Source organism: Neltuma alba, unplaced genomic scaffold (assembly GCF_004799145.2).
Source record: "Neltuma alba isolate B1F8T4 unplaced genomic scaffold, ASM479914v2 tig00010438_pilon, whole genome shotgun sequence".
Lineage (NCBI taxonomy): Eukaryota > Viridiplantae > Streptophyta > Magnoliopsida > Fabales > Fabaceae > Neltuma > Neltuma alba.
In genome coordinates, this window is record NW_021635334.1 from 254,271 (window position 1) to 398,449 (window position 144,179).

General features: G+C 30.8%; 6 protein-coding genes and 1 long non-coding RNA gene across 7 annotated transcripts; all 7 read left to right on the top strand.

The window, feature by feature from the left end:
* The first annotated feature begins 583 nt into the window (after window positions 1-583).
* LOC114756607 (uncharacterized) lies at window positions 584-3,953 on the top strand. Its single transcript, XR_003741482.1, has 3 exons — window positions 584-723; window positions 2,245-2,294; window positions 3,880-3,953. It is a non-coding gene; the product is annotated as an uncharacterized LOC114756607 (long non-coding RNA).
* Window positions 3,954-8,589: 4,636 nt separating this feature from the next.
* LOC114756591 (probable disease resistance protein At4g27220) lies at window positions 8,590-11,183 on the top strand. Its single transcript, XM_028945540.1, has 2 exons — window positions 8,590-10,482; window positions 11,037-11,183. The coding sequence occupies exons 1-2, from the start codon at window positions 8,590-8,592 to the stop codon at window positions 11,181-11,183; spliced, it is 2,040 nt and encodes a 679-aa protein (XP_028801373.1).
* An 8,365-nt stretch (window positions 11,184-19,548) lies between these two features.
* LOC114756593 (uncharacterized) lies at window positions 19,549-25,768 on the top strand. The gene is made up of 14 exons (XM_028945541.1): window positions 19,549-19,959; window positions 20,883-21,546; window positions 21,627-21,709; window positions 22,960-23,073; window positions 23,170-23,286; window positions 23,371-23,511; window positions 23,617-23,691; window positions 23,780-23,839; window positions 23,930-24,034; window positions 24,173-24,250; window positions 24,544-24,696; window positions 24,810-24,896; window positions 25,013-25,091; window positions 25,188-25,768. Exons 1-14 carry the CDS (start codon window positions 19,549-19,551, stop codon window positions 25,691-25,693), a joined length of 2,673 nt encoding a protein of 890 aa, XP_028801374.1. The 3' UTR covers window positions 25,694-25,768.
* Window positions 25,769-36,608: 10,840 nt separating this feature from the next.
* On the top strand, window positions 36,609-64,475 carry LOC114756594 (disease resistance protein At4g27190-like). The gene is made up of 4 exons (XM_028945542.1): window positions 36,609-36,862; window positions 46,001-46,106; window positions 58,890-62,000; window positions 64,101-64,475. Exons 1-4 carry the CDS (start codon window positions 36,609-36,611, stop codon window positions 64,473-64,475), a joined length of 3,846 nt encoding a protein of 1,281 aa, XP_028801375.1.
* On the top strand, window positions 64,472-107,184 carry LOC114756595 (uncharacterized). Its single transcript, XM_028945543.1, has 11 exons — window positions 64,472-64,540; window positions 65,896-66,576; window positions 103,311-103,977; window positions 104,058-104,140; window positions 104,278-104,328; window positions 105,012-105,161; window positions 105,281-105,370; window positions 105,709-105,783; window positions 105,896-106,000; window positions 106,090-106,239; window positions 106,531-107,184. The coding sequence occupies exons 1-11, from the start codon at window positions 64,472-64,474 to the stop codon at window positions 107,182-107,184; spliced, it is 2,775 nt and encodes a 924-aa protein (XP_028801376.1).
* Window positions 107,185-128,718: 21,534 nt separating this feature from the next.
* Window positions 128,719-130,403, top strand: LOC114756596 (uncharacterized). The gene is made up of 3 exons (XM_028945544.1): window positions 128,719-129,190; window positions 129,281-130,305; window positions 130,386-130,403. Exons 1-3 carry the CDS (start codon window positions 128,719-128,721, stop codon window positions 130,401-130,403), a joined length of 1,515 nt encoding a protein of 504 aa, XP_028801377.1.
* LOC114756613 (ATP-dependent DNA helicase PIF1-like) lies at window positions 130,313-130,995 on the top strand. Its single transcript, XM_028945558.1, has one exon. The coding sequence runs from the start codon at window positions 130,408-130,410 to the stop codon at window positions 130,936-130,938; it is 531 nt and encodes a 176-aa protein (XP_028801391.1). The 5' UTR covers window positions 130,313-130,407; the 3' UTR covers window positions 130,939-130,995.
* Window positions 130,996-144,179: the final 13,184 nt, after the last annotated feature.

Sequence of the window (144,179 nt, forward strand, 5' to 3'; positions counted from 1 at the left end):
ATTTGAAAGAAAAAATATATCAAACTTGACACTGGCAATGTATTTTTTGTCATAAGATGTTCAACATTTATTATTATCAGTTAATAACTTGTTAATTAATAATTTGTCATTGTTAGTATATTTCTTATCATTTGTTGTTCAACACTTGTTATTATTAATTCACAACTTGTTACCAAATTTTTTAATATAAAGATATTTTAATTATTTGATTATATTTATAAAATGTCATATCAGATATCTTTTTTTTTTAGGATCTTGAAATATAAGGTGCGTGATGTGTAGTATCATATTTTTCAGCCTTTTTATTTGCCATTTTCTCTGTTTTGTTATAATTAAAAGTGTACAATTTCTCACATGTGAGGGAATATTTATTAAAATATCTACTAATGGGTTCCAGCCGTGGGAGGGCGCGCGTGGGCTATGGGTCAATATTAGCGCTCTTCTTTTGGTGGTCCCCGCCACGGGACATGCTTGTCAAATAAATGGTATCCCACTCGTGATGATCATTGTAGCCAGCAACAACTTTTCATTATTGAAGTCACATAACTGGAAATTTCGCAGTGCTCTGTGCTCAGTTTTCCTGATAAGTACGTTAAGGGGATTCATCCTCTAATTTTGTTAAATTCTCTGTCCATCTCAAAGCCATCTGATGTGAACAGGAAGCTAAGGAGACTACTCTTTTGTGGAAGGCATCATCAAGCAATTTGTAATCTGCAAAAGCAGGTAAATTCATTAATTGCTTTCCCTTTTGATCTCTTATTTACTTTTCTCTCTTCTGCTTCACTACTCAGAAACATTTATTCTACTTCTTCAGATGATTCTAAGTGTTTTCAACTAGCTAGATAATAATAATGCTCTACTAAACAACAATCTCTTCATAACTCGCTAAATAATTTCGAGTTGATATTTAAAGCTCTCAGGAATATCTTCCTATGAAATTTTTTCTTGACAAATTCTGTAATCCAAGTCATTCAGAGAAATCATTAATTTTTCTTTTCAGATTTCTGGATCAACTTAGAAAATTCATTTTTCTCCGGTGTTCCCATCCCAAAATTGTGTTCTGCGATTTTTTATCCAAGCAAATACACATGGCCATTGGCCATCAGCAAACTCAAACAAGAATATTATATGCTCAAATGCATGGTTACGACATACATGACAAATAAATATGCAATCAGCTAAATACAAACTAGGTAATTAAGAGTTAATAAATTCTCAAAACCTAGATTTAAAGCCTTAAAGAAAATATTTCTATTGGGCCAACATATATAATTGAACATTGAGAAATAAACAAGTATATTCGATCAAAAAAGAACTAAAGAAATTTAAAGACGGAGACGGATAGAAAAGCGAAGAAGGCAATATTTTAGGAAATTAGTTTCCGTGCTCATGGTTTCGATGAGTACCATAAGCTTATTAAATCTGGACTGTCTATGTCTGATTTAAACAGTCTGGATTTAAAATTTTTAATTAATTATTTTAAATAGAAAAAATATTTTTTTGAAAAAATGATAGTTAAGAGGTTATCTTTATTTTAAATTTCATTCATATTAAAATAATTATTTTAAATAAATAAACATAAAAAAGAAATTAAATCTCAATCATCTAAATAAAATATAAACAGTTCAGATTTAATGAGTTTAGGATGCTCATCAAAGTGATGAGCATTGAAACCCGTAATGATTATTATTAACAATACTCATGAGTAATGAATGTACATAACATACATCACAGGCAATATTTTATTTAATTTTTAAAATAAGTACTATTCATGATAGTTTAAAACTATATTTTTCATTTATTTGGATGTATCAAAAAATAACTATATTTTTCATCATTTAAATTTAATTTCATTCAAATTTGATTATATTTGTTTTCTTTTTTATAACACGTTTTTTCATAATCTTATTTAGGATACTTCACTATATTTACTATGTATCAAAATCTGTTAATAAATTTCAATAATTTACCATTCATTATATTCATATCTTATATATATGAGGGCCTTGATTCCGGAAGGATAGGTAGAATATGTTCTTCTGTGTAAAGTTAGTTGGAAAAAAGAATTATCATAATCAATCATATTCATATTGACTAAGATAGCAAAGATGTTGTCAGTGCTCTATTTTCCTGGTAAGTACGTTACGTTATTGATTCATCCTTTTAAAGTTTTATCTCATTTTGTTAAAATTTTTGTTATGATCTCCAATAATTTTTCTTCTCAAAGCAATCTGATCTGAACAGAAAGCTAAGGAGTCTACTCTTGTCAAGCAATTTGCAATCTGCGAAAACGGGTAAGTTCGTTGCTTTCCCTTTTTTTTCTCTTATTTACTTTTCGTTTATCGCTGTACATGTGTTAATTATACTATAACTAACTGTATGTCTCTCCTCTGCTTCATAAGTTCTGTCTTCTGTTTCAGTATGTAATGCCATTTTTTGGATGATTGTGAGCGTTTTAATTAGATAATACTCCACTTGATGAACAATCTCTTCATAAATAATGTTTTATATTATAAGGAAAGCTAATAATTTGTTATATATCTCGTTTTGATGTTAACAATAATATTCCTTTTGATTAAGCTTGAAAGTTAGATCCAGCCACAAAACAAACTTGATAGCCAGATGCAAACTGTCCTCAGATTTGACAGTGAATATAGGACGCGGTAGTGACTGAAATTATCCTAATTGATATGTTAATTTATTAAATGTTATAGTTTTTTTTTAAAAAAATTTAGATCCGGCAAGGTATATTAAACAAAGGACAATACTTATATCAAGTTCTTTATACTTATTATGTTAAGTTCTCTAAGTAAACATGACAATGTGTTCTATTTTTGAAATATTAGTATTTAGTAGCTTTCAACTATAAATCTACGTAAAATAAAAAAAGACATATGGACACACGTGATTGGAGGACTAGACATAACATATATAAATAACTTGACATAAGTGTTTTCCTTAAACAAATACTACCCCAAATCTCAATATAAGAACTAATTGAAAATTTTATCTCGTCCTAAATACAAGACTCTAACTCATTTTGCCTCAAATATTTATACACTTTGTCTTTGAATAATCTCTATAGTGATTCTACATGTCAAGAGGTTACTATCAAGGGTTAATTCAAATACACATAATTAATAAGAGTATTTTATAGAAGAGAACATCGATTTATTACAAATAGCTAACTTAATTAATTTTTTTAATATTCACAAATAATTTATCTAGCTTTTATATTAAGAATTCGAGTTGGTATAATTTTTAGAATGAATATTTTTCGCGATCATCTTAGAAGATGGAGAGATAACTGGTTATACTTGTAACAAGAAAACTTCACAAAACCGAAGGTCAAAGAATAAAAAGACAAACACCATTAAAAATTGCCGTTAACTTCTCCCCAATTTTGAATGAGGCCCTTAAGAGTTTTTTTTTCCCTTTTTATTTGATCATTTAATTTTCTGTTGTTAAATCTGGAAGTGTTTTTTTTTTTTTTTGGAAAACGTCCATCAAAGAAGGGGTACGCATTCTTTTTTTTTAAAAAAAATTTTTTTGGCCAAAGGGGTACGCATTCTTGAAATCGACTTTTCTTTTCTTCAATGTATGTGTACTTTGTTATTTGCCATCTATTTTTTGTTTAGGGGTTATTTTTTTGGCCTGAATTTAGGAGTTATTTAAGATAAAGAAAAGGGGGAAGAACCCCCTTCTAAAAAATTATACAAACACCCATATCTTATAAAGTCATTTATATTATGAGACACTTAAACCCAGACACTTATATTTTGACCAAATCGATTAATTATGAGACCCTTAACCAAACAATCATTTATTGTGACTCTGGTTGCCCTATTTTATTGATAAGTTTATCCTTTCATTTTGCAGTTTGTTCGCACTTGGATTCTTCTGCTTATTTGATAGCATTGTGCTTCTAATTTTTTTCCTACAAAAAAACAAAAGACAAAAAAGGCACTCCTCTGTTCAAGGCACGTCTTTGAATTCTCCAGAGAGTTAAAAAGTAAGTATAGTTAGGTTTTGATATAACTGGATTGACATATTGCTCTTTATGTCAGCTCGCAAATCGCAATGGATTCGACCGCGGTAAAGTTATAATTTTCTAACAACTTAATATTAAGAAGCAAAATTCCATTTCGTGAAAGTTTTATAGCTTTGCATCATTATTTTATGGGTTAATATAATTTTTTGTTTCTTACATTTACCATCATTTCAGTTTTGGTCTGTTAAGTTTCAAGTTGTAAGTTATAGTCTCTCAGAAAACAAAATAGTCTTGATTTTTATTAAATTATATGGACAATATTTTAAATGAAAAGAACTTTGAGGAACGAAAGTCTATGATTTAAAATTTGAAGGACCAAAAATTATATTAACCGTAATTTTATCTATGGTATCTGAACAAAATAGACTGCATGACGCACATTTTAAATTTAAATATCATAATTATTTAAATATCATCACTAATAGTCTTCTTCTTCTTCTTTTTTATTCCAGTTTCCTTTTGATCGCTTTTACTGCTTCTGGAAGTTGTTCTGTGTAAGGGATCAGTCAAAGAAGTGGTACGCATGTTTTTTGAAATTCACTTTTTTTTTCCTCATTATATGCCCTTTATTATTTTCCATGTATTTCATATTTAAGGGTTATTTAAGATATAAATTCAATAATTATATTTTTGGCATTGTTAAACTAATCTTACTTAATATTACATATAAAAATTCATAACAAATAAATTTGTATACATGAAAATGATCCATTTTTATAGTATATATTGGCGTTTTCCTCTAAATAATTTAGTTGAAAGAAAAAGAAAATCATATGCTAATAATGTTTGTGTGTGTGATAAAGCCTTTTCCAATCACTTGCTGCGGAAAGCAGTTAGCCAAAAATATAAACATGACATAAGGGAAAAAGAATATTAGGCTTTACAAGAATTATCCTACTTTAGTTTCTTGACTTATATTTTATACACAGCTTACTCAAAATTAGTATCCTAAAATTTCATATTTTTACACACGCATCTCACCACCAAGCTATCACGAAATATATGAATGCAGCTTGCTAGAGAAACTCTTAATTATTTAGAAAATAAGTGGAGAAACATTATGGGCATGTTTGTGTTATTGTTTTGGAAACAATTTTTTATTTTTAAAAATAAAAAAATTGTCTGTTTGTTAATTTTTAACTAGGTGTTCTGCAAAACAAAAAATAAAAATATATTTCAGAAAACAAAAAACTCAACAATTTTTACAATTTTTTTTGAATTTTTTGTATCATGTAGTTGTTTTTTTAAACTAAAATTTTTAGACACTCTCCCATTCTATCTCTTACGCTTATCTGCATTGTTTCTCAATCATCTATCTTTTTTGTCCATTGTCAATGCACTTTCCGCTCTGCCTCTCACTTCTCTAGTCGTTTTTCAAGTTGATTTTAAATACAATTATCCTGAAAAAAAATTTTATTTTCAAATTCAAATTTTTGGAACAATTACCCAAACATGATTTTTTAGTTTTATAAAACTTATTTTACAAAATTTATAAAATTACTCTAAAAACGTAAAAATAAAATAGAAACAAACAAAGCCCATGTTTTTAATTAAGGACAATTATGCAAGTATAAAAATATTCTTTCATCTTTTATTTCACTGTTTTATACTCTCCCGGTCCTTAAAATAGGACTTAATTATTGAGTTAATTTTGATTCTAGATATAAGATCTATTTATCATATTTATCAGTTTTTTCTAAGTTACTCTTATTAATACTCCCTCAAGCATAATCAATTAAAAGAGGAAATGGTGATATTAAGAAAGATGATTGTGGTATTTTAAGAAAAACATATCATATTTCTTATAATTAATTAACTTATTTAACTTCTTTAATCTAATTAAATTAATTAAATATGTCTTATATTAAGAACCAGAAAAGTATATGTTTTTCAAATTAATTATTCAAACAGATTTTTTTCCAAAGTTGTTTTGAAAGACTACTCTACAAACTTGGTTTAAATAACATAAAAACAAAAAAAGAATCAGAAAGCTCTTAAGCACTCAATTAAGCCCACAAGAATTCCAGTATGTTATTTATTTCTCAATTCATTTCTTAATCTTTTTATACTCGAGAATTTGAACATTAACGAGGCCCCTTCCTAATTTTGCAAATTATGCTCAGCATTATACACTAACCTCCTTCACATTTTGTCTTAATTACATAGATCTCTTGTTTATTTTGAATACATACACTTACATCTAAATTATTAATATGCTAGTTTACCCTTCATCATAATGCTAATTTCTACTTTTGCTGAAAATGTTTTGAAGAATTGATGGGTTTTCTTTTTCTTTTCCTTTTGAAAATAGTTATTTGTTTGATATCTTTATCATATTGGACATAAACTTAAGTACTTTAGTAAATGCAGACATATAAAAGACTTGATGGAATATTTGGTTAATTCTTTTGATAAATATATACTCGACCAATTATATTTATAAATATTTATAAATTTAAATAATTTGTCTAATTTCTCCATCTTATGGCATTTATATTATATAACGGACAAAACGCGTTTCAATTTTATCCAATTTTTTTAGACATCCTAATATTTTTCATAATTAATTTTAGTAAATTATCCTTTAACTAACCAAAATTTTAGAAATTAAATAAAATTCCTTTTTTGGAAAATTTCCTTTATTTTCACCACAATTGCAACAAATATTGTCCAGGACATTTATTCCATTTGCCATGAATTTCTAAGAATTTTATGAATTTTTGGGCATAGTTTTTAAAGTGCTTATCCTCACGGACCCAGAACTTTCTAAAATTATGCTTTTGCCTCAATTAGAAATGAGACTATTAACGATTCATAATAATTACCTGAAATCCGTAATTTCTAACCACGCCTTTGGGCCAAATAATTTTTAGGATAATTAGACCTCCAGCCTCGCCCATCAGCAGATTTATTAGGCTTGGGAGCTGGGATTGATTTGTTTTAATTTTTGGAATTATGGTAGGAAATTTTGGACAATTTCCTAACGTGTACGTAATTGAATTTCATCATTAATTCCCAACCAATAAATAACTCTTCCAAAATCTATTCTCCTCATAAAATAATTTCTGCAGTTTTGTCATCTCAAAATTTAATCCCAAATTATTTATCCTTTAATTTTTTTGAAATTACAATTTTCAAGCTAAAAAATTATTTCAAAATAAAATATTCCATTTTCTTGGGTAAAATTCTCTTAGTAAATTTTATTAATTCTCACAATAATTATTTCGGAAATTTTATTAATTCTCAAAATAATTATTTCGGACTTTTATGTAATTTTAGTTTATTATATAATTTGCCTAAATATTACCGAATCACCCAAAAATAGCCCTTTTATTCCCACAAATTCCTTTTTGAGGTATTCTCTTTATTTATGCCTCTCTAAAGCCTCCATTTTTTTTTTCAAACATCTTTACTAATTTTCTTGAGTTTATGATATTTTGTGAATTTCAGGAAAACTTTTCATGATTACTTTTTTTTCGGCTGAAAACTTTTCAAAACTATACTTTTATCCCAACTTGACATTTCTATATGTTTCTCTATAATGTATTTGAAATAAATTAAAACCCAAAAACAGGTTAAAGATGGTATGGTAACTTTTATGACGTTTGGTAATAATTTTTTTAAATAATGTTAGAATTTGAATATGTAGGCAAAAGTACGTACGAATCTTAATTTTATGTCATTTTCATTTAAGTCATGTGAGTCTACGCTCTACAAAATTTCTTATTTGATCAAGATTTTCCTCATTCTTCGCAATCTTAATTTAAAACAGTATATTTGTAAATTTTAAAGTCAATTAATTAACCAATTAAAAAATTTTGACCATAAAAAGTTTACTTATATGTAAAATGAATCTTTTTCATACACTGTGATAATTCATTTTAATATTTTGAGAAATATTCCAAAATTAAAATAAAATTAATAAGGGTTAATATAATTTTGAGTCCTTTAAATTTGTTATTTTAATTTTAGTCCTTCTAGTTTCAACTTTTAGTCGTTTAAATGTGAGTTGCATGGGAACAAATTTACCAAAAGAGATATAATCATAATCTATAGGTTGACATTAAAAATATAAAATCACAATTTGTAGATTGACATTAAAAATAAAAAACATATGTTTTTAAAAATTATATAGTCAGTCCGCTAACCCATCAGGAGAATACTAACCTGTTAGGTTTGACCCGCGGGTCTGCTTGTATCCTGAACTCTTTTAATTAGGAGGCATTTATTAAATATTGATATTGGAAATTAAGTTGGTCCAAAAAGATAGTACACATACAATTTAAATATAATACAATTTTATTTTATGACATTTTTGTGTTTGCAATACTGTAATTCGTTTATTACTTATCTATTTATATAGTTAATTATTAATTAAAATTTGGATCCCAGAACTAACAAAAGAGAATGCAAATGGTTGGGCATTGACTACACCAGAGATTTCATTACATATTTGTAAAACATTATGTATCATCATAGCTTTTCACATTTTTAATTACTACTTTTGGAATCCTAATTTAATGTCCTGTCCATTTTAGATGGCATGCCCTGGGGAAGGTATTTTAACAGATCTTGCCAAGAGATTGGTAGATAAAACCATAAAGGAAGTTACTTACTTTCGTCATTTCGAGACTCATGATCACGAGTTTGACGAGGACAATCAACTTTTGCGTAGAAGATTAGAGAAAGTTCGAAAGGATATTGACGACGCCAACATTAATGCGCAAGAAGTTGACGGTGAAGTTCAAGATTGGATAAAGAAAGCTGATAAACTAATTCAAATGAATGCTGAAGTTAGGCAAACAAGGTTTGATAGCTGTTCTTTTCTTAGGAAATATCGACAAGGCAAGATATTGGCACAGAGGGCGCAAGTCATTAAAAGTCACATCCAAAATTATAAAAACTTTGAAGGAGTAGCTCGTCCAAGTAAACTTCCAGGTATGAAGTACCATGCTTCAAAAGACTTCATTGATTTTGAGAGCAGGAAGACAAAATTCAAGGAACTTTTGGATGCATTAGAAGATGGAAATCATTACACGATTGGATTGCAAGGGATGGCGGGAACGGGTAAAACCACATTGGCAACACAAGTGGGAAAGCAAGTTGAAGAATCCAAAGCATTTGAGAAAGTCATCTTTGTTGTTGTGTCCAGTTCTCCAAATGTCAACAAGATTCGAGGCGATATTGCAAGGCAATTAGGTTTGGATTTAGATCAAAGAATTGAAGCAGATCACTCAAAACATTTGTGGTCTAGAATTTCTAATAATGAAAAAAAGTTACTCATAATATTTGATGATGTGTGGGAGAAGCTGGATCTAACTGAACTTGGGATTCCATCTGGACCTGATCACAAGAATTGCTATGTTTTGATAACCACTCGTCATTCAAAAGTTTATCAACAAATGATATGCCAAAAAGTAGTTCACCTACACACATTGGGTGATGAGGATGCAGTGCGTCTCTTTCTGTATCATGCTAGAAGTTGTGATGCTGATCATCCTTCAAGGAATGATTTAGAGGGTCTTGCACGAGCTTTTGTGAAGGAGTGTGGAGGATTACCAATTGCAATTGTGGCACTAGCTAGCACATTAAAAAATTGGCCTGTTGCTGAATGGATTGTGGCTTTGACAACTTTACAAGATAATAAGCCAATTGTTGATGTCGATAAAGAATTGGTGAATGTTTATAATTGCTTGAAATTAAGCTATGATAAATTAAATAATGAGAAGGCCCAAAAGCTTCTTTTATTGTGTTCTATATTCCCAGAAGACTATGAATTTCCTATAAATCTCATTATTAGAATTGGTATAGGGTCAGGAATTTTTGGGGAAGTTAACGAATATTGTGCAGCACGAAGCAAACCACTTGCAGTGAAAAATGAACTTATAGCTTCTTCTTTGCTACTGAAGGTTGAGAATAAAGAATGTGTAAAGATGCACGACTTGGTTCGTGAAGTAGCTCAATGGATAGCGAAGGATGATATTCAAGTGATTATGAATTCAAGAACAACTTTTGAAGTAAGTAAGCGATTTGTGTTTTGGAGTATTGATGATTTTCCTGATCAATTTGATGGTACGAAGGTTGAGATTTTACTTCTTTGGATAAGTGAAAATGCTTTGAAAAAAGATGCAAATGCATTCTTTGCAAGGATGTCAAACCTCAAAATTCTGTTTTTGCTCGGTCAATATGACAGAAGAGTTCCCACTCCGTCATTGTCGCAATCACTTGTTTCATTAAAGAATATTCAAACTCTTATCTTGGATGGTTGCGAAATAGGAAACATTTCAGTTTTGAAGAATTTACAAGGTCTTGTGACACTTGGGATGGAAAATTGTCTAATTATTGAATTATCCCAAGACATCATGGAACTGAAGATGTTGAGATTGTTGGGATTTAAGAAGTGTGGAATTCAACAGAACAATCCCCTTCAAGTTATTGAAAGATGTTCACAATTGGAAGAATTGCATTTTGTTGAGAATTACAATATTAAGGATTGGAAGCAAGAGGATGAAAAAGAAATTGAAGATGAAAATGCTCCCCATATATCTCCTTCTGCATTGCAAATGTTTTCAATTGCTTGCGATGGTTTTAAATGTTTTGCTGATGATGATAATGGCCTATTAAAATGCTTCAATGCGGAACATCTGAAAAATTTAATATCAGAAGCCATGTTTAAGTACCTTGTGCGAAGAGCAGAAGTTCTTGAGCTAGGGAATTTAGGACAAACAGGATGGAAAAGTCTTATCCCTGACATTATTCCTATGGAAGAGCGTGGCAAGGATAATTTAATCAAGCTTTACTTGTATGATTGGGCTGACATTGAGTGCCTTATTAATAGTAATAAGTGTCACTATTCTAATTTGACATTCTTCTTGAACTTAGTTGAGTTACATCTGTGTAAAGTGGATGTGAAAGAATTATGTCGCGGTGCTACGCCTTCTAGGTTTCTTGAGAAGTTACAGGTTTTAAAGTTAGATGGTTGTAGGGAACTGCAAAATATATTCTTAGACGCAAATCTCAAGCTACCTCATCTGAGGGTATTGGAATTGAAAGATTGCCCAATGTTCCAACCATCAATTTTCAAACCCTTTTTTGCTCGAAGTCTTGGGAAATTGGAAGAATTAATAGTTGAGGGTTTCACAGAGCTAAAAAGTTTAATTGCAGACGAGAGTTTAGAAGAAGAAATGAGGATTGTTGATTATCAAAAACGTCATGGCTTATTGTTTCCCGCATTAGAGTCTCTTCAAATTAGAAGATGTGGCAAATTAGAAGTGGTATCATCATTTCTTCTGGCTGGAGACCTTCCCAGGTTGAAAGATCTATGTATATGGGGCTGTAGGGAGCTAAAATATATATTTGGTGAATATAAAGATAATGCGGGCCAAGTTGTGCAACAGGAAATCATGCTCCCTGTACTAACACAAGTGAGACTTCAGATAGTACCAAGTTTTATTAACATATTTAAAAAATGCAAGACATGTGTGCCAAGGCCGCCTCATGTTTCGAAAGAAGATTCGAAGGAGAGCCATAAGAACTCTCAGACAAGTGCTTTCTCATGGGCTCATGGGTGTTGTTTTCTGGCCTCAACTAAAGACAGTAATATTGGAGTTTCTAATGCCCCCCTGCTGGAAGACTGCACAATCTCACAGGTATGCTACTTTGGGCTTGCTCTTTTTATTCAACATTTATGTTTATGTTTTTTTTAATGGAAAAAGGTGATATTTGATATATTAAACTTTCCTTTTATTAGCATATGGTCCATGGATGGTTTATAGATATTTTTCTCTCTTTTAAGACATGTAGATCTAATAATGGAGAGGAGATGCGGTAAGAGAAGCCTTAGAGAAACGGGGAGGGAAAAAATGATAGGTCTTGTTTGTTTTTATCTGTAGTTTCTTTTCTTTTAATATACTATAGTCATAGTAGGTCATGTTTATAGTCGTTGTTATTTATACATTTTTTTTTGTGTTATTATAATTTTATCTATGGGTTCCTTAGTATTAAGTTTTGATAAAGTGTACATTTACAGTAATTTAATTTTTTTTTCTTTATAAAAAATCAATTAATATTTAACATTAATTTTTGTCAAAAAATTAGTCTATATTTAAGTACCGATTGTAACTCCCTAAATGATTTCCTTGAGGTTTGTCCCTGTGCATGAGATAAAGCTCAAAGCCATTAAAAAAAGAGTTCTTCTATGCAGTAATTGAAAAAGTAATTTTATATTTGTGTAATTACTCAATGTTCCTACAATTTTAATTTTGAAAAATAAAATAAGTCTTTGTCAAAATTAACAAAACAGTTATATTATTTTCTTAAGCGCACTAATAAGTTAAGGAATATATATACTATCAGAACACAGACACGTATGGCTTTCGTCTTGGGTTGGAATTACGTAGACTTGATCTTTTTATTTCAGTAGAAAAATAAATATTCATCATAACAGGTATATCATTAACACTTGTGCCCCATTTGGTGTGATGGTAGAGTTTTTTTGATAGAAGTGGAGATAAAAATAGAAGTGGAATTGGAAGTGGAAGTGGTAGTGGAAGGGAGTCCTAAAACATGTTTGGTAGAATGATGGAATTGAGATATAATTTTTAATTAAAATATATATTTGTAATAAGAAAATACCAAAATACCTTCTGAAAAAATATCTCTTCGCCTCCCCTTCATCCAAGGCCAGTGTCCAAAGAAGGATTATCGGAAAATCTGCTACTTTCGGTAAAATCAAACTCAGGACCAATTAAATCGAAACAAGCTCATTCAAACAGAGTCAATCTTAGTTTATCTTAGTCAAACTCAGATTTGTCAAGAACTATAAAAATCTAATCCCATCACAGCATCGAAACAACACGGAGGGGGACATGACAGCTGGAAGTGGGTGCCGGAGGAGGGCATCGGAGGGGGATTATGATGGGTAAGATTGTCAATTAACAAAATAATTGAGGATAGGATCGTCATAAAATTTCAGTTCCTGATAACTTATCCCAGTGTACCCAAGGAACCTAGTTCCATCAAATTTGATGGAACCCACTTTCACCAGGAACCTACTTCACACCCACACACCCTAAACAAGTTAAATTTGGGTTCCACTTCCATTTCCGCTTCCCATTTTTTGAGCCCAATTCCAGTGTACCAAACATAGCATTAAGTCCTCGAATGTTGGGGGCTGCCTGCGTACCCCGTCCAATTCAGTTTTCTTTTGAGATTTAAAATGCTAATAGTTTCAATATAATATTCATTATTTTGGAATAGTTATGTTTACTTGATGCATATTCATATTCATATGCCTACATTTCATATTCTCACTTTAAAATTTGACATCTATTTTTGTATCTCAGAATTTCGGATAAACTGAAGTAATACGTTAATTACACTAAATTTGATGTCAATTTGTCTAACATTAGTCTTTTTATTGCAGTAAAAATTGAAGACAAAAATAAATACTCGCACACGCACGAATACTGATAACTTATCATTGACATCTACATTTCATATCATTGACATGAGCAGGAATTTTGGTTAATTCAATGTTTTATTATCATTTTATTTTTCTATTATTTGACTAGTATCAGGGGCACGGAAGTTATTAGTTGAATAACTTATAAATCACATTTTATTTTTTAAGGCATGTAGGTCTAATAACATAGGGGAGATGTGGTAATATAACTATTGCGGTATTGCCAATTGATTGGCTTTATTGAAAGTGTGACATGGCACTTGTTTCTTTTCTTTTAATTTATATGAGAGTCATGATATGTCATATTTATAGTCCTTTTTTATTTATACATATTTTTAATTTTTTATGTTGTTGTAATTTTATGCATCGGTTCGTCAATATTAAGTTCTGATAAAAACAGTCATTTAAATAATATTTTCTTTATAAAAATTTAATTAATATTTAATATGAATTTTTCTCAAAAAATTGTTCTATATTTAAGTACAGATTTTGACCCAATAAATGATATTTTTGAGGTTTGTGTACATGACAGAAAGCTCTTGGAAAAAAAATAAAATTATTTCTAGTGAGGTAAATTTAAGAATCTCGAAAGAATACAAGTCAAATGTAAAATCGGATACCACAAGTGATTAAAAATTAAAAAAAAAAGGAATTCTTCTATGCATTAAATTGAAAAAAGTAATTTTATATTGTGTAATTACTCGATTTTTCTACAACTGTAATATTTATCAATAAAATAAGTCTTCATCAGAATTCATAAAGCAGTTATATTAATTATTTTCTTAAGTGCACTAAATTAAGGAAATATATATACTATCAAAACACAAACACGTATGCCTTTCGTCTTGGGTTGGAAAAACACACACTCGATATTTTCATTTCAGTAAAAATTAAAGAGAAAAATAAAAATTCACACGCGCACGTAAATAGTGATAACAGGCATATCATTACATGAGTAGGATCTTGGGTGAATTCAACGCTTTATTTTTTTTTCATTTTCTATTATTTGACTAGTAGAGTGGGCACGATGTTACCAGATGCTTGACAAACTTCTTTATATTTCATGTATTTTCTGATACATTAATTCTTTTTCGGTTCATCTCAGTTTATAATGGGATTGTTATTGAGATATATGATCATATGATAGAAAGTAATTAGTTATATAATTAAGTTGAATTTAAGAGAAGTGATTGGTTGTAGGAATCACATGTATTGAGTGAAAGGATTGAAACATTTCATTCAGCTGAGTGTCTTATGAGACAACCATTGAACCTACAAAATATAAGGGGGATGATGCTTGATGTAACATCCTTAAAAAAAAAAAAATTAAATAATGTAAAATAATATTTTATTATTATTAAATAATAATATTTTATTAATATTTAAAAAAAAAAAACAACACACCCCAACTTTTCCACCAAAGTCGGTGGAAAAGCTGGGGTGAATTGAAGGCCAAGAAGAATTTTTCACGCGGGTAATTAAAGAGGGAGGAGGAAAAATGGGGAAGAACAATAAATGAAGGAAGAAAATTGACGAAGGTTGGTTGGCATGTTAAAGGATAAATAGAAGAGTGTGAGTGTTGTGTAGAGTAGAGAAAGAGAGGTGAGAGATGTAGGAAGAAAAACAAAGAACAAGAGAGTGAGTGAAGATTTCTGCAAGGACGTGCTAGCTTTTGGGGATCATATAGGTACATTAAACACTTCTTTCTATTAAATTTTTCTCTATGAATATTTCCTATATATTTAGAGCTTTATATTAGTAGTATTACTACACTGTTTAGAGAAAATTTTGTGAGCTGGGTACAAAGTAAGTAATGATTTTTGACAATATATGACTGTAGAAATTTAGAGATAAATAAGTAGTTAATTTTAACTGGTTTAGATTTGTCTATTTATTATCTATGGTATTTAAAATTAAATTTATTTGTTGAAAAATCTGTCATTCATGATATATATCATATTTATACCGATTAAAAATAGGTTAAATAATTTATTTGGGTTGTTCGATATATTATTAAAATTTTAATCGGTTTATATTTGTTTATTGATTGTTTTGAGAATTTTAAACTAAGATTTTAGTTGAAAAATGTATTATTCAAGATATATAGAATGTTTTTACCGATTAAATTTAAGTTAAATAACTTATTTGGGTTACTTAATGTATTATTGATATTTTAATCGGTTTAAAATGTAAAATAGGTTAAGACTATATTATTAGAAAAATTTTGAAACTGGAAACTTAAGTTATAAATTGAGATTCTTACAATATTAGATAAAAAACCATATTTTATAAATATTTATAATTTAAATTAGTTATTTGGGTAGAGAAAAATTGTTATTTGAAGTAAGAATTTTTGGATAGTAAATATATGTATAAATATTATTAATAATAAATTCTATGTAATTTAAGTTAATTATTTGTATGTATAATAAATTGTATCTATATTATTTGTAGATTATCTTGTACTTCGGAGTTTGTAATTTGCGCTCTTATTTCTCAAGCTGTGAGGTTAAGCTTGGAATAGAGGTAACTGGGATTAATTTATTTTATATACACGCTTTGGATTGTAAGGTGTTTATTATGTTTTTATTTTTCTAGTTAATTTGTAAAAGTATGCCTGTGAATAAAATATATATTTTATTATATGACAAATTTTGGTGAAGTGGGAAGTATGTTGATCTAATTATGTTTGAGTTGTGTTTTATTGGAAATTGTGTTTTCGTGTAGTACTGAATTTAATATACTAATATTATGTTATTAAATGAAATGAAAATGTGTTATACTTTGTTTGAAATTATATCATCTTATTTTGAAGATTGTGATATTTTGATTTATATTGTGACTATGCATGGGGTTCATATGTGGAGGATGGGATTTTGTTATGTGGAGGATAATTGTTCTTGAAGCCCGCGCGGCATGCCTACACTACGGATCCCAGTGTTTGGCCTTATTGTTAGACCCCTGTAGTTCTTCCTTTTCCTTGGCTCGGAATTGAGAATGAACTCTTGGGTAGACACCTCTTGCACCATAGTCCATTCTTGGGCGGTGTAGGTACAGGAGGGGGGCCCGTTGCTTGATGTGAGTGGGGTGACCTTTGGCCGGGTTACTCAGCACAGAAAGCCCGGGTCCTTGTCAAGGAGTCATAAGGAGGAGCAAGGCGATGGGAGGGCATATTTCATTGTGTTGTTGCATATATGTACTTTTATATGAATTGTGTTGTGGATGGAGAGATATACTCTTTTTATGTGATTATATCTATTAAAGTACCATTTATTTCTTAAACTATATTTAAGCACTACTTCACCAACTTGCCATCCTACTTGTATATGTCATAAATTAATACTTGGTTACTGGGACTTTACGTCTCACCCCGCTGTTCATCAATACTTTTCAGGAGAGCCATCTAGTTTGGCTCGGCGCGAAGGGAAGCAACCAGAGGCATAGGCGAGCATAGTCTAGTAGTCCTCTTTTGGTTTAGGCATGTAATGTTATGTATATTGCCATCTTAGGGCCCACAACTGTGTTGACATATACTTTCTTTTGTTTGGATGACTGTATTTGATGGAATGCTGTTAAAATGGCTGAAGGCCATAAGACTCTGCTGTATGTGATACTCTTATGTGTATGCCTTATGGGCTGGGTTGAGCAACCTATGTTTCTTATGCCCTAAGTCTTTGTGGGAAGAATATTATGTTGGGCTTGTGGGCGGTTACTGTGCCATAAGGCTTTGTTCTACGTTGTTAAATCCATGGGTGTTTTATGTATCCTGAGCTACTTGGGACGTTTTCGAAATAAGTCAAACTCTTTATAACTATGGTAGTATTTTAACACTCTAACTCAATTCTTTTTCTACCATGGTTATCCTTTTAAAAATAGTTTTATAATTATGTATTAAGAAGAGGTCTTTTCACTTGATGGATGTTTAAAATTAAAGTCACTGTTCAGTGTATCCATTGCCACAACCATCATGTTGGAGGTGCTGCTTGTTGCAAACTGTGAAGAATTGAAGCACATTATAACAAATGAGGCAGAGGATGATGATGTCCATCTCAACCGCACCTCCATCTTCCCAAAACTACAGAGCCTCGATGTTCAGGTTTGCAATAAATTGGAATTTATATTTCCATCCACTCTTTCTGGAGGTCTTCAAAAATTAAAATCTATACATATTTCGGGAGCTCATGAGCTGAAATATATTTTTGGAAAATACAATGATGAAGAGTGTCTATCAAATGAGCATGAAAGTAATGAGTCTCACATTCATCTTCCTGCATTGGAATCACTATTCCTCTGTGGTGTACCAAATATGATCAGCATTGGTATCAAAAAACATCAACCAAAGTGCCCATCTCCACAGATTGTGGAAGCACCAAAGGTACGTAACTATTTTTAATTCATTATTTAATAGCGTCTCAATCTTGCTCTGTTTTTTTTTTTTTTGCATGAAAATATATTTTATCTATTTATTCTCTTTTAAAATTTTAACTTTAAACTTTTATATATAATTATTATGGGCCATGTGGCTTTCAGTTTATGTCAAAATGCAATTTATCAATATTTTTATGTATCTTGTATAAGGATTATTTTATACTCGTAGAAGACAAACATGTATGACTTCCATCTTGGTTGTATATCCTAATTTTGTTCATTTTCAATTATTTTTTTTCCTGATTATTTTAGCTGGTACCTAACAGGAATCAAACTGAAACAATTTGATCTTTAAAATGCTCATACTCCTAATTTAATATTCATTATTTTGGAATATTTGTATTTGTTTAATGTCTCCTTTTATGCCTAAAGTTATGGATAAACTGAGGCAGGGGAACATCCTCCACTCTTCTTTCAACTTTGTCATCATTATATAAAAACTAACTTCTTATAAAAATATTATTATAATCTTGCTTAAAAAATACCTAAAGAAATTTAAACTATTAAATTTGATTTGAATAGTTCATTACTGTAGCAAAAAAGTGAGAAAAATTATGCTTTATAACCATAGTTTACAAATTACAACTGAAAAATGATAAGATTAAATTTTGACAGTCTTAACTTATTTATATTTTAATCCAAATTGGTAATAATATTTTTATAAAATGTTAAATCTATACCAATTTCTTAATTTTATACTCACGTAATTACTCGATTTTCCTACAACTCTAATATTGATTAATAAGATAAGCCTTTACATTACATATATTATCAGATATTATATATTATGGGGTTACATGCACCCTAACCGTTTTTGAATGGCCAAAAAGAAATTCTATTGGTTTAAAATTTGATGTCTATTTTGTACCTCAGAGTTTTAGATAAAGTGAGGTAATATATTAATTATTACACTAAATTTAATGTCAACTTCTCTAACTCTGATCTTTTTATTTCAGTTTAAATCAAAGTGCAGTTTATCAATATTTTTATTTTGTATAAAGATTATATGTAATAAATTACATATTGCTAACAAAATATTTAAACATTCTCAAAACAATGAAGACTTTCATATAATTTTCCTATGGAGACATGTACAATTAATTATGTCAAAGTGATTCGGCTTTCTATAAAGATTTCAAATTTGAATTAAAATATTTCGCAAAAATAATATAGTGTGTTTGTGTTTTGCGGGTGAATGTGTATGTATTTCATAAGCACAAAGGATAGAAATAGAGAACATTGTTTTAAATTGTAGGATCAAAATAGACAAAATTATTTTAAATTTTGAATTGTCTTTTTTTGTGAAAACGTGTTGTAGGAAATTGAGAAGCAAATGGAAGACGTGAGAAGTGAGGGAGTAAAGGAATCTGAAATACAAGAGATTGTTGACATCAAAACACCACTACTCACTCCAAGTGTGGGCTTCCAACACGTTCTCAACTTCCACAATTTGAAACAAATAATAATCTCAGAAAACCAGAAGTTGAAATCTTTGTTCTCTGTCTCTACTTGCAGAAACCTATCACAGTTGTCTCAATTACAAGTATGGCATTGTGAGCAATTAGTTAATGTGGTTGAAGATGATTCTAATAATCATCATCATGACATGAACTATAGCTCCATTTTTCCAAAACTGGAGGATCTAAGTATCAACAATTGCAACAAGCTGGAGTTTATATTTCCTCTGTCTCTTTTTGGTACTCTTCAAAAATTAAAATCTTTGAGTATCAAGAGAGTTGCTGAGTTGAAATACATTTTTGGGAAATGTGATGATGGACATCATTTATCAAATGAGAATGAAAGCGATGAGCTTAATATTCATCTCCCTGCTTTGGAAACACTATCACTTGGAGATGTGCCAAAGTTAATCAACAATATTGGTGCCAAAAAATATCACCTCAGCTTTCCGCCTCTACAAAGCATTGATTTGGGGGGTCTTCAAGAGTTCAACGGAAGATCTTTTACAGATTTGGTGGCTTATTTACAAGGAATACAATTGAATGTGAAAGCTCCAAAGGTAACACATTTGACTTCTTGTCCTGTGATCTACATGTTGCTCTGTTTATTTGGATTGCTTAGCATTTAAACTTGAACATCAAGAATATATTTTCATGCTTACAAAATTTTCATGTCAAGACATTTCATACATAAAAATTTATAATTTATTTTTCATTTATAAACATTTGCTTTTCATCAATATATATGTGCGCATGCGCGCCTTTCATCAAAATCTTGTATGAGATGTTAACTAAAAAAAAAATGAAAAATTTAGATATTTCCGCTAAATAGTTTGAAAGATAACTGGTCCATATATATTACTTTGTTTATTTTACCTTTTCTTCTTGGAAATTTTCTTCTCATCACAATGGGATCGCTTAGCATTTAAACTCGAACACCAAGAACACGTTTTTCATGCATGAAAACTTTTCATGTCAAGACATGAATTTACTAAATTTTTTTGGCCAAAAAAATTACTGAATTTTCATTCATAGAAATTAACAATTTAGCTTTAATTTAGAAAAAAATTGCTTTTTTTTTTCATCAGGCTCTCACACAAGATGTTATTTTTTTCATCAGATTTTTACACAAGATGTTAACTGAAAAAAGCAATGACCTTAAAATTTTAAAAATTTTCTAATAGTTTGGAAGAAACCTGCACCATATATAAGTTTATCTATAGAAGAAATTAACTATGGATTAATTAGCTTCTCATGTATATATACATTTTATGATTTCAAGTCGATATAATTAGGTATAATCAATATGTATGTGTCTTTAACTTGTAAGCATTCCAGGCATCCATAAATAAAGTTTCTCTTTATATAACTTAATGCATGTTGAGACATCTATACATTAATAACAGTATTGGGATTTTTCACAATTTGTTAATGTGGTAATTTGAATTCATGCTGAAATTTTGAATTGATTTATTTTTATTAGGACCAGATGAAAATTATCAAGGATATGCAGAAGCTGACAACTCTTGATGTAAGAGACTCCAAAATAGAAGAGGTTCTTAATTTGGAAGGAGTGGAAACTGAAGGTCCATTCATGACATTAAGTATTGAAATGATGTGGTTGGAAAATCTAAGTGAGTTAAGGCAAATATTCAGGGGTTCCAAATATATTTTGAGCCTCCCCAATCTCCAAGAACTAGACATCATAGCATGTAAAATGCTAAAAGCAATCTTCTGTGGCTCAATAGTGAAAAGCCTTCCACAATTATCCAATTTATTGATAAGAGATTGTGACGAATTAGTTAACATCATTGAAGAGAGTGATAAGGATCATTTGCATCAACCTTGTTTCCCAAAGTTAGAGAAAATTGACATCAATTGTTGTAATAGCTTGAAATTCCTCTTTTCTATCTCAACCTGTGGCCTGTTTCCAAAGTTGGAGGTCTTGAATATAGAAGAAGCCTCTGAGCTTGAGCAAATATTTATATGCAAACAAGATAATATGGAGAAGATGGCAAAAATGGGAGAAGTATTTCCAAAACTGTCAAAGGCAACACTTGGAAAACTCCCAAAGCTTATTTCTATTTGTGAAGGGATTGATTTTAAGGATCTACAATGTGAAGTGGAAGATTGCCCAAAATATCAAGGTATGAATTCAAGAAAAGTCTTTTGATAATTGCTAGCTATTTTTATGAATATTAATTTGATATTAAAAATTCTATTGCAGAAACTGGTCAAATCCGAGAAGAGCCTAAAAATAGGGATTCAGAAAATCAAGCAACAACAAGTGTTTTGCAAGAATTTACAAAGGTATATATATTAGACTAATCATCAGAAGAACAGAAAAAAAAAGTCATTATTTTTTTGGATATTTTCTTTTAATAGTGAATTTAACCTGTTCATAATTTTGATCACTACAACTAGTGCAAAGATTTTTGGGAAAACATTAGAAATATCATAGTATATATATTTTTTTAAAGATTCATACTTATTATGTGCACATAAAAAAAGAGAGAGAAACTAATGCATAAATAAATGTGCTTTAATATTACTCTCTCTGGTCTTTATTATAAACTTTAAATAACTAATTCATGAATAACAAACAATTAGTTAAAAACAATAAATAAGTTAGAAATAGATTTTTGTTTTCAAATATGCCTTTGAAATAAATGAGAAAATAGATGAAAGAGAATGTGTGGGGAAATTTGATAGGAGAGAAATAATTAATGGCTACCTGAAAAATACATTAAATGTTAAGATAAACCCAAATTGAAGCTTATAAAATGGACTATACCTCTTCTTAAATTTGAAACTTATAAATAAAACTGGAGAGAGTGTTAACTTAAAACAAGTTGTCATTTGTGTTAAGACCACTCTTTTGTGAATATTACCAATGGCAACATTTTTATAAAGTTAAACATTTTTATCTAATTTTGTTGAACAAAATTTGAAAGAAATGATAATAAACCTAGTTTACATTAGTTTATATAATTCCCAAACTATTGTTTTCAAATTTGTTTATATAATTTTTGTCATCTATTATACCGTGTCTTATCTAATTTTGTTGAACAAAATTTGTCCTTTGATGTTTACTTAAAGCTCAAAAACAAAGAAAAAGGCTATTATAATACTTCCCGCATCAGAGTAGTGATATGTGGAGACCGAGCAAAAACCACATAATGGAACTCTATTATATATTATTGACAAGAACATGGATTATTGTGGATCAAGAGGGGGGAAAAAACAGTGATTCTAGCGGTACATATTAATTAGAAACTTATAGCTTAGGAATCATATGTGTATTGAGCTTAGTAGAAAAAAGAACAGGGGCTTCAAATGAAATATTTAATTAACAGGTTGCAATATCTGATGAAGTTAATAACTTCATCAACTCATTCAGAAATATAAAGTTAATTATTGAGGATGTGAAAAAAAAATCATAAATATCTAATATATGTTGTTGAGTTCAAAGATTAGACTTACATGCACAATTTATATATATAAATATATATATAAGCAAAACTAATCCAAGGATAAAATGTATCCTTTTTCTGTTGTAGATCACAGAGGAAACATTACTTGAAATTCAAGTTCAAGATCCTGTTCTAGCTTCAGAGAAACAAGCATCAGGAACTTTAGCAGCAAAATCACAACTGAGAGGCATATCTTTACATGTAAGTTTATATATAGATTATTTAAGTGATTTCAACATGATAGGGATAGAAACGTGTCAAAATGGTTTTTTGCTAATTATTTAATATTTTAAATAGGAGTTGCAGGATGAACACAAAACAAGTGAATCAACTATGCAGCTCCAACAAGAGGATTTTGCAGAAACAAAAACCACTGAAGCTTTTCAGAAAACCAATATACCATTGGATCATAATGTAGGTTATAACATTGAGGACTAATTTTTTTTAAAGTTCGATCATTACAATATATGATACTTATTCCTATTCTGTGTTACTCAAAGTATTGATATCATATCAAAAGAAAGAGCTGAAGGTGGTCTCACCTCAGAGGATGTAGTGGCAACAACTATGATAGCTGATTTAGCACCAAGAAATTCATCAAAAGGATTAATCATTCCTCACCAAAAAGAGCTTCCATTGGTTATTGATTAGTGTTTTAAGACATTTTTGAAATAAAGAATTAGGAATGCATTCTAAATAATGGCTTAAACATGTACCTTTTTCCTTATTCATTGCTTGATTTAGGATTTGAAGCCATCAGAATCAAGATGCGAAACAAGCATGAAACGCCAGGAGGAGCTACGAGATAGGATGATTATTGTATACTTGAATCTTCACAAAATATTTAAGGATCTAAGGATCATAATTAAACAACAGGATGCTTATATATCTTCTGGTACTTTTGTAGGGTGTTACTTCCTCAGTTGTTTCACAAGTTGAAAGCTTGCAATTTGGTCCATCTAAATTGGTAAGTTTACCACGTTCATTTCAAATTCACAGCATGCTTTCATTTATGGAGGAGCACAATTGAAAAGAGAAATTTCTTTGTGTTTTGTAGGTTGGCAGCATGGAAGAAACACATGAGCAAGGCTCTCAAGAGGATGATGCAGCAACTGATTCAATTTCAAGGAAGCAAACTAGAGTATCATCCATTTCTGCACAAGTAAATGCATTATAATTACCAGAAAAAAATGCATTATACTTACTAATATACAAGATACCACATGAATTATGAAGTTGCTAGATGCATACTTTTGCCTAGTTATAATTATGGGAAATTTTATCTTGTGATGTTATTCAGGGCTCAGAAGAAATAGAAAAAGCTGTTAAAATACATGCTTCGCAGCTATCAATGGCTCCAATTTCGACAAATTTAGAGGTCATCATATTGACATTTCCAATCTCTATTTATTACCAATATAAAATGATTTTAAGTGTGTTGATCAAGAACTTTTTAATGTGTAAAAAGTTTATAAAAGTTAAGGCCAACTTGTATTTCTTTTTAACAACTAATCAACATCTAACTACTAAACAACAAGTTTTGGATTCTTGATTATTCAATACTGAAAAAAAGAACTACAGTATACATTTTTTAAGTGTCTCTCACAACTTAGTAGTACTCTAACACTTATAGGACATATGAAACTGCAACTTATTTCTTCTTACTTTTAGATTCCTCAGCACATCAAAGATACAACAGAACGAGGTCTTGAAGAGAATTATGCAGAAGATGATGCTGTGACAGCAGTTGGATCAACTAATTCAGATTCAAGGAAGCAATCTACAGGACCAATTGATAACCTCTCTGGAAAACATTCTGCACTAGTAAGTTTGTTACCGTTTTCTAATTATAGAAATCGAAGTACTCTGTATGATGTTTTTTCCTTATTCTGCACAAGTTAGTTTACATGCTCACATGTTACCTTAATGTCTGTTAGAGTGCTAAGGAAAAAGCAAAAGGAATTGATGAAAAAGCTACTGCTACAGACACATCACCAATGGCAACTCCATTCATAAGAGCCCTTGTATGTGTTTTAAGCTATCTCTAACAGTACAGTGATAAGCAACTACTCATTTTAAAAGAGAACCAATTAAATACAACTACTTTGTTTTTTTTCCCTTTTAATTTCGTTCGATGTAGACTGTTAAAGAAGCAGGAGATAACTCAAATTTTCAAGAGGAAGCAATCATTCCCCAAGTCATTCCTTCTCTCCATCATCGTAAGTGTCTTTCTTTACATGATCATTATAGTACTACCTCTTTTTTTTTTTTTTTTGGGTCTTTGATCCATCTGCTAACTTGTTCACCTGTGACAGAATCACAAATTGCTTATGATGGCACTTCGTCTCCTAAACTGGGGATTTTTGAAATTTTCAAACTTGTGGAGTTGAAACAAGGAGAAACAGCTTTACTTGCTGAAGCACTAGAGCGATATCCCCAACTATTGCTGCCTCGTGAACATCGAACCCATCGTATAATAGCCTGGTCCTACAGGGTACTGGTTGATATTCTGGTCATGCTCGCCACCAAGACTCCTTATACCATTACCACATCAGAAAAATCAACCTTGGAGGCAAACTTAAGTGAAGCAATTGTTCTTGGGTTCGACAAAGACTGGGTTGAATCAGTTCGTGCCAAAGTTTTTCGCGCTGACATATCTGATATCTCTGCAGCAAAAGAGGAGATTCAAGCCATGGGGGGCAAGCTTGGAGAAATTGATTCTCAGTTGTTGGATCTCTCCGAACATTGCAAGAAACTGTTTCAGAACATGACCATGATCAGAAACATAGCAAGTGCCAAAGGTAAACCCTTTGGCATTTAGGTGTGTTTTACATTATTGTGCTTTGTTATTGGTTTTCGATTGTAGTAAGACTCCAGAGGAGGGTACCATGATGCCTACGATCGATATATATATATATATATATATGTATGTATGTATATCCAAACATTATTTATCACTCTCATGTATTCATAAACCAGACCTTATTTTTCATGGATGATCTGCAACTGACGTATTTGTGGAATACATATTTGATGGATTCATATTTTGTTACAACTTTGATTTTTAAATCGGAAACTGATTCTCATTATAAGTCTTCTCTTTATATTTTCATTGGGTGTGATTGCAATGGATAGAGAACTTCCCCCGGGGGAAGGCCGCTTGGTTCTCTTTGATTTGAACAATATAGTTGTATTTCCAATTATTACATAAATATAAATTTACTACGAAATTAAAAATTTATTTTATAAATTAGAAAATAACATATTTTTAACATATGAAATATTTTAATATAATTAAAAATTATTTGAAAATTTCATAATATTTGTATGAATAAAAAATTATTTTTTTACATGACATTTTAATAGTTTGAATAAATATTAAATATATTTTTTTAAATATTCCCATATTTAAATATTTAATAAAGGTAGTGAGAGAAAGTAAAAAATTAATAATGTTGAAGTTCATGGTATTTAATAACAATAATATTAAAAAATCACTTGAATTTTAGAATATATTTAATACTTTTTAACTATTTTTATTGATATATATGTGTGTGTGTGTGTGTGTGTGTGTGTGTGTGAATTATTTAGAAGCGGTGCGTAACAGAGGAAGGGGGAAGCATCTTTTATTTATTAATAAAGCAGAGATCAAGAATTCCACCATACTCTGATTTCTCACAATAAAATATATCTTTATGTTATATATGTTAAAAAGAAAAACAGTTTGGATAGAACTTTTTTTTGATTGGGTAATATTGTGCTAATTTTTTTAATTGGATAATCTTAGAACTTGCTTTTGTTGATAGTCTGTTTCTTCGTGTTATATATTGCTTATCGAATTCTCAATTTCAGATATTTAATCTTTCCTTCATCATCCTTCTTAGTTTTCTGTTCTCTCAACTCTCTTTCTTCTTTTTTTCTATTTTTTTTTAACTTATTTTGTCATCATTCCTTCTATAATCATAAAGGAGAATTATAATGAGATCCCAAGAAAAAAAAATTACAAAATAAGTTACAAAAATTATTATTCTTCATTCTAGAACTTATCTGTTAACGAGACTTTTTAAAAATTATTCTTTTTTAGAATTTGATTATAATTCTCCCTGGTCATGATCTGAAGGGATGACATGCGGGACCCGAGCCCCTATAAGAAAACGGGCTCACGCTTCCCTGGTCCTCTTCGAATTGGACTTCCCTCCTTTGCCTTTTTCCTCCGTTGCCTGTCGGCTCCCTAGACGACGTCGTGCGCAGCGCCACAAGGGGCCAAATGGATGAATGATTGAATGGTGGAGGAGGCGCTGAGTTGGAAGAAAGCTAGTTATTCCAATAATAAATTAATATCCTCCTCATATACATTTTATAAAGCCACAAAAATTGTCTTTCATTAAAAAGTTAAAAAAAATTAAGTGAGTAAAATAACTTAGATGAGTAACATTCAGTACTCTAAAGTATTTTCAGTAAAATCCAGTATCATAAAGTAATTATTTATACATTCAACATCTTAAAATATTTTTCTAATAACAGTTTCTACTAAAATAAGTCTTTATGGCATCTAATACTCTAAAATATATTTTTAGAACCACCCACTATTCTAAGGGGGTGTTTGGCATTCTCAAAACCGTGGTTTCAGAAGCACTTTTCCGCAAAATGAGGTAATCTTCTCCACATATTTACTTCGTAATCCGTAAAAGCACTTCTGAAACCATGGTTTGGTTTCTATCCAAACACCCCCTAAGTTTAATGTGCTCATGTGCTTATTTGCTACTGACAATATACTTTAAGGACAACAGATTGTATCAAAAATTATTTTATGATATGGGTGCTATTGAAAAATACTCTAAAATGTTAGATACATCAAAAGTTATTTTAGTAAACTGAAAACAACTGAAAAAACTTCTAATATATTTTCTTGGTAGCAGTAAGAACACTGAACTTGAGATACTAGGTGCTTTTAGAAATATATTTTAGAGTTCCCAATGCCATAAAAATATATTTTAGGATACATATTGTCACTGAAAAAATATTTTAAGGTGTTAAATGTACAAATAATTACTTTAAACTTATGGTTTTCAAGGAAACAATAGACCTCTGAGTATACGTTTTTTCCCCTCTTTTTTGAACAACTACATTTGCTAACTTTTTTCGTTGTGACAGAAAACAAGTCACCGTCGCTGCCACTTCGTCTCCTAGATTGGGGATTTGTGAAACTTTCAAACTTGTGGAGCTGAAAGATGGTTAAACGGTTTTACCTGCTCAAACACCTGAGTGATATCCTTAAATATTGCTACCTCAGGAACATCGCTCACAACGTATAATAGCTTGGTCCTACCGAGTGCTAGGAACTTATTGAACTTTGACCTCTGTGCTATAACGTACGTTATAGCATAGAGGACTAAGTTATTTTCAAGTTTGATCATTACAATACATGATAACGTAGTTCTTTATTCATTTGTTGATTTGGGATTTGACGCCATCAAAATCAAGAAGCAAAACAAGCATGACACACCAACAGATTCTTTCATATCTTTTGGTATTTTTGCAGTGGGTTACTTCCTCAATTGTTTCACAAGTTGGAGGCTCGCAATGTGGTCCATCTACATTGGTTAGTTCAGTAAGTTCATCATTTTAAACTCATAGCATGTTTTCATTTATGGAGGAACACAATTGGAAGAGAAATTTCTTTGTGTTTTCTAGGTTGCTAGTGAAGGAAACACACGAGCAAGGCTCTCAAGAGGATGATGCAACAGAGGAAGCCACAATAGCAGTTCAATCAACTGATTCAGATTCAAGGAAGAAAACCAAAGTATCACCCATTACTGAACAAGTAAATGCATTATAGTTACCAGAAAAAAATGCATTATCCTTATTAATATACCTATACCCCATGAATTATGAAGTTGCTAGATGCTTTTTTCCTTTTACTTTTTGCCTACTTATAATTATGGGAATAATGTTAAACAAATTTTATCTTGTGATGCTATTCAGAGGACAAAAGAAATAGAGAAAGAAGCCGTTAGAATATCAGTGGCTCCAATTTTGACAAATTTAGAGTCAATCAGATTGACATTTCCAATCACTGTTTATTACTGATATAAAATGATTTTAAGTGTGGTGATCAATATCTTTTTAATGTATGAAAAGGTTATAAATGTTAAGACTGGCTTGTAATCCTTTTTAATGATTAATCAACATCCAATGACTAACCAACAAGCTTTTGGATTCTTGATTCTTGGACATTGAAAAATAGAACTCCTACACTTGTACATTTTTAAAGTGTCTTTCACAACATTGCCAAAGCTGAGGGTGGTACTCCGACACTTATGTAACGTGTGAAACCGAAACTTAATTTCGTCTCACTTTTAGATCACTGAAAGCATCAAAGGTCTTGAAAAGAATTATGCAAAAGATGATGCCATGACCATAGTTCTATCGACTAATTCAGATTCAAGGAAACGATCTACAGGACCAATTGATAATCTCTCTGGAAAAGATTCTGCACTAGTAAGTTTGTTACCTTCTTCTAATTATAGAAATTGATGTTTTCCGTATGATGATTTTACTCTTACTCTGCATAAGTTAGTTTGCATGTTCACATGTCGACGTCTGTTAGAGTGCATAAGTCATTTTGTTGTACGCAGACTGTTACAAAAACAGGAGATCGCACAAGTATTCAAGAGGAATCTGAATCAGAGAAGCCTATAAAAGCGATCGCTTCCCAAGTCATTACTTCTCTTCATCACCGTAAGCTGAATCAGATTACACTTTTTTTTTTTTTTGCTCATTCTTTTGAACCCTTTGCTAGCTTTTTTGGCTGTGACAGAATCACAAATTGCTGATGATACTGGCACTTCATCTTATAAATTGGGAGTTTGTGAAATTTTCCAACTTGTGGAGCTAAAAGATGGTGAAGCGGCTTTACTTGCTCAAGCACTCGAACGATATCCTCGACTATTGCTACCTCAGGAACAACGCTCACAACGTATGATAGCTTGGTCCTACGGAGTGCTAATAGATATTTTGGTGGTGCTAGCTACCAAGACTCCTTATAGCATCACAAGTTCAGAAAAGTCAACCTTGGAGGCTAACTTATGTGATGCAACCTTACTTGGGTTCGACAAAGAGTGGGTTGATTCGGTTCGGTCCAGAGTTTTTGGTGCTGACATGTCTGATGTGTTGGCAGCTGAAGAGGAAATTCAGGTGAAGGAGGCCGAGCTGGAGATGTGTGACATTGCCTTGGGACAAGTTCAAAAGCAAAAGCAAATAGTAGAAGCCAGAAAGCGAGTTGCAGTGACACAAAGAGAGAGGGAGATGCCGCAAACTTCGTTTGAAGCAACTGATTATCAACTGTCGGCTCTAGTGGAACGTCACAAGAAGTTGACTACTGAAATAACAGAGTTTAGGGAAATAACAAGTGCCAAGGATAGACCCTTTGGCATTTAATTGCGTGTTTTGATTTGTAGCTTTTATTATTTCGTTTCTATTTCCAAGAACACCAGAATTCTGAGCAGACCGTAATGCACATGATACAGTCTGGGACTTGCCTATGTTCAAACCAATAACAGCTGGACAGAGTTTGAAGTCTCTGATGCTTGCATAATTAAATTTGGCCTTTATATTTGCTGGATGATCCATATCTGTTGTTGGTGGTTATTTTCAATTAAGAAAAGCTTCAATATTTATAGGACAATAACCGACATACATATCTAATACTACTTTCGGTTCTAATTATAAGATTTTGTTTGTAGATTACAAACGAGTTCTTATAATCTACAAATGAGGTCTTATAATTAGGATTAAGGTAGTATTTATTATCGGATATCAATTATTTTTAACCACAACTGTCCTTGGGTAGTTTAAAAAAAAAAACCAAAAAGACAAGGTGTGCAAGTGAAATAAGATAAAATAGGTACAATTTAGCCTTTGCTCTTAATATTTGATTTTATTGTCAGTGAACTATATTCCTTGAGCCTCACGAAAAATAACCAAATAGATAAATACAATGCATATCAATTTTTCATTCTTGTTCTCTACTAGTCCATTCTTTCATTTCAATTCTATCTTTTATATATATAAGATCAAAATCATTGAAATCTCCGCTGTACTGCGGATGATGGTTTTTCGAGAACAGAAGTAAGCTGCTACAATTAATTAATAAAGTTGTTAAATTAATTAATGAGTGACTATAAGTAATTTAAATTCTTGGTCTTTAGAGGTAAGCATAATTTTTCTCTATTTGTCGAATGTGTATAGGATTAAAATTTAAACAGCAAAGAACATCAAGCGCTCATCAACAAAAATAAAAAAACAGGCCCTGTTCTGTTTCCTGTTCAATAGGACAGAGCTGAAAAATCGTTTTTTCTTTTTTCTCTCTTTGCCTAGTAGGGGTTGATTAGTTGGCAATGTATTAAAACTCTCACTGCTCAGTTTAATAGTAAAAATAATAGAAAAAAACCATACAGGTAAATATATATGTGTGTGCGTGTGTGTGTCAGATTTTTATGAGATCGAATTGCCAACCATGATAATAAAAAATCCTAACAACTATAAAAATAGTATAAAAATTATTAACTGGGATATGCTTTAAAAAAAAAAAAGAATGCATAAAATTTTGAAGTAGTAATTAAACTGAAAATTGAAATGCATGAACTTTATTCTTTGAGCTTGTAGTTTTTTAAGTGAAAAAATTCAATGAAGTTGATGTAATTTTTATTCAGTTAAATCCTAATTTTTTTGTCAAAAAGTATGAAAGAAAAAGAAACATGAGAAATAAAATTGAATTCTTGATTCTTGAAAATTGAAAAGTATGACTATAATACACACTTATGCAGTATGGGAAGCAGCGACTTATTTATTCTTGTTTTCAGATTTCTCAGAATATCAAAGATTCGATGGAACAAGGTCTAGACGAGAATGAAGCAGAAGATGATGCTGTGATGACAGTGAGATCAACGAATTCAGATTCAGGTAAGCAATTTAAAAGGACCAAGAAGACTTTTATGTCTTTTTGATCTTTCACGGAATAGATGTGAACAACAACTCATTCTAAATTACAAACCCAAATGGAGGAAACTGCATTTTTTTTTTCTCCTTTTGGATTTTTTTGGCTTTTTGTGTAGGTTACAAAGGAAGCAAAAGATTCAAGTGTTCAAGAGGAGATTCCCACAAAATTGACAAACGGTCCTAATGTTATTCCTCCTCTCCATGATCGTAAGTGTTTCTCTTTACATGATGATTTTATGTTGTCCTTTCAACACTCTGCTAACTCTGTTGACTATATATAACAGAAACACAAAGTGCTGATGCTCGCCCTTCTGCTATATCGAGGATTTGTGAAATTTTCCAATTTGTGGACTTGAATGATGGTGAAATGGCTTTACTTGCACAAGCATTGAAGCAATATGCTCAACTATTATTGCTACCTCATGCACAGCTTACCAATCAAATAATAGCTTTGGCCTACAGAGTACTAGTTAACATTTTGGTCATGCTAGCCACTAAGACTCCATGTAACATTACAGCATCAGAAAAGTCAACCTTGGAGGCTAACCGGCGTGAAGCAGCTTTTGTTGGGTTCGACAGGGACTGGGTTGATTCAGTTCGAAAAAGAGTACAGTTGGGTGTTGACATGTTTGATGTCTTGGCTGTGGAAGAGGAAATTCAGGTGATGGAGGCCGAGCTTGAAATATGTGACAGTGCCTTGGAACAAGTTCGAAAGCAAAGAGTAGAAGCCAAGGAGCGGATTGGAGTGGCACGAAGACAGTTGGAGATGGCACAAACTGAGTTCGAAGGAATTGATTCTCAATTACAGGGTCTCTTAGAAGATGGCAAGAAATTGATTTCCAGGATATCAGAGTTCAGAGAAATAATAAGTGCCAAGGATAGACCCTTTGGCATTTAAGAGTGTTTGCTTAATTGCTTTCTTATTTCATTTAAGAGGGAACCATAATGCCCATGATGAAGACCAATATTTGCCTATGTTGAACTGAAAAACAGGACACAGTTTAAACTGTGATTTTCGGCTTTATACTCGATGGATGATCCATATCTATTAATATAAGGGAAGTGTAACCTCTCTAATGATACTTTAAATTATAAGGTACTTAAGACTGACTTATATATATGATTATGACAGTTGGTCGTTGGATAACGACCGGGGACAAAACAAATATACACTTTTGCTTACAAATGCTGCATAACTTTAAAGCGTAACTGCACAGACAAATTAAATTTGCACAGTTAACTATACAGAATTTGAAGTGCGCCAGATTGTTTGGTTTTTGTGTATTTATAACTATTGTGTTTAAGGGAGGAAAACAATTATTACCTCCAGTCCTAAATATATTAAAACTCAATTTGTAGTGTAAATTACACTATAATCTAGATCTTATATTTAGGATTAGAGGTAATATATTATACGGATTTTGTCTCTGACTATTTTTTTGTGCCAATGTAGATATGATGCTAGGAGAAAATAATTACTAATGAATGAAATCCTGTTATTCTTTTTAACTCACAAATGTTGCCAGAAATAAAGAATTGATAAAGTTAATTACTTTTTTTTTTTAGCACTGATAAAGTTAATTACTTTAAAACACAAATTTTATGTTTCGGTGTTATTAGAGTTTAGAAACAGGGGAGAATGTTGGAGGAATCGGCATTAGTTGCTTCAGAGAAGTTAGTGGCTCTAACTTGTTTATATATTCTGCAAATGGAATAAGTTTTCAAGTATGTTGATCATGAATACCTTGTTAATAGTTATAAAAATATGTGAAGGGAAGACGGATAGAACTGTAACCTTTCACTTATAGAAAAGCTTTCATGCTATTAAGCTAACAAGCCATTGGCTAACAACAAATGGCTTAGCATTTATACATTAAAGAAAAAAAAGATTTGCATGCATAAAAATCTGTTGTGTCAAGAAATGAAATAACAGATATTCAATACACAGAAATGTATAATGTAGTTTTCATACATAAGATTTTGTTTGTGTCAACATCTAATCCTTTGGTCAGTTTCTTACAGCAGATCTTAAGAAAGTAATCATCCTTCAAAATCATAAAACTTTTTGTTAAATACTTTAAAATAAAATTGAGTCATATGCTTGTCAACAGACCATCAAATATTAATCAGCTAAGACACACACACACATACCACTGACCATATGTAATCCATGTCTATACGTCTTTGTGAGCATCCCAGGCATCAGTAGATTTTAGTTCTGAGTAAAATACAATGCCTATTGAAATATTCTTTAATTTGAAATCTTGAAATGATATGGCTTTATGACAACTTGATCAAAAACTATTTTGTTAGATCTCAGTACTACCTCTAGTCCTTAACATTAAGAACTTGATAACTAATTTGAGGAGATTAAAAGAATTAGCTAAGTTGGGCGACTGTAACAAATATGTGTTGATTTTTCTATGGTGGGAACCACTTACAATTAATAAGGATATTTTAGATAAAACATTATAAATTTGAGAGATAATATGGATTGAAATTTTATATTTAAGATAATTCACGGCACCAGGTAAAACAGAGTAATAAAAAGATATGTGTGTGACTACTTTCAGGGCCATTTAGTGATAACCACAATCTCCAAAAGATAACAGTATTGTCTAATGTTGGGGGTCGCTGTTCATTGTATCAGCTGCTAAAAGCCCAAAACCTTGAGATTGGTATAACTTCATGGTTTCGACGGAAACAATAGAATTCACTTTTGCACAGCGTCCTCAGTGCAGACATTCATCGGTTCGTGCTTTCATAATGTGCACTTTTCAGCTTTTCTATTTCTACGAAAGCAATCAATAGGTATAAACTTATGGTTTTCAAGGGAACAATAGAGCTCTGAGTATACGTTTTTTCCCCTCTTTTTTGAAACCATTATATTTGCCAACTCTTGTTTTTTTTTTTTGGGTGAAATTTTCAATCTTGTGTAGCTGAAAGATGGTGAAATGGCTTTACTTGCTCAAACACTAGAATGATATCCTTAAATATTGCTGCCTCGAGAGCATCGCTCACAACGAATGATAGCTTGGTCCTACCGAGTGCTTGGGTTTGTCAATGAATAGGTTGATTCGGTTCGGTCCAGAGTTTTTGGTGCTGACATGTCTGTTCTGGTTCTGAGATTGAACAAAAACAGGACAAGGATGATGAAGCATGAAAAAGATAAGAGCGCAGGGGAAAGTAGTGTTTGACGAGTGAGAAGAGAGCCATTGTGATTTCTCTCACAACTTTTCGTGTTGGGAAGTCCACGATAATGATATTTATGAAGGGATGCGTATCAGTGTATTGGGTATTTGAGTTTCATGTCGTGATGGCAAGTCTTCAAATTTCATTGCACAGGTTTTCAGATATTCTTTATGCATGATATTTAATCAGTTATTTCAATTAATGACATTTAAAATACACTAGATAATTTCTCATAATTAAGATTTGAAAAAAAAAAACAAAACACTTGTATAACTGTTATTAGATAAAACTTATCTCACTTATTTGTATAACACAAAATTACGTTACATTCTAAACATCCCTAAAACCTTCCCACCGGGACAGCATCTTGATTTAGCTGAGTTCTTACTAACATCAGTCATGGATTATTCGATTGTTCTAGAGACCAACCATATCATATCATATCCAAAATGAGCTAGCGTGTGCTTAGTAATATTAAGATTAATCTTTTAATTAGTTACTTTAATTTTCTGGTTGTAATGTCATTATTAGTACGGATCTAGGCGTCTTGTTTGTATCAGCACTATTGCGTAATGCATTCCATTAACAAAATAATATATAGAGATTAGTTAAAAAATTGCCAAAATAACCAAAATTGTCAAGCGTCAACTGATCATGTGATCTTGCTAGCTCACTTAGTATATTTTTTTGGAATGTAAAATAAATTTAGACCATTTGCAGCTTAAATGTTCACCAAGATTAAAGCATGCTTTCATGTTCAGACAATAGTTATAGAAATACTTACATATTGTCCACTGACAAAATCATTAAATCGGCAACATGATTCAAACTCACGACATTATTGTGAATTATAAATTAATTCCTTACGTAACAACTCTTGTTGGCTTCTCACTTTTTTTTTTCCTGGCCTTGGAACAAGGTCGAAAGCAAAGAGTAGAAGCCAGAGAGCGACTTGCAGTGACATGAAGACAGTTGGAGATGGCAAAAGCCGAGTTAGAAGCAACTGATTCTCAACTGTCGGCGCTCTTGCGAGGTCAAAAGAAATTGAGTACTGAGATAACAGAGTTTAGAGAAATAATAAGTGCCAAGGATAGAGATATTTTAGATAAAACATTATAAATTTGAGAGATAACATGGATTTAAACTTTATACTTAGAACCAAATTCAATTCATAGCTAACTCTTCTGCTAAGAAGTAATGGTAGGATAATTCAAGACACCAGATAAAACAGAGTAATAAAAGAATTTATGTGCAACTACTTTCAGGGCCATTTAGTGATAACTACAATCTACAAAAGATAACAGTATTGTCCGATGTTAGGGTCTGAGTATACGTATTTTTCCTCTTTTTTGAACCGTTGTAATTGCTAACTTTTTTTGCTGTGACAGAAGAACAAGTCACTGTCGCTGCCACTTCGTCTCCTAGATTGGGGATTTGTGAAACTTTCAAACTTGTGGAGCTGAAAGATGGTGAAACGGTTTTACGTGCGAACACTTGAGTGATATCCTTAAATATTGCTACCTCAGGAACATCGCTCACAACGTATGATAGCTTGGTCCTACCGAGTGCCATTAGATATTTTGGTGGTGCTGGCTACCAAGACTACTTATAGCATCACAAGTTCAGGAAAGTCAACCTTGGAGGCTAACTTTTGCGATGCAACCTTGCTTGGGTTTGACAAAGAATGGATTGATTTGGTTCGGTCTCGAGTTTTTGGTGTTGACATGTCTGATGTGTTGGCAGCAGAAGAGGAAATTCAGGTGAAAGAGATCGAGCTGGAGACGTGTGACTTTGCCTTGTAACAAGTTCGAAAGCAAAGAGAAGAAGCCAGAGAGCGAATTGCAGTGATTGATTCTTAACTGTCAGGTCCATTGGAAGGTCGCGAGAAGTTGACTACGGAGATAACAGAGTTTAGGGAAATAATAAGTGCCAAGGATAGACCCTTTGGCATTTAATTGTGTGTTTGATTCGTACTTTTTGTTAATTGATTTCTGTTTATAAGAACACTGGAATTCTGAGCAGACCATAATGCATATGATACAGACTAAGACTCGCCTGTGTTCCAACCAATAACAGCAGGACAGAGTTTGATGTTTGCATAATTAAATTTGGCCTTTATGTTTGATGGATGATCCGTATCTGTTGTTGGTAACGATTTTCAATCAAGAAAAGCAACCATATTTATAGGACAAAAACCGACATAGATATCCAATACTACCTCTAGTACTTAATATAAAATCTCGTTTGACTTTTATTTTGATTCTTTTTTTTTTGATACTAGACTTTTATTTTGATTCTAAATATAAGATCTTAATCCACTTTGTTTCTCATATTTATACATATTTTTTCAAAATAGCCTTTCTAATAATAATAGTTCTACTCAATACACTTGGTTAATAGGGATATTTTAGAAAAGACAACACCTATTTATTACCAAAAAAAACTAACTTAACTTATTTTCTTAATCTTTTTAAATTAGTTAACTAGCTCTTATAATTAGGACGGGAGATAGTATTTATTATACTCAAGCATAGGCAAATTGATCGGCTATCAATTTTTTTGTTTTTAACTACAACTGTCCTCGGGTAGTTTAAAAAAAAAAAAAACTAAAAAGACAAGGTGTGCAAGTGAAATAAGATAAAATAGATACAATTTAGCCTTTGCTCTTAATATTCGATGGATTTGATTTTATTGTCGGTGAACTATATTCCTTGAACATCACCAAAAATAACTAAATAAATAAATACAATGCGTATCAATTTTTCATTCTTATTCTCTATTAGTCTATTCTATCATTTCAATTCTGTCTTTATATATATAAGATCAAAATCTTTGAAATATCCCCTGTACTACAGATAATGGTTTTTCAAGCACAGTACAATTAATTAATAAAGTTGTTAAATCAATTAATGAGTGGCTATGAGTAATTCAAATTCTTGGTCTTTAGAGGTAAGCATAATTTTTCTCTATTTGTGGAATGTGTATGGGATCAAAATTTGAGCAGCAAAGAAGACCAGGTGCTCATCAACACAAACGGGAAAAAAAAAAAAAAAAAAAAGCCTTTGTTCAATAGGACAGAGCTGGAAAATCGTCCCCCCCCCCTCTCTTGCGTAATAGTGGTGATTAGCTAGCAATATATTGAAATTCTCACTGCTCAATTTAATAGTAATAATTATAGGAAGAAAACCATACAGGTAAACTTTGTCATTTATGCAAATTTTTTTATGAAAATTTTTTTATTTTTAATTAAATTCAGTTGAAATACCAAAATCTAAATGCAAACCTGCGCATTAACCAAATTTCTAACCAAACCAAAAGGTCCGCTTGGGAATTTCTAAATTTTGTTAAAAGACGAAATGCTCTTTTGCTGCTGCAAATCAAAATTGAAAGTAGGTGTAGACCTAATTTCAATTTTTTTTACTTATTTTAGTTGGATTTTATTGAGCATACATAAAGTTGTCATGCCTCAATAATGGCACGATGGACCGGGGGGTCACTAATCTGGCTGAACCTGATTTATCATATATATAAATAAATATATGTGTACGTGTCAAATTTTTATGAGATCAAATTTCCAATCATGACAATTAAAAAAGGGTTAAAGTACATATAGTACCCTCAAGTATTTTTTTTTATGCATATAATACCCCAAAGTATTTTGTGGTACATCTTGTATCTTGAAATATTTTTCTAAGAGCGTTCAGTATTGTGAAGTACTTTTGATGTATCTAACAGCTCAAAATATTTTTTTCCAGGCGTCCAACACCTAAAAATATTTTTTGAAGCACCAAGGCAAAAAATATTTCAAGGCATTAGATGCACCTAAAAAATACTTTATGGTGCTGAATGCATTACAAAATATTTCAGGATACTGGATGCACCTTATAAAATATTTTGGGATGTTGAATGTAACTTAACCCATAAAAAAAATCCTAATCACATAATAACAATATAACTCTTAATTAAATGGGATATGCTTTAAGAAAATAGAAGAACGAAGCAGTATTAATGAGAAGGCCTGATAAATTTTTATGCAAAGCAGTGAGAAAGCCTGATAAATTTTTAGGCAAAGAAAGTATCACTTTGTGAACTTTGTACTTTGATTTAGGTCTTTTTTACTAATAAAATTTTTTATGGGGGGCGATTTCCCCAATTTTCCCAAATTCATATATATCAAATTACAATAGCTAATTATTCAACTTCATCACTTTTCATTAAAAAAAGGGTTTCTTCAATTTGATTGAAATTTACATTCGAAGTGTAAATAATCAATTAAAGGACGATCTCCCCAACAAGGCTAACATAAAATAAACATATTGTTGTATGATTAGTGTGGAATGCTTTTTTGACGATTTGGGTGTGGAAAAAAGATACCTTAACATTAAAAATATTTAAAAGGCTTAAAGAAAATATTTCCATTGGACCAACATATATAATTGAAGATTGAGAAATAAAGAACCATAAAATATTTAAAGAGGCGGACAGATAGAAAAGCGAAGAAGACAAAATTTTAGTAGTAATTATTGTCAGTAACAATGCCCATGAGAAACGAATGTATGTAACAATTTTTATAACGCTATTAACAACTTTAATATAGCAATTAACATCAGGTTTTCTGGGAAATTCAACAAACTCCAGCGACCAGAAACAATTTTTTTTGAAAATTTTTATAACTTCGATATAACCGTTAACAACTTTTGTAACGCTATTAACAACTTTAGTATATCAGTTAACAACAGATTTTTCGGAAAATTCAACAATTAGTCACTGGAGCTCCAGTGGAGGAAACCAATTTTTTTTGAAAATTTTTACAATTTCAGTATAACGGTTAACAATTTTTGTAACTCTATTAACAACTTCAATATAGCAATTAACAACAGATTTTCTGAAAAATTCAACAAACTCTAATGACCGGAAACAATTTTTTTGAAAATTTTTACAATTTTAATATAACCGTTAATAATTTTTGTAACGCTATTAACAACTTTATTATATCAATTAACAATAGATTTTTAAAAAAACTCAACAATTGGTCGCTGAAGCTCCGGCGGAGGAAACCAATTTTTTAAAAATTTTTACAACTTCAGTATAACGGTTAACAACTTTTATAACCTTATTAACAATTTCAGTATAGCAGTTAACAACAGGTTTTTGAATTTGTTAAAGGCATTACTGAAGTTATAAAAATGCCATTTTTTGAATTTTTTTGAAAAACTTATTGTTAACTGCTATACTAAAGTTGTTAATAGAGTTACAAAAGTTGTTAACCATTATACTGAAGTTGTAAACATTTTCAAAAAAAAATTATTACCGGTCGTCGGAGCTTGTTGAATTTCCCAGAAAACCTGTTGTTGATTGCTATATTGAAGTTGTTAATAGTATTATAAAAGTTGTTAACTGTTATATTAAAGTTGTAAAAATTTTCAACTTCAGTATAATGTTAACAGTTACATTTTTTTGAAAATTTTTACAACTCTAATATAACGGTTAATAACTTCGATATAGCACTTAACAACAAGTTTTTCGAAAAATTCAAAAAGTGGCATTTTTATAACTTCAGTAATGCTTTTAACAAATTCAAAAACCTGTTGTTAAAACTTATTTTAGTTGGATTTTATTGAGCATACATAAAATTGTCATGCCTCAATAATGGCAAGATGGACTAGAGGGTCACTAATCTAGCTGAACCTGATTTATCATATATATAAATAAATATATGTGTACGTGTCAAATTTTCATGAGATCAATTTTCCAATCACTGTACATATAGTATCCCAAAGTATTTTGTGTTGCATTTTGCATTCTGAAATATTTTTTATAAGCGTGTCCAGCACTGTGAAGTGCTTTTTGATGTATCTAAAATTTTAAAATATTTTTTTCGGGCATCCAACACCTAAAAATATTTTTTTGTGCATATAGCACCGAGGTAAAAAAATATTTCAAGGTATTAGATGTACCTAGAAAATATTTTAGAATGCTGAATACACCACAAAATATTTTAGAATATTAGATGTATCTTAGAAAATATTTTGAGATGCTGAATGTAACTTAACCCATAAAAAAAGAAATCCTCCACCATAATAACAGTATAAATCTTAATTAAATGGGATATGCTTTAAGAAAGTAAAAGAATGAAGTAGTATTAATGAGAAGGCCTGATAAAGTTTTAGGCAAAGTAGTGAGAAAGCCTGATAAAGTTTGATGCAAAGAAAGTCTCACTTGTGAATTTTGTACTTTGATTTAGGTCTTTTTTACTGATAAAATTTTTTATGGGGGGAGATTTCCCCAATTTTCCCAAATTCATATATATCAAATTACAATGGCTAATTATTCAACTTTATCACTTTTCATTAAAAAAAGGGTTTCTTCAATTTGATTGAAATTTACATTCGAAGTTTAAATAATCAATTAAAAGACGATCTCCCCAACAAGGCTAACATAAAATAAACATATTGTTGTATGATTAGTGTGGAATGCTTTTTTGACGATTTGGGTGTGGAAAAAAGATACCTTAACATTAAAAATATTTAAAAGGCTTAAAGAAAATACTTCCATTGGACCAACATATAAAATTGAAGATTGAAAAATAAAGAAGCATAAAATATTTAAAGAGGGGAACAGACAGAAAAGCCAAGAAGACAATATTTTAGTAGTAATTATTGTCAGTAACAATGCCCCTGCGAAACGAATGTAGATACATCATAGGCAATATTTTATTTAACGTTTAAAAAAGTACCATTCATGATAGTTTATAACTATATTTTTCATTTATTCCGATGTATCAAAAAAAGTTTCATCGTGTAAATTCAATTTAATTCAAATTTTATTATATTTGGTTTCTTTTTTATAACACTTTTTTTTTCATAATCTTATTTATTTATGATACTTGCCTATATTTACTATGTATCAAAATTTGTACATAAATTTCAATAATTTACCATTATTCAATATTTTCATATTGTATATATGGTGTTTTGTTTCTGGGAGGGTAGTTAGAAAATGTTCTGTGTAAAGTTAGTAAGGAAAAAAAAACTACTGCCTTTTTGACAATTTGGACGGGGAAAAAGATACTTTAATACTAAAATATTTAAGCGGCTTAAAGAAGACAATTCTATGGGGCCAACACATTTGAAGATTGAGATGCAGGGAGGCATAAATTATTTAAAGAGGGGGCACAGAAAAACGAAAAAGGCAGCATTTTATTAATAAATGGTTACCCAATTTGCTTTTACTACCCACAAATCGATGATAAATAATTAAAAACAGAATAATAATATTGGAAAAGACTTGTAAAGTTGACTTGATGACCGGATATCTAGGACTTGAAATCTCATATACTTATGACGTCAAATTTCCAATCATGACAATAAAAAATCCTAATAACCATAAAAACAATACAAATCTTAATTAAGTGGGATACGCTTTTAGGAAAATTAAGTTGATATGATTTTTATTCAGTTAAATAATTTTTTTAAAAAAAATGAAGGAAAAGAAAGATGAGGAATAATATAACAAAACATATGAATTTAATTCTGCTTTGCATTATCCGGAGCGCCAGCAGAAATGTGGCAGTAGAAGGGGTCGACTGTAGAAAAGGGGAGAAAAAGAAAAACAATACGTGAAATAACGAAAACCGAAATGACGTTTATACTTACCTACCTCCAACGTTTCTTGTTTAAGTATAGAAACGCATTCTCATCTTTGAAAAATATTCAGAAGTTCTTAATTAGGCATTTTGGTCTGATTGGTAGTTTGTTAAAAGTATAAATAAAAATTTAAATTTTAATATTTTAACTGGATTTAACTGAGATTTTCCTTTATTTTTGTTATCCTTTGTCTTTATATAATATATAGATAAAAATATAATTTAAATTAATTTTATTAATTTATTTGAAAACTTCATTTTATGTTAAGTTCATTAGTTATTACTCCTCCCGATCCTAAATATAAGATTTAATTAGAAAGTTGATATTGATCCTATATGTAAGACCTATTTTATATATTTATCAATTTTCCTCGACAATTCCCTTAACAATAATCAAGTAGAAGAGAGAGTGAGGAAATTAAGAAAGATATTTAAGATGTCTTAAAAAAATATCATATTAATTAATTTAACTAGCATCCTGAATAATATACTTAAATTAGCTAATTAAGTCTTACATTAAAGACCAAAATAGTACTTATTATTACTACTTCCTTGACATAAATATGAAGAAGAGACGACAGAGAGCTTATTATTTTTTTTTCTAGGCATAGGTATTTTTTTATTTAAGATAATTATGTTTAAATCACTATCAGACATTAAATATGATTGGGCACCTCTCCTAACATAAGTTTGAACCATGACACACAATGTTGTGAAAAACTATTCCTTTTATTGTACTTAAATCTCGTTGATCAAAAGGAGGTATGGTTAGAGCCGGGAAAACGGGTCGAGCCCATCGGGCCGGCCCGTTTAGGCCCTGAAATTACGAGGGCCGGGCTTGATATTTTTCTCTTAAAATGAGAAAGAAGCCCTGGAGGGCCGAGGGCTTAAAAGGGCCGGCCCTGGAGGGCCGCGGGCCGGCCCTTTTAAGCCCTTTTATAATTTTTTTTATTTTTTAAATTTTTTTATATAATATTAATGTTATTAATTTTTTACATTGTTAATAATATTTCAAATATTTAGTTATTATTATCATTTTAAAATTAAATTTAGTTTTAGACAATAATTTATCTAATTAAATTTTTAAAAATCGGTTAATTTAGACTTTAATAATGATTTGATTTATATTATATGCGTTGATATTTTTAAACTATATATATATTTGATAATAGAATATTTTTATACTTATATAACTTGTGATTCTATAATTTGAATTAGAAATTCATGAGTTTCAACAACAATGTTTCTCACATTAAAGTAAAATAATAGTTAGATTGCAAAATTCAAAAATAAAATTCTTATAAAGAAGAAAAACTTGATATTTTTGTTACGAAAGAAAAGCATACTTATGAAGAAAAGTAATTAATTATAGTGATGATGAAGTTTCAAAAGATGAATGATAGTATTTATTTATTGCACAATTGCATTATAAATAAAACTTTTAGATGTTGTTATCTTGTTAATGAATGTTTTAGATGTTCTTAGATGTTGATGAATATTTATATATGATGATATTTTATATTTGTGACTTAATTTTATTCATATTTATGTCTTTTATTAATAATTTCATTGGTTTATTTTTATATTTTTATAAAAAAATTTGATAAATATAAAAAAATAGTATTTTTCCTTAAACGGGCCAAAAGCCCGCGGGCCGGCCCTGGCCCTGTAGCTTAAGGGCCGGGCTTAGCAAATTGGGGTATTTTTAAAATTTCAGCCCTGGAGGGCCGGCCCTTTTAAGCCCACCAGCCCTGAAGGGCCAGCCCTGGAGGGCCGGGCCGGCCCTGATTCCCGGCTCTAGGTATGGTATTAATACTAATGTGAGACTGCGGTCGTGGGCATGAAATTCCTCCGCGAAAAAAAATTTATGACCACAAAATTTGCAACAGGTCATTCACAAAAGCATAAATCCACTGTAAAATCCATCTGAAATTTCAGACTTAGCTAACAACTGAATTTTAAATGTAGTAACGATAGAACTGGATAGACGATAGAAGTTTCCATTTCATTTCTTTCAAACTAGTATATTTGGTCAATTTTCTAAAAATAATAAATAAAAAAAACTATAATGCAAGTACTTACAGAATTTATTTTAAACAACTCAAGAACACAGCACACAAAATTTTATTAATGAGAAGGCCTGATAGATGTTTATGCTCAGATAGTATCAGTACTTTGTAATTTGTACACACAAAATATTGGTACTTTGATTTAGGTCCTTTTCAGCAATAAAATTTTTTTATAAGGGATTTTTTCCCAAACCCAAATTCATATATATCAAATTAAAATCGTTAATTATTCCTTTTTTGGACTGAAAATCGATAATTATTCAGCTTTACCGCTTTTCATTACAAAAAGGTTTCTTCAATTTGATTGAAATTTAAATTCGAAATTTAAATAATCAATTAAAAGACGATCTCCCCAAGGCTAAGATATTATAAACATGTTGTTGTGTGGCTAGTGCAGAATGCTTTTTTGACAATTTGGGTGCGGAAAAAAGATACTTTTACAACAAAAATACTTTAAGAACTTAGGAGAAATTTTCTATTGGGACAACACGCGTGAAGATTGAGAAATAAAGAAGCATATTCCACCAGAAAAAGAAATAAAGAGGAGGGCAGGTAGAAAAGCGGAGAAGGCAATATTTTATTAGTTTATAACTATATTTTTCATCATTTAAATTTAATTTCATTCAAATTTTATTATATTTGTTTTCTTTTTTATAACAGGTTTTTTTTTCATAATCTTATTTATGATACTTGACTATATTTTCTATGTTATAAATTTCAATAATTTACCATTCAATATTATCATATATTGTATATGTGAGGGTCTTGCCGATTGATTCCGGAAGGATAGATTGTCCTTCTGTGTGAAGCTAGTGACCAAAAAAAAAAAAGGTATCATTTGGGTGGGGAAAAAGATGCTTTAATACTAAAGTAAGGCATAAAGAAAACATTCCTATTGGGCCAACACATTTGAAGATTGAGAAAGAGAGAGGCATCAAAGAGGCGAATACAATGGACGATGAATAATTTAAAATAGAATAATAATATGAGGAAGACTTACAAAGTTGACTTGGTGACTGGACAACTAAGAAGACTCGTGAAATCTCATGTACTTTCAATAACTCCTCCATAACTGAAGTCTCACAAGTTAACATTATTTCGCAGTGCTTTTTCAAAATAGATCTTAGTGCTCTACTTTTCTGGTAATTAAGTGCGTTACGTTATTGATTCATTCTTTTAAAGTTTTATCTCGTTTTGTTTAAGTCTTTGTTGTGATCTCCAGTAAGTTTTGTTCTCAAAGCGATCTGATTTGGACAGAAAGCTATAAGGAGACTACTCGATCTCTTGTTGAAGGCATCGTCAAGCAATTTGTAGTCTGCAAAACACAGGTAAGTTCATCACTTTCCCTTTATATCTCTTATTTACTTTTCATTTGTCACTGGGTTTAATGATATTACAAGTTTGTGTCTCTCTTCTACTTTGTTACTTAGACTTGAAAGGAAACATTAATTTCGCTTTTTTAGATAATGCTCTTCTACGTAAGCAATCTCTTCATGACTAGCTAAATAATTTTCAATTGATATTGACAATAATATTCATTTGATAAAGCTATAATAACTTCAGCAATCCATTCGAAAATTTAAAGTTGGGGAAGATTTTTGGGGAAGCAGTAGAAACAACATTGAGCTTCAGGCCAAAAAAAAGGAAACAACAGTGTGCTTTTGAAATGAATCAAATTTACTATATACACTTCAATAAAAGAGAAAATAAATTTTCAGTTTGGTCGATCTTTTAGTCCTGCAGTACTGGTATAAATTGTGGTCCTTAAATGAAACTTTTCCTTAAATTTTTCTGTCAAACACAATCAAGTGTCATAACTTTAAAATTTATCATTAAATTATAAATTAAAATTGAACAACTACCCAAATGCGATTGGAAAATTCCACATAATAAATTTAAAAAACTTGATGTAAGTGCTTTTCTTGAATTGTTATACTGTATTTCCTTTTTATAAGTTAGACTTTGAACATATCTAAAAAGTTAATATAAATTCTGATTCATTAAATTTTTATTTTGATTTTAGTGTCTCAAATTTTTTATTTAAAATATTAATTTTTATAATTTAATAAATATTTAGACTATTTTATTTTTTGATTAGTCAAAATCTATTATTTTAAATTTGATAGAATAAAGCGTCTATTTAGTGAAAAATTCCACCTCAAGGTACAAAAATAGGGTGGTGGACTACAGGCTGTAATTGCCTGCAGATATAAATAAAAGTCACGCTCAGGGCTTCAGGCTAGAGCTAGTAATACGCGGGCTCAACCTGCTAAGGAGTGACAGGTTGGGTTGATAAAAATTAAATTCTTTTTAAAATGGATTTTTTGAGCCCGTAACCGTCAAGATTGAACCTGCGGCTAATCCGTAGGGTTGGTGGTCCGGCACGTTTTATTTTTTAAAATTTTTCCCTCCCTCAAATATAATTATGTTTAGTTCTTTAATCTTTTATCTCATTCTTATTATTTAAAATTATCATAATGTAATATATCTTTTGTTTTGTATTGTAAATTTTACTTGTGTCAGAGTTATTTGAGCAAAAAGAAAGTAATTCTACTTATGAAGTTTAACCAAATAATTTCACATCTTTATATCATTTTTTGAACTATATTAATATTGAATGATAGCGCATGGTTAAGCACTTGATAGTGATGTGTCATATTGTGTTTGTATTATTATTAATTTACATTTGTTATGTTTTAATTTGGGATGTATGTTTAATCACTTAAGATGATATATCATGTATGCTTATAGTAGTATTTTGGAATGTTTAGAACTTTGGATTTCGTATTTTATTTATAATAATTTTTATACGTATATTTTATTTTAGGTGTTTAAAAATTAGAATGAATTTTATTAAAAGAAAACAAAAAACACAAAAAAAAAATTTTTAAAAAAAAGTGGTAGGTTGGCGGGTCTATCCTGACGGGGTGGGTTGGAAAAATATCAACCTGCTAGAAATCGGCCCTTTTAGGACAGGCCCGTCAGTCTTTGAGCTCGCCACAGGCCAACCCATAACCAACGGGTTGACCCGTATTACCGGCTCTACCTCAGGCCTGTGAGCCTCTATACGGAAAATGCGTCTGTTTGCTCTGCTTTGTCCGTATTATGTGACTAAATTGACGTGCATTAATCAGGAGCTAACATTTGATAACATGACTGTTAACTAATCATAGTTTAGAGTTAAGAGAGAATTACAGTGAGATTTCAAGTGAGGAAAAAATTGAAAAACAAATATTAAAAGTTGTCATTCTCACTATAGGACTTGTCATTATATAGTGTTAAAGTTGTTATTGAGGTTTTTTAATAATTATTTTTTTTGTGGGATTTGATTGTAAATTTTTCTAAACTTTATTGTGCGATATGCTGACATTTAATGTTTAAAAAAATTGCTTTTAATAAAAAATAAATTATGCATAACAAAAAAATCAAGTAATAATTTCAACATAGCTGGCAATTAAATTTCACACGACCAACAAAAGCAGCATAGAATCCAATACACATTTCAATATATTTTTGTTTGTCTTCATTTGATGCTCGTTACAATAATGTGTGCCGGATAAAAATCAATTTCCTTTTAGGAAAAAATTATCTAATTCTAATGCCAATCTAAAAATAATTTTTGGGTTTAAATTGATTTTTGGACTTTTAAATTGGCTTTTGAAACTACGAAAGCCAATACAGTGCCTGTTTAGTAAGACGTTTGAGGGGTAAAAAGTCACTTATAAATATGATAAGTTAATTTGTAAATTTATGAACTATTTATCACAATTTTTTGGTCAATCTGATTTATAAGTCATAAACTATTTTTTTAAGCACGGTTGTAAAAGTATCTAAAACTTATTTATAACTTATGAAAAAGTAATATTTTTGGATTAAAAGGCATTTTTGCTTTTGTGTCTATGTTATTTTTATGTTTCTCTCTATGCATCTTTTGTACATCCAAATCAATTTTTAGTTATTTATTTTTGATATTATCTTAAAGAAAATAAGTTTTAACAGTTTTTATAATATGCTTAAATTTTAATATTATTTTTTATTTCATGTTGGTTCAAAATTTTTCACATCAGTATAATTTCCAGTTCAAATATATTTTATTTATTAAATATAATTTATTATTATAATAATTTAAAATTATTATATTTTGTAAATTTATATTTTTAATTATTTTTTATTATTTAATAAAAATTATATCTATTTTGATTATCTTTTAGAAAAGGACATTTAGCTGTATGTGTTCAGTGAGGCAAGATAGGATTTGAAAGGGTAAGGGCACTGTTGAAGCCTTAATAACAACCTACCTAATGCAACAGTAATTAATTTAACCAATTAAATTTCAAACTCAATATCCCAAGAAACATATATCAACGTAACTCTTCAAAAGAGATAGCATAAAATCACAATAATGGTATTAGAAGTCATGAGAATGCGAAGCTGGTAATGGGATAATTTCACTATTTGATGGGAAAGAAGAGATGTCTGACAGGCTGTATTGAAGGCCACGCTTAGGCCTGGGCCCTACATGACAGGACCATACACACATTATTGGAGAGAGGAGAAGCACGAAACCATGCTTAATTAAACTACAAAGAGAAGGAAATTACATAAATCATCAATTAATTATAACAAATATGAGAGTTAGTTATAATAAATATGAGAGTGATAGGAACGCAATTTCGCCCAATATTTTTATATAACATTAAATTATAAGATAAAAACTTTTATTTTATTTCCTAACTTAAAAGAATTTTACTTAGGTCCTACACAAAAAAACAAAAGGAAATACATGAGGGTCTAATCCAGGAAAAATAGAAAGAAGGGAGAAAGATGCTTTAATACTAAAATATTTGAAAAGACATAAAGAAAACATCCCTATTGGACCGACAGAGGGGATACAGAATTTGCTTTTACCACTCACAAATCGGTGAGAAATAATTTAAAATAGAATAATAATATGAGGAAGGCTGGTAAAATTGACTTAGGGTGTGTTTGGTTGAAACCAAACCGTGGTTTGGAAAAGTGATTCTAGAGAATAGATTCTGTGAAGAATAGATTTTGTAAAAAAGTGATTCTGAGAAGTGAGAGTGTTTGGATAGTTGTTATCAGAAGCACTTTTTATATATACAAATTACTAAAAAAAAGACATAAGTTAATATGATAATTACAAAAAAAATAGATTTTATGATATATTTTAATTTGAAGGAATAAAATTGTTAATAATATATTTTTTACCAACATAATTAATAATACATAAGATAATATAATTAATAAATAATTAATATGTATATATATTTATAAAATATAAGATTGAATATGTTTATAAAAAAATATATTTATAAAAAAAATAACAAGATACATATCATATAGGCTCTCACACTCTCCCTTTTTTCTCCAAAAGCAAAAAAATTTTGCTTTTTCCAAAACCATGGTTTTAACCCAAAACCATGGTTTTGACCCAAAACCATGGTTTTGGTTTTTAGGGGGTGTTTGGGTGATCTATTCCCCAAACCATGGTTTGGGATGTCACCCAAACACACCCTTAGGTGGCCGGATACCTGAAAAGACTCTTGAAATCTCATATGCTTGTGCCTTCCGTAACTCTTCCATCGCTGAAGTCTCATAAGTTACAACTTCGCAGTGCTGTGTGTGCTATCTCAGTGTTCTATTTTTCTGGTAATTAAGTGTGTTGCGTTATTGATTCATCATCTTAAAGTTTTATCTCATTTTGTTAAACTCTTTGTTACTATCTCCAGTAAGTTTTCTTCTCAAAGCGATCTTACTCTCCTGTGGAAGGCATAGTTGAGTAATTTGCTGTCTGCAGAACACAGGTAAGTCCATCACTTTCTCTTCATATCTCTTATTTACTTTTCGTTCCTCGCTGGGTTTAACTCTATTACAAGTTTGTGTCTCTCTTCTACTTAAGACTTGAAAGGGAAATATTAATTCCTCTTTTTTTTTTTTAGATGATTGTGAGCGTTTTTCTCTTCATGACTAGCTAAATAATTTTGAATTGATACTGAAAATAATATTCATTTGATAAACCTACAATAATAACTTCACCATCCCATTCGAAAATTTAAAGTTAGGGAGATTTTTGGGGAAGCATTAGAGTGTTTTTGAAATGAATCAAACTTATTATATGCACTTCAATAAAAGAGAAAATAATTCATAAATAAATTGTATATCTTTTGATGTTGTAGAGTAAGGAGGAAACAGTAGAAGAAATTGAAGCCGAGATCCTAATTCAGCACTAGAGAAAGAGGCACTCAAAGGTTCAATAGGTAATCCCCATTTGAGAAGGACATCTCTACATATAAATTTATTAATTGGTTGACTATTTTCAATATGATAGCAAGTTCATTTTAAATTTGTAGTTTGTTAGGTTAGTTATTTATAATGAATAAGTGTTATTTTTTCTAAATATTTTAATTAATCATATGTATCAGTTAGAATAATAATTTGAGAGAACTTTTAATATATATAATTACTACAAGGACTATTTTGAATAAAATAAATAAATATGATAGACAAAATAGATTTAGGTCTTATATTTAAGACAAAATCAAATGTCAAACTAGTTCTTATATTAAGAATAAGTTATTTTTTGGGAAAAATTTCAGAAAAAGAGCCTTAAAATTATCACTTCCTAATTCAAACACTAAAAAGTTGAAAATAACAGAGAAGAAAATCGTACTTGATATGATATTTTGTAAATATAGTTAGATGACTAAAATTCCTTCGTATCAGATTTGGGAAAAAAATCAAACTTGTCATTAGCAATATATTTTGTGTCATGGGATATTTAACACTTATCATTATTAGTTCATAACTTATTAATGAATAATTTGTCATTACTAATATATTTCTTATGATTTGTTATTCAATATTTATTATTATCAGTTTACAACTTGTTACCAAACTTTTTAATATAAGTATATTTTAGTTATTTAACTATATTTACAAAATTACTTTTAAAATAGAGTTTGGTTTTCATCTAAATACTTCCAAAGTTGAAAGAACGGCGATGCACGTTTGCCTACTTCTTTTTATTCACCGGAACACTTTTGCCTATTACTAATAAAAAATGCTTATTTTCTACGAAAAATTTCAGAAAAAAAACTTTAAAATTTTCACTTCCTAATTCAAACACCAAAAGTTGAAAATAATAAAGAAGAAAATGGTATTTGATTTGATATTTTGTAAATATGGTTAAATGACTGAAATTCCTTTGCATAAGATTTGGAAGAAAAAAAATCAAACTTGTCATTGACAATATATTTTTTGTCATGAGATGTTCAATACTTATTATTGTCAGTTCATAATTTATTTATAAATAATTTATCATTAATATATTTCTTATTATTTATTGTTCAACATTTATTATTATCTGTTTACAACTTATTACCAAACATTTTAATATAAAAATATTTTAGTTATTTAACTATATTTATAAAATATGAGATCACACACCACTTCTTTTCTTAAAATCTTGAAGTGCAAGGCGCCTGGTGTGTGGCAGTAGTATCATATTTTTGAAGTTTTTTATTTGCCATTTTCTCTATTTTTTTATAATTAAAAATGTACAATTTCACATGTGAAAGAATATTTATTAAAATATCTACTAATGTGTCCCAGCTGTGGAGGGCGCGTGTGGAATATGGTTCAATATTAGTGCTCCTCTTTTGGTGGTCCCCACCACGTGACATGCTCGTCAAATAAACGATATCCTGCTCGTGATGATTATTGTAGACAGCAATAACTCTTCATCATCAAAGTCACCCCACTGGAAATTTCGCAGTGCTTTGTGCTGTTTTCTTGGAAAGTACGATAAGTTGATCCATCCTTTAATTTTTAGTTTTGTATCATTTGACTTTAATTTCATTGAGATTAATATATTGGGGGTTCTTCTATTTTGACAGTTTTGCACTAATAAATTGGTATTAAATATGATAATTTTTGGAAAAATCTAAATAAAATCCAGCTGAAATACTTAAATTCAAATTAAAGCTTATATTTTTTTTAACAAATTCTTAATCAGGCCATAAGGCCTAATTTAGGATTTTTTTAATCTTGTTAAATGACTAAAATGTTCTTATTTTATTAAAAAGAAAATTAATTAGTTTATAATATAATTTAAAATGTTTGATTAAAATATTTTTAAAGATTTTAGTTATATATACACATTTTAAACATGATAAAATTATTTATGTGTTTTTTTGTTGTAAAAGATAATTATAAGAGATGAGAGAACGAACACTTGGGAGGGGTAAAATAATCAAGTTTTTTTTAATTAAAGAGTGCATTATAGTCATTTAATAACATTCATAAATCCCTAGAGGCCTTATGACCTAATTAGGAATTTGTGAAAAGTGTAAACCTAAAGTTGGATTTAGGTATTTCAGTTGGATTTGATTAGAATTCTCTCATAATTTTACGGATTAATAATCTTTGATTTTTTACTTTTACTCTCAATTTGATTTTAGTTTCTTAAGTTTCAAGTCATAGGTTTTGGTTCTTCAAAAAGCAAAATAGTCATAGTTTTTGTTGAATTACAAGGATGAATATTTTAAATCAAAAGAAATTTAAGAACTAAAGACTATGATTTAAAATTTGAAAGACCAAATATTATATTAATAGTAATTTTATTTATGATATCTAAACAAAATAGACTGCATGACACACATTTTAAATTTAAATATTATAATTATAATTATTTAAATATCATCACTAATAGTCTTCTTCTTCTTCTTCTTTTTTTTTTTTCCAGTTCCCTTTTGATTTGGTTGATCGCTTTTACTGCTTCTGGAAGTTTTTCTGTGGAAGGGATCAGTCAAAGAAGTGGTACGCATGTTTTTTGAAATTCACTTTTCTTTTCCTCATTATATGCCCTTTATTATTTTCCATGTATTTCATATTTAAGGGTTATTTAAGATATAAATTCAATAATTATATGTTTGGCGTTGTTAAACTAATCTTAGTTAATATTACATATAAAAATTCATAACAAATAAATTTGTATACATGAAAATGATCCATTTTTATAGCATATATTGGCGTTTTCCTCTAAATAATTTAGTTGAAAGAAAAAGAAAATCATATGCTAATAATGTTTGTGTGTGTGATAAAGCCTTTTCCAATCACTTGCTGCGGAAAGTAGTTAGCCAAAAATATAAACATGACATAAAGCAAAAAGAATATGAGGCTTTACAAGAATTATCCTACTTTAGTTTCTTAACTTATATTTTATACATAGCTTACTCAAAATTAGTATCCTAAAATTTCATATTTTTACACACGCATCTCACCACCAAATAGAACCGTCAAAACGGGTTAAGCCCATCGGGCCAGTCCTTTTAAGCCCTTTTAAGTGGAGGGCCGGACTTGTATTTTATGTGGTTTAAAAGGAAATTGGGCTTAAAAGGACTAGCTCTATAGGGCTCAAAAATAAAAGGGCCAACCCTTTAGGGCCAAGGGCTAGTCCTTTTAAGCCCGCCTATTTTTTTTATTATCAATATATTTATAAAGATATAGATTAGTCTTTTATGAATAAGTTTAAATTAGAAAAATACTTATAAGAATCAATATTCAAGTTAGATAATTGAAAAGAATTAGATGTCTTGGACTTGTGGAAGAATAATTAAAATCAATTTTCAATTCTTTCAAAAATAGTAGCTGATATTCTTAACATATTAATCACTATAATAGCTAGTAGATCTTCATTTACCATCGGTTTACATATCCTAACAAAGTGTAAAACTCTTCTTATTCGAACAAATATTTAGGCTCTTATTTGTACTTATAACTACTGTATAGTTTTATTTTAGATAAGGTAAATGAAGACAAAAACCTTAATATTTTTATTATTGAAGAAAAGCTCACTTGTAGCAAAGAACAATCAAATATTGCTGATCTTGATAATACTGATGAAAATGAAGATAAAGATAATAATGATGTTGATATTGTTAATCTTTAGCTGTTAGGTTTTTATCTTTCTGTTTTTCATGTTTTGTTAGATTTTGATTTTTTTTTTATTTTGGACAATAGTTTATTGGCATTTAATTTTTTTTTCTATACACCACTAATTTATTTTACTTATATTTATAATTTGAATAAAAAATCTTAGAAGTTTTGTTGTTTTATTTTTTATTTTAAAATAATTAAAAAGAATTTAAATTTTAAAAAATAACATAAAAGGGCTAGCCCTTTTAAGCCTTGAGCCCGCATATTCAAGAGCCAGGCTTTAATAATTAGATAATTTTAAGGTATGTGGGCTTTAAAGGACAGACCCTTTTAGGACCATAAAAGGCCGACCCTTTTAGACCCTGATCCTTCAAGCGCTAGCCCTTTAGGGCCGGGCTAGCCTTTATTGAGAGCTCTACCACCAAGCTATCACGAAATTTATGAATGGAGCTTGCTAGAGAAACTCTTAATTATTTGAATATTTATAGTAACATTCAGGGACTGTTTCATTTCCTGTTTTCAGAACAGTTTTTTTTTTTCTTTCTGAAAAGCAATTAAAAAAATTGTTTGAAAATGTGTGTTTGTTTATGTGCTTTGAAAAATAAGAAAAATATTAAAAATTGTTCAGGAGAAAAAAACATATGTTAGATGTCTTCTTATCTTCTTGTTCTGTAAAATTAGAAAATAAGTGGAGAAACATTATGGGCATGCTTGTTTTATTGTTTTGGAAACAATTTTTTATTTTTAAAAATAAAAAAACTTGTCTGTTTGTTAATTTTTAACTAGGTGTTCTGCAAAACAAAAAATAAAAATATATTTCAGAAAACAAAAAACTCAACAATTTTTACAATTTTTTTTTGAATTTTTTGTATCATGTAGTTTTTTTTTTTTAAACTAACCTTTTTAGACACTCTCCCATTCTATCTCTTATGCTTATCTGCATTGTTTCTCAATCATCTATCTTTTTTTGTCCATTGTCAATGCACTTTCCGCTCTGCCTCTCACTTCTCTAGTCGTTTTTCAAGTTGATTTTAAATACAATATTCCTGAAAAAAAATTTCATTTTCAAATGCAAATTTTTGGAACAATTACCCAAACATGTTTTTTTAGTTTTATAAAACTTATTTTAAAAAATTTATAAAATTACTCTAAAAACGTTAAAATAAAATAGAAACAAACAAAGCCCAAGTTTTTAATTAAGGACAATTATGCAAGTATAAAAATATTCTTTCACCTTTTATTTCACTGTTTTATACTCCCCCGGTCTTTAAAATAGGACTTAATTATTGAGTTAATTTTGATCCTAGATATAAGATCTATTTATCATATTTATCAGTTTTTTCTGAATTACTCTTATTAATACTCCTTCAAGCATAATCAATTAAAAGAGGAAATGATGATGTTAAGAAAGATGATTATGGTATTTTAAGAAAAATATGTCATATTTCTTATAATTAACTAACTTATTTAACTTCTTTAATCTAATTAAATTAGTAATAAGTCTTATATTAAGAATAAAAAAAGTATATGTTTTTCAAATTAATTATTCAAACAGATTTTTTTCCAAAGTTGTTTTGAAAGACTACTCTTCAAACTTGGTTTAAATAACATAAAAAAAAAAAAAGAATCAGAAAGCTCTTAAGCACTCAATTAAGCCCACAAGAATTCCAGTATGTTATTTATTTCTCAATTCATTTCTTAATCTTTTTATACTCGAAAATTTGAACATTAACGAGGCCCCTTCCTAATTTTGCAAATTATGCTCAGCATTATACACTAACCTCCTTCACATTTTGTCTTAATTACATAGATCTCTTGTTTATTTTGAATAATACACTTACATCTAAATTATTAATATGCTAGTTTACCCTTCATCATAATGCTAATTTTCTACTTTTGCTGAAAATGTTTTGAAGAATTGATGGGTTTTCTTTTTCTTTTCCCTTTTTCTTTTCCTTTTGAAAATAGTTATTTGTTTGATATCTTTATCATATTGGACATAAACTTAAGTACTTTAGTAAATGCAGACATATAAAAGACTTGATGGAATATTTGGTTAATTCTTTTGATAAATATATACTCGACCAATTATATTTATAAATTTAAATAATTTGCCTAATTTCTCCATCTTATGGTATTTATATTATATAACGGACAAAATGCGTTTCAATTTTATCCAATTTTTTTAGACATCCTAATATTTTTCATAATTAATTTTAGTTAATTCTCCTTTAACTAACCAAAATTTTATAAATTAAATAAAATTCCTTTTTTGGACAATTTCCTTTATTTTCACCACAATTGCAACAAATATTGTCCAGGACATTTACTCCATTTGCCATGAATTTCTAAGAATTTTATGAATTTTTGGGCATATTTTTTAAAATGCTTATCCTCACGGACCCAGAACTTTTTAAAATTATGCTTTTGCCTCAATTAGAAATGAGACTATGAACGATTCATAATAATTACCTGAAATCCATAATTTCTAGCCACACCTTTGGGCCAAATAATTTTTAGGATAATTAGACCTCCAGCCTCGCCCATCAGCAGATTTATTAGGCTTGGGAGCTGGGATTGATTTGTTTTAATTTTTGGAATTATGGTTAGGAAATTGTGGACAATTTCCTAACGTGTACGTAATTAAATTTCATCATCAATTCCCAACCAATAAGTAACTCTTCCAAAATCTATTCTCCTCATAAAATAATTTCTGCAGTTTTGTCGTCTCAAAATTTAATCCCAAATTATTTATCCTTTAATTTTTTCGAAATTACAATTTTAAAGCTAAAAAATTATTTCAAAATAAAATATTCCATTTCCTTGGGTAAAATTCTCTTAGTAAATTTTATTAATTCTCACAATAATTATTTCGGACTTTTATGTAATTTTAGTTTATTATATAATTTGCGTAAATATTACCGAATCAGCCAAAAATAGCCCTTTTATTCCCACAAATTCCTTTTTGAGGTATTCTCTTTATTTATGCCTCTCTAAAGCCTCCATTTTTTTTTTAAACCTCTGCTATTTTTCTTGAGTTTATGATATTTTGTGAATTTCAGGAAAACTTTTCATGATTACTTTTTTTTCGGCTGAAAACTTTTTAAAACTATACTTTCATCCCAACTTGACATTTCTATATGTTTCTCTATAATGTATTTGAAATAAATTAAAACCCAAAAACAGGTTAAAGATGGTATGGTAACTTTTATGACGTTTGGTAATAATTTTTTTAAATAATGTTAGAATTTGAATATGTAGGCAAAAGTACGTACGAATCTTAATTTTATGTCATTTTCATTTAAGTCATGTGAGTCTACGCTCTACAAAATTTCTTATTTGGTCAAGACTTTCCTCATTCTTCGCAATCTTAATTTAAAACAGTATATTTGTAAATTTTATAGTCAATTAATTAACCAATTAAAAAATTTTGACCATAAAAAGTTTACTTATATGTAAAATGAATCTTTTTCATACATTGTGATAATTCATTTTAATATTTTGAGAAATATTCCAAAATAAAAATAAAATTAATAAGGGTTAATATAATTTTGAGTCCTTTAAATTTGTTATTATTTTAATTTTAGTCCTTCTAGTTTCACCTTTTAGTCGTTTAAATGTGAGTTGCATGGGAACAAATTTACCAAAAGAGATATAATCATAATCTATAGGTTGACATTAAAAATATAAAATCACAATTTGTAGATTGACATTAAAAATAAAAAACATATGTTTTTAAAAATTATATAGTCAATCCGCTAACCCATCAGGAGGCACTAACCTGCTAGGTTTGACCCGCGGGTCTGCTTGTATCCTGAACTCTTTTAATTAGGAGGCATTTATTAAATATTGATATTGGAAATTAAGTTGGTCCAAAAAGATAGTATGCATACAATTTAAATATAATACAATTTTATTTTATGACATTTTTGTGTTTGCAATACTGTAATTCGTTTATTACTTATCTATTTATATAGCTAATTATTAATTAAAATTTGGATCCCAGAACACTAACAAAAGAGAATGCAAATGGTTGGGCATTGACTACACCAGAGATTTCATTACATATTTGTAAAACATTATATATCACCATAGCTTTTCACATTTTTAATTACTATTTTTGGAATCCTAATTTAATGTCCTGTCCATTTTAGATGGCATGCCCTGGGGAAGGTATTTTAACAGATCTTGCCAAGAGATTGGTAGATAAAACCATAAAGGAAGTTAATTACTTTCGTCATTTCGAGACTCATGATCACGAGTTTGATGAGGACAATCAACTTTTGCGTAGAAGATTAGAGAAAGTTCGAAAGGATATTGACGACGCCAACATTAATGAGCATGAAGTTGAAGGTGAAGTTCAAGATTGGATAAAGAAAGCTGATAAACTAATTCAAATGAATGCTGAAGTTAGGCAAACAAGGTGTGATAGCTGTTCTTTTCTTAGGAAATATCGACAAGGCAAGAGATTGGCACAGAGGGTGCAAGTCATTAAAGATCACATCCAAAAATATAAAAACTTTGAAAGAGTACCTTGCCCAGTTAAACTTCCAGGTATGAAGTACCATGCTTCAAAAGACTTCATTGATTTTGAGAGCAGGAAGACAAAATTCAAACAACTTGTGGAAGCTTTAAAAGATGGAAATCATTACATGATTGGATTGCAAGGGATGGGGGGAACGGGTAAAACCACATTGGCAACACAAGTAGGAAAGCAAGTTGAAGAATCCAAAGCATTTGAGAAAGTCATCTTTGTTGTTGTGTCTAATCCTCCAGATGTCAACAAGATTCGAGGCGACATTGCAAGGCAATTAGTTTTGGATTTAGATCCAAGAGTTGAAGCAGATCACTCAAAGCTTCTATGGTCTAAAATTTATGGTTATGAAAAAAAATTACTTATAATATTAGATGATGTGTGGGAGAAGTTAGACCTCACCGAAATTGGGATTCCATCTGGAACTGATCACAAGAATTGCTATGTTTTGTTAACTACCCGCCATTCAAAAGTTTGTGAAGCAATGAGATGCCACCAAACAGTTCGCCTACACACGTTAGCTGATGAGGATGCATTTTCACTTTTTCTATCTCATGCTGGAAGTAATGATTCTGAGGGTCTTGCACACGATTTTGTGAAGGAGTGTGGAGGATTGCCAGTTGCAATTGTAGCACTAGCTGGAGCATTAAGAAATTGGCCCGTAGGTGAATGGAATGTAGCTTTGACAACCTTACGAAATTCCAAGCAATTTGTTGATATTGATGAAGATTTAGTGACTATTTATAGATGCTTAAAATTAAGCTATGATCATTTAAATGATGAGAAGGCTCAAAGGCTATTTTTATTGTGTTCTATTTTCCCAGAAGACTATGAAATTCCCATAAACCTTATTATTAGACTTGGTATAGGGTTAGGAATTTTTGGTGAACCTGACGAATACTGTGCATCAAGAAGTCGAGCAGTTGCAGTAAAAAATAAACTCATAGCTTCTTCTTTGCTATTGAAGGTTGAGGGAAAAGAATGTGTAAAAATGCATGACTTGGTTCGTGAGGTAGCCCAGTGGATAGCAAAAGAAGATATTCAGGTGATTACAGATTCAACAATGACTTTAAAAGCCAACAAGCGATTTGTGTTTTGGAGTGCTGATGATTTTCCTGATCAACTTGATGATGCAAAACTTGAAATTTTACTTCTTTGGATAAGTGGAAATGCTCTAGTGAAAGATCCAAATGCATTCTTTGCAGGAATGTCAAGGCTCAAAATTCTGTCTTTACTCAGTGGATATGGTAGAAAAGTTCCCACTCCATCACTGTCACAATCACTTCTTTCCACTCCATCACTGTCACAATCACTTCTTTCATTGAAGAATATTCACACTATTATCTTGGATGGTTGGGAATTAGGTGACATCTCTGTTTTGAAGAATCTTCAAAGTCTTGTGACGCTTGAATTGAAAAATTGTTTAATTATTGAATTGCCCAAAGATATCAAGGAGCTACAGAAGTTGAGATGGTTGGGATTAAAGAAGTGTGAAATTCAAAAGAACAACCCTTTTCGAGTGATTGAAAGATGCTCACAATTGAAAGAATTGTATTTTGTCAGCAATTACAATGTCAAAGACTGGAAGCCAGAGGATGACAAAGAAATTGAAGATGAAATTGCTTCTGATATATCTCCTTCTACATTGCAATTTTTTTTTATTGCTTGTGATGTCTTGAAAGGCTTGACTCATGATGATAATGGCTTACCAAAATGCTTCAATACAGATCATATGAAACATTTACTATCAAAAGCCATGTTTAAGTACCTTGTGGAAAGATCAGAAGTTCTTGAGCTGGGAAATTTAGGACAAACAGGATGGAAAAGTCTTGTCCCTGACATTATTCCTGTGGAAGATGAAGGCATGGATAATTTAATCAAGCTTTACTTGTATGAATGGACTGACATAGAGTGCCTTATTGATAGTAATCAGCGTCACAATCATAACATGACAGTCTTCTTGAACTTGATTGAGTTGCATCTGGATAATGTGGATGTGAAAGAATTATGTTGGGGTGCTACGCCTTCAGGCTTTCTTGAGAAGTTACAGATTTTAAAGTTAAAGGGTTGTAGGAAACTGCAAAACATATTCTTAGATGAAACTCTCAAACTTCCTCATTTGAGGGTATTGAAATTGAAAGATTGCACAATGTTCCAACTAGCAATTTTCAAACCCTCTATTGCTCAAAGTCTTGGGAAATTGGAAGAATTAGTAGTTGAAGGTTTTGCAGAATTGAAAAGCTTAATCGCAGATAAGAGTTCAGAAGAAGAAATGGGGGTTGTTAATGATCAAAAAGGTGATGGCTCATTGTTTCCGGCATTAAAGTCTCTTCAAATTAAAGAATGTGGCAAATTAGAAAAGGTATCTTCATTCCTTCTAGCTGGAGACCTTCCCAATTTGAAATATCTATATATATATGACTGTGCAAAGCTAGAATACATATTCGGTGAATATAGAGGTCAAGTTGTGCAAGAGGAAATCAAAATGCTCTATTCGCTAGAAGAGGTGAACCTTCATGGAGTACCAAGTTTCATTAACATATTTCAAAAATGCAAGAGATATGTGCTAAGGCCATCTCAAGTTTCAAAGGAAGATTCAGAGGAGAGACCTAAGAACTTTAAGATGAGTGCTTTCTCTTGGGCTCATGGGTGTTGTTTTCTGGGCCCAAATACAAATACTAATATTGGAGTTTCCAATGCTACACTGCTAAAAGACCCCACAATCTCCCAGGTATGCTACTTTAGTCTTGCTCTTTTTGTCCAAAGGTGTTTATTCTATTAATTAATCTTCCATTTTAGCATATCGTATATGAATGGTTTATAGTCTTATTTTTTCCTTTTATTTACATATATTTTTATATTTTTGTGTTATTATAATTTTATGTATGGGTTCCTTAGTATTTAGTCTTGATAAAGTGCACCTTTACAGTAATTTAATCAATATTGTCTTTATCACGAAATTTAGTTAATATTTAACACTAATTTTTCTTAAAAAATTAGTCTATATTTAACTCCTTGGATGTTGTGGGGCTACCTGCGTCCATTCTGAATGGCGGAAAAGAAATTCCGCTTGTTTAAATTAGTTTTCTTTTGATATTTAAAATGCTCATAATCTCAATTTAATATTCATTATTTTGGACTATTTATATCTGTTCGATGTATATTGATATACTAGCATTTCATATTCTTGATTTAAAATTTGAGATCTATTTTTGTATCTCAGAAATTTCACTAAACTGACGTGATATTTTAATTACACTAAATTTAATGTCAATTTGCCTAACATTAATCTTTTTATTGCAGTAAAAATTAAAGACAAAGGTAAAATACTCACACGCATGCACGAATAGTGATAATAGGTAGCATATGATTAACATGAGCAGGAATTTTGGTTAATTCAATGCTTTATTATTTTTTTATTTTTTATTTTTCTATTATTTGACTAGTATCAGGGGCATGGAAGTTATTAGTTGAATACCTTATAAATCACATTTTATTTTTTAAGGCATGTCAATTGATTGGTTTTATTGAAAGTGTGACATGGCACTTCTAATGTGACGAAGAAGTAAGTGAATCTCATCAGAGAAACAGTGAGGGGAAAAAAATGATAAGTCATGTTTGTTTTTACTTCTTGTTTCTTTTCTTTTAATTTATATGCGAGTCCTGATAGGCCATATTTATAGTCTTTTTTTCTTTATACATATTTTAATTTTTTATGTTATTATAATTTTATGCATCGGTTCATCAGTATTAAGTTTTGATAAAAACAGTCATTTAAATAATATTTTCTTTATAAAAATTTAATTAATATTTAATATTATTTTTTCTCAAAAAATTAATCTATATTTAAGTACAGATTTTGACCCAATTAATGATTTTTTTTTTTAGGTTTGTGTACATGACAGAAAGCTCTTGGAAAAAATAAAATAAAATTATTTCTAGTGAAGTAAATTTAAGAATCTTGAAAGAATACAAATCAAATGTAGTGTTTGGATAGAAACCAAACCATGGTTTTAAAAGTGCTTTTACGGATTACGAAGTAAATATGTGAAGGAGGTTACCTCGTTTTGCGGAAAAGTGCTTCTGAAACCACAGTTTTGGAGCACCCAAACAGGCCCGTAAAATCGGATACCACAAGCAATTAAAAAAAAAGGAATTCTTCTATGCATTAAATTGAAAAAAGTAATTTTATATTGTGTAATTACTCGATTTTTCTACAACTGCAATATTTATCAATAGAATGAGTCTTCATCAGAATTCATAAAGCAGTTATATTAATTATTTTCTTCAGTGCACTAAATTAAGGAATATATATACTATCAAAATACAAACACGTACAGCTTTCGTCTTGGGTTGGAACTGCACACACTCGATTTTTTCATTTCAGTAAAAATTAAAGAGAAAAATAAAAATTCACACGCACACGTGAATAGTGATAACATGCATGTCATTAACTCGATTTTTATTTTATTTTCTATTATTTGACTAGTAGTGTGGGCATGATGTTACCAGTTGAGTGCATTAAAAATCGCAATCTTATGATACATGATGCTTGACAAACTTCTTTATATTTAATGTATTTTCTGATACATTAATTCTTTTTCGGTTCATCTATGGTTATAATGGGATTGTTATTGAGATATATGATCATATGATAGAAAGTGATTAGTTACATAACTAGGTTGAATCTAAGAGAAGTGATTGGTTGTAGGAATCACATGTATTGAGTGAAAGGATTGAAACATTTCATTCAGCTGAGTGTCTTATGAGACAAGCATTGAGCCTACAAAATATAAGGGACATGATGCTTGTTGGATGTTCAAAATTACAGTCACTATTCAGTGTATCCATCGCCACAACCATCATGTTGGAGTATCTGTATGTTGAGGACTGTGAAGAATTGAAGCACATTATAACAAATGAGGCAGAGGATGATGATGTCCATCTCAACTGCACCTCCATCTTCCCAAAACTACAGAGACTTTATGTTCGGAATTGCAATAAATTGGAATTTATATTTCCATCCGCTCTTTCCGGAGGTCTTCAAGAATTAAAGTCTATAGATATTTGGAAAGCTCATGAGCTGAAATATGTTTTTGGAAAATACAATGAAGAAGAGGGTCTATCATATGAGCATGAAAATAATGAGCCTCACATTCATCTTCCTGCATTGGAATCACTATACCTCCGTTATGTACCAATATGATCAGTATTGGTATCAAGAAACATCAACCAGAGTGCCCATCTCTACAGATTATGGAAGCACCAAAGGTACGTAACTATTTTTAATTCATTATTTAATAGTGTCTCAATCTTGCTCTGTTTTTTTTTTTTGGTATGGAATTATATTTTATCTGTTTATTCTCTTTTAAAAGTTTAACTTTAAACTTTTATGTATAACTATTATGGGTCAGGCAGCTTTCAGTTTATGTCAAAATGCAATTTATCAATATTTTTATGTATCTTGTATAAGGATTATTTTATATTCACACAAGACAAACACATATAACTTGCGTCTTGGTTGTATATAATAATTCAGTTTTTTTTAAAATTATTTTAGCTGGTACCTAACAGGAATCGAACTAAAACAATTTGATCTTTAAAATGCTCCTAATTTAATATTCATTATTTTGGAATATTTGTATTTGTTTGATGTCTCCTTTTATGCCCCAAAATTACCGATAAACTGAGGCAGGGGAACCTCCTCTGCTCTTCTTTCAACTTTGTCATAATTATATAAAAACTAACGGCTTCTTAAATATTATTATAATCTTGCCTAAAGATACCAAAAGAAATTTAAACTATTAAATTTGATTTGAATAGTTCATAACTGTAGCGAAAAAAGTGAGAAAAATTATGCTTTATAACCATAGTTTACAAATTACAACTGAAAAATGATAAGATTAAATTTTGACAGTCTTAACTTATTTATATATTTTTATACAAAATTGTAATAATATTTTTATAAAATGTTAAATCTATAAAATTTCTTAATTTTATACTCACGTAATTACTCGATTTTCCTACAACTCTAATATTGATTAATAAGATAAGCCTTTAGATTACATATATTATCAGATATTATATATTGTGGGGTTACATGCACCCTAACCGTTTTTGAATGGCCAAAAAGAAATTCTATTGGTTTAAAATTTGATGTCTATTTTGTACCTCAGAGTCTTAGATAAAGTGACATAATATATTAATTATTAAACTCAATTTAATGTCAACTTCTCTAACTCTGATCTTTTTATTTCAGTTTAAATCAAAATGCAGTTTATCAATATTTTTATTTTGTCTAAAGATTATATGTAATAAATTAGATATTGTTAACAAAATATTTAAACATTCTCAAAACAATGAAGACTTTCATATAATTTTCCTATGGAGACATGTACAATTAATTATGTCAAAGTGATTCGGCTTTACTTCTATACAAATTTCAAATGTGAATTTAAAATATTTCCCAAAAATAATATAGCGTGTTTGTGTTTTGTGGGTGAATGTGTATGTATTTCATAAGCACAAAGGATAGAAATAGAGAACATTATTTTAAATTGTAGGATCAAAATAGATAAAATTATTTTAAATCTTGAATTGTCTTTTTTTGTGAAAACGTGTTGTAGGAAATTGAGAAGCACATGGACGATGTGAGAAGGGAGGGAGTAAAGGAATCTGAAATACAAGAGATTGTTGATATCAAAACACTACTACTCACTCCATGTGTGGGCTTCCAACATGTTCTCAACTTCCACAATCTGAGACAAATAACAATCTTGAAAAATCAGAAGTTGAAGACTTTGTTCTCTGTCTCTACTTGCAGAAACCTATCACAGTTGTCTCAATTAGATGTATGGAGTTGTGAAGAATTAGTTAATGTGGTTGAAGATGATTCTAATCATCATCATCATCATGACATGAACAATAGCTCCATTTTCCCAAAACTGGAGGATCTAAGGATCGACGATTGCAACAAGCTGGAGTTTATATTTCCCCTGTCTCTTTCTGGTACTCTTCAAAAATTAAAATATTTGAGTATCTGGAAAACTGCTGAGTTGAAATACATTTTTGGGAAATATGATGATGGAGATCATTTATCAAATACAATTCATCTCCCTGCTTTGGAAACACTATCACTTAGAGATGTACCAAAGTTAATCAACAATATTGGTGCCAAAAAATATCACCTCAGCTTTCCGCCTCTACGAAGCATTGATTTGCAGGGTCTTCAAGAGTTCAACGGAAGATCTTTTACAGATTTGGTGGCTTATTTACAAGGAATACAATTGAATGTGAAAGCTCCAAAGGTAACACATTTGACTTCTTGTTCTATGATCTGCATGTTGCTCTGTTTATTTGGATTGCTTAGCATTTAAACTTGAACATCAAGAATATATTTCATGCTTACAAAATTTTCATGTCAAGACATTTCATACATAAAAATTTATAATTTATTTTTTATTTATAAAAGTTTTCTTTTCATCAATATATATGTGCGCATGCGCACCTTTAATCAAAATCTTACAGAAGATGTTAACTAAAAAAAACAATGACCTTAAAAATTTAGATATTTCTTCTAAATAGTTTGAAATATAACTGGTCCATATATATTACTTTGTTTATTTTACTTTTTCTTCTTGGAAATTTTCTTCTCATCACAACGGGATCGCTTAGCATTTAAACTCGAACACTAAGAACACGTTTTTCATGCATGAAAACTTTTCATGTCAAGACATGAAATTACTAAATTTTTTTTGGCCACAAAAATTACTGAATTTTCATTCATAGAAATTAACAATTTAGTTTTAATTTAGAAAAAAATTGCTTTTTTTTCCATCAGACTCTTACACGAGATGTTATTTTTTTCATCAGATTTTTACACAAGATGTTAACTAAAAAAAGCAATGACCTTAAAATTTTAAAAATTTTCTAACAGTTTGGAAGAAACCTGCACCATATATAAGTTTATCTATATAAGTTTATCGATTAATTAGCTTCTCATGTATATATACATTTTATGATTTCAAGTCGATATAATTAGGTATAATCAATATGTATGTGTCTTTGACTTGTAAGCATTCCAGGCATCAATAAATAAAGTTTCTCTTTATATAACTCAATGCATATTGAGACATCTATACATTAATAACAGTATTGGGATTTTTCACAATTTGTTAATGTGGTAATTTGAATTCATGCTGAAATTTTGAATTGATTTATTTTTATTAGGACCTGATGAAAATTATCAAGGATATGCAGAAGCTGACAACTCTTGACTTAAGAGACTCCAAAATAGAAGAGGTTCTTAATTTGGAAGGAGTGGAAATTGAAGGTCCATTCATGACATTAAGCATTGCCACGATGCAGTTGGAAAATCTAAGTGAGTTAAGGCATACATTCAAGGGTCCCAAATATATTTTGAGCCTCCCCAATCTTCAAGAACTAAACATCACAGCATGTAAAAAGCTAACAGCAATATTCTGTGTCTCAGTAGTGAAAAACCTCCCACAATTATCCTATTTGAGTATAAAAGAATGTGACGAATTGGTTGACATCATTGGAGAGAGTGATGGGGATCATTTGCATCAACTTTATTTCCCAGAGTTAAAGAAAATTTACATCAAGTGTTGTGATAGCTTGAAATTCCTTTTCTCTATCTCAACATGTGGGATGTTTCCAAAGTTGGAGGCCTTGGAAATAAAAGAAGCCTCTGAGTTAGAGCAAGTGTTTATATACAAACAAGATGATATGCGGAAGATGGCAAAAACGGAAGAAGTATTTCCAAAGCTATCAAGGGTAACACTTGAAAAACTCCCAAGGCTTATTTCTATTTGTGAGGGTATTGATTTTAAGGATATGCGATATTGTAGAGTGGAAGATTGCCCAAAATATCAAGGTACAAATCCAGAAAAAATCTTTTAATAATTGCTACTGTTTTTATGAATATTAATGAGATTGAAAATTCTATTGCAGAAACTAGTCAAATCCAAAAAGAGCCTCAAAATGGGAATTCAAAAAATCAAGCAACAAGAAGAAGTGTTTTGCCTGAATTTGCAGAGGTATATATATTAGACTAATCATCAAAAGAACAAAAAAAATCATTATTTTTTTTTTTTGGTATTTTCTTTTACTAGTGAATTTAACCTGTCCATAAGTTGATTACTGTAACTAACTTACTTATTAATTATGGTGTTGGTTAGAGCTCAGAGGAAGCAATGAAGAGAAGTGTTGAAGAAGTTGGATCATCAATGGTACATCACCATATCTTTCTACACACACAAGAGCATAGTTCTTCCGCACCAATATAAAACTGATAGCATGTTTAGTACGTCTTCCAGTACCAATAGAACAAATGTAAACCATGTATAATCTCAACTTTAGTTTGATTATTTATAAACTAACATATTTTTAGGAAAGGAATTGAACATTGAACACACAAAAAAAAATCCATGAACTAATGAAGTTCCACCAGGTGAAATACCTCGTTACATCTTTTGCTGTAATTCAGAACTATAAAGAAACAGAGAAGAGAAGGAAGTTGGCAGAGTAGCTCCTAATCCTTCTTCAAAGATAAGTTCAATAAATTGATGAAGTTGCTTTACTAAACAGATGTCATCGTTTGGTGTTATTCAGATATCAGAAACAAGGGAAAAAGTTAGAGGAATGGCCTCAGAGTCATCAGCGACAACAACTTCATCAAGTTCAAGTTCAAAGGTGATCAAAATGACATCTCCAAGCTCTTCATCTATTATTATTAACTTGAAAAAAGTTGCCATTTGCGTTCAGACCAATTCTGTTGTGAATATACCAGTATGGTAACATTTTTATCTAATTTTGTTTAACAAAATTTGTCCTCCAATGTTTACTCAAAGTTCACAAACAGAGAAAAAGGCTGTTAGAAGTAGTGATAGGTGGAGACGGCGAAAACCACATAACAGAACTCTGTTATATATTATTGACAGGAACTTGGTTATTGTGGATGAAGGGAGAAAAGAACAGTGATTTTAGAAGTACATAATAATTTGAAACTTATAGCCTAGGAATCGTATGTATATTAAGCTCAGTAAAAAAAAAAAAGAAAAGAACAGGGGTTTTAAATGAAATATTTAATTATCTGATGAAGCTAAGGTAATAACTTCATCAACTCATTCATAAGTTTAAAGTTAATTATTGAAGATGTGAAAAAAAAATCACAAATATCTAATATATGTTGTTGAGTTGAAAGATCAGACTTATGTGCACATATTATATATATATATATATATATATATATATTATAAAAGCAAAGCTATTCCAAGGATAAAAAGTATCTTTTCTCTGTTGCAGATTACAGAAGAGACATTACTCAAAATTCAAGTCAAGAATCCTACGCTAGCTTCAGTAAAACAAGCATCAGGAAATTTAGCAGCTAAATCTCAACTGAGAGGGACATCTTTACAAGTAAGTTTATATATAGATCACTTAAGTGATTTCGACATGATAAGACTAGAAACTTGCCAAAATGGTTTTCTGCTAATTATTTAATATTTTAAATAGGAATTGGAGGATGAACACCGAACAAGTGAATCAACTACACAGCTCCAACAAGAGGTTCTTGCACAAACAAAAACCACTAAAGCTTCTCATAAAACCTATGTATCATTTGATGATAACGTAGGTTATAAGCATAGAGGACTACGTTATTTTCAAGTTTGATCATTACAATATATGATAACGTAGTTCTTTATTCATTTGTTGATTTGGATTTGACGTCATCAAAATCAAGAAGCCAAAAACAAGCATGACACACCAACAGATTCTTTCATATCTTTTGGTATTTTTGCAGTGGGTTACTTCCTCAATTGTTTCGCAAGTTGAAGGCTCGCAATGTAGTCCATCTTCAATGGTTAGTTCAGTAAGCTCATCATTTTAAACTCATAGCATGTTTTCATTTATGGAGGAGCACAACTGGAAGAGAAATTTCTTTGTTTTCTAGGTTGCTAGCGTGAAAGAAACACATGAGCAAGGCTCTCAAGAGGATGATGCAACAGAGGAAGCCACAATAGCAGTTCAATCAACTGATTCAGATTCAAGGAAGAAAACCGAAGTATCGCCCATTACTGAACAAGTAAATGCATTATAGTTACTAGAAAAAAAATGCATTATCCTTATTCATATACCTATACCATATGAATTATGAAGTTGCTAGATGCTTTTTTCCTTTTCCTTTTACTTTTTGCCTAGTTATAGTTATGGGAATAATGTTATTTTATCTTGTGATGTTATTCAGAGCTCAGAAGAAACAGAGAAAGAAGCCATTAGAATATCAATGGCTCCAATTTTGACAAATTTAGAGTTGATCAGATTGACATTTCCAATCACTGTTCATTACTGATATAAAATGATTTCAAGTGTGGTGATCAATATCTTTTTAACGTATGAAAAGGTTATAAATGTTAATTCTCATTTGTATTCCTTTTTAATGATTAATCAACATCCAATGACTAACCAACAAGCTTTTGGATTCTTGATTCTTGAACATTGAAAAATGGAACTCGTACACTTGTACATTTTTGAAGCGTCTATCACAACATTGCAAAAGCTGAGGGTAGTACTCCTACACTTATATAACACGTGAAACTGAAACTTATTTCGTCTCACTTTTAGATTACTGAAAGCATCAAAGATACCACTCAACAAGGTCTTGAAAAGAATTATGCAAAAGATGATGCCATGACCGCAGTTGGATCGACTAATTCAGATTCAAGGAAACGATCTACAGGACCAATTGATAATCTCTCTGGAAAAGATTCTGCACTAGTAAGTTTGTTACCTTCTTCTAATTATAGAAATTGAAGTTTTCGGTATGATGATTTTACTCTTACTCTGCATAAGTTGGTTTGCATGTTCACATGTCGACGTCTGTTAGAGTGCATAAGCCATTTCGTTGTATGCAGACTGTTACAAAAACAGGAGATCGCACAAGTATTCAAGAGGAATCTGAATCAGAGAAGCCTATAAAAGCGATCGCTTCCCGAGTCATTACTTCTCTTCATCACCGTAAGCTGAATCAGATTATACTTTCTTTTTTGTTGCTCATTCTTTTGAACCGTTTGCTAACTTTTTGGGCTGTGACAGAATCACAAATTGCTGATGATACTGGCACTTTATCTCATACATTGGGAGTTTGCGAAATTTTCCAACTTGTGGAGCTAAAAGATGGTGAAGCGGCTTTACTTGCTCAAGCACTCGAACGATATCCTCAACTATTGCTGCCTCAGGAACATCGCTCACAACGCATGATAGCCTGGTCCTACCGAGTGCTGGTAGATATTTTGGTGGTGCTGGCTACCAATACTCCTTGTAGCATCACAAGTTCAGAAAAGACAACCTTGGAGGCTAGCTTATGTGATGCAACCTTGCTTGGGTTCGACAAAGAGTGGGTTGATTCGGTTCGGTCTAGAGTTTTTGGTGTTGACATGTCTGATGTGTTGGCAGCAGAAGAGGAAATTCAGGTGAAGGAGGCCGAGCTGGAGACGTGTGACATTGCCTTGGAACAAGTTCGAAAGCAAAGAGTAGAAGCCAGAGAGCGACTTGCAGTGACACGAAGACAGTTGGAGATGGCGCAAACTGAGTTTGAAGCAACTGATTCTCAACTGTCGAGTCTATTGGAAGGTCGCAAGAAGTTGACTACTGAGATAACAGAGTTTAGAGAAATAATAAGTGCCAAGGACAGACCCTTTGGCATTTAATTGTGTGTTTGATTTTAGTTTTTGTTATTTCGTTTCTGTTTCTAAGAACACTAGAATTCTGAGCAGACCATAATGCATATGATACGGACAAAGACTTGCCTATGTTCAAACCAATAACAGCAGGACAGAGTTTGGAGTCTCTGATGTATGCATAATTAAATTTGGCCTTTATATTTGCTGGATGATCCATATCTATTGTTGGTAATTATTTTCAGTTCAGAAAAGCTACCATATTGACAAGACAAGAACCCACATACCTATCTAATATTTATTATCCTCAAGCATACGCAAATTGAACAGATATCAATTTTTCTTTTTAACTAGAACTGTGTGCCAGTGAAATAAGATAAAATAAATACAATTTAGCCTTTGCTCTTAATATCCCGGGGAGGGACTTGATTTTATTGTCGATGAACTATATTCCTTTTCTTTTTTGTCCAAAAAGAATTCCATGCTATTATTAATCACCAATAACAATTCAAAGTACAAACACCAAAAGTCAAAGCCAAATTACAGAACTCTCAAAAATACTAACACTTCAATCCTAGCACAACAAACTCACCAAAATAAACCAGGAGTAAAAACAAAAAAAATATCCACACAAAAAAAAAAAAAAGTATACAAATTACCCAATTCCACCTGGATCTAAAACATCACTACGACAGGCATGGTGATTACCACATAACTCAGCCGTATCAGCAAGCAATGAAAAATCAGAAACACTCATTGAATTTTTTTTTGAGATAATAATTCATGAATTTTATCTACACACTGCCACTCACAAATCTTCTTTTTCCTCCCTGCCATCAAAACGCACAACTCTTCACAAGGTTTTCTATTCAATTTATTCACAGCCATGAGACCTTCCTTCAACGCCAAGCATTCAGCCATGAAGGGAGAATATGCCATAACTTTCTTTCCTTCCTAACCCTCCAATGAATTTTCCATCTTCACTCTTCAGTCCTACAAATCACTCCCACACCTGTAGAATTTAAGTCCTTAATGAAAGATCCGTCCTCATTTATTTTAATCACACCTTCAGCAGGAGCCATCCATTGCAACAATCTTTTCTTATCTCAATTTGTAACTTTCCTTAAATCTCACTCTTATATCTTCCTTCACAGCGCAATTTCTAGATGTTCCAGCAAGTCATAGCAATGATAGGTCTCCCCTCATCATCCAACCCGCTATCATTACTAAACACTTCCAGTAACCAGTGATAAGTACTCTTGAAACCTTCCTTTTGACATTTGATGCCCAAGATACTACCAAACCAGCATGCTTGAGCCCATGGGCGAAAAAATAGTACATGCTTATAACTTTCGGTCTCTTCATAGCAAATGGGACAAAGCTAATTATCCTCCGCACAAAGTGCTTTACCTTAAAAGGAACATTTAAATGCCAAATATCTTTCCATAGTGTTTCTGGTATCTGCAATGAGCTTCTCTTGATATATAATAACCAGACTTTACAGAATATTTGCCATCTTTTTTAGGCATCCAAATAGCACAATCATCAGGTCTGTTACTAGATAATGGAATTTTTAGAATTTGTTCCTTCTCTACTATAGAAATACAAGCTTCTATGGCGCTTAGATTCCACCTGTCTCCCTCAATCAGCTCCTGCACTCTCATATTCGAGTTAACTCCTTCCCCTGTCGTACTCCTAAGTTTAGCCTCTGGTAAACCCGGAATCCATTTATCCTGCCAGACCCTTACTGAAGAATCCACACCCACTTTCCAACATATGTTTTTCAACAAGAACTTTCTACCTTGCAAGATACTGCTCCAACACCAAGAGGCTCTCCTACCCTTTTTAGCTTCAAAAAATTCTTGTTTTAGGAAAATATATTCCTTTCAAAATCCTGCACCAAAGGTCATCAGGATTTAAAAACAATCTCCAAGCCGTTTTAGCAAGGAGAGCCTTGTTGAGATCTTGAAAATCTCTGAAGCCTAGTTCTCGTTCCTTCTTTGAAACATAAGATAGTCCCATCTTTTCAAATGAATTTTACCTCTTTCTTCTTTATTATTTCCCCACCAAAAATCTGTAATCAACATGTCCAGATCTTTGCAAACTTTCTTAGGAAAAGAAGAACAATTCATTGGATATATTGGAATTGCATTTACTACAGCCTTAATCAAAACTTCACGTCCAGCAAAAGTAAGTAACTTTTGCTTCCATCCCTGTACCTTCAGCCCCACCTTATTCCGGACAAAAGCCAACGCAGCAGCTTTCGAACGTTCCCAAACCATGGGCAGACCCAAATATTTTCCAGGTTGATCAGTACCCCTAATTTGCAAAATATCTGACACCTCTTTGTTTTTTTTCTGATGTTGCATTCTCAGAGAGGAATAAACAAGATTTATCCAGGTTCAACTCTTGCCCAGAAGCTTCACAATAAACCTGCAGAATCCTCCCCAACACTTTACAATTATTCTTCTCAGCATTAATAAAAAATAGAGCATCATCCGCAACAAACAATGCCATAAAACAGGACACCTTTGTTCTCCACATGGTACTGAATCATCTGGGACAATACATCAGCCACAATAATAAAGAGATAAGGTGAAATAGGGTCACCTTGCCTTGTGCCCCTACCTGGAATGAAATTTGAAACGGACCTTCCTCCTATCATCAATTCAAATTCAACTGAAGAAACATACTCCATTATCCACTGCACCCATGATACACAATAACCCATTCTAAGTAGCACGTGTCTCAAAAAATTCCCCTCTACACGATCATAGGCTTTACTCATGTCTGCCTTAAGAGCTACCTCCACTCTATTTCCACTCTTTCGGCCTTTTAAGTAATGAAAAGCCTCATGTACAACTATAATCTTATCGTGAGCCATTCTGTCCGAGATGAAGGCTCTTTGCTGAGGTGTAATACATTTCATCATCAACTCTCTCATTCTGTTCATCAAAATCTTTGAAATGATCTCATATGCCATATTACACAACCCTATTGGTCTAAAATGATTCACATTTTCAGGCTTATCAATCTTAGGGACTAAAACAATGTTGGTTTTATTTATGCCCCTTAAACTACAGCCTTTCTCAAAGAACTCATATATCAGATTACAAACATCATTCTTAATAACAGACCAAGAAGATTGGTAAAACAAGCCTGAAAATCCATCAAGGCCAGGGGTCTTTGTAGCACCAAGCTGAAATCCTGTACTTCGGATCTCTTCCTCATTAACTGGGGCTGTAAGCGTTTGATTATCATCATCAGATATCACCCTTGTCACATACTGCAATGCACTGTCCATATTTTGAGGCTCTGTAGCCGTGAATAGATCTGCATAGAACTTTGAGAATTCAGCATCTATATCTTCTGATTTCTCAAGCCAGTCCCCACTGCTAGACTTCAATCTCAACAACCTATTCCTATTTCTTCTCTGAATAGTAGTATTGTGAAAAAACTGTGTTTCTATCTCCAAAGTTAATCCAATTTACACGTGCCCTTTGCAACCAATACATCTCCTCTCTATCCCATAACTCCTCCATCCTCATGATGATCTCTTCAATTTCACCTTTCTTTTCTGCAGTTAGCTGCCCCTCTCTGCATATACTCAGTTTCTGCAGTACTTCATCTATGGTTTTCTTACTGTTTGGAAACTCAGTTTTTACTCACTTTATTAATTCCTTTTCTGCACCCCCAGCCGCTCCAGATTATGCACAGCATACCATCCCCTTCTCTCTGCCTCCTCATAATTTTCATGTTTCGTCCAGATAGCTTTAAATTTAAACCTTTTTTTGGCTTTATGTAGCAACAATCAAGTAGTAACATATGATGATCCGAGCCAAAAGGTTCAATATGAAATACCACAGCTCTATTAAACACTTCTCTAAGCTCAACATTTGCCACACACCTATCTAGTCTTTCTTTAACATGATCTTCTCCCATCCTACCATTATTCCATGTGAATCTTGCCCCTTTAAATTCCAGATCAATCAACTACAATCTGACAACAACTTTTGAAAATTTAAAACTTTTCGAGCTGACATTGGCTGATCCCCTTCCTTTTCCGCCATAGACGCCAAGTCATTAAATGAATACAATGCATATCAATTTTTCATTCATATTCCCTGTTATTCTATTCTATCATTTCAATTCTATCTTTATATATGTAAGATCAAAATCGTTGAAATCTCCCTATACTGTAGGTGATCGTTTTTCAACAACAGATGTAAGCTACAATTAATTAATGAAGTGGTAAGATTAATTAATGAGTGACTATAAGTCATTTAAATTATTGGTCTTTGGAGGTAAGGATAATTTTTCTCTATTTGTGGAATGTGTATAGGATCAAAATTTAAACAGCAAAAAGAAGATCAAGCGCTCATCAACACAAATGAAAAAAAAAAAAAAAGCTCTGCTCTGTTTCTTGTTCAATAGGACAGAGCTGGAAATTCCTTTTTTTTTTTTTTTTTGCCTTTTTCTCTCTGTGTAATAGTAGTTGATTAGTTGGCAATATATTCAAACTCTCACTGCTCAATTTAATAGTAATAATTATTAAAAATACAGGCTTTTGTCATTTGTGCAAATTTATTTATGAAAATTTTTTAATTAAATTCCATTGAAATACCAAAATCTAAATGCAAACCTACACATCTAACAAACTTTTAACTAAGCCGAGAGGTCTGTTTGCCAATTTCTAAATGTTATTAAAGACGAAATACTCTTCTATTGTTAAAAATTAAAATTGACAGTAGGTGTAGACTTAATTTTAATTTTACTTATTTTAGTTGGCTTTAATTGAGCGTACATAAAATTGTCACACCTCAATAATGGCAAGATAGACCAGAGGGTCACTAATCTGGCTGAACCTAATTTATCATATATATGTTATACTCCTCGGATTTTAAATATAAGACCTTTTTGTAGTATAAATTATACTATACTACAAAATGGATTTTATATTTAGAACTAAAGAGAGTACCTATCTATCCCTTTGTGTCAGATTTTTATGAGATTAAACTTTCAATCATGACAATAAAAAATGCTAGTAACCAGAAAAACAATACAGATCTTAATTAAGTGGGGTACGCTTTTAAAAAAATTTAAAAATTAAGTTCATATAATTTTTATTCAGTTAAATATTTTTTTTTAAACGAAGGAAAAGGAAGATGAGAAATAATATAACAAAACGTAGTCGTATAAATAGGAATTCAATTCTGCTTTGCGTTATCTGGAGCGCCAGCTGAAATTCGGTAGTAGAACTGTAGAAGGGGTCGAGTGCAGACAAGGGGAAAAAACGAAATACAATGGGTGAAATAACCAAAACCGAGATTACGTTTATACTTACCTACCTCCAACGTTTCTTTTGAAGTATAGAAAGGCATTCTCATCTTTGAAAAATATTCAGAAGTTCTTAATTAGGCATTTTGGTCTGATTAGTAATTTGTTAAAAGTATAAATGAAAATTTAAATTTTAATATTTTAACCGGATTTAAGTGAGATTTTTCTTTTATTTTTATTATCCTTTGTCTTTATATAATATATAAATAAAAATATAATTGAAATTAATTTATTAATTTATTTCAAAACTTCATTTTATGTTAAGTTCATTAGTTATTACTCCTCCCAATCCTAAATATAGGATTTAATTGGAAAGTTAATATTGATCTTATATGTAAGACCTATTATACATATTTATCAATTTTTTCTCAATTATTTCTTAATAATAATTAGAAGAGGGGTGAGGAAATTAAGAAAGATACTTAAGGTGTTTTAAAAAAACATCATATTAATTAATTTAACTATCATCCTTAATAATACACTCAAATTAGTTAATTAGGTTTTATATTAAAGATCAAAAGAGTGCTTATTACTACTACTTCCTTGATATAAATATGAAGAAGAGACGACAGAGAGCATATTATTTTTTTTTCCCCGCATAGATATTTTTCTATTTAAGACAATTATGTTTAAATTACTTTCAAGTACTAAATATGACTGGGCGCCTTTCCTAATAGAAATTTGAACTGTACCTCACAATGTTTTAAAAAACTACTCCTTTTATTAGACTGAAACCTCGTTGCTCAAAAGGGAGAATGATATTTTTCTGGTAAAGAAAAAGGGAGAATGATATTCATACCTAAATGTGAGACTTGCAGTTGTAGGCATGAAATTCCCTCGCAAAAAAATTTATGACCCAAAATTTGCGATAGGTCTTTTACAAAAGCATAAATCCACTGTAAAATCCATCTGAAATTTCAGACTTAGCTAACAAATGAAATTTAAATATAGTACGATAAACTGGATAGATGAGAGAAATTTCCATTTCATTTCTTTCAAACTGGTGGCCAATTTTCTAAAAATAATACATAAAATTAAAAAACAAAACTATAATGCAAGTACTTACAGAATTTATCTTAAACAACTCAAGAGTACGCGCACAAAATTTTATTAATGAGAAGGCCTGGTAAATTTTTATGCACAGAAAGTATCAGTACTTTGTAATTTGTACACACATAATACTGGCACTTTAATTTAGGTCCTTTTCAGCAATAAAATTTTTGATAGGGACCTTTTACCAATTCACACAAATTCATATATATCAAATTAAAATCGTTAATTATTCTTTTTTTGGACTGAAAATCGCTAATTTTTCAGCTTTATCACTTTTCATTACAAAACGGTTTCTTCAATTTGACTGAAATTTAAATTCGAAATTTAAATAATCAATTAAAGGACGATCTCCCCAAGGCTAAGATGTAATGAACATAGTTGTGTGGTTAATGCAGAAATAGAATGCTTTTTTTGACAATTTGGGTGCGGAAAAAAGATACTTTAACAACAAAAGCATTTTAAAAACTTGAGGAAAATATTTCTATTGGGCCAACCCACTTGAAGACTGAGAAATAAAGAAGCATACTCCATCAGAAAAAGAAATGAAGAGGGAGATAGATAGAAAAACGCAGAAGGCAATATTTTTTTTTTTTTATAATAAAAAGTTTAGATGAGTTGGGTCCTGGGGTTCACCAAGGTCGAGGAATACTTTCAGACTCAAAAAACACTTACAGAAATACTTATAAAAAAGACAATATTTTAGTAGTAATGATTGTCACTAACAATGTTCACGTGAAACGAATGTACATAACATACGCCATAGGCAATATTTTATTTAATGTTTGAAAAAAGTACCATTCATGATAGTTTATAACTATATTTTGGGTTTTTTAACAAATAACCTATAAACATTAAAAAAAATTCTCTAAATACTATAGTCAGACTTGTTCAAAACTTGAATAGCTTCTAAAGTTCATCCAACTAAGAACAACTTTTTCAATAAGCTTTTAAAATTCATTTTGGTATCAACAACTTTTAAACTTCATCACCCAATCCCTCACCACGCATAGCTCTCTTGCAATAATTTTAACAATGATAAATCATTTGAATAATGAATTATGAGTAAAAAATTCGATGAGTGTTAATCATTACATGATAATGGGTTAATGTAAATGTTGGTCTCTCAAGTTTGTCCCAATTTTAATTTTAGTCCCTTAAATTTCAAACTATAGGTTTTGGTTCCTCAAAAAAGCAAAATGGTCTAAGTTTTTATTAGATTATAAGGACCAATATTTTAAATGAAAAGAAAATTGAGGGATTAAAACCTATGATTTGAAAATTGAGGGATTGAAACTAAAATGATGATAAACTTAAAAGACTAAAATTTGCATTAACCCTGTAATAATACTAATAATTAATACTATACTAATTAAAAAGTGATTAATGAAAAAAAGTATTGATGGGGTTTTAAAAAATTAATAATAACACGAACCAAAAATAAAAATTGATTTAGCTTAAAATTAATGACATCCGGTACCACATTTTGTTCTCCTCTATATATGTTGTGGTTGTTGTTATATATTCACTTCTTCTTAAGCTTGGTCAAATATCTTATTTGTCTACTTAGTTGAAGTATTTAAATCAAACTTGGGTGATTTAACTAAAGAAATTGATTTTCGATAGATGGCAAATGCACCTTGCTCAAAAGTAGAAGTTTTATATTTAGTCATAAACATCAAATAAAGACATGAATGACCGAAATGGAGAAGGATTGGGGGGAGTCAGAATGAGATAATGTTGATGATCTTTGTATTTTTTTCACTAAAATCAAATAACTGATCAACCATCCAAATATCTGCAATATTTACTGTGAATCAATATGTAAAATGAAATGAGTTAAATTTAGAGGCAGTTGTCAAATGAAGAGCTTATCTACAAATAAGTGTTGTAATTAAATATTCTAATAAATTTGATAAATGAAATATATATTAATATTTAGAAAATTTTAAATATAAAATTCAACGCCTACAAGGCATCATATAAAAGTTAAAATAAACTCAACATATAAAATGATTAAATATAAAATTCTACTCATCATTTAACAAAATACATATAAAAATTATAAAAGAAGTTAATCAAGGGACTGTACCGTAATCAGATGAAAAATTAAATTTCAAGTTGAAACAAATTTTATATAAGAAGGTAGCACACACCGCCAATTTTATTAGAAGAATGAAAGAACGCAGAAATTTAAAGAGAAGGAAAAATAATGGAAGGACAAAAGAGCTAAAAAAAATACATATTTAAGAGTGGATACATCAAAAAACATAGCCAAAGTTGTTCAAGGTGTGAACAACTTCACTTTTTTCTATATGAGGCCCACTAAACTCGTTTTTAATAAGAATGATTTTTTTGTAAATTTAAACTCAATCATTGCTTGAACGATTTTCAAATGTAGCATCTCGGTTAATATTTTTCATGTTATAGCATTTCGGTAAAATAAATTATTATTTATAGTATGCCAGTAAAAAACCCTATATTTTTAATAGTTTAAATTTAATTTCATTCAAATTTTATTATATTTGGTTTCTTTTTCATGGCAAGTTTTTTCTAATCTTATTCATGATGCTTGATTATATTTACTATGTATCAAAATTTGCTTATAAATTTCCATAATTTACCATTCAATATTTTCATATATTGTATACATGAGGCTCTTGACTCTTAATTCCGGAAGGATGGATAGAGTATGTCGTTCTGTAAAGTTGGTTAAAAGAATCATCATAATCAATGTAACATTGACTGAGATAGCAAACATGTTGTTGCATGATTAATGGAGAATATTGCCTTTTTGACAATTTGGGTGGGAAAAAAGACACTTTAATACTAAAATATTTAGAAGGCTTAAAGCAAACATTCCTATTGGGCCGACACATTTAAAGATTGAGAAAAAAGAAGCATAAAGTATGTAAAGGGGGCCACAAGAAAACGAAGAAGACAATATTTTATTAATAAATGGTTATCGATGATAAATATTAGAATAATAATAATATGAGGAAGACTTGCAAAGTTGACTTGGTGACCCGATACCTAAGAAGACTTGAAACCTCGTCTACTTATGCGTTCATTAGCTCTTCCATCACTGAAGTCTCATAAGTTACAATTTCACAGTGCTCTGTGTGCTATCTCAGTGTTTTATATTTCAGGTAATTAAGTGCATTACGTTATTGATTCATTCTTTTAAAGTTTTATCTCATTTTGTTAAACTCTTTGTTGTGATCTTCAATGAGTTTTCTTCTCAAAGCAATCTGATTTAACAGAAAGCTAAGGAGACAACTCGATCTCTTGTTAAAGGCATCGTCAAGCAATTTGCAGTCTGCAAAACACAGGTAAGTTCATCACTTTCCCTTTATATCTCTTATTTACTTTTTATTTGTCACTGGGTTTAGTTATATTACAAGTTTGTGTCTCTCTTCTGCTTCATTACTTAGACTTGAAAGGGAAACATTAATTTCGCTTTTTTAGATGATTGTGAGTGTTTTAACTAGCCAGATAATGCTCTACTGGATAAACAATCTCTTCATGACTAGCTAAATAATATTCATATGGTAAAGCTATAATAATAACTTCACCAACCATTCGAAAATTTCAAGTTACGGAAGATTTTTGGGGAAGCACTAGAAATAACAGTGTGCTTTTGAAATAAATCAAATTTATTATATGCACTTCAATAAAAAGAGAAAATAATTCATAAATAAATTGTATATCTTTTGATGTTCTAGAGTAAGGAGGAAACAGTAAAAGAAATTAAAGCCCAGGATCCTAATTCAGGACTAGAGAAACAGGCACTCAAAAGTTTAATAGCTAAACCACAGTTGAGAAGGACATCTCTACATATAAATTTATTGATTGTTTGACAATTTTCAATATGATAGCAAGTTCATTTTAAACTTCTTGTTAAGTTAGTTATTTATAATGCATAAGTGTTATTTTTTTAAAAATAATATATATTAGCTAGAATCGTGATTTGGTAGAACCTTTAACAGGTAAAATTACTACAAGAACTATTTTAAGAAAAATAGATAAATATGAAAAACAAAATGAATTTAGGTCTTACATTTAGGACTAAATTGAATGTTAAACTAGTTCTTATGTTGAGAATCAGTTATTCAAACTTGATTAAAAAGGTACAAAGTAGAGTATATGGGTGTAGAAGAAGAATATGCAAGCTCAATAATAAAATCGAAGGAAGATTCAACAAAGTGAGGGAAATTATAGGCATAATTTGTCCCTGCTTGTGAAATGCGGATAGGATCAAAATCTGGTGTTTCTTGTTTAATAGAACTGAGCTGGAAAATCGTTCTTTTTCCCTGTACTTAAAGCACATATCTTTTCAGTCCTTCAACGTTAATACTGTCTAACATTAAAAATTTAAATGTTAACAAAATATTTTAAAATACTTATAGATTAAGTTTAATTTTTAAGAATAATAATAATTGACACATAAAATCATAATACTAGAGATTAACTCTGACAAGGTTAAAGAACTAAAAAAAATGTTTTTTAAAATTAAATGATCCGAGTAAAGTATTAAAAAACTAAAAAAGTGTTTGGGAGGTCCCAGAACACTTTAAAAAAATATTTTTACACAAATCAAAATAAAGTTTTTCTTATTTAGTTATTTCAAACTCTATAAAATTTCTTCTAAAATAGGACTTAATTTTTATCCAAACACTTTGCCGGAAGTTAAAAGAGCAAAGATGCACTTTTGCCTTCTCTCTGTCTCTGTTTTTTTTTTTTTTCCCCAGAGCACTTTTGCCTATTACTTAATTACTATTATTGATAAAAAATGATTATTTCTTAGAAAAAATTTCAGAAAAAGAACCTTAAAATTATCATTTCCTAATTCAAGTACCAAAAAGTTGGAAATGACATAAAAGAAAGTGGTGCTTGATCTGGTATTTTATAAATGTGGTTAAATTACTAAAATCCTTTTGTATCATATTTGAAAGAAAAAATATATCAAACTTGACACTGGCAACGTATTTTTTGTTGTCATGAGATGTTCAACATTTATTATTATCAGTTAATAACTTGTTAATAAATAATTTGTCATTGTTAGTATATTTCTTATCATTTGTTGTTCAACACTTATTATTATTAATTCACAACTTGTTACCAAATTTTTTAATATAAAGATATTTTAATTATTTGATTATATTTATAAAATGTCATATCAGGTATCTTTTTTTTTTTTTTTAGGATCTTGAAATATAAGGTGCGTGATGTGTAGTATCATATTTTTCAGCCTTTTTATTTGCCATTTTCTCTGTTTTTTTATAATTAAAAGTGTACAATTTCTCAGGAAGAAATAGACTACAGGACAAACTACTTTAATAAAGTAAAAGTAGATAGTGACATAAAGTAGGATTCTGGCGGGTTCAAACAGTCTTGAACCCGTTCGCCTTTCTTCTTCCTTTACTCCACAAAGACTTCCCTCCTCTATTCGGAGAACTCTTTGAAAAATAGATAGATCATCTTCCTGAAGATGCTAGAGTCCAGATAGTATAGGTAGTATCAACTAGAGCAACTTTAGCAGTGGCTGGAATTCCTTTTCTCCCATGGAGTGTAAGGATAAGTTCCAGCCGTGGGAGGGCGCGCGTGGACTATGGGTCAATATTAGCACTCTTCTTTTGGTGGTCCCCACCACGGGACAAGCTTGTCAAATAAATGGTATCCCACTCGTGATGATCATTGTAGCCAGCAACAACTCTTCATTATTGAAGTCACATAACTGGAAATTTCGTAGTGCTCTGTGCTCAGTTTTCCTGATAAGTACGCTAAGGGGATTCATCCTCTAATTTTGTTAAATTCTCTGTCCATCTCAAAGCCATCTGATGTGAACAGGAAGCTAAGGAGACTACTCTTTTGTGGAAGGCATCATCAAGCAATTTGTAATCTGCAAAAGCAGGTAAATTCATTAATTGCTTTCCCTTTTGATCTCTTATTTACTTTTCTCTCTTCTGCTTCACTACTCAGAAACATTGATTCTACTTCTTCAGATGATTCTGAGTGTTTTCAACTAGCTAGATAATAATAATGCTCTACTAAACAACAATCTCTTCATAACTCGCTAAATAATTTCGAGTTGATATTTAAAGCTCTCAGGAATATCTTCCTATGAAATTTTTTCTTGACAAATTCTGTAATCCGAGTCATTCAGAGAAATCATTAATTTTTCTTTTGCAGATTTCTGGGACAACTTAGAAAATTCATTTTTCTCCTGTGTTGCCATCCCAAAATTGTGTTCTGCGATTTTTTATCCAAGCAAATACACATGGCCATTGGCCATCACGCAAACTCAAACAAGAATATTATATGCTCAAATGCATGGTTACGACATACATGACAAATAAATATGCAATCACCTAAATACAAACTAGGTAATTAAGAGCTGATAAATTGTCAAAACTTAGATTTAAAGCGTTAAAGAAAATATTTCTATTGGGCCAACATATATAATTGAAAATTGAGAAATAAAGAAGCATATTCGATCAAAAAAGAATTAAAGAAGTTTGAAGACGGAGACGGATAGAAAAGCGAAGAAGGCAATATTTTAGGAAACTAGTTTCCGTGCTCATGGTTTTGATGAGTACCATAAGTTTATTAAATGTGGATTGTCTATGTCTCGTTTGAACAGGTTATATTTAAAATCTTTAAATAATTAATTTAAATAGAAAAAAACTATTTTTTTTGAAAAAATAATAGTTAACAGACTATCTTTATTTTAAATTTTATTCATATTAAAATAATTATTTCAAATAAATAAACATAAAAAAGAAATCAAATTTTAATAATCTAAATAAAATATAAACAGTTCAGATTTAATGAGTTTAGGGTGCTCATCAAAGTGATGAGCACTAAAACCCATAATAATTATCATTAACAATATTCATGAGTAATGAATGTACATAACATACATCACAGGCAATATTTTATTTAATGTTTAAAAAAAGCACTATTCATGATAGTTTAAAACTACATTTTTCATTTATTCGGATGTATCAAAAAATAACTATATTTTTCATCATTTAAATTTAATTTCATTCAAATTTGATTATATTTGTTTTCTTTTTGATAACACGTTTTTTCATAATATTATTTATGATACTTTACTATATTTACTATGTATCAAAATCTGTTATAAATTTCAATAATTTACCGTTCATTATATTCATATCTCGTATACATGAGGGCCTTGATTCCGGAAGTTAGTTGGGAAAAAAAGAATTATCATAATCAATCATATTGACTGAGATAGCAAAGATGTTGTTGGATGATGAATGGAGAATATTGCCTTTTGACAATTTGGGTGGGAAAGAAGATACTTTAATACTAAAATGTTTAGAAGGCATAAAGAAATTTCAATAACGTTTCCATCATTGAAGCCTCATAAGTTAAAATTTCTCAGTGCTCTATTGTCCTGATAAGTACGTTACGTTATTGATTCATCCTTTTAAAGTTTTATGTCATTTTGTTAAAATTTTTGTTATGATCTCCAATAATTTTTCTTCTCAAAGCAATCTGATCTGAACAGAAAGCTAAGGAGTCTACTCTTGTCAAGCAATTTGCAATCTGCGAAAACAGGTAAGTTCGTTGCTTTCCCTTTTTTTTCTCTTATTTATTTTTGGTTTATCGCTGTACATGGGTTTAATTATACTATAACTAACTGTATGTCTCTCCTCTGCTTCATAAGTTCTGTCTTCTGTTTCAGTATGTAATGCCATTTTTTGGATGATTGTGAGCGTTTTAATTAGATAATACTCCACTAGATGAACAATCTCTTCATAAATAATGTTTTATATTATAAGGAAAGCTAATAATTTGTTATATATCTCGCTTTGATGTTAACAATGATATTCCTTTTGATTAAGCTTGAAAGTTAGATCCGGCCACAAAACAAACTTGATAGCCAGATGCAAACTGTCCTCAGATTTGACAGTGAATATAAGACGCGGTAGTGACTGAAATTATCCTAATTAATATGTTAATTTATTAAACGATATAGTTTTTCAAAAAAATTAGATCCGGCAAGTTATATTAAACAAAGGACAATAACTATATTAAGTTCTTTATACTTATTATGTTAAGTTCTCTAAGTAAACATGACAATGTATTCTATTTTTGAAATATTAGTATTTACTAGCTTTCAACTACAAATCTACGTAAAATAAAAAAAGGCATATGGACATATATGATTGGAGGACTAGACATAACATATATAAATAAGTTGACATAAGTGTTTTCCTTAAACAAATACTACTCCAAATCTTAATATAAGAACTAGTTGAAAATTTTATCTCGTCCTAAATACAAGACTCTAACTCATTTTGCCTCAAATATTTATCTATTTTGTCCTTGAATAATCTCTATAGTGATTCTACATGTTAAGAGGTTACTATCAAGGGTTAATTCAAATATACATAATTAATAAGAGTATTTTATAGAAGAGAACATTGATTTATTACAAATAGCTAACTTAATTAATTTTTTTAATATTCACAAATAATTTATCTAATTTTTATACTAAGAATTAGAGTTGGTATAATTTTTAGAATCAAATATTTTTCGCGATCATCTTAGAAGATGGAGAGATAACTGGTTATACTTATAACAAGGAAATTTCACAAAACCGAAGGTCAAAGAATAAAAAGACAAACACCATTAAAAATTGCCGTTAACTTCTTCCCAATTTTGAATGAGGCCCTCAAGAGTTTTTTTTTCCCTTTTTATTTGATCCTTTAATTTTATGTTGTTAAATTTGGAAGTGTTTTTTTTTTTTGTGGAAAATGTCCATCAAAGAAGGGGTACGCATTCTTCTTGTTTTTTGTTTTTTTAGGCCAAAGGGGTACGCATTCTTGAAATCGACTTTTCTTTTCTTCATTGTATGTGTACTTTGTTATTTGCCATCTATTTTATGTTTAGGGGTCATTTTTTTGGCCTGAATTTGGGAGTTATTTAAGATAAAGAAAGGGGGAAGCACCCCCTTCTAAAAAATGATACAAACACCCATATCTTATAAAGTCATTTATATTATGAGACACTTAAACCCAGACACTTATATTTTGACCAAATCGATTAATTATGAGACCCTCAACCAAACAATCATTTATTGTGACTCTGTTTGCCCTATTTTATTGATAAGTTTATCCTTTTATTTTGCAGTTTGTTCGCACTTGGATTCTTCTGCTCATTTGATAGCATTGTGCTTCTAATTTTTTTTCCTACAAAAAAACAAAAGACAAAAAAAGACACTTCTCTGTTCAAGGCACGACTTTGAATTCTCCAGAGAGGGAAAGAGTAAGTATAGTTAAGTTTGGATATAACTGGATTGACATATTGCTCTGTGTGTCAGCTCGCAAATCGCAATGGATTCGACCGCAGTAAAGTTATAATTTTCCATCACCAAAAAAAAAAAAAGTTATAATTTTCCAACAACTTAATATTAAGAAGCAAAATTCCATTTCGTGAAAGTTTTATAGCTTTGCATCATTATTTTATGGATTGATATAATTTTTTGTTTTTTATGTTTGCTCTCATTTCAGTTTTGGTCTGTTAAGTTTCAAGTTATAAGTTATGGTTTCTCAGAAAACAAAATAGTCTTGATTTTTATTAAATTATATAGACAATATTTTAAATGAAAAAAAAATTTGAAAGACGAAAATCTATAGTTTAAAATTTAAAAAATCAAAAATTATATTAACTGTAATTTTATCTATGGTATCTGAACAAAATAGACTGCATGACGCACATTTTAAATTTAAATATTATAATTATTTAAATATCATACTAATAGTCTTCTTCTTCTTTCTTTTTTGCAGTTCCCTTTTTGATTTGGTTGATCGCTTTTACTGCTCCTGGAAGTCTTTCTGCGGAAGGGATCAGTTAAAGAGGTGGTACGCATGTTTCTTGAAATTCACTTGTCCTTTTCTCATTATATACACTTTATTATTTTCCATCTATTTCATATTTAAGGGTTATTTAAGATATAAATTCAATAATTATATGTTTGGCATTGTTAAACTAATCTTAGTTAATATTACATATAAAAATTATAACAAATAAATTTGTATACATGAGAATGATCAATTTTTATAATATACATTGGCGTTTTCCTCTAAATAATTTAGTTGAAAAAAAATATCATAGGCTAATAATGGTTGTGTGTGTGATAAAGTCTTTTCCAATCAGTTGCTGCGGAAAGCAGTTAGCCAAAAATATAAACATGACATAAGGGAAAAAGAATATTAATTATACACAGCTTACTCAAAATTAGTATCCTAAAATTTTATATTTTTACACACGCATCTCACCACCAAGCTATCACGAAGTATATGAATGGAGCTTGATAGAGAAACTCTTAATCATTTGAATATTTATAGTGATATTTAGGGACTGTTTCATTTCTTGTTTTCAGAACAGTTTTTTTTCCCCCTCTGAAAAGCAATAAAAAATTGTTTGAAAATGTGTGTTTGGTTATGTGCTTTGAAAAAAGAGAGAAATATTAAAAACTGTTCTAAGAAAAAATATATATTTTAGATGTCTTCTTATCTTCTTGTTCTGTAAAATTAGAAAATAAGTGGAGCAACATTATGGGCATGTTTGTTTTATTGTTTTGGAAACAATTTTTTATTTTTATTTTAAAAAAAAAACTTGTTTGTTTGTTAATTTTTAACTAGGTGTCTGTAAAACAAAAAATAAAAATATATTTCAGAAAACAAAAAACTCAACAATTTTTAACTGTTTTTTTTTTAATTTTTTGAATCATGTAGTTTTTTTTTTAAACTAACCTTTTTACTCGCAATGAAACTCTCCCATTCTATCTCTTAGGCTCATCTACATTGTTTCTCAATCATCTATCTTTTTGCCCATTGTCAATGCACTTTCAACTCTGTCTCTCACTTCTCTAGCCGTTCTTCATGTTGATTTTAAATACAATTATCCTGAAAAAAATTTATTCTCAAATACAAATTTTTAGAACAATTACCTGAACATGTTTTTTTTTTAATTTTTATAAAACTTATTTAAAAATTTTATAAAAGTACTCTAAAAACATAAAAATAAAATAGAAACAAAGAAAGTGCATGTTTTTAATTACGGACAATTATGCATGTATGAAAATATTCTTTCATCTTTTTTTCACTGTTTTATATATGTTTTTCAAATTAATTATTCAAACAGATTTTTTTTCCAAAGTTGTTTTGAAAGAGTACAAACTTGGTTTAAATAACATAAAAATAAAACAAATAGAATCAAAAAGCTCTTAAGCACTCAATTAAGCCCCTTCTTAATTTTGCAAATTATGTTCAGCATTATACACTAACCTCCTTCACATTTTGTCTTAATTACACAGATGTCTCCTTTATTTTGAACACATACACTTACATCTAAATTATTAATATACTAGTTTACCCTTCATCATAATACTAAATCTCTACTTTTGCTGAAAATGTTTTGAAGAATTGGTGGGTTTTCTTTTTCTTTTCCCTATTTTTTTCTTTTTGAAAATGGTTATTTGTTTGATATCTTTATCATATTAGACATAAACTTAAGTACTCATCTGGTCCTTAATATAGGATTCAATTATTGAGTTGGTTTTAATCCTAACTATAAAACTCATTTTTCATATTTATCAATTTTCTCTAAATTACCCCTATAGATACTCCTTCAACCATAATCAAGTAGAAGAGGAAGAGGGAGTATTAAGAAAGATGATTATGGTATTTAAAAAAAAACCGTGTTACATTTCTTATAATTAACTAACTTAACTTCCTTAGTCGAATCAAATTAATTAAATGAGTCTTATATTAAGGATAGTAGGAGTACTTTAGTTAATGCAAACATATAAAAGACTTGATGGAATATTTGGTTAATTCTTTTGGTAAATATATGCTCGACCAATTATATTTATAAATTTAAATAATTTGTCTAATTTCTCCATCTTATAGCATTTATATTATATAACGGACAAAAACGCGTTTCAATTTTATCCAATTTTTTGAGACATCCTAATATTTTTCATAATTAATTTTAGTAAATTATCCTTTAACTAACCAAAATTTTAGAAATTAAATAAAATTCCTTTTTTGGAAAATTTCCTTTATTTTCACCACAATTGCAACAAATATTGTCCAGGACATTTATTCCACTTGCCAAGAATTTCTAAGAATTTTACGAATTTTTGGGCATATTTTTTAAAATGTCTAACCCCACGCACCTAGAACTTTTTAAAATTATGCTTTTGTCCCAATTAGGGATGAAACTAACATGATATTTTATTTACATTTCTACTACCTCTGACCCAAATAAGAAATCCATAATGTCTAACCACACACCTTCGGCCCAAATAATTTTTAGCATAATTAGACCTCCAGCGTCGCCCATCAGCAGATTTATTGGGCTTGGGAGCTGGGATTGATTTGTTTTAATTTTTGGAATTATGGCAGGAAATTTTGGACAATTTCCTAAAGTGTACGTAATTAAATTTCATCATCAATTCCCAACCAATAAGTAACTCTTCCAAAATCTATTCTCCTCATAAAATAATTTCTGCAGTTTTGTCATCTCAAAATTTAATTTTTGAGAAATTACAATTTTAAAGCTCAAAAATTATTTCAAAATAAAATATTCCATTTCCTTGGGTAAAATTCTCTTAGTAAATTTTATTAATTCTCACAATAATTATTTGGGCCTTTTATGTAATTTTAGTAAATTATATAATTTGCCTAAATATTACGGAATCAGCCAAAAATAGCCCTTTTATTCCTACAAATTGGTATTCTCTTTATTTATGCCTCTCTAAAGCCTCCATTTTTTTTTTTGAAAACCTCTTTACTATTTTTCTTAGTTTATGATATTTTGTGAATTTCAGGAAAACTTTTCATGATTACTTTTTTTTTGGCCGAAAACTTTTTAAAACTACACTTTTATCCGAACTTGACATTTCTATATGTTTCTCTATAATGCATTTGAAATAAATTAATTCCCAAAAACAGGTTAAAGATGGTATGCTAAATCTTATGACGTTTGGTAATAATTTTTTTGTAATAATGTTAGAATTTGAATATGTAGGCAAAAGTACGTACGAATCTTAATTTTATGTCATTTTCGGTTAAGTCATGTGAGTCTACTCCCTACAAAATTTCTTATGTGATCAAGATTTTCCTCATTCTTCGTAATCTTAATTTAGAACAGTATATATGTAAATTATAAAGTCAATTAATTAACCAATTAAAATTTTTTTACCATAAAAAGTTTACTTATATGTAAAACGAATCTTTTTTATACATTGTGATAATTGATTTTAATATTTTGAGAAATATTCCAAAATTAAAATAAAATTAATAAGGGTTAATATAATTTTTGGCTCTTTAAATTTGTTATTATTTTAATTTTAGTCCTTCTAATTTCAACTTTTAGTCCTTTAAATGTGAGTGGCACGGGAATAAATTTACTAAAAGAGATATAATCATAATCTATAGGTTGACATTAAAAATATCTAATCACAATTTGTAGGTTGACATTAAAAATAAAAAACACACATTTTTAAAAATTAGATAGTTAGTCTACTAAGCCATCGGGACAACACTAACCTGCTAGGTTTGACCCGCAGGTCTACTTGTATCCCCAACTCTGTTAATTAGGAGGCATTTATTAAATATTGATATTAGAAATTAAGTTGGTCCAAAAAGATAGCATACAATTTAAATATAATACAATTTTATTTTATGACATTTTTGTGTTTGCAATAATGTAATTCATTTATTACTTATCTGTTTATATAATTAATTATTAATTGAAATTTGGATCCCAGAACACTAACAAAAGAGAATGCAAATGGTTGGGCATTGACTGCACGAGAGATTTCATTACATATTTGTAAAACATTATATATCATCATAGCTTTTCACGTTTTTAATTACTATTTTTGGAACCCTAATTTGATGTCCTGTCCATTTTAGATGGCATGCTCTGGGGAAGGTATTTTAACAGACCTTGCCAAGAGATTGGTAGATAAAACCATAAAGGAAGTTAATTACTTTCGTCATTTCGAGACTCATGATCACGAGTTTGATGGGGACAATCAACTTTTGATTGGAAGATTAGAGAAAGTTCGAAAGGATATTGACGATGCCAAAAGTAATGGGCATCAAGTTGAAGGTGAAGTTCAAGGTTGGGTAACGGAAGCTGATAATCTAATTCAAATGAATGCTGAAATTAGACAGACAATGTTTGATAGCTGGTGTTTTCTTAGGAAATATCAACAAGGCAAGAGATTAGCACAGAGGGCGCAAGTCATTAAAGGTCACATCCAAAAATGTAACTTTGAAAGAGTAGCTCGTCCAGGTAAACTTCCAGGTATGAAGTACCATGCTTTAAAAGACTTCATTGATTTTGAGAGCAGGAAGACAAAATTTAAGGAACTTGTGGATGCTTTAGAAGATGGAAATCATTACATGATTGGATTGCAAGGGATGGGGGGAGCGGGCAAAACCACATTGGCAACACAAGTGGGAAAGCAAGTTGAAGAATCCAAAGCATTTGAGAAAGTCATTTTTGTTGTTGTGTCTAATCCTCCAGATCTCAACAAGATTCGAGGCAACATTGCAAGGGAACTAGGTTTGCATCTAGAGGAAAGAGTTGAAGAAGATCACTCAAAGCATTTGTGGTCTAGAATTTCTTATTATAAAAAAAAAATACTTATAATATTAGATGATGTGTGGGAGAAGCTAGACCTCACCGAAATTGGGATTCCATCTGGACCCGATCACAAGAATTGTTATGTTTTGATAACCACTCGTCATTCAAAAGTTTGTCAACAAATGAGATGCCAACAAGTGGTTCACCTACACACATTGGGTGATGAGGATGCAGTGCGTCTCTTTCTGTATCATGCTAGTGGTTGTGATGATGATGATCCTTCAAGAAATAATTTAGAGGGTCTTGCAGGAGATTTTGTAAAGGAGTGTGGACGATTACCAATTGCAATTGTGGCACTAGCTGGCACATTAAAAAATTGGCCTGTTGCTGAATGGACTGTAGCTTTGATGACCTTGCAAAATTATAAGCCGATTGTCGATGTTGATGAAGATTTGGTGAATGTTTACAAATGCTTGGAATTAAGCTATGATAGATTAAATAATGAGAAGGCCCAAAAGCTCCTTTTACTGTGTTCTATTTTCCCAGAAGATTACGAATTTCCATTAAATCTCATTATTAGACTTGGTATAGGGTCAGGAATTTTCGGGGAAGTTAATGACTATTGTGCAGCAAGAAGCCAACCGCTTGCTATGAAAAATGAACTCGTAGCTTCTTCTTTGCTACTGAAGGTTGAGAATAAAGAATGTGTAAAGATGCATGACTTAGTTCGTGAGGTAATCCAGTGGAAAGCAAAGGATGATATTCAAGTGATTATAAATTCAAGAACCACTTTTGAAGCAAGCAAGCGATTTGTGTTTTGGAGTACTGATGATTTTCCTGATCATCAGTTTGATGGTACGAAAGTTGAGATTTTACTTCTTTGGATAAGTGGAAATGCTTTGAAGAAAGACCCAAATGTATTCTTCGCAAGGATGTCAAGGCTCAAAATTCTGTTTTTGCTTGCTCAATATGAGAGAAAAGTTCCCACTCCATCAATGTTGCAATCACTTCTTTCATTAAAGAATATTCAAACTCTTATCTTGGACGGTTGGAAAATAGGTGACATCTCAATTTTAAAGAATCTACAAAGTCTTGTGACACTTGAGATGGAAAATTGTCAAATTATTGAATTAGCCAAAGAGATTGTGGAACTAAAGATGTTGAGACTGTTGGGTTTCAAGAAGTGTGAAATTCAAAAGAACAATCCTTTTCAAGTGATTGAAAGATGTTCACAACTGGAAGAATTGCATTTTGTGGGGAATTACAATGTGAATGATTGGAAGCTAGAGCATAAAACTGCTCCTGAAAGATCTCCTACTGCATTGCAAATGTTTTCTATTGCTTGTGATGGTTTTATATGTTTTGCTGGTAATGATAATGGCCTATTCAAATGCTTCAATCCAGAACACATGAAACATTTAATATCGAAAGCCATGTTTAAGTACCTTGTGGGAAGAGCGGAAGTTCTTGAGTTAGGGAATTTAGGACAAACAGGGTGGAAAAGTCTTGTCCCTGACATTATTCCTGTGAAAGATGCAGTCAAGGATAATTTAATGAAGCTTTACTTGTATGAATGGGCTGACATTGAGTGCCTTATTAATAGTAATAAGTGTCACAATTCTAATTTGACAGTCTTCTTGAACTTAGTTGAGTTACAGTTGCATAAAGTGGATGTGAAAGAATTATGTCGCGGTGCTATGCCTTCCGGCTTTCTTGAGAAGTTACAGATTTTAAAGTTAAAGGGTTGTAGGGAACTGCAAAATATATTCACAGATGAAAATCTCAAGCTACCTCATCTGAAGGTATTGAAATTGGAAGATTGTCCAATGTTCCAACCATCAATTTTCAAACCCTTTGTTGCTCGAAGTCTTGGGAAATTGGAAGAATTGAAAGTTGAAGGTTTCACAGAGCTAAAAAGTTTAATTGCAGACGAGAGTTTAGAAGAAGAAGTGAGGATTGTTGATTATCAAAAACGTCATGGCTTATTGTTTCCCACATTAGAGTCTCTTCAAATTGAAAGATGTGGCAAATTAGAAGTGGTATCATCATTTCTTCTGGCTGGAGACCTTCCCAAGTTGAAAGATTTAGACATACGTGATTGTGTGGAGCTAAAATACATATTTGGTGAATATAAACATAATGCGGGCCAAGTTGTGCAACAGGAAATCATGCTCCCTTTACTAACACAAGTGACACTTTGGAGCGTATCAAGTTTCGTTAACATATTTAAAAAATGCACGACATGTGTGCCGAGGCCGCCTCATGCTTCAAAAGAAGATTCGAAAGAGAGAAATAAGAACTCTAAGACAAGTGCTTTCTCATGGGCTCATGGGTGTTGTTTTTCGGCCCCAACTAAAGACAGTAACATTGGAGTTTCTAATGCCCCCCCGCTGGAAGACTGCACAATCTCACAGGTATTCTACTTTGGGCTTGCTCTTTTTATTCAACATTTATGTTTATGTTTTTTTTTTTATATGGCAAAAGGTGATATTTGATTTATTAAACTTTCATTTTATTAGCATATGGTCCATGGATGGTTTATAGATATTTTTCTCTTGTTTAAGACTGTAGATCTAATAATGGAGGGGAGATGCGGTAAGAGAAGCCTTAGAGAAACGGGGAGGGAAAAAATGATAGGTCTTGTTTGTTTTTATCTGTAGTTTCTTTTCTTTTAATATACTATAGTCATAGTAGGTCATGTTTATAGTCGTTTTTATTTATACATATTTTTTTTGTGTTATTATAATTTTATCTATGGCTTCCTTAGTATTAAGTTTTGATAAAGTGTACATTTACAGTAATTTAATTATTTTTTCTTTATAAAAAATCAATTAATATTTAACATTAATTTTTGTCAAAAAATTAGTCTATATTTAAGTACCGATTGTGACTCCCTAAATGATTTCCTTGAGGTTTGTCCCTGTGCATGAGATAAAGCTCAAAACCATTAAAAAAAAAGAATTCTTCTATGCATTAATTGAAAAAGTAATTTTATATTTGTGTAATTACTCAATGTTCCTACAATTTTAATTTTGACAAATAAAATAAGTCTTTATCAAAATTAATAAAACAGATATATTATTTTCTTAAGTGCACTAATAAGTTAAGGAATATATATACTATCATAACACAGACACGTATGGCTTTCGTCTTGGGTTGCAATTACGTAGACTTGATCTTTTTATTTCAGTAGAAAAATAAATATTCATCATAACAGGTATATCATTAACACTTGTACCCTGTTTGGTATGATGGAAGAGTTTTTTTGATAGAAGTGGAGAAAAAAATAGAAGTGGAAGTGGTAGTGGAAGTGAGTCCTAAAACATGTTTGGTAGAATGATGGAATTAAGATATAATTTTTAATTAAAATATATATTTGTAATAAGAAAATACCAAAATACCTTCTGAAAAAATATCTCTTCGCCTCCCCTTCATCCAAGGCCAGTGTCCAAAGAAGGATTATCGGAAAATCTGCTATTTTCGGTAAAACCAAACTCAAGACCGATTAAATTGAAACAAGCTCATTCAAACAGAGTCAATCTCAGTTTATCTCAGTCAAATCCAGATTTGTCAAGAACTACAAAAATCTAATCCCATCAAAGTATCGAAACAACACGGAGGGGGACATGACAGATAGAAGTGGGTGCCGGAGGAGGACATCGGAGGGGGATTATGATGGCTAAGATTGTCAATTAACAAAATAATTGAGGATAGGATGGTCATAAAATTTCAGTTCCTGATAACTTATCCCAGTGTACCCAAGGAACCTAGTTCCATCAAATTTGATGGAACCCACTTCCACCAAGAACCCACTTCACACCCGCACACCCTAAGCAAGTTAAATTTGAGTTTCACTTCCGTTTCCACTTCCAATTTTTGGGCCCAATTCCAGTGTACCAAACATAGCATTAAGTCCTCGAATGTTGGGGGCTGCCTGCGTACCCCGTCCAATTTAGTTTTCTTTTGATATTTAAAATGCTGATAGTTTCAATTTAATATTCATTATTTTGGAATATTTATGTTTATTTGATGCATATTCATATACCTACATCTCATATTCTCACTTTAAAATTTGACATCTATTTTTTTATCTCAGAATTTCGGATAAACTGAAGTAATACATTAATTACACTAAATTTAATGTCAATTTGTCTAACATTAGTCTTTTTATTGCAGTAAAAATTAAAGACAAAAATAAATATTCACACACACACGAATACTGATAATTGGTAGTAATATCATTGACATGAGCAGGAATTTTGGTTATTTCAATGTTTTATTATTATTTTATTTTTCTATTATTTGACTAGTATCAGGGGCATGGAAGTTATTAATTAGTTCAATAACTTATAAATCACATTTTATTTTTTAAGGCATGTAGATCTAATGACATCGGGGAGATGTGGTAATATAACTATTGTGGTATTGCCAATTGATTGGTTTTATTGAAAGTGTGACATGGCACCTGTTTCTTTTCTTTTAATTTATATGAGAGTCATGATAGGTCATATTTATAGTCTTTTTTTATTTATACATATTTTTAATTTTTTATGTTGTTATAATTTTATGCATTGGTTCGTCAGTATTAAGTTTTGATAAAAGCAGTCATTTAAATAATATTTTCTTTATAAAAATTTAATTAATATTTAATATTAATTTTTCTCAAAAAAATTAGTCTATATTTAAGTACAGATTTTGACCTAATAAATGATTTTTTTGAGGTTTGTGTACATGACAGAAAGCTCTTGGAAAGAAAATAAAATTATTTCTAGTGAGGTAAATTTAAGAATCTTGAAAGAATACAAATCAAATATAGAATCTGATGCCACAAGCGATTAAAAAAAAAGAAATTCTTCTATGCATTAAATTGAAAAAAATCATTTTATATTGTGTAATTATTCAATTTTTCTACAACTGTAATATTTATCAATAAAATAAGTCTTCATCAGAATTGCTAAAGCGGTTATATTAATTATTTTCTTAAGTGCACTAAATTAAGGAATATATATACTATCAAAACACAAACACGTATGGCTTTCATCTTGGGTTGGAACTACACACACTCGATTTTTTCATTTCAGTAAAAATTAAAGAGAAAAATAAAAATTCACAGGCGCACGTGAATAGTGATAAGAGGCATATCATTAACATGAGTAGGGATCTTGGTTAATTCAACGCTTTTTTTTTAAATTTTTTTATTTTCTATTACTTCACGAACTTCTTTATATTTCACGTATTTTCTGATACATTAATTCTTTTTCGGTTCATCTATGGTTATAATGGGATTGTTATTGAGATATATGATCATATGATAGAAAGTGATTAGTTATATAATTAAGTTGAATCTAAGAGAAGTGATTGGTTGTAGGAATCATGTGCATTAAGTGAAAGGATTGAAACATTTCATTCAGCTGAGTGTCTTATGAGACAACCATTGAGCCTACAAAATATAAGCCAGATGACACTTTCAGGATGTTCAAAATTAAAGTCACTATTCAGTGTATCCATTGCCACAACCATCATGTTGGAGGAGCTGGAGATCAATGACTGTGAAGAATTGAAGCACATTATAACAAATGAGGCAAAGGATGATGATACCCATCTCAACTGCACCTCCATCTTCCCAAAACTACAGAGCCTCGATGTTTTGAATTGCAATAAATTGGAATTTATATTTCCATCCACTCTTTCCGGAGGTCTTCAAAAATTGAAATCTATAAATATTTATAGAGCTCATGAGCTGAAATATGTTTTTGGAAAATACAATGAAGAAGAGTGTCTATCAAATGAGCATGAAAATAATGAGCCTCACATTCATCTTCCAGCATTGGAATCACTATACCTCTTCGGAGTACCAAACATGATGAGCATTAGTATCAAGAAACATCAACCGGAATGCCCATCTCTACAGATTGTGAAAGCACCAAAGGTACATACCTATTTTTAATTTATTATTTAATCAGGTCTCAATCTTGCTCTGTTTTCTTGCATGAAAACATTTTTTCCCATTTACTCTCTTTTAAAATTTTAACTTTAAACTTTTATGCATAACTATTATGGGTCATGCGGCTTTCAGTTTATGTCAAAATGCAATTTATCAATATTTTTATGTATCTTGTATAAGGATTATTTTATACTCGTAGAAGACAAACACGTATGACTTCCGTCTTGGTTGTGTATAGTAATTCTGTTCATTTTCAATTAGTTCTTTTTTCAATTATTTTAGCTGGCACCTAACAGGAATCGAACTAAAACAATTTGATCTTTAAAATGCTCATATTCCTAATTTAATATTCATTATTTTTGAATATTTATGTTTATTCGATGCATATTCATATACCTACATTTCATATTCTCACTTTAAAATTTGACAGCTATTTTTGTATCTCAGAATTTCGGATAAACTGAAGTAATACGTTTAATCACACTAAACTTAATGTCAATTTGTCTAACATTAATCTTTTTATTGCTGTAAAAATTAAAGACAAAAATAAATAGTCACACACATGCACGAATACTGATAATAGGTAGTATATCATTGACATGAGCAGGAATTTTGGTTAATTCAATATTTTATTATTATTATTATTATTTTATTTTTCTATTATTTGACTGACTAGTATCAGGGGCACGGAAGTTATTGGTTGAATACCTTATAAATCACACCTTAAAATGCCTAGTGTTATAATATCTGATGCTTGACACATTTATCTTGTATTTCATGTACGTTATCGCCCATTAATTACTTCGATGTTTTTAATCAGATTGTTGTTGAGAAATAGGATTAGATGATTGTAGAAAGTGATTAGTTATATAATTAAGTTGAATCTAAAAGAAGTGATTGGTTGTAGGAATCATGTGCATTAAGTGAAAGGATTGAAACATTTCATTCAGCTGAGTGTTTTATGAGACAACCATTGAGCCTACAAAATATAAGGGAGATGAAGCTTGATGGATGTTCAAAATTAAAGTCACTATTCAGTGTATCCATTGCCACAACCATCATGTTGGAGAAGCTGCATGTCAAAGACTGTGAAGAACTGAAGCACATTATAAAAAATGAGGCAGAGGATGATGATGTCCATCTCAACTGCACCTCCATCTTCCCAAAACTACAGAGCCTCCAAGTCTGGGGTTGCAACAAATTGGAATTTATATTTCCATCCACTCTTTCTGGAGGTCTTCAAGAATTAAAATCTATATTTATTTGGGGAGCTCATGAGCTGAAATATGTTTTTGGAAAGTACAATGAAGAAGAGTGTCTATCAAATGAGCATGAAAATAATGAGTCTCACATTCATCTTCCTGCATTGGAATCACTATTCCTCCGTGATGTACCAAATATGATGAGCATTGGTGTCAAAAAACATCAACCAGAGTGCCCATCTCTACAGATTGTGGAAGCACCAAAGGTACGTACCTATTTTTAATTTATTATTTAATCAGGTCTCAATCTTGCTCTGTTTTCTTGCATGAAAACATTTTTTTCCATTTACTCTCTTTTAAAATTTTAACTTTAAACTTCTATGTATAACTATTATGGGTCATGCGGCTTTCAGTTTATGTGAAAATGCAATTTATCAATATTTTTATGCATCTTGTATAAGGATTATTTTATGACTTCCGTCTTGATTGAATATAATAATTCTGTTCATTTTCAATTAGTTTTTTTTTGAATTATTTTAGCTGGTACCTAACAGGAATCGAACTAAAACAATTTGATTTTTAAAATGCTCACACTCCTAATTTAATATTCATTATTTTTGAATAGTTGTATTTGTTTGATGTCTCCTTTTATGCCCCAAAATTACGGATAAACTGAGGCAGGGGAACCTCCTCTGCTCTTCTTTCAACTTTATCATCATTATATAAAAACTAACGTCTTCTTAAATATTATTGTAATCTTACTTAAAAAATACCTAAAGAAATTTAAACTATTAAATTTGATTTGAATAGTTCATAACTGTAGCGAAAAAAGTGAGAAAAATTATGCTGTATAACCATAGTCTACAAATTACAACTGAAAAATGATAAGATTAAATTTTGACAGTCTTAACTTATTTATATATTTTTATACAAAATTGTAATAATGTTCTTATAAAATGTTAAATCTCTACCAATTTCTTAATTTTATACTCACGTAATTACTCGATTTTCCTACAACTCTAATATTGATTAATAAGATAAGCCTTTAGATTACATATATTATCAGATATTATATATGGTGGGGTTACATGCACCCTAACCGTTTTTGAATGGCCAAAAAGAAATTCTATTGGTTTAAAATTTGATGTCTATTTTGTACCCTAACCGTTTTTGAATGGCCAAAAAGAAATTCTATTGGTTTAAAATTTGATGTCTATTTTGTACCTTAGAGTTTTAGATAAAGTGAGGTAATATATTAATTATTACACCAAATTTAATGTCAACTTCTCTAACTCTGATCTTTTTATTTCAGTTTAAATCAAAGTGCAGTTTATCAATAATTTTATTTTGTATAAAGATTATATGTAATAAATTACATATTGCTAACAAAATATTTAAACATTCTCAAAACAATGAAGACTTTCATATAATTTTTCTATGGAGACATGTACAATTAATTATGTCAAAGTGATTCGGCTTTACTTCTATAAAGATTTCAAATTTGAATTTAAAATATTTCCCAAAAATAATATAATCTGTTTGTGTTTTGTGGGTGAATGTGTATGTATTTCATAAGCACATGGAAGATGTGAGAAGTGAGGGAGTAAAGGAATCTGAAATACAAGAGATTGTTAACATCGAAACACCATTACTTACTCCAAGTATGGGCTTCCAACATGTTCTCAACTTCTGCAATCTGAAACAAATAACAATCTCCGAAAACCAGAAGTTCAAGATTTTGTTCTCTGTCTCTGCTTACAGAAACCTATCACAGTTGTCTCAATTACGAGTATGGAATTGTGAGGAATTAGTTAATGTGGTTGAAGATGATTCTAATAATAATCATCATGACATGAACTATAGCTCCATTTTCCCAAAACTAGAGGATCTAAGTATCGGCGATTGCAACAAGCTGGAGTTTATATTTCCTCTGTCTCTTTTTGGTACTCTTCAAAAATTAAAATCTTTGAGGATCAAGAGAGTTGCTGAGTTGAAATACATTTTTGGGAAATGTGATGATGGACATCATTTATCAAATGAGAATGAAAGCGATGAGCTTAATATTCATCTCCCTGCTTTGGAAAAACTATCACTTAGATATGTACCGAAGTTAATCAACATTACTGGGGCAAAAAAATATCACCTCAGTTTTCCGTCACTACAAAGATTTAAATTGGGGGGTCTTCAAGAGTTCAATGGAAGATCTTTTCCAGATTTGGTGGCTTATTTACGAGGAATACAATTGAATGTGAAAGCTCCAAAGGTAACACATTTGACTTCTTGTTCTATGATGTGCATATTGCTATGTTTATTTGGATTGCTTAGCATTTAAACTTGAACATCAAGAACATATTTTCATGCTTAAAAAATTTTCTGAAACAACTAAATTTTCATACATAAAAATTTATAATTTACTTTTCATTTATAAAAATTTTCTTTTCATCAATATATATGTGCGCACACGCACCTTTAATCAAAATCTTATAGAAGATGTTAACTTAAAAAAACAATGAACTTAAAAATTTAAAGATTTCTGCTAAATAGTTTGAAGCAAAGCTGCTCCATATATATTACTTTGTTTATTTTACCTTTTCTTCTTGGATATTTTCTTCTCATCACAGCAGAATCGCTTAGCATTTAAACTAGAACATCAATAACACATTTTTCATGCATAAAAACTTTTCATGTCAAGACATGAAATTAATGAATTTTTTTTGGCCAAAAAAATTACTGAATTTTGATTCATAGAAATTAACAATTTAGTTTTCATTTATTAAAAAAAAATTGCTTTTTTTCATCAGATTTTTACACAAGATGTTAACTGAAAAAAGCAATGACCTTAAAAATTTAAAAATTTTCTAATAGTTTGGAAGAAACCGGCACCATATATAAGTTTATCTATAGAAGAAATTAACTACGGATTAATTAGCTTCTCATGTATATATACATTTTATGATTTCAAGTTGATATAATTAGGTATAATCAATATGTATGTGTCTTTAACTTGTAAGCATTCCAGGCATCAATAAATAAAGTTTCTCTTTATATAACTCAATGCATATTGAGACATCTATACATTAATAACAGTATTGGGATTTTTCACAATTTGTTAATGTGGTAATTTGAATTCATGCTGAAATTTTGAGTTGATTTATTTTTATTAGGACCTGATGAAAATTATCAAGGATATGCAGAAGCTGACAACTCTTGACGTAAGAGACTCCAAAATAGAAGAGGTTCTTAATTTGGAAGGAGTGGAAATTGAAGGTCCATTCATGACATTAAGCATTGCAAGGATGCGGCTGGAAAATCTATGTGAGTTGAGGCATATATTCAGGAGACCCAAATATATTTTGAGCCTCCCCAATCTTCAAGAACTAAACATCATAGCATGTAAAAAGCTAACAGTAATATTCTGTGTCTCAATAGTGAGAAACCTCCCACAATTATCCTATTTAAGTATACGAGAATGTGACGAATTAGTTGACATCATTGAAGAGAGTGATGGGGATCATTTGCATCAACTTTATTTCCCAAAGTTAAAGGGAATTGACATCAAGTGTTGTAATAGCTTGAAATTCCTCTTCTCTATCTCAACATGTGGGATGTTTCCAAAGTTGGTGGTCTTGCAAATAGAAGAAGCCTCTGAGCTTGAGCAAATATTTATGTGCAAACAAGATAATATGCAGAAGATGGCAAAAATGGGAGAATTTTTTCCCAAATTGTCAATTGTAACACTTAGAAAACTTCCAAGGCTTATTTCAATTTGTAAGGGGATTGATTTTAAGGATCTGCAACATTGCAGGGTGGAAGATTGTCAAAAATATCCAGGTATAAATTCAGGAAAAATCTTTTAATAATTGCCAGCTATTTTTATGAATACTAATATTAGATTGAAAATTCTATTGCAGAAACTGGTCAAATGACAAAAGAACCTAAAAATGGGGATTCAGAAAATCAATCAACATCAAGTGTTTTGCCAGAAGTTGGAGAGGTATTTATATTAGACCAATCATCAAAATAAAAAAAATATTTAGTTTTTTGCTATTTTCTTTTACTAGTGATGAATTTAATTTGTTCTTAAATTTGATTACCACAACTAACTTACTTATTAATTATGGTATTGGTTAGAGCTCGGAGGAAGCAATGAAGACAAGTGTTGAAGAAGTTGCATCATCAATGGTACATCGCCATCTCTTTCTACGCTCACATGAGCATAGTTTCTCCACGCCAAATTTTAAAACAAAAGGCATCAAACAGAACATAGGAATATGCTTAGATGACTACAGCTTTCTTTGTTCTTTCCCTAATTATTAGTCACTATCTATTGCTAACAACTAATACATCTATAAAGCTACAACAATAACTTTGCCAAACCCCTAAAGAGATTTAAAGTTAGCAAAGAGTTTTGGGGAAACATTAGAAATATCAGAATATTTTTTTAAACAATCATATTTATTATGCGCACATGAAAAAAGATGAGAAGCCAATGCACAAATAAACTTGCTTCAACATTATTAACTTAAAAAGAAGTTTGTCGCCTGTGTTAAGACCAATTCTTTTGTGAATATTACCAATGGCAACATTTTTATAAAGGTCAACATGTTTATCTAATTTTGTTGAACAAAATTTGAAAGAAATGATAATAAACTTCAAAGTCATTAGTGACTACAACTTCAGAGTCATCCTTTGATATTAGGGTAGAAACCATGTAATCGAACTCTATATCTATTATTGACCAAAAAAAAAAACCCTGAAACAATCATTTCTTAATATCTTTCATCATGCGGCCAAAGTAAAGAATTATCTACACACGCAAAAAATGAAACTGAAAATTATTTTCTTTTTTTGGCCTTTCTTTTTAGATTACTCAGAGTATCAAAGAGATAACAGAATCAAGTCTTCAAGAGAATTATGCAACAGAGGATGCCATGATAGCAATTCTATCAACTAATTCAAATTCAAGGAAGCAATCCACTATACCATTTGTCAACTCTAGAAATGATTCTGTAAAAGTAAGTCCATTGCCCTTTTCTAATACAGCAACATTTGAACTACACGTGATTTTTCCCAATTCAATTTCATCATTAATGATACGAACAAGTTGTATCTAAATCCTAAATGCTTCAAATAGGAGTCGGAGGATGAACGGTCAACATGTGAAGCAACTTCATTGGGCCAACAACAGGATCTTGGACAAACAAAAATATCCATTAATGATGATGTGAGTTATAATTGATTGTATCTGGGTGGTAATTTTGAAATTGTGTTATTATTAAAAGCTATGGTTGCTCACTACTCTTTCGTGCATTACAAAGTATTGATGTTGTAGTAAGAGAAAGAGCTCAAGAAAGGCCTACCTCTAAGGATGTTATATTAGAAACTCTGCTCGCTGATTTAGCACCGAGAAATTTATCAGCAGCATTAATCACCACTCTACAAGAGGAGTTTCCATTGGTTATTGATTATTGTGTTATGTCATGTTTTTTAATTTAAGAATACGCCAGTTGGCTAAAAGAAACTGTATCTTTTTCCTTTTTTTCCCCTCACTGCTTGTTTTAGGATTTGACAAAGAAAGACTCTGGAAGAGGAACAGTCATGACAAACCAGCAAGCACGCACAGAAAAGACATCTGCTGTATGCTCGAACTCTTTGCAAAATATATAGAAGCTAGAACCCAATGATTATAAAGCGAGATTATAATTAAAGGGCCTAACTAAGACTTGTATATCTATTGGTACTTTTGTAGAGTGTTGAAAGCTTTCAAGAGAAGACTACAACAATGGAAGCTAAAATAGATACTTCCTCCTTTTATTCACATGGAAAGGCCTCACAATCAGGTCCATCTATGATGGTAAGTTCAGTATATAACGATGCAGAACTTTGGAGTTTATATACTTGGAAACGCAGGACCGATGAAAATAACTTCTTTATGTTTTCTAGGTTGCTGGTGTGGAAGAATGTGTGAAACACGACCTTCAAAAGCATGATTCATCAAATGAAGACGAGGTAGCAATTCAATCATCGAATCTAGAGTTAATGAAGCGACCAAGAGGATCATCGCATATGCTTTTTGAAAAAGAATCTTCACAGGTAACTACATTGTCCTTAATTATATAGGAATAGAAGTTTGGTAGATTGTTTTGTTTTTGTGTATCCATAACTATAGGATCTAAGGGAGGAAAACAATTATATCATTGATCTTGTCTCCGGCTACTTTTCTGAACCAATATAGATATGATGCTAGGAAAAAATAATCAGTGAATAAATAGATAAATTATATGACATTAATTAATGTAACATTATAAATCAAATTTTATCTTTTCACCAGCTTATAATACGGAAGAAAGTCGTTAGACTAATTTTTCATTTTGTGCCGCGCAGACTGCTAAAGAAACGAGAGGCATAAATGTTCCTATGAAGAACAACACAAGCCTTCCTGATGGTATTCCCTCTTCCGGTCATCGTAAGGATCTTTGTTTTTGTGATGATTTCAGATCCTCCTTCTGTCATGTGCTGACTTTCTTGGCCATATACTTGTCAGAATCACAAACTGGTATTACTGATTCTTCTTCTCCACCAATACTAGAGATTGGTGAAATCTTACAACTGGTGGCGTTAAAAGACGATGAACCAGCTTTACTGGCCAAAGCACTTGAGCAATATCCTGAACTAAAGCTCTCTCGTGGACAACGTACACACCAAGTAATAGCTTTCTCCTACAGAGTGTTGACTAATATTTTGGTGATGCTGGTGACCAAGACACCTCGTACCATTACAACCTCAGACAAGTTGACCTTGGAGGAAAACTTGGGTACTGCAACATTTTTAGGCTTCGACAAAGGATGGATTGAATCAGTTCGAGACAAAGTTTTTGGCAAGGACATGTTTGATGTCACGAAGGTGGAAGAAGAAATGCAGAAAATGAAGGAAGAACTGGAGGCACGTGACATTATGTTGGAGCAAGTTCGAAAGCGGAGAGTAGAAATCGAACAGCAAATTGCTGGGGATTGGACTGTTGGAGATGGTGCAGAGTGAGTCAGAAGCAATGGATTCTCAGTTGTGGGGTCTGTTGGATGATCGCAAGAAACTAATAGAGAGGATGATGGAGTTTGGAGGAATAATAAGTGCCCAGGACAGAACTTTTGGAATTTAGCTGCTTTGTCATTTCATGTTTGTTTAAAGAAAGACTGAAAAGCAGGGAACCATCAGCTGTACTATGACCAACATTTTCCCAAGTTCAGCTAAATGATGGGGCCTCAGAATTTTAAACACTCATGATGTATGGATAAATTTGGCCTTATATTTAATTTGTTGGGTGATTGGTCTCTGACTGTTATTGTAGTATGATTATTCTGTGATTTACATTCCTCTGTTTGCTTGGCACTATTCATTGGAACTTCTGGATACGACGAATGTCTTAGCATTCATACATTCAAATTAAAAAAAAAATGATAACATAGGAATTCTAGAAGCCATGAGCGGCTGTTTTACGCTCTGTCATTGCTCTTTTCTTCCTGCATTTTTAGATAAGAAATTTATTCTTATTCTTTGATTGTTTATATATTTGATTACTTTAATTTCTGACTTGTGCCTTTTTCAAAGGTTATTCTTCTTTACTTGTTAGCAATTCCTTTTTAATTTCTTGAATATTTTCAGATATTTTCTTGATTGTTTATTCATGACAGTTTCTAAACTTATTAGTACAAAATTCTATCGGAGTGTGAAACGGTTCGAGTCTTATTTTAATGCTCAGTTTGAAAGTAACTCATGAGGATACCGCACTTGTTTTGGCTAGACAATGCTTTGATGTGGTGGCTCTTAGTATTACATCTCATCGTAATTAATTAATTTAAGATTTATTTTAGTGACCGGTTCTTTTCTGCACTGCATATCATGCTATGAAATGATTCCGTGAACACAATTATATTTATTTACTTAAAATTATTTAAATAATTACAATTTAATTATGGAATAATTTTTTATTGTAAAAAATTTGATTGGTAGGCTAAATACTAGTAAATATCAAAACGATAGAGTGGGAGAAGGCCAAGAACTGATTATTTGGTGAATGTCCAACCAATCTATGTGTTGAGAAATGGAAATGGCAAGGACGCATCACGCATGTGTCACTATGAAGTAATAATTAAAACCCATCACAATGATGAGTATGGAGTGCTTGTCACAATTTAGACTATCCAAATTGATTTTAGATGATTCAAATTGAATTTAAAATTTTTTATATATTTTAATCAACTTTGGTTTTACTAGATACAGAATCTAAAATAAATATAATATCATAACTAACATGTCTTCAAAAAATAAATTTATCTTTGAAAAAATTGTGTATTAAAAATTTTAAATTTGAACCATTCATATCATATTTTGGATGATTTAGATTGTATTACAGTAATGAGCACGTAATGCGCATCATTGAATGAAGACCCATCCATAGTACAGCCTTTTTTAGACAGAGATTTAAAAAATGAGGCGGTTGCATGTTTATAAATATTGGTAAACTTGTTAGACCAGTCACATATATATAAGGTCCAAAAGGGTGCAAGCCGTCTAGAAATTAATAAAAAAGTTTTTAAAAAATTATTTTGAATATATTTCTAAACGTCTTATTAAAACAGGCCTAGAAAACCATTAAAAATAATTTTTGAACTTCTTTTAAATCTTTTAAACCGCTTTTAGGGAGGTAGGATACAAAAAAATTTTAAAACCTAAATTCCCCTGTTTGCATCCGCCTTCCTCTTTGCGTATTCCCTTTATTCATCGTTTTGTCTCTCTTCCACTAGAAATTTATAGATAGGATATAGTTTTGTTGTTTGGTTTTATAGATATAATAATTCTATTGGAAATTTTAACAAAAGGAATAAATGGATATTGGTTGGAAGATAACATGGGAAAGATCACCTTGATTATCAGCGAAGCACATGATTAATACTAGTATATTATAATTTCCACGGCATGGTATTCTTATTAAATTTTACTGCTCATAGCATTTGGCTCAAAAAGCCACACTAAATAATCGTTCTTCTTATTCTTCTTGTGTTCCTCGGGAAAAAAAAATCATCATTAACTTTTCAGAAAATCATAAATAAATTTGTTTTTTTCCCCCCCTTTAGCTAAATGAATGTTAAGATCTGCATCCTCGTATATGTGCTTCCTTAAAAGGCATCCTTTTACATATTAAAGAAGTCTGTATGCCTTTAACCAGCTATAACATCTCTTCTGCTGGTCGAGAAAAAAAAAAAAAAAAGGCTATAACATCTCTTCTAATAGTTGATTTTCTTACTTCGGAAAAGAGGGAAAAAAAAAAGAAAACTACATTGGCTAGAAGAGTTCGAAAGACGTATTTTTATTTTTAAATTTTTTTATGTGGAATAATATAATTTTTAAATCTAAATTTTGTTTTCAACTATTCATTTAGTTCCTATATTTTGACCTTGTAAAAATACCAGAGCTCTGCTGTTAAGATTAAGATCATCCCTTTTTTGCAAAGACAAAAAAAAAACTACATTAAAAGAAAAATAAATAAGATAATTCTGTTTGACTGTTTGTATTGATCCTGAAAAATGAAGAGAACGAAATAATAAGTAATGTAATTATCACAAAGATTTAATAAATAATCATTTCCTTCACAATTAATATTTTAATCAATTATTGTAGATATGCATCAAGTGAAGGGTGGCCTAGTGGAGTTTGTGAAGGTTGCTTACTTCTGAATTAATGCTGGGTCCAAATTTGACATCAGTCTTCACATATTCTCCCGCTCAAACTATGGTATTGTTGGCAATCCTGAAAGTACAAGATTGCATTTCCTTGAAGCAGATAATAAAAGACGAGGGGGGAAATGAAATCACTCAACTGGGGCCTATTTTCCCAAAATTGAAAAAGCCTCCGTCCAGGGACGTCCGCGTTTGGAATTCATCACAGCAGCATCTTTTCGTGGTGGCCTTCCACAATTAAGCATCATATCTGATTTTGATTCAAAAGTAGCGACTCAGCAAAGTGCTGGCAAGTCTAGGTAGCAGGTAACGCTAACATGTCATAATTTGAGGTAGATATGTGAGGATCACAAACGACTTCGATCACAACCTTCAAAGAGTGGAAATATATAAATGTGGAGAGTGAAAATGCATTTTCTCAGTTCGGATGATGACATACATATCGACATCGCGTGAATTAATCATAGAAGACAGTTCTCAGCTGGAGCAAAGCATTGAGCATGAGTATTAAGATGGCCAGTACTCAGGTACACTTAAACAAAAACATATATGCATACATAAATGCTTGATTAATATAGAGATATTATTTTGTGCAGATCTGATACAATAGAATCTATGGGTGACAACTTTCAGGGCCATTTGTTGTTTCGAAATTAATATACTGATGAGAATCTTTCTATTTTAGTGATTAGTATAAATGAGATCAGCACCTACATGTAAGTAACCTTATCAATTTTGAGGAAAGCATCTGCATCTGTCAGAAGTGATTAAAGTTAATGTTTCGAAATATACTTTTGTTCCTCCAATTTTAAAAGTATTGCCGTCAATATCTGAACCTAAAACCTTTTGTAGTACTTGTGATTTTTCCAAGGGTTATTCTTCTTTACTGTTTAGCAATTCCTTTTTAATTTCTTGATTGTTTATATTTAGCGTACTGTAATGAATATTTAAGAAGAATATTTTCAGATTTATTCATGAAATTTTCTAAACTTGTTAGTACACAATTTTATTGGAGTATGAAACGGCTCAGGTCCTATTTTAAAGATATGAATACAAATACTTTTTCTGACCTGGTTGTACTTTGGTGTTTCGTAGACTTTGTTACTTTTAAATGATATGAAAACAAATATTTCTGGCCAAAAAAAAAAAAAAGAAACAAACAAACAAAAAAACAGTAACTTCACCAAGCCCTTCAAAATTATTAGTCATTATTCATTACTGTCAGAATTGAGAAGGGCATTGTCACGGGTAAGTTTATTGATTGTTTGACAATTTTCAATAAGACCACAAGTTTATTTTAAACTTATAGTATGCTCAGTACGTCTTCTAATACCAATACCGACACGTGTAAACCACGTATATGGTATCAACCTTATACATACATGACAGAATCACAAACTGGTGCTGCTGGTTCTTCTTCCGCAATATTACAGATTGGAGAACTCGTGGTGTTAAAAGATGACGAACCAGCTTTACTAGCCAAAGCACCTGAGCTATCTCCTCAACTAAAGCTGTCTCATGGACAACGTACCCGCTCAGTAATAGCTTTCTCCTACAGAGGGCTTATTGATATTCTGGTGATGTTGGCTACCAAGACACCTCGTACCATTACAACCTTAAACAAATAGGCCTTAGAGGAAAACTTGGGTACTGCAACATTTAGGATTCGACAAAGGATGGATTGATTCAGCTCGAGACAAAGCTTTTGGCAATGACATGCTTGATGTCACGAAGGCGGAAGAAAAAACTCATGAGATGAAGAAAGAAGTGCAGAGACGTGACATTATGTTGGAGCAAGTTCGAAAGCAGAGAATCGAATTCAAACAGTGGGTTGCTAGGGCCATTGGACGATTGGAGATGGTGCAGAGTGAGTCTGAAGCAATCGATTCTCAGTTGTCGGGTCTGTTGGAAGATCGCAAGAAACTAATAGAGAAGATGATGCAGTTTGGAGGAATAATAAGTGCCCAGGACAGAGCTTTTGGAATTTAGCTGTGTTTCATTTGTGCTTTGTTATTTCATGTTTGACTCAAAAAGGTCTGAAAAGTAGCGGACCATAAGCTGTACTATGACCAACATTTTCCCAAGTTCAACTAAATAATGGGACTTCAGAATTTTAAGCACTCATGATGTACGGATAAATTTGGCCTTATATTTAATTTGTTGGATGATTACTGTCTGACTGTTATTATTCTGTGATTTGCATTCCTATGTTTGTTTGACCCCTTTTATTGGAACTTCTCATGCATGAATGGCTTAGCATTCATGCATTAAAAATTAAAAAAAAATACTTTCATTCATAAAATTTTGTTGTGTCAAGAAATGAAATTACAGATTTTCAAGACACAGATATTTATAATGTAGTTTTCATGCATAAGATCTTGTTTCTGTCATAGTCCTTTTGGTCAGTCTTTTTTTTCTGTTCTTCCATGGCTTCAACTTTGCCTTAGAATAACAATGCATATACGATGCAGAGGCTGTTTCATTTTCAATAGGCCAGTTTCTTTCACATTTATAATTTTATTAGTTGCAGGCTATTTTACCACTACCATTGTTGTGGTTATGATCAGAGGATGAGAAAGAGACGGAACCAAGTTTTTGTTTCACAGATTGCTATAACGGTGTATGATATGCATAATTGATTCTGTATGATGCCAACTCTAAGAGTGAACAAAAATAAATCAGCCTGCTTTGGTCAAAAGTCAAGTCTACTGACAACCCTATCTTAATGATTCAATGAAAACTACTAAAGAGCTCCTCAACAACCATATTCAAAATCGTTTCATTGTTTGCATAAGACAGGCAAGCTTTGAAAAGGATACACATTCTATTTTGTAATTGAGAACGGCAAAAAGGAAAAGCAAATAGTTTTTTCTGTAAAAAAGCAGCCAGCCGTGCCTCTTTCATGCCTCTGCCCTCTGATCATCGTCAAGAAAATGGAATTCACTTGTGCCTTGTCAGTCAATGCCACAGTAACAACAATTCTTCGTGTCCCTTCCTTCTTCACTAACAATAATTCTCTCTCTTATTTATCATCTTCACCAACTATTCCTTACTCCTCATCCCTTCCTTCCTTCTTAAGTCTCCTACATTCAAATCAAGGCTTTGAGAGAGCTTCCGCGCAATGAACAAGAACTTTTGAAAGTTTAAGTACTAAACTTTTCTTTGATCAAACTTGGGACATTCTATCTTTAAGCTTAACTTTTAAGGCGTCTGTATTTTCACTGCGTCGTTTTAAAGACAGAAAATTACAGGACTTTGCTCTTCATGGGCCCTATAGCTGTATACTGAAATCAAGGCTTTGAGAGAACCAAGTTTGAAGATGCTGCTTCTACTGCTTCCCACTGCACTAAGTGTTGGAAGACTTTTTCATGGTTTATCTGTTTTGACGAAGACAAGCTGCTCTGCACTGTGCTTGATTTCGACTGTGATTTCTTTGATTAAAGGTAAGAGTGTTTTTTTTTTTTTTTCCTTTTGCTCTTTTTCTTCCTAAATTTTAAGATAAGAAATTTATTCTTATTCTTTGATTGTTTGTATATTTGATTACTTTAATATGGTGATAATATTATCAGCGAAGCATGTGATTAATACATTATAATTTCCACATTGGTTTCTTGCGACAATTTCTTTGCTTCCCCACGCCTTCTCTTTCATTCAGCTTCAGGTAAATAATCAAGCTTTCTTCTTCATTTTCTTCTTCCTCTTCTTGTGTTTTTCACAGAAAAAAATCGTCATTAGATTTTGGGAAAGCCATACACTAAATACTTTTTCTCCTCATTCTTCATGTGCTTTTCAGAAAAAATAATTCATCACTAACTTTCTTGAAAATCATAAATAAATTTGGTTTTTTTTTCCCCTTAGCTAAATGAATGTTAAGATCTGCATCCTCATATAAATGCTTTCCTAAAAGCCATCCTTCTGCGTATTAAAGAAATCTTTGTGCCTTCAACCGGCTGTAACATCTCTTCTTATTGTGTTCTTGCTTCGGGGAAAAGGGGCAAAGAACCAACATTGGACAGAGGAGTTTGAAAGACTCCAATTTCATATATTATTATTTTCAAATTTTTTATGTGGAATGATATCATTTTTAAATCTTAATTTTATTTTCAACTATTCATTTAGTTCTTATATTAATGGCCCATGTATCTAAATGTGCTTCAAAACAGGAATCTCTTATTTAATGGAAAGATAAGTTCAATCAATTGATGAAGTTGCTTTATTAAATTAATGTCTCCATTTGTTGTTATTAAGAGATTAGAAACAACGAAAAGAAAAAGTTGTAGGAATAGCTTCAGAGTCATCAGTGACTACAGCTTCAGAGTTATCCTTTGATATTAGGGCACAAACCACATAATAAAACTCTATATCTATTATTGGCAAGAACTAGGATTCTTGGAGAATTATCTTAATAGAATTATATACACATGCAATAAATGGAACTGAAAATTATTTCCTCTTTTTTTGTCTGATTACTCAGAATATCAAAGAGATAACAAAATCAAGTCTTTCAAGAGAATTATGCAATAGAGGATGCCATGATAGCAATTCTATAAACTAATTCAAATTCAAGCAAGCAATCCAGTAGACCATTTGTCAACTCTAGAAATGATTCTACACAAGTATGTCACTTGCCCTTTTTTAATACAGCAACATCTGAACTACACTGGATTTTTTCCAATTCAAGTTCATTATTAATATTACCAACAAGTTGCATCGAAATGCTCAATGCTTCAAATAGGAGTTGGAGTATGAACAGTCAACACGTGAAGAAACTTCAGTTGGCCAACAGCAAGAACTTGGAGAAACAAAGATATCCAATGAAGTTTCTCATAAAACCAAAATGCCATTTGATGATGATGTGCGTTATAATTGATGTACGCCAATAGCGATTTTGAAGTTGCCTAATGATTACTAACCACTCTTTTGTGCATCACAGAGTATTAATGTCATAGTAAAAGAAAGAGCTCAAGAAAGGCCCATCTCCAATAAGGATGTTATGTTAGAAACACTGTTAGCTGATTTAGCACCGAGGAATTTATCGGCAGCATTAATCACCACTCTTCAAGAGGAGTTTCTATTGGTTATTGATTATTGTGTTATATCATTTTGTTTCCCCCAACATAAGAATACTCTAGCTGGCTAAAAGAAACTATATCTTTTTTTCTCCCACTGCTTGTTTTAGGATTTGACAAAGAAAGAGTCTAGAAGAGTAACAGTCATGACAAACCAGCAAGCACTTGCAGAAAAAGGCATCTGTTGTATGCTCGAACTCTTCACAAAAGATAGAAGCTAGAACCTAATGGTTATAATTAAATGACCTCACATTTTTTTTTGATAAACTGGAAAACAACAACTAACTAACGGTTGGAAGCGCAACCATCCTTGTCACCGAACTAGGACTCAGGATCTGAAGGCCTCTAGCTTCATTCAACGCGAGCTTGGTAAGCGCATCAGCCATATAGTTCTCTTCCCTGCTAATAACTTGATGTTCGACCTGCCAACCCCAAGCGAGCATGCTTTTAATTTCCTGTATCACCACCCAGTCCAATTAAAGGACCTCACATATTTACGGTACTCATGCAGAGAGTTGGAAATATTCAAGAGGACGTTACAATATAAAAGCTAAAACAGACACATCTTTCATTTATTCACAAGTAGAGGACTCACAATCTGGTCCATCTACAATGGTAAGTTTTATTTATGTAAATTTAAATACCAAGTACTAGTCATTTACATCTTTGTAAATCAGTATCAATATATCTACACCACATATATGTTCTCAACCAAATTTTTATTTTGTAACAAAGATAAAGGTAGATTATAATTAAAGGGCCTAACACTTGCATATCTATTGGTACTTTCGTAGACCATTGAAAGCATTCAAGAGGAAGCTACAACAATGAAGGCTAAAATAGATACTTCCCCCTTTTATTCACACGGAGAGGCCTCACAATCAAGCCCATATATGACGGTAAGTTCAATATATAATGATGTTGAACTTTGGAGTTCATATATTCACAAATGCAAGACCAAGGAAAATAACTTTATATTTTCTGGGTTGATAGTGCAGAAGAATGTGTGAAACCAGATTTTCAAAAGCATCGTTCATCAAATGAAGACGAAGTAGCAATTCAATCAACCAGTCTAGAGCTAATGAAGCAACCAAGAGAATCATCGGATGTGCCTTTAGGAACAGAATTTGCACAAGTAAGGGGATTGAGGTTTGTTAGATAGTTTTGTTTTTTGTCTTCATGACTGTAGGATACAAGGGAAGTAAGCAATTATATCGTTCATCTTGTCTCAAACTAATTTTTTGATATGAGGTGGTTTGCCGTGAAAAAAAAAAAAGGATGTCATTATGATTTTATAACAATTGGCCGTTGGCAACCTAAGATCAGAACGAAAATTGATAGATCAACTGGCAATTGGAGAAGTGAAACTTGAAATTAAAATTTGCAGTACTCTGTAGTATAATTGAAAACGCAAAATTAATAAAGAGCAAGATGGATCAAAAGAAGCCATAATACCAATTGAATGCAAAAATTTTCAGGCCAAGGAAGCAATAAGGATGACCCCTGGATAATTCTTCAAGTATGGAAAGAATTTGCATAATTCGCGGAATGACAGTAAATTATTCTTTTTAACTCATATTTAAATGTTGCTAGGAGTAAAGAATTGATAAATTTAATTACTTTATAAAACAAACTTTATATGTGGGTTTTATACAGGGCTTAGAAGCAGGGGAAGGAAGCTTGATCAAAATTCAAAGGTGATTCCAAATGACATCCCCAGCCTCTTTATCTGTCCTTCATTTATTACTTCGATATTATCTTTTTTTTTTTCATCAAATTGAATGATGATATATGAAGAATGAAAGCCGCCATAAGAGTTAGGTCTGGTCCTTTTGTGAACTTTCATAATATTAAGCAGGGACAAATAATTCTTTTTAACGGATGTCTCATTAAAGACAAAATATTAGATCACTTATTAATCATTTACCTGTTCGAATTACATTTTTCTTTTAAACTGATACATCTAAATATTACTAGAAGGAGAATTGATCAGTGAATAAAGAGAAAATTTATATTCTATGATATAATGAAGTTGCTCATTAAACAAATGTTATGATCTTTTGATGTTATTCAGAGCTCAGAAACAGGGGAACAGAGCCGTTAAAATTCATTCCTGACAGCCGCTAGGGGCTATAACTTCAATAAATTCATAGGTGATCAAAATGACATTTCCAAAGTCTAATCTACTATCAAAAGGCCAAATTAGATAGGAAGTCACGTAAAATACCACCTAGGATGTAAGGTCTTTTATATTAATCTGATGTGGCAAATTTCGGTAAAAAGATAATGGGGAGTTAAAGAGCCAATAATTAAAAAAAATCAGAGGGGTTAAATTTAAACCTTGAAATGTCAAAGAGGTTATATATAACTGTCTTAAAGTTTATAGGGAATTTTGTATAATTTATCCCTATTAAAATGAAGCAATTTCACCTATGTTGAAGCCAAATTCATAAGAGCACCTGTATTTGTTTCGAGCTCTCGGCATAAAAAAGCAACAATTCATTTAGAAAGACAGAAGCGAATAATGAAGATTCAATTCTTCAAAAGCCTCCATTTAATTACTTCAAATATTTTCCACAAGAAGAAAAGGCCCAAATAACCTCCCTTGGCCTTCTATCTTTCTCTAGAGAAAGAGACAAAAAGAGACCTACCAGGCGGCGGCGGCGGCGGCGAAGGAGGAGGAGGAAGCGGATTGTGTTTTTAACCGTGTGTTCCGTTATCAAAACATAACGGTCGTTACTTTATCCCAACGGTCGCTACTTTATCCCAACGGTCGTGTTCCTTTTGCATTCATTTTAAACTTACCTAAATAGAGTTATACATAAAAAGAAATACATGATGTTTGACGTACTTTTAATATAAGTTAATAGGCAAACTTACACTTTAAATCTAGATTTAAAAGATATTTTTACCTTTATATCTATAATGTTCTCATGTTTTTCTCTGTATATCCCTTGTGCTTCCAGTTCAGTTTTTAGTTATTTTTTTTAATATTATCTTAAGTAAAAATAATTTTTAATAGTTTTTATAATATTTTTACTTTTTAATATTATCTTTTATTTTATATTTACATAAATTATGCAGAGTATAACATCTAATTAATTATGTAATATTATTTAGTTCAAAAATTTTCATATTATTATGATTTCTAATTTAAATATATTTTATTTATTAAATATAACTTTTTTATTATAATAATGTAAAATTATTATATTTTGTAAATTCGTATTTTAATTATTTTTTATTATTTAATAAAAGTCATACTTATTTTGATCATTATACAAACTAAACTTACTTATTCAATCATAATTCAAACAAATTTTTTAATTTACAAGCTAGTTTTTTTTATAAAAATCAATTCAAACACAAATCATACTGTCCAATCTAATTTTTACTTGATCTCACTTTTTAAAAAATTATATTAAAAATAAATTATTTTTTTTTAGCGCAGGACTACTATACCATCAGGCTCATTGTTGACGTTGATGTATGTGCAGTGCACCTTTTTCAATAATGTGATGTTATTTGCAATTTCATATTGACAGTATAATACTCTTCCAGTCCTATTTATAAATCACTTTAAACATATTTTATATAAACTAAAAAAAATCTTCAAAAACCTTAAATTTTATTAACTGTCGTTAAAAATTTAATATTTTTCTAACTTTATCCCTATTTTATATACATTATATTTTATATAAATAAAATCAATACAATAATAAATTAAGGATAAAATTATACATTTATGCAAAAAAATTCTCTTAGCACCCCATAAATGAGACCAAAAAAATTTTCTCTCTCTATCCTATAAATAAAACTAGAAAAGTATTTTTTTTCATTTTAGAAAATAAGTCCCAATTGAATTAGCAAATTTTTTTTCCCTGCACGGAAGGAGATGAATTGAGTTCGTGCAATTATTTTTTTGCGGGTGCAACCCTCTTTTAGCTGTATACAACTTATCTTTTTCGTCACGAGCAAACGATTTTTGTATTCAAATTTTTTGCATATAATTAAAGCTATATTACATATAATTGAAGAAATGTGGTATTATGCTGAAAAAAAGGGGTTGCATTACTAAAAATAATTAGGAAAAATTGTAACAAGGTCCCACTTAAGGGAATTAAATACAAATTTTTTTTGAAATCATCAAATTATTTTGAAGTCCCAAAAGATCTTATTGCAAAAAAATTTATTTGTTTAATTACCAAATTTCTCTTTTTTCTTTTAAAGTTTGTATTGAGAATTGAAAGAGCAGTCGTTGACAACTTAAAGTGTAAGAGTTTATAACTATCGCGACAGGTATTGACAACACATTTTCTCAGTACATCACAAAATATAATGTATAAGTTGTCAATACCAGTCGCGATAATTGTCAATCCTTACATCTTAAGTTGTCAATAACTACTCTTTCAGTTATCAATGCAAACTTTAAAAAAGGGTAATTTGGTAATTAAACAAATAAAATTTATTGCAATGAGGTCCTGTAGGACTTTAAAATAATTTGATGATTTCAAGGGACTTTTTGTATTTAATTCCCTTAGGTTGGATCTTATTGTAATTTTTCCAAATAATTATGCCAAGTCTCCAAGTATTTAGTTTAGCATGAGAATTTAATCCCTCAGAGCATGACAAACTAAGGTTTGAATTTTCATTTGGAGAAATGCCTATATTTAGTACTTAACATTTTTTCATACAAGATTGCTTTCAATAGAAAGATGCATGTACCTGCCTAGTAAAAAATTTGCCAAATGAGAAAATTTCCCGAATTTTCCATTTTCCAATTACATGTGTAAGTGGATAATTAGGAAAAATTCAATTGCAATTAGGTCCCATCTAAATGAATTAAACACAAAAGAATCTCTTAAAGTCATGATTGACAATTATCGCGGCAGTTATTGACATTGGGAAAATATGTTGTCAATACCTACCGTGATAGTTGTTAATCCTTACACTTTAAATTATTAACGACTGCTCTTTCAGTTATCAATGTAAACTTAAAACAAAAAAAAAGAAAGAAAGGTAATTTGGTAATTAAACAAATAAAATTTATTACAATAAGGTCCCTTAGGATTTCAGAATAACTTCATGATTTTAATATACCTTTTTGTATTTAATTCTCTTAGATGGGATCTAATTACAATTTTTGTGAATAATTATTAAATGTTTAGTGTTACGTGTTGCAGCTGCAGGAGTGACGGCGTCGTTAGCCCCAGCAAGTCAAGATGCCGTGTCTACCCGTAAGACCGTAAAATATTTCTATATATTATCATTCTTATTATTATTACTTTTTCCTTTTTATAAAATACTCGTTATTCTTAACTTTTTTCGATATCATGCTCTTCTTTTGATTGTCCCCACCATGTGCCATGCTTCTTGTTAGATGGGTCGCTAACCTGTTGACAAATAACTTATTACTCCTCCGCTTCTAAATATAAGATTTTTGTTGTAATATAATTTACACTAAAAAAAAGTTTTATATTTAGAACCAGAGGAGTACTACGTATGGTCACGAATTCCTGAACAAAGGAATAGTAATATAAGGAAGACTCGGAAAAAGTGACTTTATTATTACATATACCCCTTTCAAATAACTAATTTATAGATAATAAATAAATAATTAAAACTAGTTAAAAACAATAAATAGGTTAGAAATATAGTTTTATTTCCAAATATTATAATAAATGAGAAAAATGATAAAAGATAATGTACAAGAAAGTGTGATCAGAGGGTGTGTTAAAAGAGAGAATAAATAATTAAGGCCACAAATGAAAAAATGTATTAAATATTTAGATAAATCTCAAATTAAAGTTTATAAAATAGATAACACCCTCTTTCAATTTGAAACTTATAAATAGGATTAGAACAATATTTTCTTAGCCAAAGGGTTTTCTTGCGATCTGAGAGGGCATATTATTATACTCGAACCACCTTCCATAATACTACCAGTTAGATTCCAAAAACCGATCTCATTACTGAAAATTTAATTTGCCTGTGCTCTTTGTGCTATCTCTCTGTGCTCTATTTTCCTAGTAAGAATGTACGTTGATTCATCCTTTAAAATGTTCTCTCAATTTGTTAATTTTAATTTGCTTTGTTATTCTCCATTTTTTTTCTTTTTCTAACCGACTTGATTTGAACAGAAAACTGAAAAAAGAAGACTGCTCTCTTAGCTTGTTGAAGGAATCATCAGGCAATTTACAATCTGCAAAAACTTGGTAAGTTCGTCATCACCTTCCCTTTTTATCTCTTAATTATTTACTTTTCGTTTATCATCATTAGTGTTTTTATACTGCCTCTAGTCCTACTCCTAATTATAAGATCTTTTTTTTTTATTTTTTTTATTTGGAAGTGACTTAATTGATAGGAAACACTCAACAAACTTTTATACAATTTCAATACTTGTAAAATAATTAATCAATGTAAATAATTAAATACGATTTCAGCAATTGTAAAATAATTAATATATGCAAATAATTAAAATGTACTTGTAAAATAATTAATCAATGTAAATAGTTAACGTGTAAAGTATAATCAAATTTATTCACCATTAATTAGGTTATTTCCAAAAAAAATAAAAAAAAATCTGTTTGCTTGAGTTATAATTATCTAGAGACATTTTTAGGGCATTTATAAGGTTTGGAAAAGCATAATTTGTCATAAATTTTATATTTTACATTGATTTTAATTATTTTAAATGGTGATAATCTAATTATATCTTACATTTTAATTATTTACAAAGATGAATTATTTCACAAGTTTTGAAATTGTAAAAAAAAAAAAAGTTGTAAATGGTAAATGCTGTTAGTAGTGTAGAAAGTGATTTTTAACAGGGCTCTTTACTTTGATTTTTTTTTTCAAATGCTGAAATCACAAATAAATTATTGTAAATGGCATTGATAAAGTAGTGAAACTTGGGAAAAGTGATATAAATGCCATTAGTAGTGTAGTAAATGATTTTCAACAAGGCCCTTTATTTTGATTCTTTTTTTAAGTGTTGAAGTTGCAAAAATTATTTCCTTGCATCCCTTCCATTGTGAAAGCACAATTGAGATCATCTGTTTTCTTACTCTGAACCAATTTTGCATTTGAAGCATCAGAATCCTCCATCTTAGAAGCTCTTTTTGTGCCATTACTCTGTTCTGTGCGTTTCCCTTCAGCACCAATCTCCAACTTCTGATTTTCTTTTAGTTCAGCAGTGACAAAAGATTCATCCGTTTCATCCCGACCAATCAATTCTTTTGCTGAAGGTATGAACTCCCTTAAGGTGCATGGATTTCTCGGTGGCACTGACATTGAACTCTTGTCTGCTGATGTAACAAAGTATTATAAATGCCTTTAGTAGTGCAGTAAATTCTTTCTAATATGTCATTCACCTTGATTTTTTTCTCATTGTTAAAATTTTAAAAAGGTTGTTGTCAATGCCATTGATGAGATAGTGAAATTCGGTAAAAGTATTATCAATACGACCATTTTGACCTTTTTTTACTTTGATAGTTAGTTATCTAGTATTACTTCCAGTTTTAATTATAATATCCTGAATTTCAAGGCGTTAAAGGAATCAAGAAGAATGATGAAAAAATTATTAAAATTAATTAATGCCTAAGAAAATTAAGAAAAAGTTATGGAATATTAATTTTGAGAGTTTAGGATATTATGAAAGGGTTAATTTTCCCAAAAAGTAGCTTACACAATTTGAAGGATAATTTTGAAAGTTAAAAGGGACATATTTTCTTGAAAATTCAAGAAAAATAGTTAGAGGTCTATATTTGAGTTAAAAATTTTAGGATAATTATTTTATGGGTCAAAGAAGCTAAAGGATAATATAAATCCATATAAAATATTATAGATTAATTTCTGGGCTTATCTGGTAGAGAAAGGGATGAAATTGGAAGTAAGGAACGAGGTGAAGGGCATTCCGGTCATTTTACACGCCCTTATAATTTGCCATTTTGCCAACATGCCTTCTCCCTTCTCATTTTTCATCTGCAAGCCGAGAGAAAAACAGAGAGACTGAGAGAAAACCTTGGAGTCAGGGAGAAGTGCGTCGCCGGCGAAGTAGTGATCAGAGGGGAGAAGTTCACATGCAATTGTGTTTTCTAACTGGGGTAAGACTGATTAACACTCTCCTATCCTTATTTCTGTTGTTTTCTGCGTGCTGGAGGAGATGATGAGAGATTAAAATCTGGGTTTTCAAAGAAAGATAGGAATCGAATGAAATATAGGATGGAAGATGTAGTTAGAAGCTCGAATAAGGAAGCTTCATCAAAATTCAAAGTTGATTCCAAATGACATCCCCATGCTCTTTGTCTATCTTTCATTTCTTACTGCGATATTATCATATTCTTTTTCATCGAATTGAATGATGATATATGAAGAATGAAAGCCACCATAAGGGTTAGGTCTGGTTCTTCTGTGAACTTTCATTTTCATAATATTTAGTAGTGACAAATAATTCTTTTTAACTGATGTCCCACTAAAGACAAAATATTAGATCGCTTATTAATCATTTAACTGTTCAAATTACATTTTTCCTTTAAACTGATACATCTAAATATTACTAGAAGGAGAATCGATCAGTGAATAAAGAGAGAACTTATATTCTATGAAATGATGAAGTTGTTCATTGAACAAATTTTATGAGTTTTTGATGTTATTCAGTGTTCAGAAACAGGGAAACAGAGCTATTAAAATTCGTCCCTGACAGCCACCAGAGGCTATAACTTCAATAAATTCAGAGGTGATCAAATGACATTTCCAAAGTCTAATCTACCATCAAAAGGCCCAAAAGGCTAAATTAGATAGGAAGTCGTGTAAAGTACCACGTAGGACCTAAGGTGTTTTATGTTGATCTCATGTGGCAAATTTTGTTAAAAAGATAATGATGAGTTAACAGTAAAAAGTCAACAATTAAAAAAAATCATTTAAACTTTGAAATGTAAAGAGGTTATAACCGTCTTAAAGTTTATGGGGGGTTTTGTATTATTTAGCCCTATTGAAATGAAGCAATTTCACTTATGTTGAATCCGAATTCATAAGAGCACCTCTATTTGTTTTGGGCTCTCAGCGTAAAAAAGCAACAAGTCATTTAGAAAGACACAAGCAAATAATAAAGATTCAATTGTTCAAGAGCCTCCGTTTAATTACTTCAAATATTTTCCATAAAAAGAAAAGGCCCAAGTAACGTCCTTTAGCCTTCCATCATTCTCTAGATAAAGAAACAAAAAGAGATCCTACCAGGAGGCGGCGGCGGTGGCGGAGGAAATGGATTTTGTTTTTCAACCTTCGGCAAAAATCGCAGAGGTCATCGCTCATAGTCTCAACTCGCCGCCGTTGCCATCCCATATACTTGACGGCGAAACGGAAGAGGAAGGTCAAAGAAGATTCCAGTGAGGATTGCAAAATGGAAGGAGAAGGTTGAAGAAGATTCCATAATCAGAAAAAGGCGTGGCTGGTCCTTCTTCGCTTCGGGAGTTTCAGGGTATTTTTGATCCTTTCATAACTGTGTCCCACTGTCAAAAAATAACGGCTATTTGAAAGGTCGTGTTTATTTTTGCATTCATTTTAAACTTAACATAAATAGATTTCTACATAAATAGTTTAGCATAAGAAGTTAACCACTCGCAGTATAACGAAATAAGGTTTGAATTCTCATTAAGAAAAGTATTCTTATTTAGTGCTTGATATTCTTTTTCAAATAAGATTGCTTCTAATAAAAAAAATGCCTGCCTGGTAAAAAATTTGCCAACTGAAATTTTTTCCCCCAATTTTCCATTTTTCAATTACATGTGTGAGCGAATAATTATTAAATTTTTATTGTTATGTGTTGCAGCTGCAGGATTGCCAGCGTCGTTAGCTCCAATGAGTCAAGATGCCATGTCTCCCGGTAAGACAGTAAAATATTTCTATATATTATCATTCTTATTTTTAATACATTTTTGAAAAATCACGTTTCAACATGTTTTTACCGAAACTTTCATTAATATCAAACTTACTTCCCATTCGAAAAGTTAATTACTAGTGTCAGAAAAACGACAGGAGTATTATATATCACATGATAGTGATGCAGGATTGCAGGGTGACATTAAATATTTGGGGTAGGTATAGTAATGTCAGAAAATGAAGGAATTTGAACTAACTGACAAATTAATTACTTTGATTAACTAATTAACAAAAGCCTAGGAATTCATCAACAAAATAAAAAAAAAATACTTGTAATTTGAGTTTGTCAGTCCAATAATTGAGGGCACATACAGTAAATAATTATAGATATCATTCCCTTATATATGCTGATTTTCTTTTATTTGTTATGTGTCGCATGAAGACTGAAATTCTTTTTTCTTTTTCCCTTTTTTTTTTTTTGGCAATTTGTATACCCTGATTAGTTCCTGTTTGGGTTCTTCATTTTAGCTTTCCATTCGATGTATTGTTTTTAATCTCTACAAATTAAAACAGAACTGTCAGAGGGATCATTCAAAAGTATTGGAATCTTTGAAGGAAAGTTAGTGTGTTTTACCTGCTGTATTTCTTTTTTTTGTTTTGTTTTGTGCACATATAGATGTTACATATTCCTCCTATTCTGTTTGTAAATTTCAAATTTGGTAAGAAGTGTGATATATTTTATAAGAATTAATTCAGGTTTGTCTTAACATTCAATATATTTATTTTCTATTTTTTTAAATATTTATTCTCTCTCTTTTGTCATTCTCTCACTTTTTATAAGGTCATATTTAAGAATAAAAATATATTTCTAATCTATTTATTATTTTCAATTAATTTTAACTAATTATTTATAATTTATTAATTAATCATTTAAATTTTATAATATGGACTACAGAAAGTGTTTGTCATATGAAATATATTTATTTTATACTTCTCTTTACTTGTTCTCGGCCTCTACCAATATTGAGGCATTTGGACGTGCATGCCATATCTAAAATATTGTGTTGAATAATTTATATATAATCTTGAATTTTTGGATAATTATTGTAAATATTCAAACTATATATTATTATTTAATGTTTAAAAAAAATCATCTTTCATCACAATTTATAACTATTTTTTTCAACATTTAAATGTCTTTTCAGTTAAGCAGTGAGAGCTCAAAAGTCTGTTTGAACCTCAAATAAATAATTATTTAGTTGATTTATTGTTGATTTATTCCATTTGACTATATTTTTTGGAATCCCCGTCTCAAACATAAGTCGCTGGGAATAGTTTTTGGCTTTTGCAATTGAAAAATCTCGACGAGAATTTCTCCTGTTATTCAAATTTTGTGATCTTTGTTTTTTTATAATATATTTTCACTTTTAGTTTTATTTGATATATAACAATTTTATTGAAATTATAAATTTTATAATATAATCAAAATTATAAATTGTATTAAAATAATTTTGGTTATATGAAGAAGTAGTCCTTTAACAAATATAAATGTTTGGCATAAAAATAAATTTACATGTTTAAATAATTCTTATGTGAAGAAGTGGTATTTTGGTCAAAATAAAAGTTCAAAGTCAAATTTAACGGTTAACTAGCAGTTAGATGGATGAAAATGAAAACCCAAATGTATGAGGAAAGTTTGTGTGACATATATTTCAATTTTAGAAAGGTTTATATACATTTTCAAAATAGAGGGATAAAATTTACCACACCATAATTTATTTAATTAACCTTCAATATTGATGGCTTAAAATTGCAAAATTTTTTTATCAATTTATTTGAATAATAGGAGAAATTAAATAAATAAATTGTTACCAGTATTGAAGCTTAATTAAATAAATTGATAAAATTATGTGATAGAAAATAGTTTGAAAAACTAGCATTGATGATCTAAACCTATAAACTTAGCCACAAGAGAGATAGGTGTGGGCAAGTGGCTTACTAACCTACTTAATTTGAACGCATTTTTAAGCTTCCAGGCTCAAATTTTGGGATATGACGCCTCCTTTATATACTGATTTTGCTTGCTTTTTATTGGGTCCAATTTGGCTCTCAAATAATTTCGCATCAATTTGGAATAATTACAATTTTCTAAGCCCAAAATAAATGGAAATTTATGAATTCAATTATTCATGAGGGGTAATGTTTTATATTAATCCACTAAAATCCTCAAATAATCATTTAAGGCATTTACATAAGTTTTGCATCGTGGAATTTGGCCAAGTGCGAAATAATTATCGAAAAATAGGCTTTTAAACTTAAAATATTTTCTTGAGGTGTTTTAACATTTAGTGCATCCACTGGGCCTTAAAAATCACTTAGAAACCTTTTTCCTATTTTTCATGAATTTGCCTAATTTGTTTTTTTTTTTCTGGGATCATTATTGATCATAGTTGCATTAATACGGATTTAACAAGAGTTTTAATGATATTTTTATTTTATCGGTGACATTTATTTTAATTACTTTTTCCTTCATCAGGCTTCTGAGCGTTGCTCGAAAATTTGGGCGTTCCATCTTCTGTTACCGTCCTTGAGAACACAATGGAGGTAATAATCATTTTATTCTTTCTATAATATATACTCTTCTCTAATTTGTGATTTTTATGAATATCATTGTTTGCATGCATGCATGTCTCCTTTATACATTATAGAAAGAATAACTGATTAGCAATAGGACCTAATTTATCTTTAATTGTAATTGCAAATATTGCTGTTGTTAATTATTTAAATCTTCTTTGGATGATTCACTTATTAACCGAGTAACTGATTAACTGCATAATATAACTGCACAGCTAGCTGTTGTAGATGGCCATGGCAATGCCACAAATAAGGAAGCGATTGGGAGGTGGTTGCTAACTAAATTGGGGAAGGCAAGACATGTATAAGGTGGCTAGAAGACTAAGTTGCCCTTCAATTATCTGTCTCATTCTAATTTTAACCTTTTATGAAATTTTCTATATCGGTGGATAATTTCTACAAATTAATCCTCAGCACATAAGTATTTTCTTCCTCATTTAGCTTCTTTAGACCATAAATTAATTTACTTAAATTTTTGAACTAAAAATTAGCCTGTAATTATTTTTCTTGAATTTCTCAAGAAAATAAGCCTTTGATTACGAAAATCTGCTTTAAAATTATTTATGCTTCTTTTTAGGCAGTAAACTCTTCTATAATACTCTTCTGATCTTTAATATAAGGCATATTTAACTAATTTGATTAGATTAAAGAAGTTAGGTAAATTAGTTAATTATAAGAAATGTGACACGCTTTTTCTAAAATATCATAATCATCTTTCTTTGTACCCTCTCTTCCTCTTCTACTTGATTATGGTTGAGAAAATATCTATAGGGGTAATTTAGAGAAAATTGATAAATATGAGAAATAGGTGTTATATTTAGGACCAAAACTAACTCAACAATTAGGTCCTATATTAAGGACTGGAGGAGTATTATTCATTTCTCGAAATGATTATCTATAATATTTTCTTAATTATTCAAGACCTTTGTATAATTTTAATAATTATTTCTCCATTGATTTTCCTAAATTTATTACCCAAAAAAGAGTTTTTAGTGAATAAATTATTTTCTTGATGACTTAAATAATTTTGTTAAGCCTCCTAAAAATTTTATTAATTCTTAGCTTTAAAATTTGAGATGTTGTATTCTGTACGCAAAGTAAATTAAAAAAGCGGGAAAAGACAAATGAATGCCATTTTAAATTTCAAATTCTAAAATGCTGACATGAATTTGTAAAAATCCTAAATTGATGCTCATGCTCAAAGTGTAGTTTTGAAATGTTAGTGATTTTGCAATATTACCTTTTTATCAATAAAGATGAAAATCAATAAAGATGGCGGGTTGGCTTCAACTCTTACATATGCTGAATTTCCTAATTATTATGTCTACCAAAAAGATAAACGTCAATGGAAACAGCGAGAAAGAGGTTTTGCCGTTGGTAGGATCACACATGTGTCACCATCATCTGGAGAATTATATTATCTTAGATTGTTACTAACTACTGTAAGGGGTCCCACCTCATTTGATGATATCAAAACTGTTGATGGTATGGTTCATGATACTTTCAAATCTGCATGTTTTGCTCTGGGACTCTTACAAGATGATAATGAATACATTACTGCAATCAAGGAAGCAGCCATATGGGCATCTGGAATTCAATTAAGGAGGCTCTTTGTAAGCATGTTATTATGTTGTTCTTTACAACAACCTGACATTGTATGGAAGGAAACCTCAAAGCTACTCTCAGAAGATCTATTTTACATATCTTATAATGATCCAGTCTCATCAGGTTCGATAACTTTAATTTATATTTTATACAAAGTATGTTTATCTATGGAGAATATTCACGTTTCTATTACTGGTTGGTTATCTTTTGTAGATATCCATATCTCTCTATCTGAAAAAGAGAATGCTGCTTTGAAAGAGATTGATAATCTACTTCATGCAAATGGGAAAAGTCTACATGAATTTCCTTCATTACCGTTACCAACAGAAACTGCAACAGTTGATCTACACAACCATCTCATACTGCAAGAATTGAGTTATGATAGACAAGCCTTATCAGAGGAAGCTAATACACTTTCCCAGAGTTTGAATGATGAGCAACTACTCATATATAATATCATATTGTCCGCAGTTAATCTATCTGACGGTGGGTTTTTCTTTGTGTATGGGTATGGTGGAACAGGCAAAACATTTCTTTGGAATGCATTGATAACAACATTACGTGCAAAAGGTGAAATTGTACTTCCAGTTGCATCAAGTGGAATAGCTGCAACATTATTACCATCTGGCAGAACAGCACATTCAAGGTTTGCAATCCCCATTCAAATCACAGAGTCTTCTGTATGTGGGATAAAGCAAAACTCAGCACTAGCAAATCTGATTAAGTCCACAAAGTTAATCATTTGGGATGAAGCACCGATGGTTCAGAGGTATTGTATTGAAGCATTTGATAGAACGTTGAAGGATATTATGCATTCTAATGCACCATTTGGTGGTAAATGCATTGTCATGGGTGGTGATTTTCGTCAAATTCTTCCAGTCATACCAAAAGGTACAAGAGCTACAATTGTTAATGCTTCAATTAATTCCTCATACTTATGGAATCATTGTAGAATTTTGAAGTTAACAAAGAACATGCGACTGACTTCAACTGCTATTCCCAGTCATAAAGAAAAGTTAGAATGGTTTTCAAATTGGTTGCTACATATTGGTGATGGAAAATTAGGTGAATCAAGTGATGGTGTTGCAGAAGTTGAAATCCCTAAAGAGTTGTTGCTCACAAATTATAACAACCCACTTCATGCGATTGTGGATAGTATATACACAAATCTCCTTCATAATTTAGCTTCTGGTGAATACTTCAATGATAGAGCAATCTTGGCCCCAACAATTGAAATGGTTGATCGAATAAATCACTACGTCTGTTCTTTGTTACCAGGAGAATCATTTGAGTTCCTCAGCTGTGATTATGTGTGCAGATCTGGTCAAGAAAGTGATACAATGGACAGCCTCTATACCACAGAATTCTTAAATAGTATTACATGCTCTGGAATGCCACCACACAAGTTACACTTGAAAGTAGGAGCACCAATTATGCTATTGCGAAACATAGATCAAGCTTCAGGTCTGTGTAATGGGACACGACTTCTAATATCTCATCTGGGACAAAGCGTGATTGAAGCCATAACATTGAATGGGTCAAAACCCAACCAAAAAGTTCTAATTCATCGAATGGATATGAATCCTTCTGAAAGTCGTTGGCCGTTTAAAATGCAAAGGAGGCAGTTCCCGATAATGTTATCATTTGCAATGACAATCAACAAAAGTCAAGGCCAATCATTAAGGCATGTTGGTCTATATTTGCCTAAGCCTGTTTTCAGTCATGGACAGCTATATGTTGCGTTATCCAGAGTAAAGAGCATGGATGGTTTAAGGATTGTTGTTGATGACAAAGATGGTTGTTTGAAGAGAACTACAACAAATGTTGTGTACAAAGAAATATTTACAAATGTAAATAGTACAAATATTTAGTCTGTAGTAAATTATTGATTGTCATCAATGCTATAAAATGTAATTATACATTTCCCGTGCATCGCACGGGCGAGTAAAATCTAGTTTTACAAACAAAGCCACCATCACTGGCAACTCTACTGTCGGAGCTCCGACACTGACGGCCAGATCCTGTTGATGGCAGCCAACAGCATTACGGTAGTTAGCAACCATTGAGCCACCAAACATCTTCATTAACGTGATGCAAAATCATATATCAAAGTAAAAAAGTCGTTTACTTTAAAATGGTGGTATTGATAATACTTTTACCGAGTTTCACTATTTCATCAATGGCGTTGGCAACAACCTTTTTACAATTTTAACAATGAGAAAAAATCGAAGAGAATGACATATTAAAAATTTACAACGCTACTAAAGGCATTTATAATACTGTTACCGAATTTCACTACATTATTAATGCAATTTCAACACTTAAAAAAAAAAAATCAAAGTAAAGGGCCTTGTTAAAAATCATTTACTACCCTACTAATGACATTTATATCACTTTTTCCAAGTTTCATTACTTCGTCAATGCCATTTTCAATAACTTCCTTATAATTTCAGCACTTGAAAAAAAAAAATTAAAGTGAAGAGCCCTGTTAAAAATCACTTACTACGCCACTAACAGCATTTACAAAGACATTTATCGAGTTTCACTACTTCACTAATTCCGTTTATAAAAATTGTTTTTTATTACAATTTCAACACTTGTAAGATAATTCATCTATATAAATAATTAAAACGTAAAATATAATTGAATTATCAACATTTAAAATAATTAATCAATGTAAATTATAAAATTTATGACAAAGTATGCTTTTTTCAAACCTTATAAATACACTAAAAATGTCTCTAGATAATTATAACTCAAGTAAATAGATTTTTTTCTTTTTTTTTGGAAATAACCTAATTAATAGCGAATAAATTTGATTATACTTTACACCTTAATTATTTACATTGATTAATTATTTTACAAGTACATTTTACTTATTTGCATATATAATTCTTTTAAATTGCTGAAATCGTATTTAATTATTTACATTGATTAATTATTTTACAAATCCATTTTAGCTATCTATATTGATTAATTATTATACTAGTATTGAAATTGTATAAAAGTTTGTTGAGTGTTTCCTATCAATTAATTTACTTCCAAAAAAAAAAAACTATTTACTTGAGTTACAATTATTTAGAGACACTTTTAGAACATTTATAAAGTTTGGAAAAGCATAACTTTTTTATTTTACATTGATTAATTATTTTCAATGGTGATAATCTGATTATATTTTACATTTTAGTTATTTATATTGATTAATTATTTTATGAGTGTTGAAATCGTACAGAAATTGTTGTAAATGATGTTAATGAAGTAGTAAAACTTGGTATTTGACCAAAAAAAGAAAAAGTAGTAAGACTTGATAAGAATGTTGCAAATGATTTTTAACATACCCTTTACTTTGATGTTTCTTAGTGTTGAAATTGTAAAACGATTATTGTAAATGGCATTAATAAAGTAGTAGAACTCAATAAAAGTGTTCTATATGTTATTAGTAGTGCAGTAAATGATTTTTAATAGGACACTTTTCTTTGATTTTTTTCTAAGTGTTGAAAGTTGAGAATGATGTGAATGAAGCAGTGAAACTCAGCAAAAGTGTTGTCAACGCTGCTAGTAGTATAGTAAATGATTTTTAACCGGACCCTTCACTTTGATAGTTTACCTTATATATGTATAATTTTGTATCATATCAACAGATCAGATAGGCTTTGTGGCTTAACGGAGACTGGATCTTTTGGGATGCAAGGGATGATGTGATCAAATTTCACTTCGATAACCTTGGCCCCAAAAAACAGGCGCCGGAGCTCTATGGCCGGTCGGCAACACGGTTGCCGGTCATGATGGCTTTTTTTTTTAAAGATAAAAGGTAATATTATAAAATCACCAACATTTAAAAATTTCAATTTAGTCATGAATATTAATTTGAAATTTTGTAAATTGGTGTCATGATTTTAGAATTTGAAATTTCAAATGTCATGTATTTGTCGTTTCCCTTAAAAAAATTGAACTTCATCAACCATCAAAACCTAAATTAACTATATTTAGATAACAATTTGTGTAACAACCTGAAAAGTTTAAATGTAATTTTTTTAGCTATGTACAATGAATATGTCTTTTAATACATTGTCAAGATTATAATGTTTTAAAAAAGATTTCAAAATAAAAATAAAAATAAACTAATAATAATCATGATATTAGTAAGTTGGAGTTTTCTTTTTTGGAAAAATTGTTTTGAAAAATTGCATATCAGAAGTCTTGTTAAGTTACAGTGTTAGAGTAAACAAATGAAATTGTGATCTCATGTCCATTAGAGATGACAAGCATTGGTGAAAGTGTTGCAACTAATATAGCACAGAAATTGGTGGAAAAGATTATCATAGAATTTAAATATTTTCATGATTCTGAGGACTACACACACAATTTTGTGATAGAAAACAACATTTTGCATGCAAAACGAGAGAATGTGCTCAAAGATATTGACGATGCCAAGAAAAGAAACGAAAGTCAATTAGAGATGATGTTCAAAATTGGATCGAGGAGGCTAATATTCTAATTCAGAAGAACACTAGAATAAAGCACAGACGGTCTTATGGATGGCGTCATTACTGGCAATACCGACAGGGGAAGAGGTCGGCAAAAAGAACGTCAATCATTAAAGATCACATCCAAAAATATAACTTTGATTTTGTGAGCAGAAAGACGAAATTCAAGCAACTTGTGAGAGCATTAGAAGATGGAAATCATTACATAATTGGATTACAAGGGATGGGGGGAACGGGTAAAACCACATTGGCAAAACAAATGGGCAAACAAGTTGAAGAATCCAAAGCGTTTGAGAAGGTCATCTTTATTAAGAAAATCAAGCAACAGCAAGTGTTTTGCCAGAAATTGCAGAGGTATAAAAAGAACAAAAAAAATCGTGATTTTTTTTGGTATTTTCTTTTACTAGTGAATTTAACCTGTCCATAAATTTCATTACTGCAAACTGACTGACTTATTAATTATGGTGTTGGTTAAGAGCTCCAAGGAAGCAATGAAGACAAGTGTTGAAGTTGCATCATCAATGGTACATCTTCATCTCATTCTACAATCAAAAGAGCATAGTTTCTCCACACCAAGCCTGAGTTTTCTAAACAAAATGCACCAAATAGAACATAGGAATACGCTTAGAGATCACTGCAGCTTTCTTTTTTTTCTAATAAGTCATTATTCATTACTATACAACTGATACTTTTGATAAAGCCACAACAGTGACTTCACCAAACCCTTCAAACATCTAAAGTTAGCAAAGATTTTATGTGCACATTACAAAAAAAAAGAAGAAGAAGAGAAATTAATGCATAAATAAATTGTATCTTTTGATGTGATAGAGTAAAAAGGAGGAAACAGTGAAGGAAATCGAAACCAAGGATCCTACTCTAGCATTAGAGAAACAAGCACCGGGAGGTTCAATACCACAATTGAGAAGGGCAACTTCATAGGTAAGTTTATCGATTGTTTGACTATTTTCAACTTGACCGCAAGTTTATTTTAAACTCATAGCATGTTTAATACGTCTTCTAATACCAATGCCAACAAATGTAAACCATATATATAGTCTCAAATTTAGTTTGATTATCTATAAATTAACATGTTCCTAGGAAAAGAATTGAATACTGAACATAGAAGATATCCATGAACTAATGAAGTTCCCTGAAGTGAAATACTTAATTCTATCTCTCACTGTAATTTATAATTATACAGAAACAGAGGAGGAAGTTAGTAGGATCCTTGATCCTGATTCAAAGTTACTAGCAACAAATTCATCTGCTTTTCAGGTGAACAAAGTTAATAGCCCGTATATTTAAATGTGCTTCAAAGCAGAAATTTCTTATTGAATGGAAAGATAACTTCAATCAATTGATGAAGTTGCTTTATTAAATTAATGTTTCCATTTGTTTTATTCAGAGATTATAAACAGGGAAAAAAGTTGTAGGAACAGCTTCAGAGTCATCGGTGACTACGGCTTTAGAGTTATCCTTTGATATTATGGGAGAAACCACATAATCAAACTCTATATCTATTATTGACAAGAACTTGTGTTCCTGGATGTAGAAGAAAAAACAAAAAGACCATCCTGAAACAACAATTTCTCGATTTCTTTCATTATGTGGCCAAAGTAAAGAATTATCTGCACATGCAATAAATGAAACTGAAAAATATTTCCTTTCTTTTGCGTTTCTTTTTAGATTACTTAGAGTGTCAAAGAGATAACAGAATCAAGACTCCAAGAGAATTATGCGATAGAGGATGCCATGATAGCAACTCTACCAACTAATTCAAATTCAAGGAAGTAGTCCACTAGACCATTCGTCAACACTAGAAATGATTCTGCGCAAGTAAGTCCATTGCCCTTTTCTAATACAGCAACATATGAACTACACCGGATATTTCCCAATTCAATTTCATCACGAGGAGTTGCATCCAAATGTTCAATGCTTCAAATAGGAGTTGGAGTATGAACAGTCAGCACATGAAGCAACTTCGTTGGGCCAATAGCAAGATCTTGGAGAAACAAAGATATCTATTGAAGTTTCTCATAAAACCAAAATACCATTTAATGATCATGTGCGTTATAATTAATGTATCCCAACAGTTTTTGAAGTCGCATTATGATTACTAACCACTCTTTTGCGCTACACAGAGTATTGATGTCACAGTAAAAGAAAGAGCTCAAGAAGGGCCTACCTCTAAGGATGCTATATTAGAAACTCTATTCACTGATTTAGCATCGAGGAATTTATCCGCAGCATCAATCACTCCTCTACAAGAGGAGTTTCCATTGGTTGTTGATTACTGTGTTATTATGCCTAGGAATATGCTAGATGGCTAGAAGAAAATGTATCTTTTTTTTTTTTCCATCGCTTGTTTTAAGATTTGACAAAGAAAAAGTCAAGTGGAAAAATCATGATAAACCAGCAAGGACTCGCAGAAAAGACATCTGTTGTATGCTTGAACTCTTCACAAAAGATAGAAGCTAGAACCTAACGGTTATAATTAAATGACCTCACACGTTTTCGGTACTTATGCAGAGCGTTGGAAATATTCAAGAGGACATCACCATTATGAAAGTTAAAACAGATGCATCTTTCATTTATTCACAAGTAGAGGAATCACAATCTCGTCCATCTACAATGGTAAGTTTTATTTATGTAAGTTTAAATACCAAGTACCACTCATTTACATCTTTGTAAATCAGTATCAAAATATGGACAACACATATATTGTCTCAACCAAATTTTCATTTTGTAATAAAGATAAAGCTAGATTATAATTAAAGGGCCTAGCACACTTGTATATGTATTCATACTTTTGTAGAGCGCTGAAAGCATTCAAGAGGAGACTACAACAATGGAAGCTAAAGGAGATACTTCCTCTTTTTATTCACATGCAGAGGCCTCACAGTCAGGTCCATCGGCAATGATAAGTTCAGTATATCATGATGCAGAATTTTGGAGTTTATACATTCGGAAATGCAAAACCAATGAATTTAAATACCTTGTGATTTCTAGGTTGCTAGTATGGAAGAAACTGTGAAACAAGCCTTTCAAAAGCACGATTCAAATGAAGACAAAGTAGCAATTCAATCATTCAATCTGCAGTTAATGAAGCAACCAAGAGGATCATCGCATATGCTTTTTGAAAAAGAATTTACACAGGTAACTACATTTATTATATAGAAATTGAAGTTTGGTAGATTGTTTTGCTTTTGTATATCCATAACTATAGGATTTAAGGGAGGAAAACAATTATATCATTGATCTTGTCTCTGACTACTTTTCTGAGCCAATATAGATATGATGCTAGGACAAAATAATTAGTGAATGAATAGATGATAAATTATATGATATTAATGTAACATTATAAATCAAATTTTATCTTTTCACCTGCTTATAAATAGGGAAGAAAGTCGTTAGACTAATTTTTCATTTTGTGCCACGCAGACTACTAAAGAAACAAGAGGCATAAATGTTCAGGATGGACCCAATAGTCCTATGAAGAACAACACAAGCCTTCCTGATGTTATTCCCTCTTCCCATCATAGTGAATATCTTTCTGTACCGATTTCAGATTCTCCTTCAGTCATGTAGTAACTTTCTTGGCTGTACGCATGTCAGAATCACAAACTAGTGTTGCTGCTTCTTCTTCTCCGACGCTGGAGATTGGTGACACCTTAGAACTGGGGAAGTTGAAAGATGATGATGAACCAGCTATACTATCCAAAGCACTTGAGCTATATCCCCAGCTAAGGCTGTCTCATGGACAACTTACCCGCTCTGTAATAGCTTTCTCCTACAGAGTGCTGACTGATATTTTGGTCATATTGGCAACCAAGACACCTCGTACCATTACAACGTCGGAGAAATAGACCTTAGAGGAAAACTTGGGTACTGCAACATTTTTAGGATTCGACAAAGGATGGATTGAATCAGTTCGAGACAGAGTTTCTGGCAATGACATATTTGTAGTCACGAAGGTGGAAGAAAAAATTCAGGAGATGAAGGAAGAACTGGAGACACGTGACATTATGTTGGAGCGAGTTCAAAAGCAGAGGGTAGAAAACAAACAGCGGATTGCAGGGGTGATTGGAGAATTAGAGATGGTGCAGAGTGAGTCTGAAGCAATTGATTTTCAGTTGTGGGGTCTGTTGGAAGATCGCAAGAAACTAATAGAGAAGATGATGGAGTTTGGGGGGATAATAAGTGCCCAGAACAGAGCATTTGGAATTTAGCTTTGTTTCATTTGTGCTTTGTTATTTCATGTTTGGCTAAAAATGACTGGAAAGTAGTGAGCCACAAGCTGTACTATGACCACATTAGTACTTGTAAAAATAAAGTTGCATCATATGTTTATCAACACAACTATCAACTACTGAACAACTCCTAATATACGCAGACATTTTATATAATTAAGAAATGTAATTAAACGTCCTGTGCAATTGAATAAGATGAACGAAAGTGAAGCAGAGAGACGAATAGGATGAATGAAGGTGAAGGAGGCAGCTTGCTTACGTGAGGGGATTGCTTCTGTAATTTCTGTCTCCTGCCATTTGACTAATGCCGTCATGAAAATGTAAAAGGGGCATTTAAACTTGATTGCTCATCTTGACCAGAAAAAAGAAAAAAGAACTTGATTGCTCATCAGCCTCTGTCTCTTTCTCTGTTCTTCCATGGATTGACACTTTAATGGTCTGGTGATAGAGTTTAGAGCTTCAACTTTGCCTTTGAATAATAATGCATGTACGATGCAGAGGCTATTTCATTTTCAATAGGCCAGTTTATTTCACATGCATAATTTTATTAGTTGCAGGCTATTTTACCATTACCATTGTTGTGGTTATGATCAAAGGGTGAGAAAGAGACGGAACCAAGTTTATTTTCCATCACAGATTGCTACTGTGGTCAAAAGTTAAGTCTACTGACAGCTCTATCCCAATGACTCAATGAAAACTATTAAAGACCTTCTCAACAACCATTTCAAAATCGTTTCATTGTTTGCATAAAACAGGCAAGCTTTGAAAAAGATACACATTTTATTTTGCTGTTGAAAACGGCAAAAAGGAAATACAAATACTTTTGATCATGTTTTTTCTGTAAAAAACCAGCCAGCCTTGTTCACCAAAGAGGGGGGCAAAAAAAGCAACCAGCCTTGCCTCTTTCATGTCTCTGCCTTTTGATCAATCAATGCCCCTGCCACTGCTTGTAGAGTCTCCATGTGAATGGTTCACGTACAGAATTACACAAAAGGGAAAATCATAATCATAATTCAAAGTATATATATGAATTAACTTAAGCTTCTAATGTAGGCTATAACATCGCATTTGTCCAGCGAAGCACGTGGTTATTATATTATGCGATCTTTCAAATTTTATGACACAGAATTTAAAAAAAAAAAACGAAAGGGGATGACTAAAACCTCACAACCACAAACTGTAAGAAAAATGCCAATCTTGTGGATTATATATTTCCCTAAAAATTCATAAGACAGTATATATTTCACCCAACAATATAATTCTCTTTCTTATTTATCATCTTCAACAATTCCACAGCTCATTCTCGCTAGTAAGTTCCTCGCTCCCCATCCCTTCCTTCTTAAGTCTCCTTCATGCCCCTTCCTTCTTCTTCCTAAACTTCAACAACCACAGCAGGACCTGATCTTCATCCTTAATAAGCTTTTCTTGCATCAAACTTGGGAGCATTCTACCTTTAAGGTTAACTTTTAAGTCGTCTGCACCTTGACTGCGTCTTTTTAAAGAAGTCTTTGTGCCGCTGACCCAAAAAAAAAAAAAAAAGTATTTGTGCGTTCAACTAGCTATGACATCTCTTATTGTTTTCTCACTTCGGGAAAAAGGGCAAAAAAAAAAAAAACTGCATTGTATAGAGGAGTTCGAACGACTCCAATTTCATATATTATTGTTTTTAAATTTTTTATGCGGAATAATATAATTTTTAAATCTAAATTTTATTTTCAGCTATTCATTTAGTTACTATATTTTGACTTTTTACAAATACCAGAGCTCTGCTGTTCAGATCAAGACCAACCCTTTTTGTAAAGACAGGGGAAAAAAAAAGTAAACTAAAGAAAATAAATAGGATAATTCTGTTTGACTATTTGTATTGATCCTGAAAAAATAAAGAGAACAAAGTAATAAGTAATGTGATGATCACAAAAATTTAATAAATAATCATTTCCTTTACAGTTAATATTTTAATCAATTATTGTCGATATGCATCGAGTGAGGTAGTGGCCTTGTGGAGTTTGTGAAGGCTGCTTACAATTGAGCATCATATTCGATTTTGATTCAAAAGTAGCGATTCAGCAAAGTGCTGGGCAAGACTAGGTAGCAGGTAATACTAACGTGTTATAATTTGAATTGACACACATAAAAGAATAATGCATTTTAAATGCTTCATTATTTGTTTTCCATCATGATACTTAATATGCAGCGACGTGGTTATGCAAAGAGCAGAGGACATTCAAAATTGAAGGTAGCTAGTTTTAACTTAACGGAACCTACGATTGATATGGAATCAAAGTCGTTATCGTTATCATGCCTCCAAAATTTGGTTATGGAGAATCTACCTAATTTGAGGTACGTATGTGAGGATCACAGACAACTTCGATCACAACCTTCGAAGAGTGGAAATATATAAATTTGGAGAGGTGAAATGTATTTTCTCACTCGTGATGCTGACATATACATCGACATTGTGTGAATTAATCATATAAGATTATTCTCCACTAGAGCATGAGCATAGAGCAAATTGATGAAATTTTCAAAACTTTGGCTAATTATGAGTATTAGCTAAAGTTGCACTGTTTAAAGATTCCTTATCAATAAGATATCTTTGTCAGAAAATCAAAATACATGTCAAGCTTGCCTTCTAAGGTAATATGGAGAATTTCGAGATCTCAAACATATATAAGTGCATAATATTATTTTGTGTAGATCTGAAATAAAAGAATCTATGCACGACTACTTTTAGGGCCATTTGTTGTTTCCAAATTAATATACTGATGAGAATCTTTCTATTTTAGTGATTAGTATAAATGAGATCAGCACCTATATGTAAGTACCCCTATCAATTTTGAGGAAAGCATCTGCATCAGTCAGAAGTGATTAAAGTTAATGTTTCGAAGTATACTTTTATTCCTCCAATCTTAAAAGTCTTGTCGTCAATAGCTGACCCTAAAACCTTTTGTGTTACTTGTGATTTTTTTTTTTCCAAAGGTTAATCTTCTTTACTTATCAGCAATTCCTTTTTACTTTCTTGATTGTTTATATTTAGCGTAGTGTAATGAATATTTAAGAAGAATATTTTCAGATTTATTCACTAAAGTTTCTAAACTTGTTAGTCCACAATTTTATTGGAGTATGAAACTGCTCAGGTCCTATTTTACTGATATGAATACAAATACTTTTTCTGGATTGGACTTTGGTGCTTCGTAGACTTTGTTCCTTTTAAATGATATGAATACAAATATTTCTGGCCAAAAGAAAAAAATGAAACAAACAACCAGTAACTTCACCAAACCCTTCAAAATTGTTAGTCATTACTCATTACTATCAGAATTGAGAAGGACATTGTCACGGGTAAGTTTATTGATTGTTTGACTATTTTCAACAAGACCCCAAGTTTATTTTAAACTCACAGCATGCTTAGTACGTCTTCTAATACCAATACCAACACATGTAAACCACATATATGGTCTCAACTTTAGTTTGATCATTTGTAAATTAACATGTTTCTGGGAAAAGAATTGAATATTGAATATAGAAGATATCCATGAACTAATGAAGTTCTCTTAAGTGAAATACTTAGTTCTATCTCTTGCTGTAATTCAGAATTATAAAGAAACAGAGGAGCAAGTTGGCAGAGTAGTTCCTGAATTGAATATTGAACATAGAAGATATCCATGAACTAATGAAGTCCTCTTAAATAAAATACTTAGTTCTATCTCTTGCCGTAATTCAGAATTATAAAGAAACAGAGGAGGAAGTTGGCAGAGTAGTTCCTGATCCTGATTCAAAGTTACCAGCAACAACCTCATCTTCTTTTCAGGTGAACAAAATTAATGGCCCATATATGTAAATGTGCTTCAAAATAGGAATTTCTTATTTAATGGAAAGATAAGTTTAATCAATTGATGAAGTTGCTTTATTAAATTAATATCTTCATTTGTTGTTATTCAGAGATTAGAAACAATGAAAAAAAAAAAAAAAGTTGTAGGAATAGCTTTTGAGTCATCAGTGACCGCAGCTTCAGAGTTATCTTTTGATATTAGGACAAAAACCACATAATCAAACTCTATATCTATTATTGACAAGAACTTGGATTCCTGGAGAATTATCTCAATATCTTTCATCATGCGACCAAAGTAAAGAATTATCTACACGCAATAAATGAAACTGAAAATTATTTCCTCTTTTTTGTCTAATTACTCAGAATATCAAAGAGATAACAAAATCAAGTCTTCAAGAGAATTATGCGAAAGAGGTTGCCATGATAGCAATTTTATCAACTGATTCAAATTCAAGGAAGCAATCCAGTAGACCATTTGTCAACTCTAGAAATGGTTCTATGCAGGTAAGTCCCTTGCCCTTTTTAAATACAGCAACATCTGAACTACAATGGATTTTTCCCAATTCAATTTCATCATTAATGTTACCAACAAGTTGCATCTAAATGTTCAATGCTTCAAATAGGAGTTGGAGTATGAACGCTCAACATGTGAAGAAACTTCGGCTGGCCAACAGCAGGATCTTGGAGAAACAAAGATATCCAATGAAGTTTCTCATAAAATAGTAAGTGCCAAAGATAGGCCCTTTGGTATTTAAGTATGCTCACTTTTCGTTTCTGGTTGCTTGTGCTATGTTTCTAAAAAGAGTAAAAAATGAGCGAAACATAATGCCTAAGACAAACCAATATGGTCCCTATGTTCCGTTAAATAATGCTTGTTAGCAGAATTTAATCGCTGTGATCTATTAGCAAACAGCTTGTGCAATGCCTCTTGATGCCAATTTTGTTAGGTTGGCTGCTTTTCCATATTACAAAGCTGTTGTGTCATTGCCCTCGCTTAAACTATATTCTTTGAACTGATATGGTTTGTGCAAAGTATTCTTTTAATTAATAGCAATGGGTACAATAACCACTAGTCCAAAAAAGTGAAAAATTAGACTATGAACAACATTGTAACTAGCAGAACTGAAAGGGCTATACTTCATTATCACAAGCACATAGTCTCTAATAGTCCTATAGAGATGAGACGTTTCAATAGAGAGGATTTTGTTTGTCCACTGTAAAATATAAAGAAAGAAACTAATGGCTTTTGGTTTGACTCTTGCATATACAGCTTGTATTGAAAACTGGTTAGGAAAAAAAAAATATCGCCCCCACGATCCTATCGGCTCAATGAAAGCAATTAGTCAAAATTCAATATAACTTTTGAATATTATGTGACGCAAATAAAAATAAAAATAAGGAAGTCATTGTGACTTGTTTTCATTTTATTCATCTACTGGCATAACTCCTCGGAATGCTTATCAGGGGTATTTGGTTAAAAAGTGTTTTCATGCAAGTTAAGACAAAATTCCTCTCATATACTTATTTTGTACACTGTAAAATCACCTTTAAAATCATGGTTTGGTTTCTACTAAAACAACCCCCAAAGAACAAATAATTTTCAATGATATATACTTATATAACAATTGGCAGCTTTTGGCAACCTAAGGAAAGATCAAAAATTGATAGATCAACTGACACTTGGAGAAGCAAAACGTGAAATCAAAATTTGCTGTACTTCATAGTATAAATGGAAATGAAAAATCAGGCCAAGGAAGCAATAAGGAGGACCCTTGGATAATTCTTTAACTATGGAAAGAATTTGCATAATTCGGGGAATGGCAGTAAATTATTCTTAATTTTTAACTCATATTTAAATGTTGCTAGAAATAAAGAATTGATAATGTTAATTGCTCTGTAAAACAAACTGATATTTTGGTTTTATTCAGGGCTTAGGAGCAGGGGAAGGAAGCTTCATCAAAATTCAATGGTGATCCAAATGACAACTCCAGGCTCTTTATCTATCGTTCATTTATTACTTCGATATCATCATATTCTTTTTAATCAAATTGAATGATGATATACGAAGAATGAAAATCACTATAAGGGTCAGGTCTGCTTCCTTTGTGAACTTTCATAATATATAGTAGTGACAAATAATATTCTTTTCAGTGGAAGTCTCGGCAAAAACAAAATATTATATCAACCAGAATGCTTCAGAGCTTAGTGAAATCTAAAAGCAACCTCACAAAACCAGAAAAAGGACGCTGTCCAGAGATCGCGGGACTAGAAGAGAGCAACCCCATTTGCTTATGTGAGCTATTAGGGCATCCTGAAGCTACTGGTTTCACCATTGATCTTAAGAAAGCCCTCAACCTTCCTTCTCTTTGTCGAATGTCTTCTGCTCCTAATGTTACTTCCTGCTCAGGTGCACACCTACACTTTAATCATCTTCTTCTCTGAGTTTTCATTTTTGTTCGATCTGCTTAGTTTTTTCTGAGTATCATGATAGAATAAGATCAGATTGTGGGAATCAAATCTAGTTTCCATCAGGACTCGTTATT

Excerpts from the sequence above, each read along its gene's own strand:
- LOC114756596 (XM_028945544.1), top strand. The coding sequence starts at position 128,719 with ATGAAAATCAATAAAGATGGCGGGTTGGCTTCAACTCTTACATATGCT. Across the intron at positions 129,191-129,280 it reads TAATGATCCAGTCTCATCAG|ATATCCATATCTCTCTATCT; the intron begins GTTCGATAACTT and ends TATCTTTTGTAG.
- LOC114756593 (XM_028945541.1), top strand. The coding sequence starts at position 19,549 with ATGAACTATAGCTCCATTTTTCCAAAACTGGAGGATCTAAGTATCAAC. Across the intron at positions 23,287-23,370 it reads ATATACCATTGGATCATAAT|AGTATTGATATCATATCAAA; the intron begins GTAGGTTATAAC and ends TGTGTTACTCAA. Across the intron at positions 24,697-24,809 it reads CTGGAAAACATTCTGCACTA|AGTGCTAAGGAAAAAGCAAA; the intron begins GTAAGTTTGTTA and ends AATGTCTGTTAG.
- LOC114756594 (XM_028945542.1), top strand. The coding sequence starts at position 36,609 with ATGATAGCTTGGTCCTACCGAGTGCCATTAGATATTTTGGTGGTGCTG. Across the intron at positions 36,863-46,000 it reads GAGACGTGTGACTTTGCCTT|TAAGTTTTGTTCTCAAAGCG; the intron begins GTAACAAGTTCG and ends TGTGATCTCCAG. Across the intron at positions 62,001-64,100 it reads AAGACCCCACAATCTCCCAG|TCACTATTCAGTGTATCCAT; the intron begins GTATGCTACTTT and ends TCAAAATTACAG.
- LOC114756613 (XM_028945558.1), top strand. The coding sequence starts at position 130,408 with ATGGACAGCCTCTATACCACAGAATTCTTAAATAGTATTACATGCTCT.
- LOC114756591 (XM_028945540.1), top strand. The coding sequence starts at position 8,590 with ATGGCATGCCCTGGGGAAGGTATTTTAACAGATCTTGCCAAGAGATTG. Across the intron at positions 10,483-11,036 it reads AACAGAACAATCCCCTTCAA|GGAACTGCAAAATATATTCT; the intron begins GTTATTGAAAGA and ends AGATGGTTGTAG.
- LOC114756595 (XM_028945543.1), top strand. The coding sequence starts at position 64,472 with ATGATCAGTATTGGTATCAAGAAACATCAACCAGAGTGCCCATCTCTA. Across the intron at positions 64,541-65,895 it reads AGATTATGGAAGCACCAAAG|GAAATTGAGAAGCACATGGA; the intron begins GTACGTAACTAT and ends AACGTGTTGTAG. Across the intron at positions 106,240-106,530 it reads TTGAAAAAGAATCTTCACAG|ACTGCTAAAGAAACGAGAGG; the intron begins GTAACTACATTG and ends TGTGCCGCGCAG.